This window comes from Hyla sarda, chromosome 1 (genome assembly GCF_029499605.1).
Source record: "Hyla sarda isolate aHylSar1 chromosome 1, aHylSar1.hap1, whole genome shotgun sequence".
NCBI classification, from domain to species: domain Eukaryota; kingdom Metazoa; phylum Chordata; class Amphibia; order Anura; family Hylidae; genus Hyla; species Hyla sarda.
This window is the reverse complement of record NC_079189.1, coordinates 43,354,898-43,499,076: the sequence shown is the minus strand read 5'-3', so window position 1 is coordinate 43,499,076 and position 144,179 is coordinate 43,354,898. Positions and strand designations below refer to the sequence as shown.

At 43.8% G+C, this 144,179-nt stretch overlaps 1 protein-coding gene across 1 annotated transcript; it reads right to left on the bottom strand.

The window, feature by feature from the left end:
* Positions 1-53,467: 53,467 nt before the first annotated feature.
* Positions 53,468-143,718, bottom strand: UVSSA (UV stimulated scaffold protein A). Its single transcript, XM_056554822.1, has 14 exons — positions 143,575-143,718; positions 138,956-139,063; positions 136,081-136,411; positions 135,368-135,488; positions 132,475-132,843; positions 127,429-127,538; positions 126,240-126,368; positions 100,877-100,973; positions 88,353-88,518; positions 86,289-86,414; positions 76,246-76,429; positions 74,326-74,437; positions 68,783-68,966; positions 53,468-54,843 (listed from the first exon to the last, which is right to left on the bottom strand). Exons 2-14 carry the CDS (start codon positions 139,054-139,056, stop codon positions 54,750-54,752), a joined length of 2,124 nt encoding a protein of 707 aa, XP_056410797.1. The 5' UTR covers positions 139,057-139,063; positions 143,575-143,718; the 3' UTR covers positions 53,468-54,749.
* Between the last annotated feature and the right edge of the window lie 461 nt (positions 143,719-144,179).

Genomic DNA, 144,179 nt, shown 5'->3' with positions numbered 1-144,179 from the left:
AGTATCACTAGTCTACAGGAGCAGTGTTCACACCAGCAATATTGTTACTTCTAGTATTACTAGTCTAAAGGAGCAGTGTTCTCACCAGCAATATTGTTACTTCTAGTATCACTAGTCTACATGAGCAGTGTTCACACCAGCAATATTGTTAATTCTAGTATTACTAGTCTACAGGAGCAGTGATCTCACCAGCAATATTGTTACTTCTAGTATAACTAGTCTACAGGAGCAGTGTTCACACCAGCAATATTGTTACTTCTAGTATCACTAGTCTACATGATCAGTGTTCACACCAGCAATATTGTTACTTCAAGTATTATTAGTTTACATGATCAGTGTTCTCACCAGCAATATTGTTACTTCTAGTATCACTAGTCTACATGATCAGTGTTCACACCAGCAATATTGTTACTTCTAGTATTACTAGTCTATATGATCAGTGTTCTCACCAGCAATATTGTTACTTCTAGTATTACTAGTCTACATGATCAGTGTTCTCACCAGCAATATTGTTACTTCTAGTATCACTAGTCTACATGAACAGTGTTCACACCAGCAATATTGTTACTTCTAGTATCACTAGTCTACATGAGCAGTGTTCACACCAGCAATATTGTTACTTCTAGTATCACTAGTCTACATGATCAGTGTTCTCACCAGCAATATTGTTACTTCTAGTATTATTAGTCTACATGATCAGTGTTCTCACCAGCAATATTGTTACTTCTAGTATTACTAGTCTACAGGAGCAGTGTTCTCACCAGCAATATTGTTACTTCTAGTATCACTAGTCTACATGATCAGTGTTCTCACCAGCAATATTGTTACTTCTAGTATTACTAGTCTACATGAGCAGTGTTCACACCAGCAATATTGTTACTTCTAGTATTACTAGTCTACATGAGCAGTGTTCACACCAGCAATATTGTTACTTCTAGTATCACTAGTCTACATGAGCAGTGTTCTCATCAGCAATATTGTTACTTCTAGTATTATTAGTCTACAGGAGCAGTGTTCTCACCAGCAATATTGTTACTTCTAGTATCACTAGTCTACAGGAGCAGTGTTCTCACCAGCAATATTGATACTTCTAGTATCACTAGTCTACATGATCAGTGTTCACACCAGCAATATTGTTACTTCTAGTATCACTAGTCTACATGATCAGTGTTCACACCAGCAATATTGTTACTTCTAGTATTACTAGTCTACATGATCAGTGTTCTCACCAGCAATATTGTTACTTCTAGTATCACTAGTCTACATGAGCAGTGTTCTCACCAGCAATATTGTTACTTCTAGTATCATTAGTCTACATGATCAGTGTTCACACCAGCAATATTGTTACTTCTAGTATCATTAGTCTACATGATCAGTGTTCACACCAGCAATATTGTTACTTCTAGTATTACTAGTCTACAGGAGCAGTGTTCTCACCAGCAATATTGTTACTTCTAGTATCACTAGTCTACATGATCAGTGTTCACACCAGCAATATTGTTACTTCTAGTATTATTAGTCTACATGATCAGTGTTCACACCAGCAATATTGTTACTTCTAGTATCACTAGTCTACATGAGCAGTGTTCACACCAGCAATATTGTTACTTCTAGTATCACTAGTCTATATGATCAGTGTTCTCACCAGCAATATTGTTACTTCTAGTATTATTAGTCTACATGATCAGTGTTCTCACCAGCAATATTGTTACTTCTAGTATTACTAGTCTACAGGAGCAGTGTTCTCACCAGCAATATTGTTACTTCTAGTATCACTAGTCTACATGATCAGTGTTCTCACCAGCAATATTGTTACTTCTAGTATTACTAGTCTACATGAGCAGTGTTCACACCAGCAATATTGTTACTTCTAGTATTACTAGTCTACATGAGCAGTGTTCACACCAGCAATATTGTTACTTCTAGTATCACTAGTCTACATGAGCAGTGTTCTCATCAGCAATATTGTTACTTCTAGTATTATTAGTCTACAGGAGCAGTGTTCTCACCAGCAATATTGTTACTTCTAGTATCACTAGTCTACAGGAGCAGTGTTCTCACCAGCAATATTGATACTTCTAGTATCACTAGTCTACATGATCAGTGTTCACACCAGCAATATTGTTACTTCTAGTATTACTAGTCTAAATGATCAGTGTTCTCACCAGCAATATTGTTACTTCTAGTATCACTAGTCTACATGAGCAGTGTTCTCACCAGCAATATTGTTACTTCTAGTATCATTAGTCTACATGATCAGTGTTCACACCAGCAATATTGTTACTTCTAGTATCACTAGTCTACAGGAGCAGTGTTCTCACCAGCAATATTGTTACTTCTAGTATCACTAGTCTACATGATCAGTGTTCACACCAGCAATATTGTTACTTCTAGTATCACTAGTCTACATAAGAGTGTTCTCACCAGCAATATTGTTACTTCTAGTATTATTAGTCTACATGATCAGTGTTCACACCAGCAATATTGTTACTTCTAGTATCACTAGTCTACATGATCAGTGTTCACACCAGCAATATTGTTACTTCTAGTATTACTAGTCTACATGATCAGTGTTCTCACCAGCAATATTGCTACTTCTAGTATTACTAGTCTACATGATCAGTGTTCTCACCAGCAATATTGTTACTTCTAGTATCACTAGTCTACATGAGCAGTGTTCACACCAGCAATATTGTTACTTCTAGTATCACTAGTCTACATGATCAGTGTTCTCACCAGCAATATTGTTACTTCTAGTATTATTAGTCTACATGATCAGTGTTCTCACCAGCAATATTGTTACTTCTAGTATTACTAGTCTACAGGAGCAGTGTTCTCACCAGCAATATTGTTACTTCTAGTATCACTAGTCTACATGATCAGTGTTCTCACCAGCAATATTGTTACTTCTAGTATTACTAGTCTACATGAGCAGTGTTCACACCAGCAATATTGTTACTTCTAGTATTACTAGTCTACATGAGCAGTGTTCACACCAGCAATATTGTTACTTCTAGTATCACTAGTCTACATGAGCAGTGTTCTCATCAGCAATATTGTTACTTCTAGTATTATTAGTCTACAGGAGCAGTGTTCTCACCAGCAATATTGTTACTTCTAGTATCACTAGTCTACAGGAGCAGTGTTCTCACCAGCAATATTGATACTTCTAGTATCACTAGTCTACATGATCAGTGTTCACACCAGCAATATTGTTACTTCTAGTATCATTAGTCTACATGATCAGTGTTCACACCAGCAATATTGTTACTTCTAGTATTACTAGTCTACAGGAGCAGTGTTCTCACCAGCAATATTGTTACTTCTAGTATCACTAGTCTACATGATCAGTGTTCACACCAGCAATATTGTTACTTCTAGTATTATTAGTCTACATGATCAGTGTTCACACCAGCAATATTGTTACTTCTAGTATTATTAGTCTACATGATCAGTGTTCTCACCAGCAATATTGTTACTTCTAGTATCACTAGTCTACATGAGCAGTGTTCACACCAGCAATATTGTTACTTCTAGTATTATTAGTCTACATGATCAGTGTTCTCACCAGCAATATTGTTACTTCTAGTATTATTAGTCTACATGATCAGTGTTCTCACCAGCAATATTGTTACTTCTAGTATTACTAGTCTACAGGAGCAGTGTTCTCACCAGCAATATTGTTACTTCTAGTATCACTAGTCTACATGATCAGTGTTCTCACCAGCAATATTGTTACTTCTAGTATTACTAGTCTACATGAGCAGTGTTCACACCAGCAATATTGTTACTTCTAGTATTACTAGTCTACATGAGCAGTGTTCACACCAGCAATATTCTTACTTCTAGTATCACTAGTCTACATGATCAGTGTTCACACCAGCAATATTCTTACTTCTAGTATCACTAGTCTACATGATCAGTGTTCACACCAGCAATATTGTTACTTCTAGTATCACTAGTCTACATGATCAGTGTTCTCATCAGCAATATTGTTACTTCTAGTATTATTAGTCTACAGGAGCAGTGTTCTCACCAGCAATATTGTTACTTCTAGTATCACTAGTCTACATGATCAGTGTTCACACCAGCAATATTGTTACTTCTAGTATCACTAGTCTACATGAGCAGTGTTCACACCAGCAATATTGTTACTTCTACTATCATTAGTCTACATGATTAGTGTTCACACCAGCAATATTGTTAATTCTAGTATTACTAGTCTACAGGAGCAGTGATCTCACCAGCAATATTGTTACTTCTAGTATAACTAGTCTACAGGAGCAGTGTTCACACCAGCAATATTGTTACTTCTAGTATCACTAGTCTACATGATCAGTGTTCACACCAGCAATATTGTTACTTCAAGTATTATTAGTTTACATGATCAGTGTTCTCACCAGCAATATTGTTACTTCTAGTATCACTAGTCTACATGATCAGTGTTCACACCAGCAATATTGTTACTTCTAGTATTACTAGTCTATATGATCAGTGTTCTCACCAGCAATATTGTTACTTCTAGTATTACTAGTCTACATGATCAGTGTTCTCACCAGCAATATTGTTACTTCTAGTATCACTAGTCTACATGATCAGTGTTCACACCAGCAATATTGTTACTTCTAGTATTACTAGTCTACAGGAGCAGTGTTCACACCAGCAATATTGTTACTTCTAGTATCACTAGTCTACATGAGCAGTGTTCACACCAGCAATATTGTTACTTCTAGTATCACTAGTCTACATGATCAGTGTTCTCACCAGCAATATTGTTACTTCTAGTATTATTAGTCTACATGATCAGTGTTCTCACCAGCAATATTGTTACTTCTAGTATTACTAGTCTACAGGAGCAGTGTTCTCACCAGCAATATTGTTACTTCTAGTATCACTAGTCTACATGATCAGTGTTCTCACCAGCAATATTGTTACTTCTAGTATTACTAGTCTACATGAGCAGTGTTCACACCAGCAATATTGTTACTTCTAGTATTACTAGTCTACATGAGCAGTGTTCACACCAGCAATATTGTTACTTCTAGTATCACTAGTCTACATGAGCAGTGTTCTCATCAGCAATATTGTTACTTCTAGTATTATTAGTCTACAGGAGCAGTGTTCTCACCAGCAATATTGTTACTTCTAGTATCACTAGTCTACAGGAGCAGTGTTCTCACCAGCAATATTGATACTTCTAGTATCACTAGTCTACATGATCAGTGTTCACACCAGCAATATTGTTACTTCTAGTATCACTAGTCTACATGATCAGTGTTCACACCAGCAATATTGTTACTTCTAGTATTACTAGTCTACATGATCAGTGTTCTCACCAGCAATATTGTTACTTCTAGTATCACTAGTCTACATGAGCAGTGTTCTCACCAGCAATATTGTTACTTCTAGTATCATTAGTCTACATGATCAGTGTTCACACCAGCAATATTGTTACTTCTAGTATCATTAGTCTACATGATCAGTGTTCACACCAGCAATATTGTTACTTCTAGTATTACTAGTCTACAGGAGCAGAGTTCTCACCAGCAATATTGTTACTTCTAGTATCACTAGTCTACATGATCAGTGTTCACACCAGCAATATTGTTACTTCTAGTATTATTAGTCTACATGATCAGTGTTCACACCAGCAATATTGTTACTTCTAGTATCACTAGTCTACATGAGCAGTGTTCACACCAGCAATATTGTTACTTCTAGTATCACTAGTCTACATGATCAGTGTTCTCACCAGCAATATTGTTACTTCTAGTATTATTAGTCTACATGATCAGTGTTCTCACCAGCAATATTGTTACTTCTAGTATTACTAGTCTACAGGAGCAGTGTTCTCACCAGCAATATTGTTACTTCTAGTATCACTAGTCTACATGATCAGTGTTCTCACCAGCAATATTGTTACTTCTAGTATTACTAGTCTACATGAGCAGTGTTCACACCAGCAATATTGTTACTTCTAGTATTACTAGTCTACATGAGCAGTGTTCACACCAGCAATATTGTTACTTCTAGTATCACTAGTCTACATGAGCAGTGTTCTCATCAGCAATATTGTTACTTCTAGTATTATTAGTCTACAGGAGCAGTGTTCTCACCAGCAATATTGTTACTTCTAGTATCACTAGTCTACAGGAGCAGTGTTCTCACCAGCAATATTGATACTTCTAGTATCACTAGTCTACATGATCAGTGTTCACACCAGCAATATTGTTACTTCTAGTATTACTAGTCTACATGATCAGTGTTCTCACCAGCAATATTGTTACTTCTAGTATCACTAGTCTACATGAGCAGTGTTCTCACCAGCAATATTGTTACTTCTAGTATCATTAGTCTACATGATCAGTGTTCACACCAGCAATATTGTTACTTCTAGTATCACTAGTCTACAGGAGCAGTGTTCTCACCAGCAATATTGTTACTTCTAGTATCACTAGTCTACATGATCAGTGTTCACACCAGCAATATTGTTACTTCTAGTATCACTAGTCTACATAAGAGTGTTCTCACCAGCAATATTGTTACTTCTAGTATTATTAGTCTACATGATCAGTGTTCACACCAGCAATATTGTTACTTCTAGTATCACTAGTCTACATGATCAGTGTTCACACCAGCAATATTGTTACTTCTAGTATTACTAGTCTACATGATCAGTGTTCTCACCAGCAATATTGCTACTTCTAGTATTACTAGTCTACATGATCAGTGTTCTCACCAGCAATATTGTTACTTCTAGTATCACTAGTCTACATGAGCAGTGTTCACACCAGCAATATTGTTACTTCTAGTATCACTAGTCTACATGATCAGTGTTCTCACCAGCAATATTGTTACTTCTAGTATTATTAGTCTACATGATCAGTGTTCTCACCAGCAATATTGTTACTTCTAGTATTACTAGTCTACAGGAGCAGTGTTCTCACCAGCAATATTGTTACTTCTAGTATCACTAGTCTACATGATCAGTGTTCTCACCAGCAATATTGTTACTTCTAGTATTACTAGTCTACATGAGCAGTGTTCACACCAGCAATATTGTTACTTCTAGTATTACTAGTCTACATGAGCAGTGTTCACACCAGCAATATTGTTACTTCTAGTATCACTAGTCTACATGAGCAGTGTTCTCATCAGCAATATTGTTACTTCTAGTATTATTAGTCTACAGGAGCAGTGTTCTCACCAGCAATATTGTTACTTCTAGTATCACTAGTCTACAGGAGCAGTGTTCTCACCAGCAATATTGATACTTCTAGTATCACTAGTCTACATGATCAGTGTTCACACCAGCAATATTGTTACTTCTAGTATCATTAGTCTACATGATCAGTGTTCACACCAGCAATATTGTTACTTCTAGTATTACTAGTCTACAGGAGCAGTGTTCTCACCAGCAATATTGTTACTTCTAGTATCACTAGTCTACATGATCAGTGTTCACACCAGCAATATTGTTACTTCTAGTATTATTAGTCTACATGATCAGTGTTCACACCAGCAATATTGTTACTTCTAGTATTATTAGTCTACATGATCAGTGTTCTCACCAGCAATATTGTTACTTCTAGTATCACTAGTCTACATGAGCAGTGTTCACACCAGCAATATTGTTACTTCTAGTATTATTAGTCTACATGATCAGTGTTCTCACCAGCAATATTGTTACTTCTAGTATTATTAGTCTACATGATCAGTGTTCTCACCAGCAATATTGTTACTTCTAGTATTACTAGTCTACAGGAGCAGTGTTCTCACCAGCAATATTGTTACTTCTAGTATCACTAGTCTACATGATCAGTGTTCTCACCAGCAATATTGTTACTTCTAGTATTACTAGTCTACATGAGCAGTGTTCACACCAGCAATATTGTTACTTCTAGTATTACTAGTCTACATGAGCAGTGTTCACACCAGCAATATTCTTACTTCTAGTATCACTAGTCTACATGATCAGTGTTCACACCAGCAATATTCTTACTTCTAGTATCACTAGTCTACATGATCAGTGTTCACACCAGCAATATTGTTACTTCTAGTATCACTAGTCTACATGATCAGTGTTCTCATCAGCAATATTGTTACTTCTAGTATTATTAGTCTACAGGAGCAGTGTTCTCACCAGCAATATTGTTACTTCTAGTATCACTAGTCTACATGATCAGTGTTCACACCAGCAATATTGTTACTTCTAGTATCACTAGTCTACATGAGCAGTGTTCACACCAGCAATATTGTTACTTCTACTATCATTAGTCTACATGATTAGTGTTCACACCAGCAATATTGTTAATTCTAGTATTACTAGTCTACAGGAGCAGTGATCTCACCAGCAATATTGTTACTTCTAGTATAACTAGTCTACAGGAGCAGTGTTCACACCAGCAATATTGTTACTTCTAGTATCACTAGTCTACATGATCAGTGTTCACACCAGCAATATTGTTACTTCAAGTATTATTAGTTTACATGATCAGTGTTCTCACCAGCAATATTGTTACTTCTAGTATCACTAGTCTACATGATCAGTGTTCACACCAGCAATATTGTTACTTCTAGTATTACTAGTCTATATGATCAGTGTTCTCACCAGCAATATTGTTACTTCTAGTATTACTAGTCTACATGATCAGTGTTCTCACCAGCAATATTGTTACTTCTAGTATCACTAGTCTACATTATCAGTGTTCACACCAGCAATATTGTTACTTCTAGTATTACTAGTCTACAGGAGCAGTGTTCACACCAGCAATATTGTTACTTCTAGTATCACTAGTCTACATGAGCAGTGTTCACACCAGCAATATTGTTACTTCTAGTATCACTAGTCTACATGATCAGTGTTCTCACCAGCAATATTGTTACTTCTAGTATTATTAGTCTACATGATCAGTGTTCTCACCAGCAATATTGTTACTTCTAGTATTACTAGTCTACAGGAGCAGTGTTCTCACCAGCAATATTGTTACTTCTAGTATCACTAGTCTACATGATCAGTGTTCTCACCAGCAATATTGTTACTTCTAGTATTACTAGTCTACATGAGCAGTGTTCACACCAGCAATATTGTTACTTCTAGTATTACTAGTCTACATGAGCAGTGTTCACACCAGCAATATTGTTACTTCTAGTATCACTAGTCTACATGAGCAGTGTTCTCATCAGCAATATTGTTACTTCTAGTATTATTAGTCTACAGGAGCAGTGTTCTCACCAGCAATATTGTTACTTCTAGTATCACTAGTCTACAGGAGCAGTGTTCTCACCAGCAATATTGATACTTCTAGTATCACTAGTCTACATGATCAGTGTTCACACCAGCAATATTGTTACTTCTAGTATCACTAGTCTACATGATCAGTGTTCACACCAGCAATATTGTTACTTCTAGTATTACTAGTCTACATGATCAGTGTTCTCACCAGCAATATTGTTACTTCTAGTATCACTAGTCTACATGAGCAGTGTTCTCACCAGCAATATTGTTACTTCTAGTATCATTAGTCTACATGATCAGTGTTCACACCAGCAATATTGTTACTTCTAGTATCATTAGTCTACATGATCAGTGTTCACACCAGCAATATTGTTACTTCTAGTATTACTAGTCTACAGGAGCAGAGTTCTCACCAGCAATATTGTTACTTCTAGTATCACTAGTCTACATGATCAGTGTTCACACCAGCAATATTGTTACTTCTAGTATTATTAGTCTACATGATCAGTGTTCACACCAGCAATATTGTTACTTCTAGTATCACTAGTCTACATGAGCAGTGTTCACACCAGCAATATTGTTACTTCTAGTATCACTAGTCTACATGATCAGTGTTCTCACCAGCAATATTGTTACTTCTAGTATTATTAGTCTACATGATCAGTGTTCTCACCAGCAATATTGTTACTTCTAGTATTACTAGTCTACAGGAGCAGTGTTCTCACCAGCAATATTGTTACTTCTAGTATCACTAGTCTACATGATCAGTGTTCTCACCAGCAATATTGTTACTTCTAGTATTACTAGTCTACATGAGCAGTGTTCACACCAGCAATATTGTTACTTCTAGTATTACTAGTCTACATGAGCAGTGTTCACACCAGCAATATTGTTACTTCTAGTATCACTAGTCTACATGAGCAGTGTTCTCATCAGCAATATTGTTACTTCTAGTATTATTAGTCTACAGGAGCAGTGTTCTCACCAGCAATATTGTTACTTCTAGTATCACTAGTCTACAGGAGCAGTGTTCTCACCAGCAATATTGATACTTCTAGTATCACTAGTCTACATGATCAGTGTTCACACCAGCAATATTGTTACTTCTAGTATTACTAGTCTACATGATCAGTGTTCTCACCAGCAATATTGTTACTTCTAGTATCACTAGTCTACATGAGCAGTGTTCTCATCAGCAATATTGTTACTTCTAGTATCACTAGTCTACAGGAGCAGTGTTCTCACCAGCAATATTGTTACTTCTAGTATCACTAGTCTACATGATCAGTGTTCACACCAGCAATATTGTTACTTCTAGTATCACTAGTCTACATAAGAGTGTTCTCACCAGCAATATTGTTACTTCTAGTATTATTAGTCTACATGATCAGTGTTCACACCAGCAATATTGTTACTTCTAGTATCACTAGTCTACATGATCAGTGTTCACACCAGCAATATTGTTACTTCTAGTATTACTAGTCTACATGATCAGTGTTCTCACCAGCAATATTGCTACTTCTAGTATTACTAGTCTACATGATCAGTGTTCTCACCAGCAATATTGTTACTTCTAGTATCACTAGTCTACATGAGCAGTGTTTACACCAGCAATATTGTTACTTCTAGTATCACTAGTCTACATGATCAGTGTTCTCACCAGCAATATTGTTACTTCTAGTATTATTAGTCTACATGATCAGTGTTCTCACCAGCAATATTGTTACTTCTAGTATTACTAGTCTACAGGAGCAGTGTTCTCACCAGCAATATTGTTACTTCTAGTATCACTAGTCTACATGACCAGTGTTCTCACCAGCAATATTGTTACTTCTAGTATTACTAGTCTACATGGGCAGTGTTCACACCAGCAATATTGTTACTTCTAGTATTACTAGTCTACATGAGCAGTGTTCACACCAGCAATATTGTTACTTCTAGTATCACTAGTCTACATGAGCAGTGTTCTCATCAGCAATATTGTTACTTCTAGTATTATTAGTCTACAGGAGCAGTGTTCTCACCAGCAATATTGTTACTTCTAGTATCACTAGTCTACAGGAGCAGTGTTCTCACCAGCAATATTGATACTTCTAGTATCACTAGTCTACATGATCAGTGTTCACACCAGCAATATTGTTACTTCTAGTATCATTAGTCTACATGATCAGTGTTCACACCAGCAATATTGTTACTTCTAGTATTACTAGTCTACAGGAGCAGTGTTCTCACCAGCAATATTGTTACTTCTAGTATCACTAGTCTACATGATCAGTGTTCACACCAGCAATATTGTTACTTCTAGTATTATTAGTCTACATGATCAGTGTTCACACCAGCAATATTGTTACTTCTAGTATTATTAGTCTACATGATCAGTGTTCTCACCAGCAATATTGTTACTTCTAGTATCACTAGTCTACATGAGCAGTGTTCACACCAGCAATATTGTTACTTCTAGTATTATTAGTCTACATGATCAGTGTTCTCACCAGCAATATTGTTACTTCTAGTATTATTAGTCTACATGATCAGTGTTCTCACCAGCAATATTGTTACTTCTAGTATTACTAGTCTACAGGAGCAGTGTTCTCACCAGCAATATTGTTACTTCTAGTATCACTAGTCTACATGATCAGTGTTCTCACCAGCAATATTGTTACTTCTAGTATTACTAGTCTACATGAGCAGTGTTCACACCAGCAATATTGTTACTTCTAGTATTACTAGTCTACATGAGCAGTGTTCACACCAGCAATATTCTTACTTCTAGTATCACTAGTCTACATGATCAGTGTTCACACCAGCAATATTGTTACTTCTAGTATCACTAGTCTACATGATCAGTGTTCACACCAGCAATATTGTTACTTCTAGTATCACTAGTCTACATGATCAGTGTTCTCATCAGCAATATTGTTACTTCTAGTATTATTAGTCTACAGGAGCAGTGTTCTCACCAGCAATATTGTTACTTCTAGTATCACTAGTCTACATGATCAGTGTTCACACCAGCAATATTGTTACTTCTAGTATAACTAGTCTACATGATCAGTGTTCTCACCAGCAATATTGTTACTTCTAGTATCACTAGTCTACATGAGCAGTGTTCACACCAGCAATATTGTTACTTCTAGTATCATTAGTCTACATGATCAGTGTTCACACCAGCAATATTGTTACTTCTAGTATTACTAGTCTACAGGAGCAGTGTTCTCACCAGCAATATTGTTACTTCTAGTATCACTAGTCTACATGATCAGTGTTCTCACCAGCAATATTGTTACTTCTAGTATTCTTAGTCTACATGATCAGTGTTCACACCAGCAATATTGTTACTTCTAGTATTATTAGTCTACATGATCAGTGTTCTCACCAGCAATATTGTTACTTCTAGTATCACTAGTCTACATGAGCAGTGTTCACACCAGCAATATTGTTACTTCTAGTATTATTAGTCTACATGATCAGTGTTCTCACCAGCAATATTGTTACTTCTAGTATTACTAGTCTACATGAGCAGTGTTCACACCAGCAATATTGTTACCTCTAGTATCACTAGTCTACATGATCAGTGTACACACCAGCAATATTGTTACTTCTAGTATCACTAGTCTACATGATCAGTGTTCTCACCAGCAATATTGTTACTTCTAGTATTACTAGTCTACAGGAGCAGTGTTCTCACCAGCAGTATTATTACTTCTAGTATCACTAGTCTACATGATCAGTGTTCTCACCAGCAATATTGTTACTTCTAGTATTACTAGTCTACATGAGCAGTGTTCACACCAGCAATATTGTTACTTCTAGTATTACTAGTCTACATGAGCAGTGTTCACACCAGCAAAATTGTTACTTCTAGTATCACTAGTCTACATGAGCAGTGTTCTCATCAGCAATATTGTTACTTCTAGTATTATTAGTCTACAGGAGCAGTGTTCTCACCAGCAATATTGTTACTTCTAGTATCACTAGTCTACAGGAGCAGTGTTCTCACCAGCAATATTGTTACTTACTTCTAGTATCACTAGTCTACATGATCAGTGTTCACACCAGCAATATTGTTACTTCTAGTATTACTAGTCTACATGATCAGTGTTCTCACCAGCAATATTGTTACTTCTAGTATCACTAGTATACATGATCAGTGTTCACACCAGCAATATTGTTACTTCTAGTATTACTAGTCTACATGAGCAGTGTTCACACCAGCAATATTGTTACTTCTAGTATCATTAGTCTACATGATCAGTGTTCACACCAGCAATATTGTTACTTCTAGTATTACTAGTCTACAGGAGCAGTGTTCTCACCAGCAATATTGTTACTTCTAGTATCACTAGTCTACATGATCAGTGTTCTCACCAGCAATATTGTTACTTCTAGTATTATTAGTCTACATGATCAGTGTTCACACCAGCAATATTGTTACTTCTAGTATTATTAGTCTACATGATCAGTGTTCTCACCAGCAATATTGTTACTTCTAGTATTACTAGTCTACAGGAGCAGTGTTCTCACCAGCAATATTGTTACTTCTAGTATTATTAGTCTACATGATCAGTGTTCTCACCAGCAATATTGTTACTTCTAGTATTATTAGTCTACATGATCAGTGTTCTCACCAGCAATATTGCTACTTCTAGTATTATTAGTCTACATGATCAGTGTTCACACCAGCAATATTGTTACTTCTAGTATCACTAGTCTACATGATCAGTGTTCACACCAGCAATATTGTTACTTCTAGTATCATTAGTCTACATGATCAGTGTTCTCACCAGCAATATTGTTACTTCTAGTATTATTAGTCTACATGAGCAGTGTTAACACCAGCAATATTGTTACTTCTAGTATCAGTAGTCTACATGATCAGTGTTCTCACCAGCAATATTGTTACTTCTAGTATTATTAGTCTACATGATCAGTGTTCACACCAGCAATATTGTTACTTCTAGTATCACTAGTCTACAGGAGCAGTGTTCACACCATAACTATTGTTACTTCTAGTATCACTAGTCTACAGGAGCAGTGTTCACACCAGCAATATTGTTACTTCTAGTATCACTAGTCTACATGATCAGTGTTCTCACCAGCAATATTGTTACTTCTAGTATTATTAGTCTACATGATCAGTGTTCACACCGGCAATATTGTTACTTCTAGTATTACTAGTCTACATGATCAGTGTTCTCACCAGCAATATTGTTACTTCTAGTATCACTAGTCTACATGAGCAGTGTTCACACCAGCAATATTGTTACTTCTAGTATTATTAGTCTACATGATCATTGTTCTCACAGCAATATTGTTACTTCTAGTATTATTAGTCTACATGATCAGTGTTCTTACCAGCAATATTGTTACTTCTAGTATCACTAGTCTACATGATCAGTGTTCACACCAGCAATAGTGTTACTTCTAGTATTACTAGTCTACATGAGCAGTGTTCACACCAGCAATATTGTTACCTCTAGTATCACTAGTCTACATGATCAGTGTTCACACCAGCAATATTGTTACTTCTAGTATCACTAGTCTACATGATCAGTGTTCTCACCAGCAATATTGTTACTTCTAGTATTATTAGTCTACATGAGCAGTGTTCACACCAGCAATATTGTTACTTCTAGTATCACTAGTCTACATGATCAGTGTTCTCACCAGCAATATTGTTACTTCTAGTATTATTAGTCTACATGATCAGTGTTCACACCAGCAATATTGTTACTTCTAGTATTATTAGTCTACATGATCAGTGTTCTCACCAGCAATATTGTTACTTCTAGTATCACTAGTCTACATGATCAGTGTTCACACCAGCAATATTGTTACTTCTAGTATTACTAGTCTACATGAGCAGTGTTCACGCCAGCAATATTGTTACTTCTAGTATTACTAGTCTACATGAGCAGTGTTCACACCAGCAATATTGTTACTTCTAGTATTATTAGTCTACATGAGTAGTGTTCACACCAGCAATATTGTTACTTCTAGTATTATTAGTCTACATGATCAGTGTTCTCACCAGCAATATTGTTACTTCTAGTATTATTAGTCTACATGATCAGTGTTCTCACCAGCAATATTGTTACTTCTAGTATTATTAGTCTACATGATCAGTGTTCTCACCAGCAATATTGCTACTTCTAGTATTATTAGTCTACATGATCAGTGTTCACACCAGCAATATTGTTACTTCTAGTATCACTAGTCTACATGATCAGTGTTCACACCAGCAATATTGTTACTTCTAGTATCATTAGTCTACATGATCAGTGTTCTCACCAGCAATATTGTTACTTCTAGTATTATTAGTCTACATGAGCAGTATTAACACCAGCAATATTGTTACTTCTAGTATCAGTAGTCTACATGATCAGTGTTCTCACCAGCAATATTGTTACTTCTAGTATTATTAGTCTACATGATCAGTGTTCACACCAGCAATATTGTTACTTCTAGTATCACTAGTCTACAGGAGCAGTGTTCACACCATAACTATTGTTACTTCTAGTATCACTAGTCTACAGGAGCAGTGTTCACACCAGCAATATTGTTACTTCTAGTATCACTAGTCTACATGAGCAGTGTTCACACCAGCAATATTGTTACTTCTAGTATCATTAGTCTACAGGAGCAGTGTTCACACCAGCAATATTGTTACTTCTAGTATTACTAGTCTACATGAGCAGTGTTCACACCAGCAATATTGTTACTTCTAGTATAACTAGTCTACAGGAGCAGTATTCACACCAGCAATATTGTTACTTCTAGTATTACTAGTCTACAGGAGCAGTGTTAACACCAGCAATATTGTTACTTCTAGTATTACTAGTCTACAGGAGCAGTATTCTCACCAGCAATATTGTTACTTCTATTATCACTAGTCTACATGAGCAGTGCTCTCACCAGCAATATTGTTACTTCTAGTATTATTAGTCTACATGAGCAGTGTTCTCACCAGCAATATTGTTACTTCTAGTATCACTAGTCTACATGATCAGTGTTCTCACCAGCAATATTGTTACTTCTAGTATCACTAGTCTACATGATCAGTGCTCTCACCAGCAATATTGTTACTTCTAGTATTACTAGTCTACATGATCAGTGTTCTCACCAGCAATATTGTTACTTCTAGTATCACTAGTCTACAGGAGCAGTGTTCTCACCAGCAATATTGTTACTTCTAGTATCACTAGTCTACATGATCAGTGTTCTCACCAGCAATATTGTTACTTCTAGTATCACTAGTCTACATGATCAGTGTTCTCACCAGCAATATTGTTACTTCTAGTATTATTAGTCTACATGATCAGTGTTCTCACCAGCAATATTGTTACTTCTAGTATCACTAGTCTACATGATCAGTGTTCACACCAGCAATATTGTTACTTCTAGTATTACTAGTCTACATGAGCAGTGTTCACACCAGCAATATTGTTACTTCTAGTATTACTAGTCTACATGATCAGTGTTCCCACCAGCAATATTGTTACTTCTAGTATTATTAGTCTACATGATCAGTGTTCTCACCAGCAATATTGTTACTTCTAGTATCACTAGTCTACATGATCAGTGTTCTCACCAGCAATATTGTTACTTCTAGTATCACTAGTCTACATGAGCAGTGTTCACACCAGCAATATTGTTACTTCTAGTATTACTAGTCTACATGAGCAGTGTTCACACCAGCAATATTGTTACTTCTAGTATAACAAGTTTACAGGAGCAGTGTTCACACCATCAATATTGTTACTTCTAGTATTACTAGTCTACAGGAGCAGTGTTCACACCAACAATATTGTTACTTCTAGTATTACTAGTCTACAGGAGCAGTGTTCTCACCAGCAATATTGTTACTTCTAGTATCACTAGTCTACATGAGCAGTGTTCACACCAGCAATATTGTTACTTCTAGTATAACTAGTCTACAGGAGCAGTGTTCACACCAGCAATATTGTTACTTCTAGTATTACTAGTCTACAGGAGCAGTGTTCTCACCAGCAATATTGTTACTTCTAGTATTACTAGTCTACAGGAGCAGTGTTCACACCAGCAATATTGTTACTTCTAGTGTCATTAATCTACAGGATCAGTGCTCTCACCAGCAATATTGTTACTTCTAGTATTACTAGTCTACATGATCAGTGTTCACACCAGCAATATTGTTACTGTCATGATTCGGCTTGCTGGAGGTGGATCCTCTGTGCCAGAGAGGGATTGGCGTGGACCGTGTCGGTGGACCGGTTCTAAGTTGCTACTGGTATTCACCAGAGCCCGCCGCAAAGCGGGATGGTCTTGCAGCGGCGGTAGCAACCAGGTTGTATCCACCGGCAACGGCTCAACCTCTCTGACTGCTGAGATAAGCGCGGTACAAGGGAGTAGACAAGAGCAAGGTCGGACGTAGCAGAAGGTCAGGGCAGGCAGCAAGGATTGTAGTCAGGGGCAATGGCAGGAGGTCTGGAACAGAAGCTAGGAACACACAAGGAAACGCTTTCACTGGCACAATGGCAACAAGATCTGGCAAGGGAGTGCAGGGGAAGTGAGGTATAAGTAGGGAAGTGCACAGGTGAAGGTACTGATTAAAACCTCATGCGCCAATCAGTGGCGCACCGGCCCTTTAAATCGCAAAGACCCGGCGCGCGCGCGCCCTAAGGAGCGGGGCCGCGTGCGCCGGGACAGCACAGACGGGGAACGGGTCTGGTAAGCGAGTCGGGATGCGCATCGCGAGCGGGGACGTCCCGCATCGCGAATCGCATCCCGGCTGGGAACATTATCGCAGCGCACCCGGTCGGCAGGTCTGACCGGGGTGCTGCGAATAGGATAACGCTGTGAGCACTCCGGGGAGGAGCGGGGACCCGGAGTGCTCGGCGTAACAGTCCCCCCCCCACCTTGGGTCTCCCCCTCTTTTTGGAATCTGAGAATTTGAGGATAAGATTCTTGTCCAGGATGTTGTCCTCAGGTTCCCATGACCTCTCCTCTGGGCTGCAATTCTCCCAATCAACCCAAAAAATTTTTTTTACCTCTGACCGTCTTGGATGCCAGAATTTCTTTCACCGAAAAAACGTCAGAGGACCCGGAAACTGGAGTGGGAGAAACAACTTTGGGAGAGAAGCGGTTAAGGATGAGTGGTTTAAGGAGAGAGACATGGAAAGCATTGGGAATACGGAGAGAAGGAGGAAGAAGGAGTTTGTAAGAGACAGGGTTGATTTGGCACTTGATTTTGAAAGGACCAAGATAACGTGGTCCCAGTTTATAACTGGGGACACAAAAGCGGACATACTTGGCGGAGAGCCATACTTTGTCTCCGGGAGAAAAAATGGGGGGGGAATTCTTCTTTTCCTATCGGCATGTTTTTTCATCCGGGATGAGGCCTGTAAGAGAGAATTTTGAGTCTCTTTCCATATGGTGGAGAAGTCCCGAGTCACCTCATCAACAGCGGGCAAACCAGAGGGCATGGGAGTGGGAAGGGGGGGAAGAGGGTGACGGCTGTACACCACGAAGAATGGGGATTTAGCGGAAGATTCAGAGACTCTGAAATTGTACGAGAATTCGGCCCATGGTAGAAGATCTGCCCAGTCATCCTGGCGGGAGGAAACAAAATGTCGCAAATAGTCACCCAGGACCTGATTAATTCTTTCTACTTGCCCATTGGATTGGGCATGATAAGAAGATGAGAAGTTTAATTTGATTTTGAGTTGATTACAGAGGGCCCTCCAGAATTTAGACACAAATTGAACGCCTCTATCCGAGACGATATGCGTAGGCAGCCCGTGAAGGCGAAAAATGTGTATAAAAAATTGTTTTGCCAACTGAGGCGCAGAAGGAAGACCTGGAAGAGGGATAAAATGTGCCATCTTGGAGAATCGATCAACGACCACCCAAATAACTGCTTTGCCATGGGATAAAGGTAAGTCAGTAATAAAGTCCATACCAATCTGAGACCATGGTCGCTCAGGAACAGGCAGAGGATGGAGGAGACCAGCAGGCTTCTGGCGAGGGGTCTTGTCCCGGGTACAGACTGTACAAGCCCGCACAAAATCAACAACATCTGTTTCCAGGGTAGGCCACCAATAAAATCGAGAGATGAGCTGGATGGATTTTTTGATGCCAGCATGGCCTGCGAGGTGTGAGGAGTGTCCCCACTTGAGAATCCTGAGGCGCTGGCGTGGAGAGACGAAGGTCTTCCCTGGAGGAGTTTGTCTGATGGAAGCTGGAGAAGTGGAGATCAGACAGTCCGGAGGAATAATGTGTTGCGGGGAAGCTTCCACTTCAGAGGCATCCGATGAACGAGAGAGGGCATCAGCCCTAATGTTCTTGTTAGCAGGGCGAAAATGAATTTCAAAGTTAAAACGGGCAAAGAACAACGACCACCTAGCCTGGCGAGGATTCAGCCGCTGGGCAGACTGAAGATAAGAGAGATTCTTGTGATCAGTGTATATAATAACTGGATATTTGGATCCCTCCAGCAGGTGCCTCCATTCCTCAAGCGACAATTTTATGGCCAGTAGTTCTCGATCACCAATGGAGTAGTTTTTCTCCGCCGGAGAGAAGGTCCTAGAAAAGAAACCACAAGTAACAGCATGTCCGGAAGAATTTTTTTGTAGGAGTACTGCTCCAGCTCCCACCGAGGAGGCGTCTACCTCCAGCAAGAAGGGCTTAGATGGATCAGGTCTGGAGAGTACGGGAGCAGAAGAAAAGGCAGTCTTGAGATGATTGAATGCGTCTTCCGCTTGAGGAGGCCAGGACTTAGGGTTGGCGTTTTTCTTGGTTAGGGCCACGATAGAAGCCACAATAGTGGAAAAGTGCGGAATAAATTGTCTGTAATAATTGGCAAACCCCAAAAAACGTTGGATAGCACGGAGTCCGGAGGGGCGTGGCCAATCCAATACGGCTGATAGTTTATCTGGGTCCATTTGTAGTCCCTGGCCAGAGACTAAGTATCCTAGGAAGGGAAGAGATTGACATTCAAAGAGACATTTTTCCATTTTGGCATATAATTGATTGTCCCGAAGTCTCTGAAGAACCATGCGGACATGCTGGCGGTGTTCTTCTAGGTTAGCAGAAAAAATCAAAATATCATCTAGGTAAACCACAACACAGGTATATAGAAGATCACGAAAAATTTCATTTACAAAGTCTTGGAAGACAGCAGGGGCGTTGCAAAGCCCAAAGGGCATAACCAGATATTCAAAGTGTCCATCTCTGGTGTTAAATGCGGTCTTCCACTGGTCCCCCTCCCTGATGCGGATGAGAGTATATGCACCTCTTAAGTCCAGCTTGGTAAAGATGTGGGCGCCTCGTAGGCGATCAAAGAGTTCCGAGATAAGAGGTAGGGGATAGCGTTTTTTTACAGTGATTTTATTAAGTCCGCGGTAATCAATGCAAGGGCGTAAGGAGCCGTCTTTTTTGGAAACGAAAAAAAATCCAGCTCCGGCAGGGGAGGAAGACTTGCGGATGAACCCCTTTTTTAAATTTTCTTGGATGTACTCCGACATGGCTTGTGTTTCCGGAGCAGACAGAGGATAGATTCTGCCCCGGGGTGGAGTAGTACCAGGGAGGAGGTCAATAGGACAGTCATAAGGCCTGTGAGGAGGCAAAGTCTCTGCTTGTTTTTGGCAAAAAACATCAGCATAATCCAGATAGGCCTTGGGGAGACCAGATATCGGAGGAACCACAGGGTCTTGACTGACAGTACAGGGAGCAGGCTTAAGACAGTCCTTGTGGCAAGAAGTACCCCAGTTCTTGATTTCCCCGGTGGTCCAATCGAGGGTTGGGGAATGGCGTTGAAGCCACGGTAGTCCAAGAAGAATTTCCGAAGTGCAGTTAGAGAGGACCAGAAATTCTATTTTTTCGTGATGGGGTCCGATGCACATTAAGAGGGGTTCCGTGCGGTAATGCACAGTACAGTCCAATCTTTCATTATTAACAGAGGCGATGTAGAGGGGTCTGGCGAGACTGGTCACCAGGATGTTGAACCTGTTGATGAAAGAGGCCAAAATAAAATTTCCTGCAGATCCGGAATCCAAGAAGGCCATAGCTTAGAAGGAGAAGGTAGAAGAAGAAATCTGCACAGGCACAGTAAGACGTGGAGAAGCAGAGTTCACATCAAGAACTGTCTCACCTTTGTGCGTCTTTCCTGACGTGGAGGTCGGATAGGACAATCCTTCAAGAAATGTTCGGTACTGGCACAGTACAGGCAAAGGTTCTTCATGCGGCGCCGTGTCCTCTCTTGAGATGTCAAGCGAGACCGGTCAACTTGCATAGCCTCCAAGGCAGAAGGCACAGGAACGGATTGCAGTGGACCAGAGGAGAGAGGAGCCGGGGAGAGAAACCGCCTTGTGCGAACAAAGTCCATATCCTGGCGGAGCTCCTGACGCCTTTCGGAAAAACGCATATCAATGCGGGTGGCAAGATGAATAAGTTCATGCAGGTTAGCAGGGATTTCTCGTGCGGCCAGCACATCTTTGATGTTACTGGATAGGCCTTTTTTAAAGGTCACGCAGAGGGCCTCGTTAATCCAGGACAATTCGGAGGCGAGAGTACGGAATTGGATGGCGTACTCGCCAACAGAAGAATTACCCTGGACCAGGTTCAGCAGGGCAGTCTCGGCAGAAGAGGCTCAGGCAGGTTCCTCGAAGACACTTCGAATCTCCGTGAAGAAAGAGTGTACAGAGGCAGTGACAGTATCATTGCGGTCCCAGAGCAGTGTGGCCCATGACAGGGCTTTCCCAGACAGAAGGCTGACTACGAAAGCCACCTTTGACCTTTCAGTTGGAAACTGGTCCGACATCATCTCCAAATGCAGGGAACATTGTGAAAGAAAACCACGGCAAAATTTAGAGTCCCCATCAAATTTGTCCGGCAAAGATAAACGGAGGCTGGATGCGGCCACTCGCTGCGGAGGAGGTGCAGGAGCTGGCGGAGGAGATGATTGTTGGAGCTGTGGTAGTAGCTGCTGTAGCATCACGGTCAGTTGAGAAAGCTGGTGGCCTTGTTGCGCTATCTGTTGCGACTGCTGGGCGACCACCGTGGTGAGGTCGGCGACAACTGGCAGCGGGACCTCAGCGGGATCCATGGCCGGATCTACTGTCACGATTCGGCTGGCTGGAGGTGGATCCTCTGTGCCAGAGAGGGATTGGCATGGACCGTGTCGGTGGACCGGTTCTAAGTTGCTACTGGTATTCACCAATGTAATTAATCTAGTGTAATTAATCTACAGGAGCAGTGTTCTCACCAACAATATTGTTACTTCTAGTATCACTAGTCTACATGAGCAGTGTTCTCACCAGCAATATTGTTACTTCTAGTATCACTAGTCTACAGGAGCAGTGTTCTCACCAGCAATATTGTTACTTCTAGTATCACTAGTCTACATGAGCAGTGTTCTCACCAGCAATATTGTTACTGTCACGATTCGGCTGGCTGGAGGTGGATCCTCTGTGCCAGAGAGGGATTGGCGTGGACCGTGTCGGTGGACCGGTTCTAAGTTGCTACTGGTAAACACCAGAGCCCGCCGCAAAGCGGGATGGTCTTGCAGCGGCGGTAGCAACCAGGTCGTATCCACCGGCAACAGCTCAACCTCTCTGACTGCTGAGATAAGCGCGGTACAAGGTAATAGACAAGAGCAAGGTCGGACGTAGCAGAAGGTCAGGGCAGGCAGCAAGGATCTTAGTCAGGGGCAACGGCAGGAGGTCTGGAACACAAGCTAGGAACACACAGGAAAACGCTTTCACTGGCACAATGGCAACAAGATCCGGCAAGGGAGTGCAGGGGAAGTGAGGTATAAGTAGGGAAGTGCACAGGTGAAGGTACTGATTAAAACCTCATGCGCCAATCAGTGGCGCACCGGCCCTTTAAATCGCAAAGACCCGGCGCGCGCGCCCTAAGGAGCGGGGCCGCGTGCGCCGGGACAGCACAGACGGGGGACGGGTCTGGCAAGCGAGTCGGGATGCGCATCGCGAGCGGGCGCGTCCCGCATCGCGAATCGCATCCCGGCTGGGAACATTATCACAGCGCACCCGGTCGGCAGGTCTGACCGGGGCGCTGCGAATAGGAGAACGCTGTGAGCGCTCCGGGGAGGAGCGGGGACCCGGAGCGCTCGGCGTAACAGTTACTTCTAGTATCACTAGTCTACATGAGCAGTGTTCACACCAGCAATATTGTTACTTCTAGTATCATTAGTCTACAGGAGCAGTGTTCTCACCAGCAATATTGTTCCAGTATGACACGAGTATTGTTCTCACCAGAAGAAATATCGTTGCTAGACGTCTAGATTTTCAGACCAGGAGAGAAATGAATACTACTAGTACTAATAGTCTATTAGAGCAATGATATTACTAGTCTATAAGGGGTTCACACCACAGTATTAATAGTCTGGCTGAGCACTAAACATACCAGCAGAGATTTGGTTCCTACAAGTATTTCTATTTGAGTAATGTTCTCACCAGTAGAGATTGGGTTATTTCTAGTATTAATAATCTACATAACAAATGTTCTCACCAGCAGAAATATAGTTCCTATTAATCTGGATGAGCAAAGTTTACACGAGTAGAGATATTGTTACTGCTAGTATTAATACTCTGCACCAGCATAAATATTGTAACCACTAGACTGTCTTCATGAGCAATGTTCACACCAGTAGAAATATTATTACCACTAGACTTACTGGTCAGTGTTTACACCAGTAGAAAAATTATTACCACTAGACTTAGTGGTCAGTGTTTACACCAGTAGAAATATTATTACCACTAGACTTACTGGTCAGTGTTTACACCAGTAGAAATATTATTACCACTAGACTTACTGGTCAGTGTTTACACCAGTAGAAATATTACTACTAGACTTACTGGTCAGTGTTTACACCAGTAGAAATATTATTACCACTAGACTTACTGGTCAGTGTTTACACCAGTAGAAATATTATTACCACTAGACTTACTGGTCAATGTTCACACCAGTAGAAATATTATTACCACTAGACTTACTGGTCAATGTTCACACCAGTAGAAATATTATTACCACTAGACTTACTGGTCAGTGTTCACACCAGTAGAAATATTATTACCACTAGACTTACTGGTCAGTGTTTACACCAGTAGAAATATTACTACTAGACTTACTGGTCAGTGTTTACACCAGTAGAAATATTATTACCACTAGACTTACTGGTCAGTGTTTACACCAGTAGAAATATTACTACTAGACTTACTGGTCAATGTTTACACAAGCAGAAATATTATTACCACTAAATTTACTGGTCAGTGTTCACACCAGTAGAAATATTATTACCACTAGACTTACTGGTCAGTGTTCACACCAGCAGAGAGAGATTTGGTGACTACTTTACAAGTTGAGCAAAGTTGTTCTCGTAAAAGAATCCATACTCCCTATTATTACCAGAGGTGTTGTGGATATTTGGATGAAAGTTAACCTAAAGTCTTCTTGCCATGGGCACCACACAATCATTTTTCAGAACTTGTAGGCCCTTAAGGGATCACACATAAAGTGCTATCTCTCTGGATGGTGTATGCCAGTAATGACATGGGCATCTCACACCAGCTGTGGAAGAAGGCACCAGGGTGCAAAACTAATTGTCGGGGGGATTACTCCATTGCAGTGCGATAATTGTTAGCTCAGTATTTACACCAGCATTTCTGGGGTTAACTGTGGCATGCTGCCCACTTAGCTGCTTTTTGCACAGGAGAGTGGCACTGCGCCCCCCGCCTGCAGCAGTTTACCCGGCGCTCCAGCATCTGGCTGACAGTATTAAATGATATCTCTCTAATCCCATTAGCTCCTTCCTCTTGTTGGCTTCCTTGAGTGAGCATTTTTGACAACCTTTACGGCGGCTGCTGACACTTGAAGCGTGATCAAGTTATAATTTCTGACAGGGAAATTACATCTTTCCACAGACATTGATGTCTTGTAATGTAAATGGCAGCCAGAGATCTGGGGAGGATAGAGCAGAAGATGCTGCAAGAGTGTTATAGCTGACAGTGGCCACCAGGTGTCGCTATAGAGAGGCCAGAATGCCTGTGAGTACAACCACTGGCTAGAGGAGTGCAAAGCTTTTAATATATATATATATATATATATATATATATATATATATATATATATATATTATTTATTTATTTTTGTTGTTAACAATCTAAATGTTTGTAGAATTATTTAGATTTCAATAAATAAGATCGCAGAGCTCCCAAAAGGTTTTCGTGTTTAGATCAGAGGTCTCAAAACTGTGGTCCTCCAGCTATTGCAAAACTACAACTCCCAGCATGTCCGGACAGCCAACAGACTAGAAGTTCAATAGAAAAGAAGTGTGGACAGTGCAGACGCAAACTGGAATTTTTTTTACTATATCGCCACATTTTATGCTTTGTGGACATACCCTAGACCAGTGGTCTTCAACCTGTGGACCTCCACATGCTGCAAAACTACAACTCCCAGCATGTCCGGACAGCCAACAGACTAGAAGTTCAATAGAAAAGAAGTGTGGACAGTGCAGACGCAAACTGTAAATTTTTTTAATATATCGGCACACTTTTTGCTTTGTGGACATACCCTAGACCAGTGGTCTTCAACCTGTGGACCTCCAGATGTTGCAAAACTACAACTCCCAGCATGCCCGGACAGCCAACAGACTAGAAGTTCAATAAACTGGAAAAAATTTTAATATAGCGGCACATTTTATGCTTTGTGGACATACCCTAGACCAGTGGTCTTCAACCTGTGGACCTCCAGATGTTGCAAAACTAAAACTCCCAGCATGCCCGGACAGCCAACGGCTGTCCGGGCATGCTGGGAGTTTTAGTTTTGCAACATCTGGAGGTCCGCAGGTTGGAGACCACTGATTTAGGGAATGGGATTGGACTCTATATGCAGAGCTGTTGGCTATCATGATGTGAACATAGTCTTGCATAGTGGGCATGCTGGGAATTGTAGTTTTGCGACATCTGGAGGTCCACAGGTTGAAGACCACTGCCCTAGACCTTTGCGGTATATTTTATTTTACGCGCACATTTTCGGTCACAATCAGTTTTTTTTTTAGTTTTTTTATTAGCGATTATGGGCAAAAATGCATGTGTAAAATAAAATATGTGTGAAATTGCACAAAGTGGGAACCTGGCCTAAGGGTTCACGCTTCATAAAAACTTGTCCGTGTATTTTATTTGGCATATTTTATTTTACACGTTTATACGTTTTCAGTCATTATGATTTAAAAATTTTTTTTTTTTTTTAAATAAGCGATTATGGCCGAAAATGTGTGCGTAAAATAAAATACACTGTGAAATTGTAGAAAGTGGGAACCTGGCCTAAGGGAACTATTTGCTTTGTCCCTTTTTCCCTCTACTTTGCATTTTTTTCCCCTTTTTCCCTTTTCAGTTGCAACACATTTATGGTATTTCGTGCAATGTATGATGAATTTGTTGCACTTTTTTGAATTGCAGACTTCTATGCCATCCAATGAAAGGGGGGGGGGGGGGGGGGTAAAGTTTTAGCAAATAATACATGCATTTAAAAGCAGATGACTTTACGACGTTGACCGTGCGGGATCAGGAATGTGATCATTTTATAGTTTCGACAATAGCAAGTGATACAAAATATGTTAATTTTATAAATTTTTTTTACTTTTTATTTAAAAAATGGGAAAAGGCGGTTATTTTAATTTTTATTAGGGGGGATATTTTTAAGGCTAAGTTTCCACTTGTTTTTTTTTTCTGGCAGTTTTTGAGTCAAAGTCAGAAATGTATTCAAAAGGAATAGGACATATAAAGGAAGGGCTTACACTTCTCCTCCCTTATGGATCCACTTCTGACTTTGGCTCAAAAACTGCAGTGGCAGATATCCAAAAACTGCCAGAAAAAAAACCAAGTGGAAACTTAGCCTTTAATAAAGTAAACTTTATTAAAGTTTCAGTCAAACATTTTTTTTTTTACTCTTTTTTTTAAATTGTTTCCCTAAGGACCAATTATAAGCAATATTTGATTGCTTATATAGATCAGTGTAATGCCTAGGCATTACACTGCCTGAAGCCTTGGGCTGGCCTAAGAACTAATCAGCTTCCTGCAATTACATCAGCCCAGTGGACCACCAGGTATGTGGATCATAACTGTTTAAATGCTGCAATCGTGGTATTTAGGTTACGGGCACATGTAGGGGTGTATTTTGCTACAAATTGTCTGGTGCTGATTTTCCTACCAATTGACTTCAATGGGTAGGAAAATAAGCAGTAGAATATACGCAGCAAAATATACACGTGTGAATGTATCCTAAGGGTATGTTCACACGGGCAGATATTTTTGCGGGTTTCCCGCTGCGTATTTGAAAGGGGGCGGGCTCTTCTCGGCTGTCTGCAGCAGATTTTCCGCTGAGAAATTTAGGCTGCGGAAAATCCGCTGCAAGCCCCATTGAAGTCAGTAGGGACTGGGGCGGATTTTCCGCAGCATAAATTCTGCTGCGGGAAATCTGCTGTGGAAAGCCGAGAAGAGCCCACCCCCTTTCAAATACGCAGCGGAAAACCCGCAAATAAAATCTGCCTGTGTGAACGTACCCTTAAACAGTTAAATGACATGGATGGAGTGACTGAGTGCATGTCATATGCCTTCACCTGTAAATTAATGTCATGGGTGGGGAAGGGGTTGTTGAAAAGGACTGATAAAAGAAACCTAGGCGCCAGGACAAAATTCTCAGTCACAATGGTGACCTGACGCCTGGGATTTGTACAGCCCTGGATTTGAGAAGCCCCTGTGTTACATTAGCCTTAGAAACCTGCTGGGAGTTGTAATTTTAGATGCAGCCGACCTCCTATCCTGACCTCCTATCCCGTCCTCATATCCTGTCCTCCTATCTCGACCTCCTATCTTGACCTCCTATCATTACCTCCTATCCCGACCTCCTATCCCGTCCTCCTATCCTGTCCTCCTATCATTACCTCCTATCCCGACCTCCTATCCCGTCCTCCTATCCTGACCTCCTATCTCGACCTCCTATCCCGACCTCCTATCCCGACCTCCTATCCCGACCTCCTATCTCATCCTCCAATCCCGGCCTCCTATCTCTTCCTCCTATCCCGTCCTCATATCCCGTCCTCATATCCCGACCTCATATCCCGTCCTCATATCCCGACCTACTATCCCAACCTCCTATCCCGACCCGTAATATGTGTACCAGGTATTGAAATATCTCCAGCCGTACGGAAGTTATCCTGTCCTCATATCCCGACCTCCTATCCCATCATCATATCTCAACCTCATATCCCATCCTCATATCCCGTCCTCATATCCCGACCTCCTATCCTGACCTCCTATCCCGTCCTTATATCCTGACCTCCTATCCTGACCTCCTATCCCGTCCTCATATCCCTTCCTCCTATCTCGACCTCCTATCTCGACCTCCTATCCTGACCTCCTATCCCGACCTTCTATCCTGTCCTCCTATCTCGACCTCCTATCGTGACCTCCTATCCCGACCTCCTATCCCGACCTCCTATCCTGTCCTCATATCTCGTCCTCCTTTCTCGACCTCCTATCATGACCTCCTATCACGACCTCCAATCCTGACCTCCTATCCCATCCTCCTATCTTGACCTCCTATCCTGTCCTCCTATCCCGTCCTCCTATCCCGACCTCCTATCTCGACCTCCTATCCTGACCTCCTATCCCGACCTCCTATCCCGTCCTCATATCCCGTCCTCATATCCCGACCTCTTATCCCGTCCTCCTATCCCGACCTCTTATCCCAACCTCCTATCCCGACCAATAATATGTGTACCAGGTATTGAAATATCTCCAGCCGTATGGAAGTTATCCCGTCCTCATATCCCGACCTCATATCCCATCCTCATATCCCGTCCTCATATCCCGACCTCCTATCCCGACCTCCTATCCCGTCCTCCTATCCCGATCTCCCATCCCGTCCTCCTATCCCGTCCTCATATCCCGTCCTACTATCTCGACCTCCTATCTCGACATCCTATCCCGACCTCCTAGCCCGACCTCCTATCCCGTCCTCCTATCTCGACCTCCTATCGTGACCTCCTATCCCGACCTCCTATCCCGACCTTCTATCCTGTACTCATATCTCGTCCTCCTATCTCGACCTCCTATCATGACCTCCTATCACGACCTCCAATCCTGACCTCCTTTCCCATCCTCCTATCCCGACCTCCTATCTCGACCTCCTATCCTGACCTCCTATCCCGACCTCCTATCCCGACTTCCTATCTCGTCCTCCGATCCCGACCTCCTATCCCGTCCTCACATCCCGACCTCCTATCCCAACCTCCTATCCCGACCCATAATATGTGTACCAGGTATTGAAATATCTCCAGCCGTACGGAAGTTATCCCGTCCTCATATCCCGACCTCATATCCCATCCTCATATCCCGTCCTCATATCCCGACCTCCTATTCCGACCTCCTATCCCGTCCTCCTATCCCAACCTCCTATCCCGACCTCCTATCCCGTCCTCATATCCCGTCCTCCTATCTCGACCTCCTATCTCGACCTCTTATCCCGACCTCTTATCTCAACCTCCTATCCCGTCCTTCTATCTCGACCTCCTATCGTGACCTCCTATCCCGACCTCCTATCCTGTCCTCATATCTCATCCTCCTCTCTTGACCTCCTATCTTGACCTCCTATCCTGACCTCCTATCCCGTCCTCCTATCTTGACCTCCTATCTCGACCTCCTATCCCGTCCTCCTATCTGGACCTCCTATCCTGACCTCCTATCCCATCCTCATATGCCGTCCTCCTATCTCGATCTCCATTCTTGACCTCCTATCCTGACCTCCTATACCGTCCTCCTATCCTGACCTCCAATCCCGACCTCCTATCCCGACCTCCTATCTCATCCCCCAATCCCGGCCTCCTATCTCTTCCTCCTATCCCGTCCTCATATCCCGTCCTTATATCCCGACCTCATATACCGTCCTCATATCTCGACCTACTATCCCAACCACCTATCCCGACCCGTAATATAGGTACCAGGTATTGAAATATCTACAGCCGTACGGAAGTTATCCTGTCCTCATATCCCAACCTCCTATCCCATCATCATATCTCGACCTCATATCCCATCCTCATATCCCGACCTCCTATCCTGACCTCCTATCTCGACCTCCTATCCTGACCTCCTATCCTGACCTCCTATCCCGTCCTCATTCCTCATATCCCTTCCTCCTATCTCGACCTCCTATCTCGACCTCCTATCCTGACCTCCTATCCCGTCCTCCTATCTCGACCTCCTATCGTGACCTCCTATCCCGACCTCCTATCCCGACCTCCTATCCTGTCCTCATATCTCGTCCTCCTATCTCAACCTCCTATCACGACTTCTTATCACGACCTCCAATCCTGACCTCCTATCCCATCCTCCTATCTTGACCTCCTATCTCGAACTCCTATCCCATCCTCCTATCTCGACCTCCTATCCCGACCTCCTATCCTGTCCTCATATCTCGTCCTCCTATCTCGACCTCCTATCACGACCTCCAATCCTGACCTCCTATCCCATCCTCCTATCTTGACCTCCTATCTCGAACTCCTATCCCGTCCTCATATCCCGACCTCATATCCCGTCCTCCTATCCCGACCTCTTATCCCAACCTCCTATCCCGACCAATAATATGTGTACAGGGTATTGAAATATCTCCAGCCGTACGGAAGTTATCCCGTCCTCATATCCCGACCTCATATCCCATCCTCATATCCCGTCCTCCTATCCCGACCTCCTATCCCGACCTCCTATCCCAACCTCCTATCCCTACCTCCTATCCCGACCTCCTATCCCGTCCTCCTATCTCGACCTCCTATCTCGACGTCCTATCCCGACCTCCTAGCCCGACCTCCTATCCCGTCCTCCTATCTCGACCTCCTATCCCGACCTCCTATCCCGACCTCCTATCCTGTCCTCATATCTCGTCCTCCTATCTCGACCTCCTATCATGACCTCCTATCACGACCTCCAATCCTGACCTCCTATCCCATCCTCCTATCTTGACCTCCTATCTCGATCTCCTATCCCGTCCTCCTATCCCGACCTCCTATCTCGACCTCCTATCCTGACCTTCTATCTCGACCTCCTATCCCGACTTCCTATCTCGTCCTCCGATCCTGACCTCCTATCCCGTCCTCATATCCCGTCCTCATATCCCGACCTCATATCCCGTCCTCATATCCCGACCTCCTATCCCAACCTCCTATCCCGACCCATAATATGTATACCAGGTATTGAAATATCTCCAGCCGTACGGAAGTTATCACGTCCTCATATCCCGACCTCATATCCCATCCTCATATCCCGTCCTCATATCCCGACCTCCTATTCCGACCTCCTATCCCATCCTCCTATCCCAACCTCCTATCCCGACCTCCTATCCTGTCCTCATATCCCGTCCTCCTATCTCGACCTCCTATCCCGACCTCTTATCTCAACCTCCTATCCCGTCCTTCTATCTCGACCTCCTATCGTGACCTCCTATCCCGACCTCCTCTCCCGACCTCCTATCCTGTCCTCATATCTCGTCCTCCTCTCTTGACCTCCTATCTTGACCTCCTATCCTGACCTCCTATCTCGTCCTCCTATCTTGACCTCCTATCTCGACCTCCTATCCCGTCCTCCTATCTGGACCTCCTATCCTGACCTCCTATCCCATCCTCATATGCCGTCCTCCTATCTCGATCTCCTTTCTTGACCTCCTATCCTGACCTCCTATACCGTCCTCCTATCCTGACCTCCTATCCTGACCTCCTATCCCGACCTCCTATCCCGACCTCCTATCCCGACCTCCTATCCCAACCTCCTATCCCAACCTCCTATCCCATTGTCCTATCCAGTCCATCTATCCCAACCTCCTATCTTGACCTCCTATCCCGACCTCCTATCCCGTCCTCCTATCCCGTCCTCATATATTTCCCATTGACTTGTATGGGACTTTAAAGTCCCATACAAGTCAAAGGGAAATATATGAGGAGATATGAGGACGGGATAGGAGGACGGGATAGGAGGTCGGGATAGGAGGTCAAGATAGGAGGTTGGGATAGATGGACTGGATAGGACAATGGGATAGGAGGTTGGGATAGGAGGTTGGGATAGGAGGTCGAGATAGGAGGTCGGGATAGGAGGTCGGGATAGGAGGTCAGGATAGGAGGTCAGGATAGGAGGACGGTATAGGAGGTCAGGATAGGAGGTCAAGAAAGGAGATCGAGATAAACCCCGCCCTTGGCAAATGGGGGTGAGTAAGGGTTAAATCACCTATCCTATGTTTGTTGTTGACATATAAGTAACATGTGGCCAAGTTTCATGTTAATATCTTTAGCCGTTTGGACATGATGCTGGAACATACATAGATACATACACACACACACACACACACACATACACACACATACACATACACACACACGTTGAGTTTTATATATATATAGATAGTGCAGGTGCTGGTTTCTACCGCTGCTCACCATGTGTATATCGGTCTCACTGCCAATGCAAATTCCCTGTTCTGCCCAATGCAGAAGAGAGGATTCTTGGCTCATTTTACATCAGCCGCCTCCATTGTACACAACAAGGACCCACATATCAGCACGGTAAGCAGCGCCAGTAACTGGGTCCCCTGGTGTCAGATTTCCTTTAAAATATAAGTACTCATACTTGGTATCGGCAAGTACTAGAAAGTATCGGTACTCGTACTCGGTCTTAAAAAATATGGTATTGGGACATCCCTAATGAGTGGTGTTGCATGTCTTCCATTTTCTAATAATTGTTCCCACAGTTGATTTCTTCACACCAAGCTGCTTGCCTATTACAGATTCAGTCTTCCTGGTGCAGGTCTACAATTTTGTTTCTGGTGTCCCTCAACAGCTCTTTGGTCTTGATCATAGTGGAGTTTGGAATGTGACTGAGGTTGTGGACAGGTGTCTTTTATACTAATAACAAGTTCAAATAGGTGCCATTAATACAGGTAATGAGTGGAGGACAGAGGAGACTCTTAACCCCTTAAGGACTAAGCCCATTTTGGCCTTAAGGACTCATTATATCATAAAATGTATGGCGCAACCAAAAAACACAATTTTTGTGGGGAAATTAAAAAGAAAAACGCAATTTTGCTAATTTTGGAAGGTTTCGTTTTCACGCCGTACAATTTACGGTAAAAATGATGTGTGTTCTTTATTCTGAGGGTCAATACGATTAAAATGATACCCATTATTACATACTTTTATATTATTGTTGTGCTTAAAAAAAATCACAAACTTTTTAACCAAATTAGTACGTTTATAATCCCTTTATTTTGATGACCTATAACTTTTTTATTTTTCCGTATAAGCGGCGGTATGAGGGCTCATTTTGATGATCTGTACTTTTTTTTGATACCACATTTGCATATAAAAAACTTTTAATACATTTTTTATAATTTTTTTAATAAAATGTATTAAAAAAGTAGCAATTTTGAACTATTTTTTTTTTTTTTTACGTTCACGCCGTTCACCGTACAGGATCATTAACATTTAATTTTAATAGTTCGGACATTTACGCACGCGGCGATACCAAATATGTCTATTAAATTTATTTTTACGCTTTTTGGGGGTAAAATAGGAAAAAACGGACGTTTTACTTTTTTATTGGGGGAGGGCATTTTTCACTTTTTTTTTACTTTTACTTTTACATTTTTTTACATTTTTTTTTACACTTGGATAGTCCCCATAGGGGACTATTCATGGCAATACCATGATTGCTAATACTGATCTGTTCTATGTATAGGACATAGAACAGATCAGTGTTATCGGTCATCTTCTGCTCTGGTCTGCTCGAAGGAGGAAGGTGAGGGGACCTCCGCGCGGCGTTCTGAATGATCGGATCCCCACAGCAGCGCTGCGGGCGATCCGATCATTCATTGAAATCGCGTACTGCCGCAGATGCTGGGATCTGTATTGATCCCGGCACCTGAGGGGTTAATGGCGGACGCATGCGATCAGCAGCCGGGATCAGCCGCGCATGACACGGGCATCGCTCCGATGCCCGCGGTTATGCACAGGACGTAAATGTACGTCCTGGTGCGTTAAGTACCACCGCACCAGGACGTACATTTACGTCCTGCGTCCTTAAGGGGTTAAAGAAGAAGTTACAGGTCTGTGAGAGCCAGAAATCTTGCTCGTGTGTAGGTGACCACATACTTATTTTCCACCATGATTTGCAAATAAATTCTGAAAAAAATCAGACAATGGGATTTTATAGATTTTTTTTCTCATTATGTCACTCATAGTAAGGTATACCTATGATGATTGCAGCCTCTCTCATCTTTTTAAGTGGAAGAACCTGCACAATTGGTGGCTGACTAAATACTTTTTTGCCCCACTGTACATGTATATACTGTGTAGAGTATACTAGGCTCATACCGTTATGGAAATAACATCAGCCATATTTCAGCACTACGGACAGTGCCAGGTTAGTCATATACATGTCATCAGGTGGTGAGCACACTACCCCCATCATATATTTTGCACATTCAATTTAGCATTGATTGTTATATAGAAATGCAGAACGCCTGTAATTCAACAGTTGGAGATCACTGCATTACATTGGTATAAAATTAAAGGGGTACTCCGGTGGAAAACTTTTTTTTGTTTTTTAAATCAACTGGTGCAAGAAAGTTAAACAGATTTGTAAATGACTTCTATAAAAAAATCTTAATCCTTCCAGTACTTATAAGCTGCTGAATACTACAAAGGAAATTCTTTTCTTTTTGGAACACAGAGCTCTCTGCTGACATCACGAGCACAGTGCTCTCTGCTGACATCTCGGTCCATTTTAAGAATTGTCCAGAGTAGGAGAAAATCACCATAGAAAACATATGCTGCTCTGGACAGTTCCTAAAATGGACAGAGATGTCAGCAGAGAGCTCTGTGTTCCAAAAAGAAAATAATTTCCTCTGTAGTATTCAGCAGCTAAGAAGTACTGGAAGGATTAAGATTTTTTAATAGAAGTCATTTACTAATCTATTTAACTTTCGGGCACCAGTTGATTTAAAAAAAAAAAAAAAAAGTTTTCCACTGGAGTACCCCTTTAAGTGGAACCCCTCTCTTTCTGGTTCTATTGCTGGCAGGTGCATATAGTCATACAAGCAGCCTTTCCATCTGTATAGGTAAACATAAGTGGGTCACAATAAAGAGCTCAGCGCCTCTAGCTGTTGCAAAACTACAGCTCCCAGCATGCCCGGACAGCCTTTTGCTGTCCGGGCATGCTGGGAATTGTAGTTTTGCAACAGCTGGAAGCACCTTGGTTAGGAAACACTGCAGTAAGGGTCTGTTCACACAGGCCTGATTTCTGAAGTGTTAACGGGGGTGTGTGGAACCCCATAGAAGTGTATTGGGATTTTGTTTCAGGCATAATTCCGACAGTGTGAATAGACCCGATTCAATTAAATTGCCTGTCCCGAATTTGGGTTTTCTCTTTTAAGCCATGTTTACACACAGCAGTGCTTTATCATTTTTTCATTAAAAAAGAATTAAAAAAAAAAAACCCAAAAAAACAAAAAAAAAACCTATAAGGCTAGAATTAGGCTAGAATAAGGCCTCGCTATATACAGCTTCGTCATTACCTGTCCTCGACCCGGAGCTCTCTGAGTGTCTCCTTACCTACCGGTTTTGAGTGGCTGTGCAGGATCGGGCCCCAGACGAGGGGACTCCTTTCTGGCATCTACTCCCTCCTGATTTCTCCTCCAGATGGCACTAACCCCTTTCATAGATACATGACTCAGTGGGAGACAGCCCTTCAGACTACTATTACCATTCCGCAGTGGCGGGTTATTTGGGATCGGGCCGCGAGGTCTTAGATTTGTACAACATACAATGAGACACAATATAAAATGCTCATGGTGTGGTATCATACTCCTGCCTTGCTGAATAGATTGAATCCTGAAATCCCCCCCCCCCCCCCCCAGTGCTGGAGATGTGGGGTTGGTCTCGGGGACACCTTTCATATATTCTGGTCCTGTCCACAAATAACACCATACTGGGTTAGAGTTCAACGTCTGGTTAGGGAGGTGTTGGGGGTCTCGGTCCCCTTGGATCCCCTGATCTTTCTCCTACAATTATCTGTCAAAACTTTGGCTAAAAACCCGTTTAAGCTGTTCCTGCACATTGCTTTAGCTGCCAAGACTCTCATAGCTAAGTTATGGAAAAAAACTCTTCCTCTGTCTGAGGACGATTTGGTGGCTAGGATACGGGAGATTCGATCCCTGGAATCTGTCCCGGCCTTTCTCTTGGTGTGGGGCCCCTGGAATAGGTGCACCGACAGACAACCCCCTTAGTCCCTGTCCCTCCATTGGGACTCCGGCGGTGCTTCCTTCTCTTTTCCTTCTCACCCTACTTCTTGTATTGTCCCCCCTTTTCCATGATGTGATCTGTTGGTTCGTTTCTATTTCCTTACGTGCCCCCTCCCCCCCTTTCTTCCTTATCCTTGTGAATTGTGATCATTGCATGAATTGGGTAGGACTTTTCCTACCTCCTGTGTGCTGTTTAATTGCTCTGCTTTACGAAGTCACATATACTTTGAGCTTTGTTTCTGATGTTGTTCAAGTTGCAAGGATCTGTCTCTCCTGCTCTCGATGTTGTTTGTGTCTTTATTGAAAAACAAACCTCCTAATAAAAATTTACAGTAAAAAAAAAAAAAAAAGAACTATTTTGGCCGGAATGAGCAAAGGTACGTTTGGAGAAGAAGGGGAACATAATTTAATGAAAAGAACCTCTGTCCAACTGTTAAGCATGGGGGGTGGATCAATCATGCTTTGGGGTTGTATTGCAGCCAGTGGCACAGGGAACATCTCACGAGTAGAAGAAAAAATGGATTCAATAAAATTTCAGCAAATTTGCATGCGAACTTGATGCCATCTGTGAAAAAGCTGAAGTTAAAGAGAGGATGGCTTCTACAAATGGATAAGGATCCTAAACAGACCTCGAAATCCACGGGGGATTACATTAGGAGGCGTAAACTGAAGGTTTTGCCATGGCCTTCACAATCTCCTGACCTCAACATAATTGAAAATCTATGGATAGACCTTAAAAGAGCAGTGCGTGACAGACAGCCCAGAAATCTCAAAGAACTGGAAGACTTTTGTAAGGAAGAATGGGCAAAGATACCTCAAACAAGAATTGAAAGACTCTTGGCTGGCTACAAAAAGCGTTTACAAGCTGTGATACTTGCCAAAGGGGGCAGTACAAGATATTAACTCTGCAGGGTGCCCAAACTTTTGCAGATGCCATTTTTTTGTTTTCTGTTATTTTGAAAGTGTAAATGATGGAAATAAAATCTAACTTTTGTTGACGTATTATAAGAATGTCTAATCTGTAATTTGATGCCTTTTGGAGATTTTTCCATCTTTCCTTGGCTTTTTACCTGGAACTTTTCATCCCCACTGTAAATGGTTTCCTTACTTGCAAGAGCAAAAATGCGGTCTATAGTATTAAATGTCCTTGTGGGCTCCTTTATATCGGTGAAACAGCTCAGTGCATCGGTGATCGCATTAAAGGGGTACTCCGGTGCTTAAACATCTTATCCCCTATCCAAAGGACGTCATGCCTCCTCCCCCGTGTGACATCACGCTCCGCCCCTCAATGCAAGCCTACGGGAGGGGGTGTGATAGCTATCACGCCCCCTCCCATAGGCTTGTATTGAGGGGTGGAGCGTGACATCACACGGGGGAGGAGGCGTGATGCCACACGCCGCTGTCCTGGTGGTCGCCTGTAATCAGACCCGGAGCGAACACGCTCCGGGCACTGATTGCAAACGGGGTGCCGCGTGCATGATCCCTGGGGTCCCCAGCGGCGGGACTCCTGCGATCAGGCATCTTATCCCCTATCCTTTGGATAGGGGATAAGATGTTTAAGCACCGGAGTACCCCTTTAACCTCCACAAATCGACCATTCGTTGCGACAATACTATCTTTCCAATCCCATATCATTTAAAAAAATATGGACACAACATCTCACAGTTAAAACTTCAAAAGTCACTCTACCACGCACGGGGGGTGACATCAAAAGACGTTTAAGGCAAAGAGAGGCTTTTTGGATTCACAAACTCTACACTATTGAACCAAAAAGCCTTAATAGGGATTATGAGGGGGGATTTATCAAAACCCGTCCAGAGGAAAAGTTGCCAAGTTGCCCATAGCAACCAATCAGATCGCTTCTTTCATTTTGCAGAGGCCTTGTTAAAAATGAAACAAGAGAGCTGATTGGTTGCTATGGGCAACTAGGCAACTTTTCCTCTGGACAGGTTTTGATAAGTCTCCCCTAATGAGTTGACAAGCTTATTGTTATAACCATATCACTCTGATTTAATGGACGTTACTGTTTACTGCACATTTACCTTCAGTATACCTTCTAATTTATTCTTTCATTCCCTCTAGATAAATGTATGTGACCCTGTTGGAAATATATAACTTAACACGGGAGTCCACGGAATCTAGTTATTCTATTATGTTTTTGCTGCCCTGTCCATTTCCCTTTTCTTCCCCCTTTTTCCACGTGTATTTGTTTTGTTTTCCTGTTCCACGTTGATATGTGACGTGTTCTTGCGGCTCTCTGATCCTCCCATTGCATGATGCATCCACCTGACGCCGGAGAGACTGTCAATCGTCCATCAAACCCAGCTGCAGCCCACAATTACCGGGTGTTATGTATAAAAGCATGCCATTCATTTATGTTTGTATAAGATTGAGAAATGCTGCATTAACCGAAACGCGTCTTGTTACGTGTATAATATATGCTGTATTACAAATGAATCCTTTTATTTGCATCAAAGCCGCTGGTGCCGGGATTCCTTTTCATTCCATTGGATTTATATGATCCACGAGCACGGCGCACTTTACCCTGGTGCCATCCTTTTCTACACATCATCTATATACATATGCCTCTGCAATGCTATGAATGACTGTTAGGATTCGGCTAGCTGGATGTGCATCCTCTGTGTCAGCGAGGGATTGGCGTGGACCGTGTCGGTGGACCGGTTCTAGGGTTGCTACTGGTTTTCACCAGAGCCCGCCGCAAAGCGGGATGGTCTTGCTGCGGCGGTAGCAACCAGGTCGTATCCACCGGCAAAGGCTCAACCTCTCTGACTGCTGAGAAGGCGTGGGACAGAAGGACTAGGCAGAGGCAAGGTCAGACGTAGCAGAAGGTCGGGGCAGGCGGCAAGGTTCGTAGTCAAAGAGGATAGCAGGAGATCTGGAACACAGGCTTTGGACAACACTAAACGCTTTCACTGGCACAAGGCAACAAGATCCGGCAAGGAAGTGCAGGGGAAGTGAGGTGATATACACAGGGAGCAGGTGGAAGCTAATTAGACTGATTGGGCCAGGCACCAATCACTGGTGCACTGGCCCTTTAAATCTTAGAGCGCTGGCGCGTCCTAGAGAGCGGAGCTGCGCGCGCCAGAACATGACAGCCGGGGACCGGGACAGGTAAGGGGCTTGGGATGCGATTCGTGAGCGGGTGCGTCCTGCTATGCGAATCGCATCCCCATCGCGAATGTCAGTGCAGCGCTCCCGGTCAGCGGGTCTGACCGGGGCGCTGCAGAAGGGAGAACGCCGCGAGCGCTCCGGGGAGGAGCAGGGACCCGGAGCGCTCGGCGTAACAATGACAAGTATTCTTTCAGCAGCGCATCACCGGCCATATGCACTACTGTAGAATACTTTTCATTCATAGCGCTGCGGGGGGAACATATATAAATGTGCTGCGGGGGGGAACATATACAAATGCGCTGCGGGGGGAATATTTATAAATGCGCTCCGGGGGGAACATATATAAATGCGCTGCGGTGGGCAAGATATATAGAAGCGCTGTGGGGGTCAGATAAATACTCCCCCCAGTGATTCTATATATCTTTCCCCACCGCAGCGCTTCTATTTGAAAACCCTGTCAGGAGCCCTGAATGGCTCCTCAGTACCGGCCATTCAGGGCTCCCGGCGGGGAATTTAAGAATGAAAGTAAATACATTGTACATCGCAGGGAAACGCAGCATGCCGCCCGCTCCCCTGTTTAATAACTTCCAATCGCATCATGTCTCAAGTGAGACCCAGTTCGATCAATCCCTCAGCCCCGTTACTACAACCCTCATCATAGAACAAAGTCTGTTCCATGATGGGGGTTCTAGTACAAACACTGATGTAGCCTCCCCAGCCACCGGCAGACTCCCGCAGCTGCGCAGCTGGGGAATTACTACTCCCATCATGGAAAAAAGTCTGTTCCCTAATGAGAGTAGTAGTAGTCCCTCAGCACTGCAGGAGTCTGCTGATGTCACCTCTTCTGAGCATGTTCAGAAGTAATAACGGATATTATAAACCAGGTGCAAACGGATGACATAAAGGCTCTTACGTTTGCCATAGACTTCAATGTTAAAAATAACAGCCATTAATTTACACGTTTCTTGTGACAGAAGAAAAATTTGTGCATGTGCCGTTTTAACTTCTGTAACAACAAACGTCCGTTATAACGGGTCATAACCGATAATCAAAAAATCCCATAGACTTGAATGAGATTTTGTAATGTACATTTAACATACGTTTTTAAAGCTTTTCTAATGGACGTTTATAACTGATCTTTTAACGGATGAATTTTATGGTGTGAAAGGGGCCTTCAAGGGCCTTTGTTCCGTAACCTTGCATAGGAGTAATTATTTGCCCCGCGCCTGGCCCAGGAACCGGCAGCCATGCCTCGGGTGGTGTAGAGGATAACCATGCTCTGGCATCACGAACACATAGGGTTAATACCATTTGCCCTTTCCAATACCCAAACCACAACTTTTGGCGTCCTATGAACAGGGTGTGTGCCGTATACCAAAAATACCCCTCCCCCCCAGTCTGAACTGTGTCCAGTATTGTAAAAACCGCACGTACGGGACTATGTCTGTGGAACTCATATGTTGAGAGGCGCTTGGGAAATAGAGGGGGAGGTGAAGAAACGTCTATTATCTGCAATTGTGAACAGTATTGAAGTTGTGCCAGTCATGTGTAAAAGTTGCAGTCTCAAATCCAAAGTGGAATCAGAAAGGTCCGAAGTAAGGGACGCACCGCTGACGTACTTCCTGCTGGCAGCCATCTTGCTGAAGCCCAAGATAAAAGAAGCAGCACCGCTGGACCTCTGCAGCCTGCAGGAAATCAGTGAGCAGAGCAAGATTGCAGAGGCACAGGTGAACATGATGTCTGTGAGTCCCAAGATGGCTCCCAGCGCCCGTAAAGTCACAGCGGCAGCAGCTCAGGTGTTTCGAGAGCTTGCGGACTGGATGCAGAAGCTGTCGCTAGGAAGAGAGGAGGCATGCCTGAAGGTCCAGCTGCCGGAGGCCAGTGACTCCTGAGGGAAGAATGCCCGCATCATCCAGAGGAGCGTTGCCGGTGAGGCTGTCTCCACATCATCGGTCCGTTCGTTCACTTCCAGAGTGGGTAGTCGGCGATGAGCCGCAACTTATCCTGTACATGCACCAGTGCCTCTGCTGGGAAAAGAGCATCCCCCTATTGCAGGAACAGTGTCCGAGAGGGCCAGGCAGGAGGCCCAGATAGCTGCAATTGTGGAAGAGATGACGGCACAGAGGAGATGTGAATATGGCTTGAAAGAATTTCCCTATGAAGTGCGGCAGGCCCAGCAGTCAATTGGAGCGCCTTTATATTTGCATGTTGGACCACCCCAGAGCAGTCTGGGAGTTTGGCACCTTAATGAACTACTACCATGGGGGCACCGTCCTTGTCAACAGGCGGGCAGTCAAGAGAGACTACCTCCCCACACATTTACACTCCTTGGAGAGTGGGGAGATAGTAGAGTATACCCCAGTCAGCAGTGTATGAGGGGAATGGGCGGCAGCTGTGACAAGACCGAAGAACCCCACACAGCTCCCCTTTGTCTGCTTTCCCTAAGAGGATTGGGAGTCGGATTCCTTTGGTCTACTACCTCCACAAGTCAAAGGTCCAGTAATGGAGGAAGAGTTCTTGCCCGAGGTGCCCGCCATGGCACCCAAGTACCATTCGGACACAAGGAAGAAGTCTACAGATGTGCCTAGGCCTACTCCTGGCATTGAGGAGGTTTGGCCTGCTCAACGGGCACCAACCAAAGTGCCTCGGCCTACTCCTGCTGAGGAGGAGGTTTGGCCGGCCCAACAGGCACCAACAATTTGTTCCCCAGTGACGCAAGCTGCTGCGGAACAGAAGGATGGTGGTAACAGTGAGCCCCACCATCACTGATTCCAGGTTATCCCAGGTGTCATTTTCTAATTAAAGCAATTGCAAAACCTATTGGCTTTGCATGCTTTACAACATATCAAAAGTTTTTGTATCTGACAGTGCCCATTTAAGTTGTTGTACATAGCACACATATATAAAAGTCAATAGTCAAAACGTACTATTACGTCAGAATTGTCTAGTCTTCAAAAAAATGTTTATTCACTACATAATTCCATGTACAGATAGAGAGTCAGTACTAATGTATAATAGTGAGTAATGTGTATACCGTCATGGTTGTAAATGTTGGCACCCCTGAAATCTTTCAAGAAAATGAAGTATTTCTCAAAGAAAAGGATTTCAGTAACACATATTTTGCTATACACATGTTTATTCCCTTTGTGTGTATTGGAACTAAACCAAAAAAGGGAGGGGAAAAAAAGCTAATTGGACATAATGTCACACCAAACTCCAAAAATGGTCTGGACAAAATTATTGGCACCCTTAACTTAATATTTGGTTGCACACCCTTTGGAAAAAATAACTGAAATCAGTCACTTCCTATAAGCATCAATAAGCTTCTTACACCTCTCAGCCGGGACTTCTCTTCCTTTGGAAAGTGCTCCAAGTCTCTCTGATTGGAAACTCCTCCAGGTCTCTCTTATTGGAATAAGGAGAGAAAAAGGAGGCCCTTAGGTCCGGCGCTGCTTGGTCCACAAAGGTTCAGTCGAAATAGTGATGGAGGTTAAAAGTGGTTTATTTAAAATTAATAAATAAAACAATTGTCCAAATGCATGCGAGCAATGCATTTGGACAATTGTTTTATTTATTAATTTTAAATAAACCACTTTTAACCTCCATCACTATTTCGACTGAACCTTTGTGGACCAAGCAGCGCCGGACCTAAGGGCCTCCTTTTTCTCTCCATAATCCATTATCCTATGGGTTCCTGCATAGGATACCAGTCAAGGCACCTCGGCTGCAGCACGGACACTTCCAACACCCCTGGAAACGGGGAGATACGCATAACCCTCAAGAGGGTCACCAGGTGAGAGTTTACCCTGCCAGGGTTTCCAACTGGGGTCCGTTGTTTTTACGGTATCACACGAGGCGCTGTCCTCTCTCCATTTTTTTCTCTCTCTCTTCTCTTATTGGAAGGCGCCTTTTCCCAACAGCAACTTTAAGATCTCTCCACAGGTGTTCAATGGGATTTAGATCTGCACTCATTGTTGGCCACTTTAGAACTCTCCAGCACTTTGTTGCCATCCATTTCTGGGTGCTTTTTGACATATGTTTGGGGTGATTGTCCTGCTGGAAGACCCAAGATCTCGGATGTAAACCCAGCTTTCTGATACTGAGCTGTACAGGGCGACCCAAATCCTCAGATTTCATGATGCCTTGAACACATTCAAGGCACCAAGTGCCAGAGGCAGCAAAACAACCCCAAAATATCATTGAAGCTCCACCATATTTCACTGTAGGTACTATGGGGGAGATTTATCAAAACCTGCCCTGAGGAAAAGTTGCTGAGTTGCCCATAGCAACCAATCAGCTAATTTCTTTCATTCTGCAGAGGCCTTGTTAAAAATGAAAGAAGTGATCTGATTGGTTGCTATGGGCAACTCAGCAACTTTTCCTCTGGACAGGTTTTGATAAATCTACCCCTATGTTCTTTTCTTTGTAGGCCTTATTCCGTTTTTGGTAAACAGTAGAAAAGAAAAGCTCTGTCTTGGTCTCATCTGTCCACAAGACATTTTCCCAGAAGGATTTTGTGTTACTCAAGTTCATTTTGGCAAAATGTATGCTTGCTATTTTATTTCTCTGTGTCAGCAGTGGGGTCCTCCTGGGTCTCCTGCCATAGCGTTTCATTTCATTTAAATGTCGACGGATAGTTCGCGCTGACACTGATGCTCACTGAGCCTGCAGAACAGCTTGAATATCTTTGGAACTTGTTTGGGGCTGCTTTTATTAATTAATCAATTTTTCTCTTCCGTCCACGCCCAGGGAGATTAGCTACTATGCCGGTGGACCGGTTCTAAGTTGCTACTGGTATTCACCAGGGCCCGCCGCAAAGCGGGATGGTCTTGCTGCGCGGTAGCAACCAGGTTGTATCCACCGGTAACGGCTCAACCTCTCTGACTGCTGAGACTGGCGTGGTACAGAAGGACAAGGCAAGAGCAAGGTCGGACGTAGCAGAAGGTCAGGGCAGGCAGCAAGAGTCGTAGTCAGGGGCAACAGCAGATGGTCCGGAACACAGGCTTGGGACATACACGAAACGCTTTCACTGGCACAAGGCAACAACATCCGGCAATGCAGGGAAGGGGAAGTGAGGTAAAATAGGCCTGGAGCAGGTGAGCTAATTACACTGATTGGGCCAGGCACCAATTAGCGGTGCACTGGCCCTTTAAATCTTAGAGAGCTGGCGCACGCGCACCCTAGAGAGCGGAGCCGCGCGCGCCAGGATGTGACAGCCGGGGACCGGGACAGGTAATTAGATTGGGATGCCCCAATCTACAGGTAAGTAGATTGGGGCGCGTCCCGCTATGCGAATCGCATCCCCGCCGGCAGTGTCAGTGCAGCGCTCCTGGTCAGCGGGTCTGACCGGGGCGCTGCAGAGAGGAGAACGCCGCGAGCGCTCCGGGGAGGAGCAGGGACCCGGAGTGCTCGGCGTAACATCCCCACACCTGTTACTGGCCCCAGTTGAGTTTAAAGGAGCATCACAGGCTTAAAACAATCTTCTTTTTCCACATTTTTGAAAGGGTGCCAATAATATTGTCCAGATCATTTTTGGAGTTTGGTGTGACATAATGTCCAATTTGCTTTTTTTCCTCCTTTTTATGGTTTAGTTCCAAGACACACAAAGGGAATAAACATGTGTATAGCAAAATGTGTTACTGCAATCCTTTTCTGTGTGAAATACTTCATTTTCTTGAAAAATTTCAGGAGTGTCAACATTTACAGCCATGACTGTATTACATTCAGTGTACAGAATAAGTTAAAGATAGGACTGTTATCTACTAATCAGTATACATAGATATACTCCAGTCCATCTTAGTCCATAAAATGTGTTGCGTCTAACGCGTGTTTTCCTGTCCACTGTGCATAGGGTTCTCTTGTGGCCAGAGAAAGCACCTGGTGAGCGTAAGTAGCACAAAAAGGTGGAAAAGCTATTGTACATACTGTTGTCATGTATTGAAAAATAGATAAGGTCAATATAACTGCTAGTCCAATGTTATGGGGAGAAGTAGCGGACATGCGATGGGCCCCGTTAGCACAGGCATCAGGGTTGAAAGCCTCAGGCAGCCCGATCCACACCAAAGCAGTTAAAAGGGTAACTGACCTGACACAAACTGTTATCATTTTATCTGTTTATCTGTTTACTTGGGGATAACAAAGTTTATACACTCCTCCCAGCCGATCCCGCCAGTAAATATCTAAATCAATTACAGTCCTTGTTAAGGAAATACACAGAAATGGGAATCATCTTCTTAAAAACTGCTGAAAGATTACTACCCCGTTACCCTAAAAAAACGTACTGGTACTACCTCCCCAAGGTCCATAAGTCGCTGACCCGCCCCCCGGGACATCCCATTGTCTTGGGGATTGGGTCAGTGACCAAGGGCCTATCTAAGTACGTGGACTGGCTACTTAGACCCATAGTCACTGAACTTCCAACCTATTTAACGGACACCTGTTCTTTTCTAAGGGCACTTGAAGAAGTCCCATGGCAGGAGGGTTATAGTCTTGCCTCTGTTGACGTGGAGAGCCTCTACACCCGGATCCCGCAACAATTCGGGGTCCGGGTGGTGGGGGAGCTCCTCGTCGACATGGGCAAGGATCCCCTCTTAGTTGAATTCATTTGTGAATCGCTTGATTTTATTTTGTCCCACAATGCATTTAGGTTTGACGATAAGTGGTACAGGCTAGACTCGGAGACTGCTATGGGGACCCCGGTCGCATGTACCTTAACCAATTTGTTTTTGGCTGTTTTCGAAAAATTCTTCATTTTCTCTGCCCGAAATCCATTTACAAAATATATTGGTACTTTCCTCCGGTATATGGACGATAATTTTGTCTCCTGGAAAGGGGACAAATCTGAATTTAAACAATTCATTGAGTATTTGAATAATAACGGTGACTTTGAGATGAGTTTCACGTATGTGTATGGAGGACAAAGTATGGAGTTCCTGGACGTTAAGGTGGGAGTGGATAAAATAGTCACATCCAATTTCGGGAAAGTGACTGCCACAAACTCCCTCCTTCACTACCAGAGCTTCCATCCTCCTCATGTAAAAAAGGCCATCCCTTACGGCCAGTTCATTCGCATCAGAAGAATCAACACTGAAGATGCATCCTTTGAGATGCAGGCGAATTAACTTGCTGGTAGATTAAAAGAACGAGGTTATCCCCCAAAATTGGTTCAAAAGGCATATGAAAAAGCTAAGTCACTAAATAGGAATGATCTGGTAAAAGAAAAGCATAAACAAAAATCAGACAAAAGATTTGTATTCTCACTAAAACATACGAATATGGATACTGTTATACAATATGCCATATATAAACATTGGTGTGTAATCGAATGCGACTCTGTTCTGAAAGAAATTGCCGAACAATGCCCATCATTCAGTTTCCGTAGAAATAAAACCTTAGGAAGCATACTAGGGAGCAATCAATTCAGAAATATATCTAAAACATGGTTGGAAAATACTCCACCCCAAGGCAATCATAAATGTAGGCAATGTATACATTGTAAATACAATTCAGAAGCTAAATTCCTCAGATTAGGAGGCTGCGAATGTAAAATTAGGAACTTCATCACATCCAAAAGTACGTGGTGTATGTAATCCTATGCCCGTGCGGATTATACTATATAGGTAAGACAATTCGGTGTCTGTACGTAAAGTGCGAGAGTAGTGCTGGATGGTATACTGGTTCATACCGAATACCAACATTTTTGTGCTTCACGATATGAATTTTCCCATACAGCAATACATGTTGGGCCCCTCCCCCTTGGGAATGAATGAATTATCAACCCAGCGCTGCGCTGTCCCCAATCACATGTGACCCGCGAGTGCTGTTCTGCCCTCCCCCCAATTAATTATCAGCCCAGCGCTGCGCTGTCCCAATCGGGGAACTACTCATGTCACCCGCATGCGCTGCCCTCCTCGTCCTCCTGTTTGTTGCGGGCCGCCGGTGCTGGAACTCTATATTGTACGCTGTATCCCTATGCCCGGGCTGCAAAAGATAAACAAAATAAACTTTAACTCGCCTTCCTACGTTCCCCCGTTGGTCCGGACCTGCTTCCTCGGGACGGGAATGTCGGAGAGCTGTCAGCCTATCACCGGCTGCAGCGATGTTCCACCTCGGCCAGTGATAGGTTGAGCCCACTGTCATGTAAGAAGCTGGCCGGCTTCTTACATGACAGTGGGCTCAGCCTATCACCGGCAGAGGCGGAACATTGCTGCAGCCGGTGATAGGCTGACGGCTCTCCAATGTTCCTGTCCCCAGGAAGAGCGTGAGGCCGATGTAGAAAGGTGCGTTAAAGTTTATTTTGTTTATCTTTTGCAGTCCGGGCATAGGGATACAGCGTACAGTACAGAGTTCCAGCGCCGGCGGCCCGCAACAAACAGGAGGACGAGGAGGGCAGCACTTGCGGGTGGCGTGAGTAGTTCCCCGATGGGGACAGCGCAGCGCTGGGCTGATAACTAATTTTTTTTTTTGGGGGGGGGGGAGAAGCAGAACAGCGCTCGCGGGTCATATGATTTGGGGGGGGGAGAAATACCGTTATATACTGTGGAACCGCCATAAGTTACAAAAATACCGTGATACACATATTTGGTCATACTGCCCAGCTCTATGCGAGAGCATTTCAAGTCGATCCGCCATGGCATAGGATCCCCGCGTTTAATTGAGCATGTCAGAAAAGAATACGGGGGAAACACTGACGTCCTAGAATTCGCAGGACTGGAAATTGTATATAATCCCCAAAACTGGTTGGCGTCCCAATGGTTGCCTAGTGCCGAACATCACATGTTCAGCACATCCGTGACACCGACATTGCCCTACGGAGGAGAGTTTACCTCAGCCGGGGGGCAGTCTGAGTGATCACGGGAGCCGGATCACGTGACGTGTAGTGCTCGGCGCCAAACATTGACGTCACCGGCTCCTGACAGCGGAGCAGCACAGAGTGGCGGATGGAAGACTGAACCGGAACCGAATCATCGGACAGGTGACTCAATTTGGAGTATTATTTAAGACTGTGATGTTGCAGAGCTCACTATATGAGGCAGATGATGCATGAAACACGTCGCTCTACATCTTGGAAGCACCCGCAATGCGTGTCCCCATGTTGTTCATCAATAAAGCACAGATGAAATGATGTGGTGAGTGCAGCCTCCTTCATTATCTCTCACTTTTTACATTTGCTGGACTGTTAACTGGGGCTTCTTTGCACCTCCACCTAGTGCTTGCTGAAGTGCCAATATCAGTATCGGGAGCAATTGGATGTTATAGACGGTATTATACCAGGAGTGCCAGTTCTATCCTTCTTTGTGATTTTATCTGTTTGGATCCTGGTTAAATACCCCATTTTGCATTCGAGTATGTATGGACGTTTATCAAATGCCACAGGAACTCTTTCCCAGTTACCAGTCATGTGCAGGGGATTTACAAAATGCCCCAGGAACTGTTTATCCTTGTCTTGGGCCAGTGGTCTTGTTCTTTGTCTGCCCTCAAGGACTGTACGCCAGGGACGGCTTTCTTCTAGAGGGGAGAAAGAGACAAAAAAGATTTTCGAGGACAGCACCTCGTGTAATTCTGTGGATTCAAGTGTCTGTCTGTGAGGGTCTATGATACGACTCTAACCTGGATACAACCTTGAGGTTATGCGTATCATCCCTGTAGTTGGGGTACTCTAGGAGACTTGCAACCCGTCTGGGGTCCGACCAGTGCCAACGGCGTGGGACCGGTATAAGAATATGCAGAGAAGAGAGGATAAATAGGACTGTCTCCAATAGGCGCTATCTCCAAACAAGGAATAAAAGATGAGGAAGTTGCTCTTTCTTCAATAAAAACTTGTTTATTGAATAAAACAAAATAAAATAACGGATCACATCAAGGCAAGATGCGTTTCGGGTGTTGTACGACCCTTCCTCAGTTGCAGATGAATGGTGTATGATGGGCATAGGGGCCCTCTTTATAGTCCCAAGCATATGGCACCAAAATTGGTGGGTGTGGTCACTGAACAACAGCTTGTCACGTCCAAATATGAGAAAGAAGGGGAAAAACGATACATACAATATGCTAGAAGTAAACATGTAATGGTAATGACCTAATGGATAAATAAAAACAGTATTAAAATCAATAATGTAGGATTAGGTGTTACAAAACCAGTGATGGGTAAAAGAAAGAACATCCGGGTTATGACTCGGAACATAATTAAGACCACAAATAGATGGGAGACTGGACCTAGATAATCCCATAATAGAGAAACATACAGGATAAACCGCTACATGTATGATATATAAAGTGCAAGATAAACAAAATGTCTGTGCAGGTAAAACAATGCATTGATGATGATGCTCGGGATCACGCTGTGCGATTTTGCTCCCCAGTGCTGTTCACCCAGTGCAGATCGCACAGCGCGATCCCAGGCATCATCAATGCATTGTTTTACCTGCACAGATGTTTTGTTTATATTGTACTTTATATATCATACATGTAGCGGTTTATCCTGTATGTTTCTCTATTATGGGATTATCTAGCTCCAGTCTCCCATCTATTTGTGGTCTTAATTATGTTCCGAGTCATAACCCGGATGTTCTTTCTTTTACCCATCACTGGTTTTGTAACACCTAAACCTTCATTATTGAATTCAATACTGTTTTTATTTATCCATTAGGTCATTACCATTACATGTTTACTTCTAGCATATTGTATGTTTCGTTTTGCCCCTTTTTTCTCATATTAGGATGTGACAAGCTGTTGCTCAGTGACCACAATCACATATTTTGGCGCCCTATGCTTGGGACTATAAAGAGGGCCCCTATGCCCATCATACACCATACATTTGCAACTGAGGAAGGGTGGTACAACACCCAAAACGCATCTTGCCTTCATGTAATCCATTATTTTATTTTATTCAATAAACAAGTTTTCATTGAAGAAAGAGGAACTTCCTCATCTTTTATTCATAGTTTGGAGAGAGCACCTAGTGGAGACAGTCCTTTTTATCCTCTCTTCTTTGCATATTCTTCTAGAGGGGGAGTTTGTGGTTGCCCAGTACAGAAGTGGCTCTTCTGTACCCTGTTGGTTCTATCAGGTGGACTCAGTCCCAGTCCCCTGGCTCCCACACTTCTCATGACTCTCATCACCCATTCAGTTATGCATAGGTTAATGTATTGCATTTATGTGTAAATGTCCCTTTAGTTCAGTAAAAATTGCACTCGTACGACTGGACTTGCATTCAAAGTTTAACACTTTACTTCAACCGTATGTCTTCATAAACAAAACGTTAAATACAGAGACAATGTATAAGAACACAACATAATCACCCAGTGCTCGTTCGCTGATTCTGCCTACAGCATAGGATCAACTTCTTCTGCTCCCATCGGAGCTCCGTGCTGGAGTATCCATGTTTAAGCTGGGTTAACATCACGTTTTTGCCACACTGTTTTCAATCAGTTTTTCTAAAGAAAACCGTATGGCAAAAAAACGGATGGAACAGTATGGGAAAAAGTAAACTGTAAACTTTTTTAAATTGTATACTGTTTTTGAAAGTGCATACAGTTGCGTCCGTTTTTATAAAAAAAACATACGTCTTTGAAAATTTTGTCCATTTTTAATGGGAGGGGTGTTGGGTGGGGACTTTAGAATGAAAATGCGCATGTGCAAAGTAAAAACCGTATATGGTTTCCCGTATGGAACCATATACATGTGCATTTCCCATTGACATCCATGTAAAAAAAAACGTATGCGGTTGCAGTACGGTTTTTAAACCGAAGACAAAAACGCGGTCATCCACGGTTTTAGGTACGGTTGTAAAAGCGCATACGGGGCAAAAATGAGCTGACGGGACCGAACGTTTCAGTGCGGTCGGCTCATTGAAATTAATTACATACGGGAGCACATAGAAAGGCATACGGGAGCGCGAGGTTTTAGCTCTCCCCTGCCGTATGCGCTCCCGTATGGGGGAAAACGTAATGGGAACCTTAGCTGTATACCTTGCTTGACTCTGTAGACAGCGTCTGGAAGCTCACTCAAAGGTGAGCGTAACTGGCGACCTTTCAGGATCTCTCCCTTTCTCAAGCCTTGAGGATAGGGGGATAAGATGTATTAGGGCCAGAGTACCCCTTTAAAAGAAGACAGGAGATCATTGGGGCGGGGGGCCCCAATGATCTCCTGTATGGGGCAAGACAGTATTCAAGACAGTATTCAAGGGGTACTCCGCTGCCCCGGCATTCGGAACATTTTGTTCCAAACACTGGGTGCGGGTGTCGTGACGTCACATCCACGCCCCCTCAATGCAAGTCTAGACTTGCATTGAGGGGTGTGATGTAACGTCATGACCCCTGCACCCAAGCTTCTAAAGGAACGCTGGGTGCTGCACACAGACCATGAGGGTCCCCAGCTGTGGATCAGACATCTTATTCCCTATCCTTTGTATAGGGGATAAGATGTGGGTGGAGTGGAGTACCCCTTTTCAGTCCTTGGAGTGCTCTGGCCCTCAACATCCAAGATGAGGAGTGACAGCTGGCTCAGCCAATCACTGGCTGAGATGGTAACAGGCTGCGCTGGTCGTCACTCCTGCTCATCCCTGAGGGAGGGGGCCGGAGAGCTGTGAGGACAGGTGAGTAGCTGGGCCCAATACAGGAGATCCCAGCGGTGGACCACCCTGCGATCAGACATTTTTCCCCTTTCCTGTGCATAAGTTGAGTTTCCTGGAATATCCCTTTAAAGGACTGAACGAAGAAAAGGACTGAACTCTTATTCAAAGGTTGTTATTGCAGCTCAGCCCCATTCAAGTATATGCTACAGTAACAAACATGGCCTCTAAACAAGAGTGGTGCTGTTCCTGGAAGGAAGTCTCCATGTTTCTCCTAAATTATTCTTGACAGACTTAAAGAAAGTGTGTGTTTCTCATCCACGTTAAAAGTCCTTGTGTGAACTCGGCCTACAGTGTGAACATATCTCCCCACTGCACATTTAGCAAACGGGATGTTTGCAGAGAAGCCGCCTGCTCCGATGACAAATACAAATTGATTTTGTCGTTTACATAAATATTTTACAGTCTACTGATATAAGCAAAATCCTCTAATGGCTGGATGGATAAATGAAAGCAATGGTCTATGGCAGCCAAACATTACCTTGTAATTATGTAAATTAAGGATTTAGGGGAGAAACCAGAATGAAGCAATTGGGAAAATCCTGGTGCTTAATGTCCCTCATCTAATTAGGACATTTTTTAGGACGATCATTTCTAATGAATTTATTTTCATAAATTAAACAGCCGGCAGAATATACATTTATTTTCAGATTTCTTTCGGTTTCTTGCATGTTTGCTTTAAAGTACAGACAGACTGCAGCTAAGATTCATTCTACTTACGTGTGGTGCAGCCTTATCAACGTCTATTGTGCTTCAGAAACTTAATTCCAAAAAGCCACATTTTACATTGTACATCTTGGAAGAACTGTGATAAAAACTAAGGAGTCCCCCTGTGTTATGCTTAGTGCTGCTCTGCAGGGGCGGTACACAATTAAGGGATTCAAGGTATGCAAATAAGGCCCACCTGCAGGAAGAAAACTGTCTCTCTAGTGCCATCTATTGAAGGTAGTATGCAACACATATCCATCTGTAGCAACAAAAGGTAGGAACCCAAAACAGCTGTTTAGAAATAGGCCGCTTACTTTTTGGAGAATATACATGTCTGGTTCAGAGACTGAAGGTCTCTGCGGGGGCATTACAGGTCACATTGGTTATGCAATCCTGTTCTACAGTGCTGGGTTATATTTATGCCCTTACATTATATGAATCAAAATGCCCCCTCAAGGTTTAGGTAAACATGAAGACAAAATTTACTAATGTAGAACGCAGTGTAGATCCTTATTCATTTTTATTTTATTGTTTTTGTAGGCTGATATCCATGGGAAAGGTCCTTGTCTGTTTGTACATACACACAGAACAGATATTTACAAAAAAACACCTGCATGATTAGATATAGATATACATACAAACCTGAGAGTAATTCATAGTGTTCCGGAACCTCCCTGCCTGCACAGGTTTTATGCCCCCCAAGTTTTGGGCAGCATAAAACTGATGACAACTGATGGTTGCAGATCTGAATCATATGGACAGATTTCTTCAAATACATAACATTGCTACTTACCAACTTAGGCTAGACAGTAAGCACCGCTGAACAGGAGCAAGTACAGGTGTTAGGACTCCTATCAAAATAACAAGAGTCCCTGCTCAACTATGTAGTTGCCCTGGCGTCCTATGCTATAACACAATGGAAACGAGATTGGACATACCGCATCACCACTTGTCTCAGGGACGAAAACATTCACTAGGCTGGGTGCTCTGTGCCACAAGGACAATAAATATAAACTGAGCAGTAGGCAGACAATGTAGGCCTGGCTGCTCAGTAAGTGAATGAATCCCTGCTCCTGAAATGGATTTCCCTAAAAAGAATCTCCAAAAATTTGGAGATAGAGCAGTTTTGTTTTGTGGTCGAATTTTTAAGCCAAATAGATTGTCAATAAAATGATTGCCAAATCTCTGGTTAGCATTATTGCCTTGGGGACCTGGGCGCAAAACCAACCACGTTCAATAGTTAACACGGAATGTTTATGCTCTGCCTGTGTTTTCATAGATTTTATGCAGATTCTCTGAATTATGTTGACGCTATTCAGGTACAAAAAAAAAATAAAAGTCACAAAACAAAATATATATTTATAAATAAATTAGAGAATGTCAACTTTTTTTTTCTTCTTTTTTCATTGAGCCTATTAAGATTACTTGGGTTGTCATGACATATTTATCAGCATAAAAATGTTTGTACAGCACATTTATAACATTTTTTTTTATCTTATCTTTTTATGGCATTGCGATTTTCTTTAAAACAACATACAAATCTGTACAGTTAAAAATCCATAAAGTATAGCAAATTATGCAAATAAGTTAAGACATAACCATTAGGGAAAAATATCCGTATATTACAACAATTTTTCTTTAAAGGTCCTTAAAACAAGTCTTCCATGTAGAAGGCGGCTGGATGGTTTATCTCCTTCCTCGGCGGTTTTAATTTAATGCGTAATTAAACTGGTTTGCAAACTTTTCGTGTCGCCTCTTATCCATTTGGTTCATTGCGCTTATCACTCGTTTTACTGATCCCCTGCGAGAGAAAAAAAAAAGAAGTTTTTGAAATTAGGCAAAAATAAGAGATTTCCTACTTCTCTTCTACTTTTCCTGTCAGACTGTTTATAGGTGCGTTAAAAAAAAAAATGGAGGCGGTATCATTAATTCCCGCTCGTCCCTCCTGCGCTGATGAGGCAGAACAAATTAGACATGTTAACTAAATTAAGTACCGCAATACAAATAGTTTTAATTCAACAAGGTTTTAATAACAGGAGTAAACAAATTGAACTCCGGCTTTAATGTGCACACTCCACCTTTGTCATTATTCTTTACCACCGACCTTACAAGATAAATGGCAGCCATCCAAGAAGGACTCTTATTACACAAAGGCAAGGCATCCTTGTTATCCACCTTGTGCCGCTGATCTCTCTAGATGTCCTGTCTCAATTCAATTTAGATGCTTTTTCCTTATACACCGCGGCTATTGATTTTGGGTACATAAATTATTTATATGTATACTGCTTGGGTATGGGGCAAGCTGCCTGTATGGTAGACATGGTTACCTTTATAGGATCCTGCCGCTTCCTACACCATGGTCAGTAGCACAATAACACTCCTGGACTAGAAGACTCTAGTTGCAATGCAAAATATGGAATTTTCCTTAAAAAGTACCTGTCCCCAAATAAACTGTTCTAAACCAACTCAGGCTATGTTCCCTAAGTACTCATAACACCCCTCCTGCCCTTAATTTTTTTTAGAGCTTTAAAAAGCTCTGCATTATACCTTTCTTCTTGCTCACACAGTGCAATCTCCCAGCAAGAGAAAGTGGGCGTTTCCCAACAGGAATGACATCACTGAAGCCTACTGGGGGACCATTTCTGCCCTCACATTGTTGCAGCATTGTGATGAATAGAAGACCTCAGGCTCTGTGCATGTTTCAGTCTGTGTTGCCATCAGTGAGGCCCTTCTTCAGCTGTTAGTCTGTGTGGATTCTGTGAGAATCTGTGGAGCTTTCACTTTCTGTGCAGCTGTCAATCAAGCTCAGTGCAGAGAAACACTTCCTGAGTTTGGTCTACTGCCAATCTGGGAGGAGACCAAACTCACTGTATTAATTGTGACAGGGAACAGAACAGAGCCACCTAGTGGGCATTAAAAGGAAGTGAATGCGAAATGTCTGCTAATTACACAAGGAACACTATATTAAAAGTTTTATTTGGTGACAGGTACTCTTTAAAAGGGTGTTTCTGTGCATTGATTATCCTCATAGCTGATTGTCAAGGTGCAAACACCAGGCACCACTGAGGATCATCTGTTCTCTCTGGCATTTACACAATGGATGGGGCCGGAAGAGGCCAGTGCCGTTCATTGTATAGTAGTAGCGCCGGGTTACTCCAGTGATGTAAATGAGAGCTGAGCAGCAGTAACCTGGCACAGCCACAACATAATGAATGGATCTGCTTTCTAGCCCGTTCACTTTGTATATGCCTCAGCCGATCACGTATTTATAGCCTATCCTGCATGGAAAAAAAAACTAAACCTTAAAGAATTTTTTTTTAAAGAATTTTATCATTACAGACATGAGAGCCATAGCTAGGGGCCCAATATAGATTTCTCTACAGTGCCCACTAAAGGTGAAATGTAGTATTGCATGCAGCAATTCAAATAAATGGTTGTCTATGCAATACCTGACAAAATAGGTTTGCCACAGAAAATTGCTTCTTTTCATTTTCCCTGTTAAATTCTCAAGACAAATTTGCTGCAAAATTGTTGTATAAAAATTCGACCCTTGTGAACTTACTTAAGGGGGTGTTTGAGATTTTTACATTTTTTAAATGAAAAAGGTATTTTTCCATTTAAAAAAGAGTGCCACTCTTATCCATGGGCTGTATCTGGTATTGCAACATTTAAAAGGAATACTCCACTGCCCCAGTGTTCAGAACATTTTGTTCCGAATGCTGGGTGTGGCCTGCGTGTTGTCACCCCACGCCCCCTCAATGCAAGTCTATAGAAGGAGGCGTGGCGGCTGACATGCCCCCTCCCATAGAATTGAATTGAGGGGGCATAGTGTGCCGTCATGAGGGGCGTGGCCTTGATGTCAAAACCCCCGCAGCCGGAACCAAGTGTTCGGAATGCGGGGCAGTGGAGTACCCCTTTAATAGAGTGGGAACACCGGTACATAATTTCCTTAGTTTTGCATAGCTGATATTAATATTGTCAATATACGAGGTGCTATTCCATTGGGATATTCTCAAAGCTTGACCTGTGAATGGTACTTCAGTGCATGAATTGAGGAACGCAGTGTAAGGAGTCTTTCACAAGGTGCAATTTCAGAACGGAATCCAGCGGGAAAATTCAACTTGGAAATTCAGTCCCATTGGAGACGTGTTCTATTGTTTTCGGTAGGATTCTGCTGCACAATACAGATGGCAGAATTTCAAGGGAGGAAAGACTTGCCCTAGAAATTCCAACTTCAGACTCCACAATTATAACTGACATGTCCGCTACGCAATGCATAGCCATCTATGGAGACTGCACATTTCTGAGTGGTCCTAGTGCTGGCTTGTTGTGCCGCCATGTGCTGCCTGCGGAATGTCTGCTCGGAAATTTTTCAGGTGGACATTCCGCCTTATGAACAGAGCCTTAGATTATAGCATCAGTAGAGGTTAAGACCCTTGGACTGTCACCAATGGTAAGAATGAATGGGCCTGTAGCTCTTATCCAAGTGGCACACCCTTTAGATTCATAGCGTTAAGCTTTCAGTAATTCTGAGCTATGTTGTCTAAAGCTCTTGGCTGGGGAAGATAATGGGGAGGGGGGACTGAAAATGCAAATACCCAACCCAGTTTTTTTTGTTTTTTTTACAGTGTGTCTCCAGCAGTATGCACACTGAAACAGTGTGAAACAGTGCCCCCCCCCCCTACATGTTTCACCAGGCTAGGCGGCGTCCTCAGGGGAAATGGGGCATTGTCTGTCAGTGGGTAAAGTGGGTACTTCTGCCCTAAGCGAAGTTTATGTGCAGTTTAAACTCTATGTGCCTGCACAGTAGAACAGTACAGAGAGTCTTTTACAGATGAGGACCACACATGGCGAGTGGGAGCGGTGTGCAAATTGAATGTCCCTGGCTGCATGGTCTTGCCGAAAAATTTAGCTTTTTTAAACAATTTTAATAAATTTGCCAAATATACACTGTCATGCTGTCTGACGTGGTTTCCAGACATTATGCTGCTCAGAAGATGCTATTCAGGGACCTTACCCTATGGCCAGTTTTAGACAAGCATAATAGTGTCCAATTTTTGTGAACACAATACAGCTGCAAGTTTAAAGCATACCTATCATATCACAGAAAAAAAAAAGTTATATGTTACTCAGTACTTCATCCTGATTATATACATATATCTTTTATGTGTCTAGCTTCTCAATTTCTTTTAAAATCAGCTTATATCAGATCACACTGAATCTCCATCTTCTCTCAGGCAGGGGGCGTGTCCCTCTCTTGCCCTCACTGTACATGTCTAAACTTCCCCCCTCACTGTGGGCACTGAGCTGTCAGCTAATCACTGCACTCTGCTCACTAACCCTTTCCTCTCTGGTTTTATGCTGCAGATGTTACACAGAAGAAGGATTACTGGAGTTTGCCTGCTGTTCTCCATACACACTATGTAGTAGAGCCCTGCGGGGGACTGGTTTTTCAATCCTGCTCGAGCCGGCTCCCCATGATTTTTTGTCCAATCTCGTCTGCTAACATAGGAATGTACAGACACTAGGGTGCAATGCTCTGCACATACTCCCCATGTATAACAGTGTGTGTAGTACCCCCATGTATAGCAGTGTGTGTATGTGCAGAGCATTGCACTCTAGTGTATGTACAGATGTGAATAGCAGCGACTGGAGACTCAGGGGCCCTAGGTCACTGACCGAATCAATGCTCTGCACATACCCCCACCTGTACAGTAATGTACACTAAACACACCGCTATACACATGGTGGGTATGTGCAGACTGCAGAGCATTGCACCCTAGGGTCTGTAGAAGACACTAGGGTACAATGATCTGCAGTGCACTTACCCCCATGTGAATAGCAGTGCAGACAGAGGCCCTGGCTGGGATTATCACCGAAGGATCACTTACATACCCATCCAGGGCCGCAGCACAGCGCACTGTGTGTATGTGAATTGTGAGTAACATTGGTGGCAGCTTTGACCTACCAGGCTGGCGGGTGAAGATGGAGTACAGAGTAAACAATCCACCAGGGCCGGCTGAGCGCGTCACAAAATGACGGTGTGGTGGCAGAAGAGGGAGCAGGCAGGACTGGGAGGAGCACTGTGAGATAGTCACCGAGTCAGACTTATATTGAGGCTACCATGGTAATCTCATTACTACTGGGGTGACACACTGTAACAAAACTCCTCATGTAATCTCCTTACTAATGAGGTGACACACTGTAACAAACCTCCTCCACATGTAATCTCTTTATTAATGGGGGGGGGGGGGGGGGCAAACTGTAAATAAAACCTCCTGATGTAATCTCATTACTACTAGGGTGACACACTGTAACAAACCTCCTCCTCATGTAATCTCCTTACTAATGGGGTGACACACTGTAACAAACCTCCTCCTCATGTAATCTCTTTATTAATGGGGGGACACTGTAAAAAAAAAAAAAAAAAAAAAAAAAAAACCTCCTCCTCATGTAATCTCATTACTACTGGGGTAACACACGGTAACAAACCTCCTCCTCATGTAATCTCCTTACTACTGGGGTAACACACGGTAACAAACCTCCTCCTCATGTAATCTCCTTACTACTGGGGTAACACACGGTAACAAACCTCCTCCTCATGTAATCTCCTTACTACTGGGGTAACACACGGTAACAAACCTCCTCCTCATGTAATCTCCTTACTACTGGGGTGACACACTGTAACAAACCTCCTCTTCACTGTAACAAACCTCTTCTTCTCATTACTAATGGGATCACACACTGATAATACACAGTAACACCCCCTTCCTCATGCCATCTCCTTACTACTGGGCTGGCACATTGTAACAAAACCCCTCCCCATCTCATTACTACTGGGGTACATGTTGCTGTATGAGGCTGAAAATGCTGTCACACTTGCTCCCTCTTCTCCTCTATGCTATGGATGGAGCTCTGCACTGAATCATTCTTCTTCTGGATGCTGCAGAGAGCTGGGGAGGTGTGAGGGGGGTGTGGCCTCCTCTCAGCCAATCACAGCAGCTCACTCACTGCCCACCCTCCTCTGCTCTCTGTGTTGGAGATCCTCACACAGGTAGTGCACACAGGCTTGTAAAGCTTCCCCCTCACTTCTTGTATTCCAACTGAGACAGGTGGGGGGACATTTTATGAGGACCTCTAGTGGCCACTTTTATAGGAGCAGTTTTCTAAGGGAAACTGGAAAAAACATTATGAAATAGTATTAGAGATATACTTATTTTCTATGGCTCTATTATTTTTAAAAATATAATTTAGGTGATAGTGGCCATTTAAGGCTAGACCCCAGGGCTGATCATCATAAGGATCTAGGATGTTTTCAGTTCACGTCCTTAGGTCCGGGGTCGGACTGGGACTTGCGGCTGTAATAAAGATACATAAATGAAACTGTTTTATGCTAATCTAAAACTGGCCTAATGCTTCTGTGCTGTGATGCATGTGCTTTAAAGGGGTACTCCGGTGAAAAACTTTTTTTTTTTTTTTTAAATCAACTGGTGCCAGAAAGTTAAACAGATTTGTAAATTACTTCTATTAAAAAAATCTTAATCCTTCCTGTACTTATTAGCTGCTGAATACTACAGTGGAAATTCTTTTCCGTTTGAAACACAGAGCTCTCTACTGACATCTCTGTCCATTTTAGGAACTGTCCAGGGTAAAAGGAAATCCCCATAGCAAACATATGCTGTTCTGGGCAGTTCATAAAATGGACAGAGGTGTCAGCAGAGAGCACTGTGCTCGTGATGTCAGCAGACAGTTCTGTGTTTCAAAAAGAAAAGAATTTCCGCTGTAGTATTCAGCAGCTAATAAGTACGGGAAGGATTAAGATTTTTTAATAGAAGTAATTTACGAATCTGTTTAAGTTTCTGGCACCAGTTGATTTAAAATAAAAAATAAATAAAAAGTTTTTCACCGGAGTACCCCTTTAATGTGGCTAACCATGTAATCATTGCCTTAGCTCCCACAATTCACTGCTCTCTGGTAACGAGAACCCAGAAGAATGCTGAATTTAGCTTTCTGTGTAGACATAGGATAAAACATTAAATACACAAAGATCAGTATAAAAGGGACTAAAAGCAAAGTATATGCCAGATACTCCTCATCGGAGATGTAAGACGTGAAGCCGTATGTGCCAGCTGCTGCGTGAGAGCTGGAGGGGCGCAACCGCACCAGGATGCTGCCATGTCAGCCGCCCACCGCAGGACATCTTCGTTACAACACTTGTGAATTGCTTGTCAGTGTCTCCACAGCTGGACGCATGATTTCCCTCCAATTCCCCAGAGCTAATTAAATCTGGTTTGTTCTCAGGGAAAGGGCGCTGTTAATGGATGTCTGGTGCCTCCTATAGATGTCCGTCCGCGCCGTAATTAAGACCTGTTGGCGTCATATAATTTGTGTTGTGATAGCGGCTGTCAGACGCCATGTTTTATGATGTGTACTGAGGTATGGAGCGGTGCTTGTGTATTGGGGTGGAGGACGGTAAACCTAATACAGTGGTCCCTCAAGTTACAATATTAATTGGTTCCAGGACGACCATTGTATGTTGGAACCATTGTATGTTGAGACCAGAACTCTATGGAAACCTGGTAATTGGTTCTGAAGCCACAAAAATGTCATCCAAAAATAGGAAAAAGGGAGGATTTAAGAAAAATAAGTAGATGACTAATAAAGATAAAACAAGTCCTTACATATAAAAGTAAGTAAGAGCTGCTGGGAGCTGTAAATCACTGTCTATGTCAGTGTTTTCCAACCAGGGTGCCTCCAGCTGTTGCAAAACTACAACTCTCAGATTTTTATTTACTTACCATAAAATCTCTTTCTCGAAGGATCCATTGGGGGACACAGACCATGGGTGTATGCTGCTGTCTCTAGGAGGTGTGACACTATGGTAATAAAAAAAGTCAGCTCCTCCCAGCAGGATATACCCGCCTTCAGGCTCTGAGCTAATCAGTTTAAGCTCCAGAGCAATAGGAGGAGACCAACAGGTCAAAGAAAAACCCAAAACTGTCCGAGAACCAGAAGAAAAAACATAACTGAACACACCCTCGGACAGAGAACCAAAGGAAATCCCAAAATGGATCCTTCGAGAAAGAGATTTTACGGTAAGTAAACAAAAAATCTCCTTTTCTCTATCGGCTCCATTGGGGGACACAGACCATGGGACGTACCAAAGCTGTTCCTTGGGTGGGCAGATAAACAGTCAGACAGACGGCCGACCCACTGCCGCCTGCAACACTTTACGACCCAGGCTAGCATCAGCCGATGCGAAAGTATGAACTCGGTAAAACCTTGAGAAAGTGTGCAAAGACAACCAGGTAGCCGCCTTGCAAATCTGCGAGGCCGAGGCTCTATTCTGGAGAGCCCAGGATGCCCCCAACAGAACGGGTAGAATGAGCAACAACCCTGAAAGGAGGAATCTTCCCCTTGCAGCGATAGGCTTCCGAAATGGCGGACCGAATCCACCGAGAAGTGGTAGCCTTGGAAGCAAGTTGTCCCTTGCGACGACCTTCCGTAAGGACGAAAAAGGAATCACACTGACGAAACGAAGAAGTGATGGAGAGATAAAACCGAACAGCCCGAACTACATCCAGCTTGTGTAGTAAGCGCTCCTTAGGATGAGAAGGAGCAGGACAAAAAGACGGGAGGACAATGTCCTCATTGAGATGAATGGCCGAAACCACCTTAGGCAAAAAGGAAGGATCTGGCCTGAAAACAACCTTGTCCTGGATCACCAGAAACGGAGAACGGCAGGAAAAAGCTGACAATTCAGACACCCTCCGGATGGAGGTGATAGCAACAAGAAACGCCACCTTCCAAGAAAGGAGGCGGAGAGACACCTCTCCAAGGGGCTCAAAGGGAGCACCCTGAAGGGCACTCAGAACCAAATTCAAGTCCCAAGGGGGAGAGGGTGACCGATAAGGAGGAACAACGTGCGCCACTCCTTGAAGGAATGTCCGGACATGAGAATTAGAAGCCAGGGGCCGCTGGAAAAGAACAGCAAGGGCCGAAACCTGACCTTTAAGTGAACTGAGAGACATCCCCAGTTCCAAGCCTGACTGCAAAAAGGAGAGAAGACGGGGAACCGAGAAGGTTACCGGGAGAAGTCCTGAGCTTCACACCAACGAAAATAAGACCGCCATGTGCGGTGATAAATTCTTGAGGAGGAGGGCTTACGAGCCCTGAGCATGGTGTGAATGACTTGGGAAGAGAACCTGCGGGCCTTCAAAACCGCGGTCTCAACCGCCACACAGTCAAATGCAGCGACTGTAAATTGGGGTGGCAAAAAGGACCCTGAGAGAGCAGGTCCAGACGGAGCGGAAGGCGCAGTGGAGTGTCATCCAGGAGCCTGACTACGTCGGCGTACCATGACCTTCGGGGCCAATCTGGAGCTACCAGAATGGCGGGGATGTCCTCTGCTTTGAGCTTCCTCAGCACCCTGGGAAGGAGCGGAAGGGGAGGGAACAGATAGGGTAGGGCAAACCCCGCCCAAGGAATCACTAGGGCGTACACAGCCAGAGCCTGAGGGTCCCGGGACTTGGACACAAAAGGAAGGATCTTCCGATTGTGCCGGGACGCAAAGAGGTCCACGTCCGGAATGCCCCAGAGGTCGCAGAGTTGCGCGAAGACCTCTGGATGTAGGGACCACTCACCGGGGTCGGGTGAGGACCGACTGAGGAAGTCCGCATTCCAGTTGAGCACTCCCGGAATGTGAATTGCCGAAATGGCCGGAACCATGCTTTCCGCCCAGGTGAGAATCTTGGTCACCTCGGCCATGGCTGCCGAGCTGCAAGTGCCGCCCTGTCGATTTATGTACGCCACGACCGTGGCGTTGTCCGACTGGACATGTACAGGATGGGACTGAAGACGGGACTCCCAATGAAGAAGACAAAGAAGAATCGCCCGTAATTCCAATATATTTATCGGAAGAAGGGTCTCTCGGGGAGACCAGAGTCCCTGAACTGTCCAATCCCTGAACACGCCGCCCCAGCCTGACAGGCTGGCATCCGTTGTAACTACCTGCCAGTGAAGGGAAAGAAATGACCGCCCCGAAACGAAGGGGGGAGCAGAGCCACCAGAGTAGAGACTGACTGACACTGCGAGGGAGAACAATCTGACGATCGAGGGACAGAGGAGACCTGTTCCATTGAGAGAGAATCGCCAGTTGAAGGGGGTGGTAATGAAACAGGGAAAGGGTACGGCCTCCATAGTTGCCACCATCCGACCCAGGACTTCCATACAAGTGCAGATGGGGACTGAGACCTGGGTCCGAAGGGAGCGGACCCCCCGACAGAAGTGCCAGACGTTTGTCCAGCGGGAGAAAAATTCGGGCAGAGGCCGTGTCGAATCGAAGTCCCAGAAAGGTTAGAGACTGGGCAGGACGGAGGACTGACTTGTTCCGGTTGACCATCTACCCGAGGCGATCCAGAGTGTGGAGAGTGACGTCCAGACTCTCCAGAGTCTGGCCTGTGGTTGGAGCTTTGATGAGAAAGTCGTCCAGATAGGGTATCACCGAGACTCCCCTTGACCGTAACAGGCCCATCACTGGCGCAAGGATCTTTGTAAAGACCCGAGGAGCCGTGGCTAGACCATAGGGGAGGGCTACGGATTGAAAATGCCCCTCCGGAACCGCAAAGCTGAGGTACCGATGTTGGCCTGGAAATATTGGCACATGGAGGTAGGCATCCTTGATGTACACCAAGGAAAGGAACTCCCCTTGTTCCAGGGACGCCACCACCGAACGGAGAGATTCCATTCGGAAGTGGCGGATAAGAAGATGACAGTTGAGAGGCTTGAGGTCTAGGATTGGTCGCACCGAACCGTCCTTCTTGGGAACCACAAAAAGATTGGAATAGAAACCCCAAAACCGTTCCCCTGGCGGAACGGGAACGATAACCCCGAGACTGGATAAAGATAAAGATAAGCAGAGACTGGAGAGGCGCTCGAAAGTGCTTCGCCAGAGAAGGAGACCGGGGGGCCCGGGATCGAAAAAAGCGATCCCTGGGAAGGGAGGCGAATTCAATTCGGTAACTGTTGGACACCATGTCCTTGACCATAGAGTCATGAATGTGTGAGGTCCAGATGTCTCGAAAAAGTAAGAGATGACCTCCCACCCGAGAAGAAACCGCGGGTGGGGGCCTCACTTCATGCAGAAGTGGGTTTGCGGCTGCCTGATTTGGGCGCAAAACGGCCGGACCGGTTGGAGTCCGGCTTCCAAGACGGTCGTGCCCGGAATGAGGAAGCCTTCTTGTCCCGTGAGGGCGCCTGCTCGGACCCTTTGCTGGAGCCAGAGGTCCGAAAGGAAAAGGACTTCCTTTGGGAAGTAGGGCGAGCCTTATTTTGAGGTAACGAGGAACTCTTACCTCCCGTTGCCTCAGAGATAATCTCATCAAGGCGTTTGCCAAAAAGACAGCCACCCGTAAAAGGAAGCTCAGTGAGAGACCTTTTGGAAGCGGCATCCGCATTCCAAGCCTTAAGCCACATAGAGCGGCGGAGAGCCGCTAGGTGACTCACAGCAAAGGCAGAACAACGAGCTGACTGCATGGAAGCTGCGCACAGTAAGTCCCCAGCTTTAGAGCATTGGAGAGCCAGAGTAGATAGATCCTCTGGGGGGGATCCCGCTAAAATATCCTGATGGAGCTTTTGGCACCACTCTGACAGAGGCTTGGACACCCATGTCGAGGCGAAGATGAGAAGAAGAGAAAAGCCAGCTGCTTCAGAGGCAAACTTCGCTTAGGATTCCACCTTCTTGTCCGTGGGATCCTTGAAGGCAGCGGCATCTGCCAGAGGCAGTGTAGTCGCCTTAGAGATCCGGGAGATTGGTGGATCCACTGAGGGAGGGGAAACCACCTTAGTGACAAAGTTCTTGTCAAATGGATAACGTTCTTGAATCGTCTTGATTCCCGGAAACCTCTTGTCTGGATGTTTCCATGCAGATTCCAGAATGTCGTCAAAGTCAGCGTGAGAGCTAAACCTTTGAGGTGCTGGCTTAGAACGATGAAAGGATACTCCTGGAGTGACATCCGAAGATCCTGGGTCCTCTAAGTGGAAGGTGTCTCTTATGGCAGTCACCAATGAGTTCAACGTTTCAATTGAGTCCGAGCGGTCCTCTGAGTCCGATGCCGGCTCGGAAGCCTCATCCACCAGTTCACCAGGAGAATATGAACGAGTAGAGGCAGTCCTGGAAGGAGGGCGACCCTGACCGGGTACGCGGCTCTGGCGTGGCAGAGAACGTCCTCTGGAGGAGCAATGTTTGTGCCCAGATGACAGGGGGGGGGGGGGGCGTGCGGCTAGTGTGAGAAAAAAGGCCAGCCAATAGCAGAGGGGGGCGTGCCTGAAGCAGAGGCACTAACTAATTGTCCCCCTTCTGACTGAAAATCGCGCCCACGGCGCTGGTGGGAGGCTATTTGGCGCCTCAGAAGAGCTCCGACAGCCCTGTGGGCGGAGCTAAGGAAGGCCGAGAAGAAGCAGTAATGGCGCCCGCTCCTTGTCCAGAGCGCACATGTCAGCCGCATATGCGCTCGGGGGAACAGAGTGGGCGGCCGATACAGTCTCTGCCGGCGAAAGCGAAAGTAAGCCAGCGCAGAGAGCGCCCGTCCCGAACCAGCGCCGTGGCTGTCAGCCGCATATAAGGCGCTGGCGGAGAAAACGAAAGTAAACCGGCGCGGAGAGCGCCCAGCACGTACCAGCGCCTCGGCTTTCAGCCGCATATAAGGCGCTGCAGTCTAAACACCGTAACCACACAAACACACACTAGTGAAAAACATATGCCCCCTCAGATGCCACTGCTCCCCCAGAATAAAGGACCAGAATAAAAGCCCATCCCCAGTAAGCCAGCCTCATAACCTTAAAAGGTGGGCCAAAACTGGGGGTCTCCAGAAGTTGCAAGTGCGCACCTGAGGAGAAAAAGGGGGGGGGGGGGGGGAAAGTACTTACCTCAGTCAGAAGAACTTACCTAATGGAGTCTTCAGTGAAGTCTTCAGTCAGCTTAGTTACCTGCATCACGCCTGGCTGCTATGCGCGAGCGAGGCGAGCAGGGAAATAGGGCGACCCGGACCCATGAGGTACCAGACCAGGCGCTGACCGTTGGCGAGGGGGGGTGAACAGCGCATATACGCAATGTCTGTGCCCCCTTACTCGCAATGGGGAAACAGGGAACCGGGGTCCCTGAGTCCCCACCTGAAAAAAGAAAAAAAAAAGGAATTTAAAAAAAAACTAACACGTCCTTAAACTAGAAAAATAAAAAATCAGAAGACCTGGTCTGGAGAATTCCAGACCATGTCCACCTCCTTCAGACACTAAGCTTAAACTGATTAGCTCAGGGCCTGAAGGCGGGTATATCCTGCTGGGAGGAGCTGACTTTTTTTATTACCATAGTGTCACACCTCCAAGAGACAGCAGCATACACCCACGGCCTGTGTCCCCCAATGGAGCCAATAGAGAAACAATGGTTTATGTAGAGGACAGGAGCTTCTTCAGGGTCCTATACAGTACACACAGTGTCCCATATGGAGCCACCCTTACTTGGAGTCCAAAGGAGCAGCTAACCCTGGCACAGGTAAGGAGTAGTACAGAACATGTAGTTCCTCCCTGTACTGTAGGGGGCGCTACCAGACATCCAGTTAGTGCATGCACTTCAGTAATACAGGTGATTTACCAGTAAAATGTCCATTCTGATTGGTCAGTTCCTCCAGTTGTGACACATTTCACAGATCTGGACTGTCTGTAGCATTGTATGTTGAGTCTGGTTTCAAGTTACAATGGTAGAGAAAAAAACATTGTATGTTGAATATTCTGTGCAGATTTTCCATAGTTTGAACGTACTCTTAAAGGGTATTCCAGCCCCAATAAACGTATCCTTTATCCACAAGATAGAGGATAAGTGTTTGATCGTGGAGTTCCGTCCTATGGGACCCCACGTGATCTAAGGAATGAGACCCTGACACTCCCTGCTGCACGGAGTGATGTACTTGGGTATCTCTGGTGCTCCCATAGACAATGCATGGAGCGTGTGCCGACACACTGCTCAATGCTGCATGGAAAGCCTTGGCCTCGTTCTGAAGATGGCAGGGGGTCACAAAGGTTTTAGGGGCTGGAATATAATGAGGTGACCATATAATACACTAACATGATGAGTTCTCTAGAGCAGTGGTCTTTCGAGATGAGCGAACTTACAGTAAATTCGATTCGTCACAAACTTCTCGTCTCGACAGTTGATGACTTATCCTGCATAAATTAGTTCAGCTTTCAGGTGCTCCCGTGGGCTGAAAAAGGTGGATACAGTCCTAGGAGACTCTTTCCTAGGACTGTATCCATCTTTTCCAGCCCACCGGAGCACCTGAAAGCTGAACTAATTTATGCAGGATAAGTCATCAACTGCCGAGACGAGAAGTTCGTGACGAATCGAATTTACTGTAAGTTCGCTCATCTCTAGTGGTCTTCAACCTGCGGACCTCCAGATGTTGCAAAACTACAATTCCCAGCATGCCCGGACAGCCGATGGCTGTCCGGGCATGCTGGGAGTTGTAGTTTTGCAACATCCGGAGGTGCGAAGGTTGAAGACCAGTGCTCTAGAGGAAGAAACCCTCTTAGTAACTGCTCTGACTTAAAGGTTCTAAATGGAGAATCCTTTAGTTGTGTAATTCATAAGACAGACGCCCCCTTTAAATAATAGGAATCTGCAGGGGACGCAGACGCTGGAACGGCAGTGTATTTGGTGGCTTGTATGAGAACTATGGAAGTATTCTTACGTGTTAAACACTTTCTTCTCCAGACGAGAGCGGGTCGTATTGGCTTTCTGCTTCAGGTCCGTCAGGTTTGGATACTTTTTCTTCTTTCCTTTCTTTTTCTGGCCTTTCTTGAAACACTTGGATGATCCAAGATCTTCCCCGGTAGCTTCCTCAATCGCTCGCATCAGTTCAGGATCTCTCCAATCTTAAAATAAACATAATAAAGTTAAAAAAAATATCTATTTATCTATATAGCACAAGAAAAAAGCAGCAGCACTTTTCTTTAAAATGTCCATAAAGTGCACAGAGTTAGAGGCCTAGTTCCGAGAGATTCAATGCAGTACTCCAGACAAGGTAAACGTGAAAAAGATTTATTCCATCAAAATGAGTAGCAGCGACATTTCTACTCACTCCGGAGCTTGAGAAAAACTCAGGAGTGAGTCCAAACGTTGCTGCTACATTTTGATGGAATACATTTTTTTCACGTTTACTAGAGATGAGCGAACTTACAGTAAATTAGATTCGTCACGAACTTCTCGGCTCGGCAGTTGATGACTTATCCTGCGTAAATTAGTTCAGCTTTCAGGTGCTCCGGTGGGCTGGAAAAGGTGGATACATTCCTAGGAAAGAGTCTCCTAGGACTGTATCCACCTTTTCCAGCCCACGGGAGCACCTGAAAGCTGAACTACTTTATGCAGGTTAAGTCATCAACTGCCGAGCCGAGAAGTTCCTGACGAATCGAATTTACTGTAAGTTCGCTCATCTCTAATTTTTACCTTATCTGCAGTACTGCATTGAATCTCTATTTTTTTTGTATATATGTATACACACACACACACACATACACACAAACATATATATATATATATATATATATATATATATATATTCATGCAGGGAATGTTTTTGTTATTTGTAAATACATGTTTTGTGTGTATGTATGTACAGACAGACGAGGACCTTTCCCTTGGATAACAGCATATATATATATATATATATATAAACACACACAGTACAGACCAAAAGTTTGGAAACACCTTCTCATTCAGAGTTTTCTTTATTTTCATGACTATGAAAATTGTAGATTCACGCTGAAGGCATCAAAACTATGAATTAACACATGTGGAATTATATACATAACAAAAAAGTGTGAAACAACTGAAAATATGTCATATTCTAGGTTCTTCAAATTAGCCACCTTTTGCTTTAATGCTTTCATTTGCACACTCTTGGCATTCTCTTGTTGAGCTTCAAGAGGTAGTCACCTGAAATGGTTTTCACTTCACAGGTGTGCTGGTGTGGAGGAGGAGGTGTGATGGTGGGGGGGTGCTTTGCTGGGGACACTGTTGGGGATTCATTCAAAATTGAAGGCATACTGAACCAGCATGGCTACCACAGCATCTTGCAGCGGCATGCTATTCCATCCGGTTTGCGTTTAGTTGGACCATCATTTCTTTTTCAACAGGACAATGACCCAAACACACACCTCCAGGCTGTGTAAGGGCTATTTGACCAAGAAGGAGAGTGATAGGGTGCTGCGCCAGATGACCTGGCCTCCACAGTCACCGGACCTGAACCCAATCGAGATGGTTTGGGGTGAGCTGGACCGCAGAGTGAAGGCAAAAAGGGCCAACAAGTGCTAAGCATCTCTGGGAACTCCTTCAAGACTGTTGGAAGACCATTTCAGGTGACTACCTCTTGAAGCTCATGAAGAGAATGCCAAGAGTGTGCAAAGCAGTAATCAAAGCAAAAGGTGGCTAGAACCTAGAATATGACATATTTTCAGTTATTTCACACTTTTTTGTTATGTATATAATTCCACATGTGTTAATTCATAGTTTTGATGCCTTCAGTGCGAATCTACAATTTTCATAGTCATGAAAATAAAGAAAACTCTGAATGAGAAGGTGCGTCCAAACTTTTGGTCTGTACTGTATGTATATATATATCTATATATATACATACACACACATACATATACACACATACATACACACCTATCATAATATTAAAATAAAACGGAAATAATGTTTCAACAGACTAATAATATTTTAATATTTGCACAAATTACACTAGAGTAGGTGAGGCGGTCTTGTTCTGCCGACAATCTTTTAGGTTTCCAATTACCATAAAGTGTCTTACCAGAATTTGGAGGGTTATCCCAGCCCCTAAAAGAGTATCCCCTATCCACAGGACAAGGATCGTATCGCTGGGGTCCCAGAGGTCGGATCTCTAGTATGGGTTCCCCGCTGAACAGAGCTGTAGGTTAGCACATGCCGCATTTATTATCTATGAGAACTGGACATACCCAAGAAAACTCCCGGGTGACTCCGGTGCCTCCACAGACAATGCATTCAGCATGTGCCAACTCACATTGAGCAGAGAAAGTAAGGTCCCCATTAAGTAGATACTGTTTTAGGGGCCTGAGTACCTCTTTAATACCAAGAGGCACCTGCTATATTATAATTTATGAACTGGTAAGTAGTTAGAAATTCTATCTGACTTTACTGTATATGCATCTAGGAAAGCTGGTGACAACTACTATGGCTGCCATTACCAGAGGCACCACTTAGCTACCCTAAAATGAATGGTAAATCTAGCTAATATAAAAATGTCTATGGAGTGGGAGGAGGGAGCTCCATCCACCAGCTCTAGGAGAACTGCAAATTAGAGATGAAGCCTGTAGAACAGAAATCTGCTAAAAATACCATATAAAAGTTATAAAATGGCCAGAAATAATGCTGCTCCTCATGTATACACACAGGGCAGCTGATCCTGAAAAGTCACGCTTTAAAGGGAACCTGTTACGCGTTTCATGCTGCCCAAACAGCGGGCAGCATAAATCAGGTGCAGCGAACGCAATCCCGGGACACTATGAATCACTCTTCAGATATACCATAGTTTAAAAAAAACATCTGGGACACAGGTAGGTAGTCATTGGGATTAGTAATTGCGGCTGCTCCCTCACTTCATAAACCTAATACTATCAATATGTCTGTGATAGTCCCAACCAGTGTGCTCCCAGCTGTTGCAAAACTCCCAACACTGGTCTATACATAAGGGTATCCCATATCTTGTAACCTCATCAGTCGGGATAATAGCGCATCTGCAAATAGGGGTCAGGGGACCCCCATTTTCCTTACATGTGTTGTTACTGTACAGTTTTCAGAGCACCTGTGTGATATCTTAAAAATGGCAAGGACTGAATACACAAGGTATATTGTACAATTGTATAATTTTTCATGGCCTTGACAATGACGGGAGTGTAAAATCCACTCATATAACTACACATCTTCTTGAGTTGAATCCTCATCACTGCTTCCAGGACTAGTGCAAGACCAAATCAGAGCCGGCAATGAGATATGGGGGATTAAGGGGCCTCGTGTAAAGCAGTTTACCTCGCAGAAATAATAAGGCGTCACAGTTTAGTAAGCGAGCGGACAAAGCGATTGTTTAAACACAAGGAAGGAATACCGCCATTCAGGGCTGATAAAATGACCGCTTGAGTCAAATGAAGGAGCAATTTAAAAGCTTTTCAGAAAAAAAAAAAAATCAATAAAGTGCCAGCTTTTTTTTTAAGCTCTGATGGGGTCCAAAACCTCTTTTGTGTATTGTTACTGAAATTTAGTGGCTGGGGAAAGAAAATGACACAGTTTGCGGGTAGCCGTGGGGAATCGATACTGTAGTTAGTGAAAAGATGCTATTTCACAAGTGACTGGCTCAGGTACGGCCTCCGCTGGATTGTCCTCATACCTGGCCGGTTAACAAGCGGTCCTCCTCGCCGGCGACACGAGAAATAGCCACTTAATTTGCTTTAGTATTTGAAGCCGCTGGAAATGATGAACACTGCAGATTAACAGGTCAGAGCAATCAGTTCTAAACCACAGGGGTCAGCTGGAGGGGGGCCGGGAGAATGTGGTCAGGGCCCAAGCATCTAATACCTTCCTGGACACACAGAATGAAACTTTGTAATGAACTAGAGAAAAAGGACTCGGTGGTAAAAAGAAAACAAAAAACAAAACAAAAAACAAAACCAACAATACACAATATACACTACTCAGATAAAACATTAAAACTATCTGCTGCCCCTGTCCCAGATATCTAATGTCCTCACCTTAGTACATAAGGCCTTTAACCTTTCTATTAATACTTTATAAAAAATGTTTAGCTCCTTTTTTATAGAAATAATGGCTTATAAAGAAGACCACTAGGAGTCCCCATACTATTCAGAACATGACCGTGTCAGCCTGTAGCATCATCTTTGTCCCATCTGAGGACAGGACTTGCACTCCTCTGTGCTCACTTCTGTCCTGTCAATCAGACAGCAGGCATGAAAACAGAGAGGGGACCGGGCAACAGAGCAGCCTGCAGTAATTGGATGAAGAGGCCCAGCACAGCAGACTCAGGAAGGAAGTGAATGCATGGTGAGTGAGGGCGGGCTCAGTGCTTGCCTCGGACATGTCCCTTCCTAAGCAGTGGAAGTTGGAATAAGTGAGCAGCAGATCAGAGGGATTTCTGAGCCAAATACAGAAGCTAGACATAAAAGACATGTAGATAATCTGCATGACCTAGTGAGTAACACACACACATATATATATATATATATATATATAGATGAGAAATTTGTGGAGCAGCACACCCAGGTAAAAGTAGAAAATGGTGGTGTGAGGCCACAGAAACGTTGCCTGTATTTTCTGGAATAAATCACTTCCTTGCACTTTAAGTTGGTGTGCTGCAGTTGCCTTCTATTATACCTATATATATATATATATATATATATATATATGCATTATGTTTTTCTGTGATATGACTGATATACTTTAATGATATTATGCACATGGAGAATTTGTTTTCTACACTCCATGACTCTTATGACTGCTTTTCTTTCATTCCTCTTTCTCTACATGTTGTGGGCTTGTTGTGGGCTTAGACTCCATAGCTCTTCACCTGTGGTCTTCAAACTGTGGACCTCCAGCTAATGCAAAACTACAGTTGTAGTTGTAGTTTTGTAACAGCTGAAGGACCATAGTTTAGAGACCACTACTCTATACAAAGGGATCAGACACCCACGAGTTCCCTTCCTACCTCATCCACACTCCTATTCCTCTTCACCACTTTTTCCCCCTTTTCTCTATCACCTCCCTTTACCTTCTCTCATCTTCTACCTGTTGCCCTCTCTCTTTCTTTAGTGCTCAACAGAGGCCCGCACTTAGTATAAATCCCAGATGGGCCTCCGGCATGATATTTTGCTGGAAGTTGTAGTTTTGCAACAGCTGGAGGTCCAGAGTTTGGAGATCATGACCATGGCCGCACGAACCCAGCGTTCAGAACGCCAGGGTGCCCACACGGATATCGAGGGGGGTCCCAGCAGCCGAACCTCTGCCATCAGACATTGTATCCCCTATCCTTTGTATTGGGGATAAGATGTTTATGGTAGGAGTACCCCTTTAAGGTGCTATCCTAGAGGAGTAATGTAGTTCTGGAGGAGTTGGAAGAACAGCTACAAATACTGTAACATGCCATAAAGAGGTTCGAAAAAACACCTGCAAAAAAAAGGTACAAACCTTGTTCCTTGGCCTCTTTATCAAGTTTCTCCTTTACTTCTCTCTCCCGATCCTCGGGATTTACTGGCACTCCAAGCTCATCTCGTGGGATTATCTTCCCATGGAAAGGACACTTGAACAGCAAAAACAATGTGAAAGGAGAAGGTAATAGTAAGGCTCTGTTATTCAACATACAATATTACTAGAGATGAGCGAACTTACAGTAAATTCGATTCGTCACGAACGTCTCGGCTCGGCAGTTGATGACTTATCCTGTATAAATTAGTTCAGCTTTCAGGTGCTCCCTGGAAAAGGTGGATACATTCCTAAGAGACTCTTTCCTAGGACTGTATCCACCTTTTCCAGCCCACCGGAGCAACTGAAGGCTGAACTAATTTACGCAGGATAAGTCATCAACTGCCGAGCCGAGAAGTTTGTGACGAATCGAATTTACTGTAAGTTCGCTCATCTCTAAATATTACTACTAATTCAATGAGCTAATAAAATGCTTGCCAGACCCTTGTCCCAGTACGTTCACACAGGCCCTAAACAGCTTAGTGTCACTACCCAAAAACCCATTCCCATGTCACTTGTTTTTAATCAGGGTTCCATGTGTTTTGGCCTGTGCAAACCACCCTGAGCCTTGTTCGAAGCTAAGCTTGACTGCTATAATTGTCAATATGTCAACATGAAGAAGATTACACATAAAAAAAAAACTTAAGAGTTCAAAAAAAAAAATACAAAAAATAAAATGACTACAACACTGAAAAAAATTAGATACAAAAAAAAATGATATGCAAAAAAAATAAAATAAAACTTGTCTCTTCTTTTCATTAGGGTTCAGCGTGTTTTGTGCCTGTGTGAAGAAGTCTTAGTTGCTTTTTCTGAGCTACGCTTTACCGCTATGAATGTCAACATACAAACAAAATGAGATCACATGAAAAAGGACTAAAAGAATACAAAAAATGTTTTTTTTATACAAATATAAAATAAAAACAGAAGATTATAAAATAAGAATAAAAATATATACAGTGGTCCCTCAACATACGATGGTAATCCGTTCCAAATGAACCATCGTTTGTTGAAACCATCTTATGTTGAGGGATCTGTGTAATGTAAAGTATAGGACAGTGGTCTACAACCTGCGGACCTCCAGATGTTGCAAAACTACAACACCCAGCATGCCCGGACAGCCGTTGGCTGTCCGGGCATGCTGGGAGTTGTAGTGTTGCAACATCTGGAGGTCCGCAGGTTGAAGACCACTGGTATTGGAGGTTGTACTCACCTGTCCCCGCCGCTCCGGACCGTCACTGCTCGTCACCGCTGCCCGGGATGTCGCCTTCCATCGCTGTCGCCGCGTCCCCGAGGTGTCCCCACCGCTCCGGCAAGGCCTCTGCTTCCCCGGCATCCTCGCTCACCGGCGACGCCATCACGTCGCTACACACGCCGCTCCTATTGGATGACGGGACGGTGTGCGTGGCGACGTGATGACGACGATGGAGAGAGCCGACGATGCAGGGGATCCCGAAGAGGACGTGCCGGAGCCCCGAGGACAGGTAAGTGATCGTCAGCGGACCACACGGGGCACCGTAAATGGCTATCCGGTGTCAGCTGAAGCAGTCTGCGCTGCAGGATAGCCGTTTATGCGATGGCCCCGACATACAAAAGCATCATATGTTGATGCTGCCTTCAACATGCGATGGTCTCTGAGAGACCATCGTATGTTGAAATTATCGTATGTCGGGGCCATCGTAGGTCGGGGGTCACTGAATATACATGACATATGAAAATGAATAAACTACCTAAAAATTATGTACAATAAAATCAGAATATAAAAAAAATAAAATAAAATGTAAAACCCTAAACTGAACATAGACAATTAGGGTAATACCAGGTGACTCCAGTACAATGTTTTGCCCACCATCGGGCATGCATACCCACCTTTATCCTGTCTTGCCTCTCACACAGAGACCCATTGGACAGTGGTGCCCGGCACTTGTGTTTCACTGGCTCAAACTTGCCCGAGAATGTGATGTATCTGGTTTTTAACATGGCCTCCACTTCTTTATTCTCCACTTCCTCTTCAAACTCACTGGAAGCCCAGAATCGATGCTGGGAACTGACTCTGTGTTAAGGAAACAAAAAAGCCTAAGCCTCGCACTCACAAACCCTCACAGTACGTATACACAACATGAAGGTGTTTTAGCTCTATGTCTGCACTGTGAATCAAGGAGAGTAGGTTAAACACCTATAGTCTATACATTATAACAGTAGCAACATCTTTAAAAGGTGCTGGGGTCCATTATCAGTCATCACATGCAGCAGCGGGCCGACACTGGAGCAATGTAGCCATGGGGAGAATCCCTTATAGAGAGCTCATAGTCTGAACTACAACTCCCAGCACGCTAGGACAGTCATTGGCTGTCCGGGCATGCAGGGAGTTGTAGTTTTGCCACAGTTGGAGGCACCTTGGTTGGGAAACACTGATCTACCAGATTATTACATCTATTCCACTACATCTGTAAGATAACAACTCTGCTCAGCTACATCTATAAGAGGACAACTCTGCTCCGCTACATCACTAAGAGGACAACTCTGCTCCGCTACATCTATAAGAGGACAACTCTGCTCCATAACATCACTAAGAGGACAACTCTGCTCAGCTACATCACTAAGAGGACAACTCTGCTCAGCTACATCACTAAGAGGACAACTCTGCTCCGCTACATCTATAAGAGGACAACTCTGCTCCATAACATCACTAAGAGGACAACTCTGCTCAGCTACATCACTAAGAGGACAACTCTGCTCAGCTACATCACTAAGAGGACAACTCTGCTCAGCTACATCTGTAACATGACAACTCTGCTCAGCTAGATCTGTAAGATAACAACTCTGCTCTGCTAAATCACTAAAAGGACAACTCTGCTCAGCTACATCATGAAGAGGACAACTCTGCTCCGTAACATCCCTAAGAGGACAACTCTGCTCCGCTACATCACTAAGAGGACAACTCTGCTCAGCTAAATCACTAAAAGGACAACTCTGCTCCGCTACATCACTAAGAGGACAAGTCTGCTCAGCTACATCTGTAAGAGGACAACTCTGCTCCGCTATATCTGTAACATGACTCTGTGACATAACTCTGCTCAGCTACATCTATAAGAGGACAACTCTGCTCCGCTACATCACTAAAAGGACAACTCTGCTCTGCTACATCATGAAGAGGAAAACTCTGCTTCGTAAAAACATCACTAAGAGGACAACTCTGCTCCGCTACATCTGTAACATGACTGTGACATAACTCTGCTCAGCTACATCACTAAGAGGACAACTCTGCTCCGCTACATCACTAAGAGGACAACTCTGCTCCGCTACATCTGTAACATGACAACTCTGCTCAGCTACATCTATAAGAGGACAACTCTGCTCAGCTACATCTAAAAGAGGACAACTCTCCTCCACTACATCTAAAAGAGGACAACTCTGCTCAGCTACATCTGTAAGAGGACAACTCTGCTCCGCTACATCTGTAAGAGGACAACTCTGCTCCGCTACATCACTAAGAGGACAACTCTGCACCGCTACATCTATAAGAGGACAACTCTGCTCCGCTACATCTATAAGAGGACAACTCTGCTCCGCTACATCTATAAGAGGACAACTCTGCTCCGCTACATCTATAAGAGGACAACTCTGCTCCGCTACATCTATAAGAAGACAACTCTGCTCCGCTAAATCACTAAGAGGACAACTCTGCTCCGCTAAATCACGAAGAGGACAACTCTGCTCCGCTACATTACTAAGAGGACAACTCTGCTCCGCTACATCACTAAGAGGACAACTCTGTTCTGCTACATCACTAAGATGACAACTCTGCTTCAATACATCACTAAGGAGGACAACTATGCTCCGCTACATCTATAAGAGGACAACTCTGCTCCGCTAGACCTGTAAGAGGACAACTCTGCTCCGATACATCACTAAGAGGACAACTCTGCTCCGCTACATCTGTAACATGACAACTCTGCTCAGCTACATCTATAAGAGGACAACTCTGCTCAGCTACATCTATAAGAGGACAACTCTGCTCCACTAAATCACTAAGAGGACAACTCTGCTCCGCTAAATCACTAAGAGGACAACTCTGCTCCGCTAAATCACTAAGAGGACAACTCTGCTCCGCTAAATCACTAAGAGGACAACTCTGCTCCACTAAATCACTAAGAGGACAACTCTGCTCCGCTAAATCACTAAGAGGACAACTCTGCTCCGCTACATCACTAAGAGGACAACTCTGCTTCAATACATCACTAAGGAGGACAACTCTGCTCCGCTACATCTATAAGAGGACAACTCTGCTGCGCTACATCACTAAGGAGGAAAACTCTGCTGCGCTACATCACTAAGAGGACATCTCTGCTGCGCTACATCTGTAAGAGGACAACTCTGCTGCGCTACATCTGTAAGAGGACAACTCTGCTGCGCTACATCTGTAAGAGGACAACTCTGCTGCGCTACATCTGTAAGAGGACAACTCTGCTGCGCTACATCTGTAAGAGGACAACTCTGCTGCGCTACATCTGTAAGAGGACAACTCTGCTGCGCTACATCTGTAAGAGGACAACTCTGCTGCGCTACATCTGTAAGAGGACAACTCTGCTGGCTACATCTGTAAGAGGACAACTCTGCTGCCCTACATCACTAAGAGGACAACTCTGCTGCACTACATCACTAAGAGGACAACTCTGCTGCACTACATCACTAAGAGGACAACTCTGCTACGCTACATCACTAAGAGGACAACTCTGCTACGCTACATCACTAAGAGGACAACTCTGCTGCGCTATATCACTAAGAGGACAACTCTGCTGCGCTACATCTGTAAGAGGACAACTCTGCTCCGCAACATCACTAAGAGGAGAACTCTGCTCTGCTACATCACTAAGGAGGACAACTCTGCTGCTCTACATCTGTAAGAGAACAACTCTGCTGCGCTACATCTGTAAGAGGACAACTCTGCTGCGCTACATCTGTAAGAGGACAACTCTGCTGCGCTACATCTGTAAGAGGACAACTCTGCTGCGCTACATCTGTAAGAGGACAACTCTGCTGCGCTACATCTGTAAGAGGACAACTCTGCTGCGCTACATCTGTAAGAGGACAACTCTGCTGGCTACATCTGTAAGAGGACAACTCTGCTGCCCTACATCACTAAGAGGACAACTCTGCTGCACTACATCACTAAGAGGACAACTCTGCTGCACTACATCACTAAGAGGACAACTCTGCTACGCTACATCACTAAGAGGACAACTCTGCTACGCTACATCACTAAGAGGACAACTCTGCTGCGCTATATCACTAAGAGGACAACTCTGCTGCGCTACATCTGTAAGAGGACAACTCTGCTCCGCAACATCACTAAGAGGAGAACTCTGCTCTGCTACATCACTAAGGAGGACAACTCTGCTGCTCTACATCTGTAAGAGAACAACTCTGCTGCGCTACATCTGTAAGAGGACAACTCTGCTGCGCTACATCTGTAAAATGACAACTCTGCTGCGCTACATCTGTAAGAGGACAACTCTGCTGCGCTACATCTGTAAGAGGACAACTCTGCTCTATCACTAAGATGACAACTCTGCTCTGCTACATCACTAAGAGGACAACTCTGCTCCGCTACATTACTAAGGAGGACAACTCTGCTCCGCTACATTACTAAGGAGGACAACTCTGCTCCGCTACATTTGTAAGATGACAACTCTGCTCCGCTACATCTGTAAGAAGACAACTCTGCTCTGCTACGTCACTAAGATGACAACTCTGCTCCGCTACATCACTAAGATGACAACTCTGCTCCACTACATCACTAAGAGGACAACTCTGCTCCACTACAACTGTTAGAGATGTAGTTGAGCAGAGTTGTCATCTTAACAGATGTAGCGGAGCAGAGTTGTCATCTTAGTGACGTAGCGGAGCAGAGTTGTCATCTTAGTAATGTAGCGGAGCAGAGTTGTCATCTTACAGATCTAGCTGAGCAGAGTTTTCATCTTAGAGATGTAGCTGAGCAGAGTTGTCATCTTAAGATGAAAACTCTGCTCAGCTAGATCTGTAAGATGACAACTCTGCTCCGCTACATTACTAAGATGACAACTCTGCTCCGCTACGTCACTAAGAGGACAACTCTGCTCCGCTACATCTGTAACATGACAACTCAGCCATGAAACTGCAGATTAAATACATATCTGTTACATCTAGAACAGGGTTTCCAACCAGTGTGCCTCCTGCTGTCGCAAAACTACAACTCCCAGCGCGCACGAACAGCCGAAGGCTGTCCGGGCACGCTGGGAGTTGTAGTTTTGCATTTCATTGTCGGCCTCAAACAAATTTTCTGCACCAACAAAATGTGGCAATGACTAACAAGCGTGAGGTGTGTGGATGCCGGCCATAGATGTATGTATTATGCCGTCACTGCCCCAGCCTGACATAAGTTTAGCTACAAATTCATCTCGTCCAGAAAGCAATTAAACAACACAAGGATGTGGTAAATTGCGCTCCGGCTGAGATAACCTCACCGTGCCGGAGATGTGAACACAAAACGGCTAAGCCACCGCTCAATGTATGTTCTTACAGCTGTCAGCGGCCAGGAAGGCTGATATGTGACATGAATGAAACGTGCACATGAATATGTGTCAGTGTGAGGCCATCTAGTGGTGACCTTTCATGTACTGCACGGTAAAACAATACCAGACACATCCTCTGGACAAGAAAGGCGCCGTATCCTTGGCAGATACAATAAACACTCAGAGGTCTTGTGGAGTCCAGCCCTTAAAGCAGTACTCGAGCGGAAAATAACTCATCCCCTATCCAGAGGGGGGGTCCGATCACTGGGACCCCCTGCTATCTCCGGGACCCCGGCGCTTTCAGTAAGGAGCACGTGCTCCCCTCATTTGTATGGGAGCACGGAAAAGACCCGGGAGCTGAGAAACACGTGCTCCTCACTGAGTGCCGGGTTCCGTCCCTGTGATCGCGGGGGGGGGGGGGGGGGGGGGGGCCCAAGTGCTCAGACCTCCCAGGATCAGCTACTAAAGTTATTTTTTGCCAGAGATCTCCTTTAAAGGGGTCAGAGCTGTTTCGGTGGCACAACGGGGACACAACATTAGGCAGGTGGTTTTAACGTTATGGTTGTTCATTGTAACCTTCATGGCTAGCACTGTTATGGGGCACAGAGTGGTTGGCACTGTGGCTGGCACTGTTATGGGGGAAGGGGGGATGGCACTTTATGGCTGGTACCATTATGGGGGGGGGGGCACTTTGTGGCTGGCACCGATACGGCGTGGGGGGGCAACTTTGTGGCTGGCACCTTGTTGGGGGGGGTTGGCGGATTTGTGGCTGGCTCCGTTATGGGGGGGCACTAAGTGGGGGACACTGGTATGGGGGCATTAGGTGGTTGCCATGGCAGGCACCGGTATGGGGGCGCCGTGGCAGGCAACGATATGGGAGCACCGTGGCAGGCAACGATATGGGGGCACCGTGGCAGGCAACCCTATGGGGGCATCGTGGCAGGCAACCCTATGGCGGCATCGTGGCAGGCAACCCTATGGGGGCACCGTGGCAGGCAACCCTATGGGGGCACCGTGGCAGGCAACCCTATGGGGGCACCGTGGCAGGCAACCCTATGGGGGCACCGTGGCAGGCAACCCTATGGGGGCACCGTGGCAGGCAACCATATGGGGGCACCCGTAGTGTAGTTGGCACTTTAATAAGGGGGGGGGGGGCACTGTGTGGCTCGTACTCTTTTGAAAGGCCTTGTGTTGCTGGCACTGGTATGGGGGAAATCATTGTACGAGTTTAACCCCTTTAGGACTCAGCCCATTTGGGCCTTAAGGACTCACAGACTAGTATGAAAGCTTGTTTTTTGCGCGACCAGTTGTCCTTTGTAATGCCATCACTCACTTTACCATAAAATGTATGGCGCAACCAAAAAAATACTATTTGTGTGGGGAAATTAAAAAGAAAACCGCAATTTGGCCAATTTTGGAAGGTTTAGTTTTCACGCCGTACAATTTACGGTAAAACTGACATGTGTTCTTTATTCTTTGGGTCAATATGAGTAAAATGATACCCATGATTATATACTTTTCTATTACTGTTTCGCTTAAAAAAAATCAAACTGTTTAACCAAATTAGTACGTTTAAAATCCCCCTATTTTGAAGACCTATAACTTTTTCATTTTTCCGTATAAGCGGCGGTATGAGGGCTCATTTTTTGTGCCGTGATCTGTACTTTTTATTGATACCATATTTGCTCATATAAAACTTTTTATACTATTTTTTATAAAAAAAAATTCGGAATAAAATGTTATAAAAAAAGAAGCTATTTTGGACTTTTTTCTTTTTTTACGTTCACGCCGTTCACCGTACGGTATCATTAATTATACTTTTTATTTTTTACACTTTTTGGGGGTGAAATATGGAAAATGGGACAATTTACATTTTTATTGGGGGAGGGGGGTTTTCACATTTTTTTAAACTTTATTTTTTAACTTTTATTACTTTAATTTTTACACTTTAATAGTCCCCATAGGGAACTATTTATAGCAATCATTCGATTGCCAATACTGTTCAGTGATATGTATAGGACACAGCACTGATCAGTATTATCGGTCATCTTCTGCTCTGGTCTGCTCGATTGCAGACCAGAGCAGAAGACCCGTGGAATGCAGCGGAGGCAGGTGAGGGGAGCTCCGTCTGCCATGCTGGATGATCAGATCGCCGCGACAGCGCTGTGGGTGATCCGATCATCCATTTTAGTGTCCGCGATGCTGCAGAAGCCGTGATCTGTATTGATCACGGCATCTGAGGGGTTAATGGCAGACATCCGCGCGATCGCGGATGTCCGCCATTACGGGCGGGTCCCTGGCTGCTATGAACAGCCGGGACCTGCAGCACATGACGCGAGCATCGCTCTGATGCTCGCGCTTATGCATAGGACGTAAATGTACGTCCTGGTGCGTTAAGTACCAGCTCAACAGGACGTACATTTATGTCCTGTGTCGTTAGGGGGTTAAGCAACTCAAAAGGAGAAAAACAGACATAACTCAAAAATAGTTCCCGACCCCTATAAATATGTTTTATAAAATTAATCTGCACAGAATTTTGAAACTTGTTTACATTAAATATATTGCAACCATGCAGAAAATAATATTTTTTGGCTTTCTTCTCTGGAAAATCTCCCCATCTATCGCTGCATCTTTCGGGGCAGTAAACTGGTGGCTGGAAGTAAATTATGTTTTGTTAGTTTGGCAGATGTGTAGTAATAAGCTGCGCGGTTCAGAGGTGTGCCCTCTATTTTATGGCGAGGCATAAAAGTGAAGGCGTACAGCACGCACACGACAGCCGCTGAAATATGCTTTTGATTTCACCTGTGACTTGAATAAGTCAGCTGTAAAATAAAAAGCGGTGAGCCTCAGACAAGTGCCAGCCAAGGGGGGGAACAAACGCTATGCCCCTTCTACAACTGAAGTGTACCATGGGCATGAGCAAACACTACCGTTTCCAAAAGAGAAAGATGTATATATATGACTTTATGTATATATAGGAGCTCCTCTCCTATAGGTATCGGTCAACCCTTAAAATATAACTAAAGATATCAGCCAAACCAGAGTCACAGCCCTGGAGGAAGTTGTGTAGTTCTTTCCAGTTAGACACAGTGCACTCTGCTGCCACCTCTGACTGTGTCAGGAACTGTCCAGAGTCTCTTGTGCCTGAAGTGAATGGAGCAGCAGAGCGCATGTTCGCCCACCACTCCATTCATCACCTATAAGACTGAAGATAGCCGAGTACAGAGCTTTGCTACCTTTAGAAGTCCCACAGATAAAAAGTGAATAAAGTAGCAACTGAGCATTCACTCCGGGAACAAGGGAACCCCATTCTTGTAACCAGTGAGGTTCTTAGTGGCTATACCCCCCACCAATCACATACTTATTACCTATACTTTGAATTGGTAATGACATTCAATCCAATGATAACCCCTTTACGCTCTACAAATCATCTCTCCCTAAGGCAGAGCTTTCCTAACTATGTGCTTCAACACATTATTGTGTCGACGGCAGTCTCCAGGGGTGACATGGGATCATTCCATTTACACCCAACGTCTGCCTGGTACCACCTGTTAGTTGGCGGTGTGGAAGACCACAAAGGCAAGGTAAGGGAGCCACACAGAAGGGTGCAGGTGTAGCAGGGCCGGCTGTATGGCCAGGCAGCAGGCCCTGAAGTGACCTGTATCTTCTGGATCTCGCCCTAAGGTTCGTGTAAAGTGAAGGCCGAGGTGCAAAAGTGCCCTGAGAGTGGTGACCTCAGGGTGCCAGAACTCACTTGGGAGTGACATGACTGATGACATGCAGCACACACTTTATCTCTCACTCTTCTGAGAACTCCCCTCGTGTTCCGGCCTTCTGGCTGTTGATCTGTAGAGGAATTTATCTAGATCCGGCCGGATGTCCGGGCAGTATCCACTTATTTATTTTATATGTTTTTTTTTGTCACTGTGCTCACGTTTGTGTTCTTTTTATGTACAATAATATTTGGTCAGGGTGCGGTAGAGCTTCTGGGTATCCCTCCCCCTAGACCGGCAGAGGTGTGTGTGTGGCCATCAGGTCCCTCACCTTCCTGCCACGCCCCGTGGCATTCCTGCTTCGGCAGGAATGCCGAACCAGTTTTACTGGTTCCTCTGTGGCAACTTGGTTAACGCCTAGTTGTTCGCCAGGAACACTTTTCGGTCCCTGAGTAGCTTCGGTAAAAGTGGACATCGTACCTGGGACCTTGCAGGTGCCTTTTGGCCCGCACCTCGGCTCTTCAATAAAAATGAATAAATCTGCCGCTGGTTACAGTTCTTAAGGTGCCACGGCCCATGCTGCCTGATCTTAAACTGGCAGCCGGCACTGCGGTCACTTTAAATCAGTAAGCAGGGTTGCCTGCTGAACCTTCTCACGAGCGGCATCCCTGACGTAGTGCCCGAGGAGCCACAGGCCAGGTGTGTGACGAAGTGGCACAAAGGGGTGATGAAGGCAGGTGATGAAGTGGCACAGGGAGTGATGAAGAGACATAAAGAAAAAGCACAGGGGGGTGATGAAGGGGAGGGATGAAGTGGCATGGAGGGTGATGAAGAGGGGTAAAGAAAAAGCACTGAGGGTGATGAAGGGCAGAGATGAAATGGCACAGGCGATGATAAGGTGGGGGATGACACGGCACAGGGGGCAAATGACACGACACAGGGGGCCGATGACACGACACAGGGGGTAGCAGTCACATTTATAATGCTGATATTGATACATAAGATAATATATATGTAGTCTACTATTATGGCACTATGGAGCTCCCTTATTATTTGTCCCTCTCCCAGGACCACATATATGTGATATGTGCAATTGAGGGTACGGTGAGGAGTGCATCACAAAATAGTGTCTACAAAGTGTATCACCAACATGAAAAGTTTGGAAAACTCTCCCCTAAGGTGCTCACATACATTCAAAAGATGTCGGTGGCTAAACGTTCTTCTTCCTCGACATGATGTGTTGGGGGAGAATCGGCACGTCCCCGTACACATAAGATAGTCAGCCAGTGTCCCAGGAATTAGCAAGTTTGGCTGACTTTGTGCTGACATGTGTGGTCACCTTATGCCACCAGCTTGAGTATCTCCACACTGTCAGCTTCCTGGTCATTGGTGAGAAGCTAAAGCCATCATAGTTCTATGACCGTAGACTTCCAGATGGTTCCTGGCCTGACATTCCCCTCTCTGTAAACCAGACCATCCTTTTGTTCCCTTAATCTCAACTCTGTGGCCGGACCATGACCTCTACTTAAACAAGCTAACAAGTAAGAAAAACAGCCCCCAGAAATTAATACTAATAGGACTGGGATAGCCGACGTCCTCCGCCCCGCAAATCCCCACTTGTAAGAAAGACAAACAGTTTACGGACTTGAGTATTTTGCCAGCTGTGGGCTGATCCTCCCCCCAGTAGTGCAGATCTAGTCCGAACGGGATGACAGGTGCTCTCGATAGCTCTTCCTCCCGCTTTACGCTTTTACTGCTGGGTTCGCCTGAGCTGAGATGGGAAAGAGAAGACAAAAAAATAAACAAAAACAAAAAACAACATTACATTTACAAGCTTGAATTAAATTATTGTGTTTAATGGTGGTCGCAGACATGGGCACCATCAGGACACTACAGGTAGCACTGCTGTAAATCTCCGCTGTGGGCTGCCACCCACCCAAATTCCACCAATGGGAGCTATGATCTAGTATCTAAGGTTAACATGACCAAGCCAAACACGCATGTAAGGAAACCCTACAATAGATTTATATAATAAGGTACAAGACTAATGTTGACTGACATAACCCCTTGACTTATGGAGCCCAAGTGTTTTTAATGGTAGCCTAACAAAAGTCTAAAAGGTAGGAAATCCCGGCACTCACGTAATGCTTCAATCACCTTAGTGTTTATTCATAAGGCATCTATACAGGTAATATTGCGACACGCACGCGTGTCGCAATATTACCTGTAAAGATGCCTTATGAATAAACACTAAGGTGATTGAAGCATTAAGTGAGTGCCGGGATTTCCTACCTTGTGATTTGTCCGCGAGCACCACTAAGGGACAAGTGCCGGCTTTTACTATTTTCCTGCCTAACAAAAGTCTGACCATACGTTTGCACAGAGATTCATAAATCTGGACATGTGACTTAACAATGTAAGGCTGCATTTAAATCTCAACTGTATGGAATCTAGATATACCTGTATATTTTGACTTCTATTGGCAAATCAAATGCAACACATGAACCCGTTTTGGGGCAATTTTCTAACAGGTGGAAAATAGTGGCTGACCATAATTTTTTGTCTCGATTCAACAAGAGATTTAAATTGTGTCTAATTATTATTATTTTTTTTTTTACACCTCTGTCTATGAGAAGTGATTCAGTCACTTTATTCTTTCATCTGTTTACCTGTACACAATTAAATAAACACACACACATATATATATATATATATATATATATACACACACACACAGTGAACCCCCTACCTACGATGGCCCGACATGTAATTTCAACATACGATGGCCTCTCAGAGGCCATCGAATGTTGAAGGCAGCATCAACATACGGTGCTTTTGTATGTCGGGGGGTCATCGCATAAACGGCTATCCGGCAGCGCAGACTACTTCAGCTCCTGCCGAATAGCCGTTTAATGTGCCCTGTGTGGTCCGGTGAGTGTTACTCACCTGTCCCAACGTTCCGGACAGTCCTCTTCGGGCTCCGCTGCATGGTTGTCGCTCTCCTTCGTTGTCATCAGGTCGCCGTGCACGCCATCCCGTCATCCAATTGGAGCGGCGTGCGTAGTGACGTGATGACGGCAATGGAGAGCGACGATCCAGGGCAGCAGTGACGGTCCGGAGCGGCGAGGACAAGCGAGTATAACTTTCAATATTATGATTGCATGGATACCTCAACATACAATGGATTCAAGTAACGATGGTTCATTTGGAACGAATTACCATCGTATGTTGAGGGACCACTATGGATATAAATATATATTTTTTTTTACATATGTGCAGTAGCTTCAGAATTGTCAAGAGAGACTGAGAAACATAAAAATGCATTCTAAGTAAAAAAAAAAACATAAACACACAAGATAATACTACCAATACTACCACATTGACACATTCCATTAGATTTTTTTAGCATACGATATTGGGCCATCCTTTTCAGTGATTTCAGGAGGGGTGTTAGGAGTAGTAAGTAAATATAATCTGAGTTAGTTTAGAATATATGGTTTGATGACAGGTACTCTTTAAGCCTTATACAGTTCCCTTTGAAATCAAAGGAGAATCAGTTGAGGAATAGGAAGATGGAAGTCTATGAAGATATGTTCTGTCTTATTGGTTTATTTTTATATTCTGGTGTTCGGCCCCCAACAGTTGGCATTGTGGTGTTCCCATCAGATGGAGTAGGTACTAGGTCCTACAACTGGTAGTGACTAAATACCTGGAGGCTGAGGAGGTACAGGCCGACATCTTGTCCTTCATGGCCTTTAGTGTGGCAGCAGCACAGGTTGGATCAGATTCTTCATCGTTCCTCCTTTGTTTGCGGGGTTGGATATCCGTCCTTTTCTTGTTTGATGGAGGTGTTGATTTCGGGGCAGTATCCAAACCTGCAACAATAAGAGTGGTCAGTGCTCCACTAACATTGCAATGAACAATCCAAGCTACGCCAACCAGGGGATCGGAGCACAACAAAGCTCATAGGCCAGCAAGGGAAGTAGTAGTAGGGGGTGTCAGGGTAAAGTAACCAGTGTCCGTCAGGTGTTTATGAATTTAATATATGCGGTAGTCAAGTATTAATCTGTCATAAACAGACATAGATCACATATCATAATCGGAAAACAGCGTCGGGAAAAAAGCAGGCAATGCCCCCACCCAAAAAAAAAAAAAAAATTAGCAAGTTTCACTGACTTCTGTGGAGACTTAACACTAAGAAAAAGCTGACATCAGAGTGTAGATGAATGGGAAAACACTGCTGCTTTTCTCCCCATAACACTGCCATACCAGTTCATGCCATTGCTGCTCAGCTCCACTGAAGTGAATGGAACCATGATGCAATACCATGCACAACCTTTGTACAGATGTGGCACTGTTTTAGGAAGAAAGTTGTCACTTTTTTTTTTAGTAGCTTGGGCCACCCATTTTGTAATTTCCCAATAAAGGGAGGAGAGGTATCCCAGCTTGAAAAAAAATAAAATAAAATAAATAAAACACCCAACAAAAACAAAAACACCTTTGCTCTTTTAGCTAAAAAGCATTATGGTACCAAATGTGGAAATAAAGGTAGTTGTGCCCTTTGGACAATCCCTTTCTGTTAGAAGATTTTTCTAACCAGAATTCTTTGCAGATCAGCTGTGATTGTTGGTGGAACCCGATGATAAGAGCTCAATTCCTCAACAGCACCCCCACAGGACAAATAAAGCATTGCACTCTGTTAGTTAATATCAATAGGCTGTACATATATAACAAACAAACAAAGTGCCATGTCCTCCAGAAGAGGAGAGGTGCTTTGGAGCCGCCATCTGTTCTTGGTAGCAGAGGAGTGCGCTGAATAATAGGGAACCCCCTCTATCAAATCAATATTCTCTAATAGAGTATATGAAAAGGTGTATTCTGACCCTAAATTCTAAGGAACACTTTATGCAAAATGAGTATATGGGGTTATACCCAGTGCAAAACACAAAAAGGACTCCTATGCCATGCACTGCCTTTTTATGCCAAGTTGTCCATAACACGATGCATCAAATTTTTGTGTTTTTTATCAGTCCCCATAGAAAATAATGGAAATCTACTATTGTCATGCACCAGTGGCAGTTTCTATGGGACTGTAATTGTCCTTAGTTCAGTATTTACACAAAAATGTTGGGTGCATCAGTCCATAGACACCCCCGTGTGGTAGCAAACCCATTTGGTGTGCGAAGGCACAATAATACTATTACTGTAAGGGGAGGAAGGTAATTTGCAGTGTAAAAGGGAATAAACTCCTTTTTTTTTTAGTTCATTTTAAATATAATCCAACATCCTAACAAGAGTCCAGGCGCCAAATCTGCAGCAATCTCTAATGAACAAATCTCTGGTACGATCCCATAAAGAAGCGCATTAATATGTTTGAGTGTAATCGTAACACGGTAAGAGAATATTTTGTTTCCCCCCTTCTCTTAATGCCTTAAATGACCAAATGGCACCTATTTGCTGGGAGGAATAAAGAGTACTGTGTTCAGGAAAATCAATCGATAGTGGGAAATAGAGAGGCAGGGCTCCCGGCTCGGAGATAGGCCTCGGAATGCTGACATTATTGATTTTCGCCAGTTCAGCTGGTCTGGTAATTAAAATGTAAATTTGAGAAAGAGATTATGTCCTGACAGAAATGGTGGGATTAGAGGGGGTGATAAAAGCCCCTGCGTGAAAATTCACTTGCCGGAGATAAAAGCAGAGTCTATGTACCGGGCTTAACAGCTGTGTGGGCTTACTAAGGAAAACCAAAATAGGACTGCGCTGAGCTGCCCTGCCTTTATACGGAGAGTCCGGGAGATGTACGACACGTGAACCTGTCCTACAAATGTATGAAAAAGACTTTTCTGCATTCAGGTTTTCCTAAATCCAGAAGGGTTGTGATCACACATGAATTCAAAATAGATTGCGCATATATATATATATATATATATATATATATATATATACACACACACACATATATATACATTGATCCCTCAACTTACAATGGCCTCAACATACAATGGTCTTTTCTGGACCATTGTAACTTGAAACCAGACTCAACATACAATGTACAGACAGTCCAGATCTGTGAAACGTGTCAATGGCTGGAAGAACCGACCAATCAGAATGGGCATTTACTGGTAAAACCCCTGTATTACTGAAGCGTATGCACTGACTGATGTCTGGTAGCGCCCCCTACAGTACAGGGAGGTATTACATGTTCTGTGCACTTTACCTGTACCAGGGTTATCTGCTCCTTTGGACATCAGGTAAGGGTGGCTCCATGTAACTTTTTTAGGACATTGTATGTACTGTACAGGATCCCGAAGAAGATCCTGTCCTCTACATAGACCAGTGTTTCCCAAGCCGGGTGCCCCCAGCTGTTGCAAAACTACAACTCCCAGCATGCCCGGACAGCCTTTGGCTGTCCGGGCATGCTGGGAGTTGTAGTTTTGCAACAGCTGGAGGCACCCTGGTTGGGAAACACTGAAATAGACAGTGATTTACAGCTCCCAGCAGATCTTTCTTACTTTTATATATAAGAAATTGCTTTATCTGTATTAGTTATCTACTTATTTTTCTTTAATTCTCACTTTTTTCCTATTTTTGGATGATATTTTGGTGCCTTCAGAACCAATTACCAGGTTTCCATAGAGTTCTGGTCTCAACATACAATGGTTTCAACATACAATGGTCGTCCCAGAACCAATTAATATTGTAACTTGAGGGACCACTGTATTGCATTGAATTTTCCTTGATCACACTTGATTTCAATAGACTGCATACATAATAAATTCAGAATTTCTTTGATTGTAATCAAATCTCATTCAATAGATCATACATATTGCATCCAGATTTTCCTTGATTCAGATGGGTTGGGATTGATCGCACATGATTTTCATAAATTGCATGCATATTACCTTAAGATTTTCCCTGATTCAGAAGGTTTGCGATCGCAAGTGATTTCAATAGATTGCATACATATTGCATCCAGATATTTTCCTAATTTAAAAGGGCAGCAATTGCACACTATTAGATTGCATACATATTGCATTCACATTTTTCTGATTCAGAAGGGTTTGCCATCGCAAGTGATTTCAATAGATTGCATACATACTGCATTTAGAAGAGTTGCGATCGCACATGATTTTTATTAGATTGCATACATATTGCATTTAGAAGAGTTGCAATCGCACATGATTTTATTAGATTGCGTATATTGCATTTAGAAGAGTTGCGATCGCACATGATTTTATTAGATTGCATACATATTACATTTAGAAGAGTTGCGATCGCACATGATTTTATTAGATTGCGTACATATTGCATTTAGAAGAGTTGCGATCGCACATGATTTTATTAGATTGCATACATATTGCATTTAGAAGAGTTGCGATCGCACGTGATTTTATTAGATTGCATACATATTGCATTTAGAAGAGTTGCGATCTCACACGATTTTATTAGATTGCATACATACTGCATTTAGAAGAGTTGCGATCGCACATGATTTTATTAGATTGCGTATATACTGCATTTAGAAGAGTTGCGATCGCACATGATTTTATTAGATTGCGTACATATTGCATTTAGAAGAGTTGCAATCGCACATGATTTTATTACATTGTTTAGCGCCGGAGTACCCCTATAAGTTTTTTCTTGATTTTAATAGATTGCAAAAATATTGCATGCAGATTTTACCTGATTCAGAAGGGTTGCGATCGCAAGTGATTTCAACAGATTGAATACAAATTGCACCCGGATTTTGATAGATTGCATATATATATATATTGCATTCTTACCACACAGATTTTCCTTGACTAAAAAGGGTTGCAATCACAAGATTTTATTAGATTGCCTATTTATTGCATTCAGATTTGAATAGATTGCATTCAAGGTGTAACCAGATTTTCCTTGAATGCAATCTATTCAAATCTGGTATTGCAAATTATTTCACTAGATTGCATACATATTGTATCCAGACTTTAATAGATTGCATATATTTTATCTCGATTTTCCTTAATTCAGAAGGGTTGCGATCACGTGTGATTTCTATAGATTGATATTCGATAGATTTTATTAGATAATATATATATTAAATCCAGATATTAATAAATTGCATAGACATTGGCCTGATCTACTATGAGTGTTGGGTTTGTATTAGTGAGGAATGTTTCAGACTTGCATGATTAGATTCTATTTACTATGGGGATTTACAGCTTTTTCTTGGTAGGAATTTTCAGCTAATTTTTCCAAAGGATTTTCTCTTGATTTATTTTGGTGCATTGCGCCACAAAATGTGGTGCAATGTGCCAAACTGTGGCACACAACCAAAAAAAAACTCATGGCCATTGTATTTAAATTTTTCCTTGATTCATATGGGTTGCGATCACACGTGATTTCAATAGACTGTATAGACTTTGTGATAGCCAGGGGGGAAAAAATCCAACTTTGTTAAATTTTTACTTTGGGGTCACATGTGAAGCAATCCTATAAAGGAAAGGTCAACTTCTGTAATCGCTTATTTTTACAATGCCTTTAAAATAATAAAGTCACTTTGCAAATGGTCTCAACTAAATCTAGTTTTTGTCTATACAGATCTGTTTATCACTACAGTAACAATGCTGTGCAGCATGATGCAGCATCCATACTGCTTTACATTTGCCCTCAATTCTTTCGACATCAATTTGGTTAAGAGGCAAAAATAAGGTGACAGACGAAAGAGAATAAAGGCAGGATCAGACTACACAAGGCTTGTTTGTAGTCTGTTACCATGGAGACATGTAAATCTATATAGCAGATGCAGTAGCTGGGCATTTGCTTGAGACAACAGCAATCTAGTTATAAGGAACCACTTATGACTTTTAGGACTCATGGGATTATAGTCGTGCTTGGACTGGAAGGAACCTTTAAGTGAACATTTTTCACTTCATGTTTCCACGCTGCAAAGTCAAGTAAATTACAAGTGCACTTGGCTTCCGAGTTAAGCCCCCTACCGGGACCCCGATAAGGTAGTGGTGTAAGGCAGGCATACTGTTATTCACACCAGGGCAGCGATAAGGCAAGGACAGGTAAAGCACGTTGCAGTTGCGATGCTTCTTCATGTAGTGCACAGATAAAGAAACATACAATGTGCTCTTTGCGTCCCCCTCTATGTCACTCCCTGGTTATCAGGCCTGCTGGCAGACAGATTGAAGCGAGCAAAGCGCTGTTGATGCTATCACATCATTGTCAAACATAGTCCATACATTCAGCCTGTACTGCCGACAGCATCAACTGTGCTCAGTGTAGACCTGAGGCATTTACCCTCCGCAATACGAAAACAGAAAGGTCGATACGTAGTCCAGACTGGAGAGTAAATATTAGGGCCCAAATACCAACAATAAAATATAATCCTAAAGACAATTTATCACTTCTTAAAGGGTGTGCCCTCTTCTTATAGACACACGTTATTTGGGAAAAAATATTTTTTACATATAATAGCTGTTGCCTTGCTGCCATTTTAGAAGTTCAGTTTCCTCTGTTTGTGGTCACCAAAGGTGGTAAGGAAACCGAAAGCAGCCAGAGTGGGGGAGTTACGCAATGGAAGTTGCCCAAACAGTGTAGCCCCGCAAGCTACATAGTGTAACTCCAGGAGTATTAAAGTCAATGGGAGTTATGGAAACTGTTGCTTCTGGCTTCCTGACCACCTCCAGTGGCTGCAAATAGGCCCTAGGGGACAGGAAACAAATTAAAAGATGGGAATACCTATAAAACTTTAAAGGTGGATTGCTCTTCTACCCACTCTGTGCCTATGAAAACTGGATGGCTCCATATACTTACTTTGTAAGTCCAGGTCTCTTGTTACTGATCTTTTAAATGACTGGCACCATTTAAATGGTCACTGTCAGATCCAAAACTTGTGATATGTTGTAAAGAATGTATAACCAATAGGTTTTGCAATTGCTTTCATTATAAAATTTTCAGTATTTCATACTAAAAAATCCAGTCAAACAACTACCCCCCCCCTTGCCTGCTTTGACACATACTAGTCCTGCCGTGTCCATGCGTCATCAGCTATGTCATGGACACACTTCCTTGATTGACAGCTGTGAGTGCAGCTTGTGTCCCGCTACTGTCAGTGAGGACAAGCTGGGAGTTGTAGTTTTGCTAATGCTAGGGGAAATGTGAGCAGAGAGCATAGTGAGGGAGGGGGCGGAGACCTGCACAGTGAGGCCACGCCCCCTCCCTTTGAGAGGAATTCAGACTAGTGAGCAAAATTAAAAGTGTAATAAAAAATAAAGGTGCTAGACACAAAAATTAGATGTACACGGTCAGGATTAGGTACTGAGTGATAAATAAATAAATAAAAAATTGTTGGATCCGACAGGTACACTTTAAGTAAGCAATGTAGCAAACAACTTTGTTAGAAGAGAATATTCTGTCCCTACACTATGCTATTAAATTCCCATTTACAGTAATATTTTCCAGCACAAATAAAATTACAGTCACTAGCTGCCACTTGGAATCCTTGACCACTGTACTGAAACACCATCTTCCATGCCGAGTCTAAACACTTCTCCCACAGTTCACTACAGAAGAGTATCAATTGTACAAATAATGAACTGAAAGGGAGGTCCAGAGAGACATGAGGTTATACTGACCCAACCAATACAGGGCTGAATATGACAAACCATTTCCAAAATAATGAAATATAGTCTTAAATGGTCTCACCTATCTCCAGAAGGTCCCAACTATGACTAACAGAGAAAACAACCCTGCATAAACTGTAAAATTCACTTAAAGGGGTACTCTGCTGCTCAGCATTTGGAACAAACTGTTCCGAACGCTGGAGCCGGCAGCTTGTGACGTCACGCCCCCTCAATGCAAGTCTATGGGAAGGGGCGTGACGGCTGTCACGCCCCTTCCCATAGACTTGCATTGAGGGGGGGTGACGTCACGAGCTCCCGGCGTCGATCCGGTGTTCGGAACAGTTTGTTCCAAACGCTGAGCAGCAGAGTACCCCTTTAACACTAAAGTACTGCTCTGAAGTTCCTAGTGCTAAAGTGGATCAGGCAACCATTATCTATACTATATGGATGTAACTACAGGTAAAAGTCTTGAGGTCAGAGTTTCTACATCTTGAGACTGACCCACAAAAGCCTTAGGACCCTACTACAGATTATTGATCATTGAACTGATCCCATTTATTTGAATGCGACAGTTCATATTTATTCAGCGCCTTTTTGGATGCCCCCACAAGGGAAGGATATGGAAACGCGTCTTGCAGCCTATACCTGATCACCAGATTTAGGTTAACCCAGCCTTCTGCTCCATAACTTAGATGCTGCCAGGCCCATTATGGGTTGTCATCTTTGGACATTACGGTTATGATGTCTTTTTCATGACCAATATTATCTTCTCCACCTCCCCCTATTGCAATAGGCGGAGGAGGATGAGAGGCCACCGGCCAACAATTTGCACCACTTATTTCTGGTGGAAACAAAATGCCAATTGTTTGATCCTTGACAGACAATGAGGAACATCTGATTGTCATTGGATCCCATTGAAACCAGCCAGACTATATATATCTGAATACTGATTGAGTGCTTACCTCGAAAGAGGAGCTATCATGGTTGGCTTCTGCGAAGTCCATTCCTAGTGATGAATTTATGAGTCTATTAGGTCCCAGACTGTGTAAACAACATTTTTAATCAGTGCCCGGGAAAACTAGTGTCTACAAAATGCAATTACTTGTTTGTTTTAATCATGTTTTATTCCCCTTTAATTACATAGAGGAAATAATCACTTCCCCGGTCCCTCATTGTATCTAAAGGCATAAAGGCGGCTCGTGAAAAGAGACAGCCTGATGGATGGGACGTTTCACTCTACTCCCACAGCCATCTGTATTCTACCTCCTCTTTGCATTTGTCCTATAAGTTTTTATTAGCTTTTTATTCATTTATTTATTTATCTTGTACAGATTACCCAGAAGCCTTAGCGAGGTCATGTGATTCAACAATAAATCCCGGAAAAGCTTGAACGTCAAGAAAACCTTAATTTGTTCTTTCAATGGTTCCACAATGCTAATGGAAAAACTGAGTATGGGCGCTATTACACAGCCCAAAATTGCCCCGGTGTAATTGGCCCAGTGATGAGTGGACAAATGAGCAAACACTTGTTTTTCGGCCACACATTGTCCTATGTAACGAGGGATGTGCGGCCGACAATGATGGAAGTAAAAGGCCACATGGGCTCGAATGATGGTCCTAAAACAAGCACCAATCTACTAGACATATCTACCAGACCAGTGGTCTCCAAACTGTAGACCATTGGCAGTTGCAACACTACAACTCCCAGTATGCCCGAACAGCCAACGGCTGTCATGACATGCTGGGAGTCGTAGTTTTGCAACTGCCGGAGGTCCACACTTTGAAGAACTAGAAACTAGATAGAGAAAGCATAGACAACCTTCGGCACTGCAGATGTTTTGGACTACATCTCACATGATGCTCTTATAGCCAAAATGCTGCCAAAGCATCATAGGAGATGTGGCCCAAAATATCTACAGTGCCAAAGGTTGCCTGTACTAGACCATACTTCCCTTAAACTGTTACAGTCATAAATGTTGTCCAGACATATCAAAAGTTTACATTGCAACGGACCTCATTCCGGACACTAGCTTCCATCGAGAGTTATAACCCGGTGAAGTGTGTGGCAGAATGCTCCGCTCCTTTGCTGTCAATCAAACCTGACCTGAGTCGGACAGGCCGACACCAGTCAAGACTGACACCCGGTGGGATCTAAACTTTTTGACATGTCAAAAGTTTTTACAAATGACAGTCAAGCTGTGACAAGAAGATATCTCTCCCGATCCGCCAAACACACATGTACTATGGGCTTGGCTGTGTGCGTCTGTGTTTTCAATGGGAGAGAAGAGAAAGACACTGCCAGAAAGTTATAGCAGCGTCTGCTTATCTCCTAGAGATGAAATCTTACGGTGACCACAGTTTTTTTTTTAATAACGGTCGGCAGACAGTTTTCTCTGCTGGATTATCGCTTTAAGAATATAAGGGATGGGTGGCGAAAATCAAACATGCCCATTACTTCTTTCCACTGACATCCTATGGTGGTGGAATCAGGAGGTCACCCCACACCCTAGAAAATTGTCCGGCTGACCATAGTATAAGGGTATGTTCACATTGAGGAATTCCACACAGTGACCATTAGCATCAGTGTGAATGGGTCTTCCGCGGTCCCGTTCACACGGAGAATGTTCAGCGGCGGACAATTCCGCCACTGAAATTGTTCCGCTCAAAGAAGGATCATGTTCATTCTTTGCGCGGAAATCCGCAAGCACTGCATAGTCGTCAATGGTGAGGGCGCAGTGCAGTGCGGTCCTACTACTGAAGTATTTTCGGCGGCGTCTGCCAGACGGAATCTCCGCTCGCAGAATTCTGCGAGTGGAGATTACGCAGTGGGAACATACGCTAAGGTGTTATGGGCACTTTAACCTTCACTTCTCTGACATCTGCACACAGGTGTAGCCACTAAAGGAAATCCTGTAAAAAAGTTTACAAATTTTGCAACTAAATGCAAAACATGTGGTGGTAGTACTCTATTGGGTGACAGAACTCATCCATTAGTGCCTTGTATTGTACTATACTGTTTTTAGCTGCGACAGTAGACTTAAAAGGGGTACTCCGGTGCTCAGCGTTTGGAACATTCTGAACTATTCTGAACACTGGAGCAGGGAGCCAGTGACGTCATAGCCCAGCCCCCTCATTACATCACGCCCCACCTCCTCAATGCAAATCTATGGGAGGGGGTGTCACACCCCCTCTCACAGACTTGCATTGAGGGGGTAGGCGTGACGTCATGAGGGGGCGGGGCTATGACGTCACAAGCTCCCGGCGCCGGCTCCAGCATTCGGAACAGTTTGTTCCAAACGCTGAGCAGCGGACTACCCCTTTAAATTTATTTTAACTCAATTACAACAACTAAATTATTCAGAAGTCAATATGACTGCAAAACCTTTATGTGAAAAATACCGGCATAATTATAAGCTTAAAAAAAAATTGTTTGGGAAGAGGACCGACAATATTGTCCACGGCTGTTTGTTTTCGACATTTCCTAATATGAAGCATCTCCAAAGCTAGACCTCTACCTAGATAAAATGGACACATTGATCTGGATGTCCCAGCAGTGATTCTTTACATCCAGCATGTTTCCTCTATGATACAGTAACATTTGCACCTACAGCTCAGTACATGAGAAAATGGCTAAATATATTGTCACACTCTAATATTGTGGCGCACAAAGATCACAACCTTCTCTGACTGTCCGTTATCTCGGGATCAAGTTAATCCACTCCTGCGATGTAATCTCTGGGCCGCAGGTAAAAGGTCAGCGATGTCAAATACTGGGAGAGGCTTATGACCTTGTAAAAAACCAGAAGGTGAACATGTGAAATCAATTTATTTTCGTGGCCGCACTGGAGTTACTTTTAGATCAGACCGCAGCAATAGAATAAGCAGGACGTGCAACATTAGGTTTTGTTTTTTATTGAAAAAGGCTACTTCATGACACCCACTACCTTGAGGAGAAAAAAAAAACGCACACAAGATGAGGCCAATGACAAGTATTATGATGTAAGAAGAAAGGAACCCCTAACCGGCTAGAAGGCTTTTAAAGGGCATAAGTTGCTGATCACGGAGGTCTGACCACTGCCCCCCGATTACCGGAGTGGGATCTGGTGCTCAGTGAGGAGGGCCTGCTGCAGTCGGCACATGCTCCATTCATTCCTATGGGAGCGCCGAAAAGACCCGAGTACAGCTCTCGGGAATCATCAATGATCCCATAGAAATGAATGGAGCGTGTGCCGTCTACCGGTAGACGACATGCACTCCTTACTGAGAGCGCCGGGGTCCCATCCCAGTGATCGCGTGGGGCCCCAGCAGTCGGACCCCTCCGTAATCAGCTACTTATCTAATATGTAAATATTTGCCGGAGTACTTCTTTAATATTACAGGATAGAATGTATTTAGTGTCAGAGAATGGTGAGGCCTCCATTACAAGGCACATTTTCTATCTATATTATCATGGGCTTTAAGGTTAGGTTATTTGTTCCCTACATCAGCAGTAAAGGTAATATGAAGCTTTTCAATATACCGTATGTTAGTATTATGGGCCTAGGGTTTCCCTAAAATGTTCAGAAACTCCTTATTGAGCAAAAATCAAATACTGGACCTGCAGGTGTGAGAGGGGGCAGCGGGGGGGGGGGGGGGGGGGGAGGTTGGGGGTCCTGACCGCTGGAACTCTCTGCGAGAAGAAGTCCAGATCTCTCTGTGGTTAATGTGCACTACTCCCAGCTATATCCACGATCTGTGGAGGGCACAGCACTGAGACCCCAACCAATCAAAACTGTCAAACATGTAAAACATTCTCGATCAGTACGATCCCATAAGGATGTGCCATACACACAATGTATGAGATATGTAATTACATAGGACATAGCTGCTGGCTATGCTCCCCTACCATTGATAACTGCAGCCTTTATCATCACAAACAGGACATACGTCCGTCCAGTTCAGCTTATACATAGCCTGCTAACTAACGTCTTGCGCCTTTTCAGCTTCCATTTTCCTACGCAAAGCATTAACATACCAGGACAGCCTCTATTTACTCTGGAGTTTAACATATTCTTAAAGCTTGAGATATTTTAAATATCTCATTACAGGTATGCCGGGGGTCCTCGCAAAATATGGCTAATGTGCATGTCTTTATACAGGCGAGATCTGCAGCGGAGGCTCGGTTATAGAGGCCCTCTACAGAGTGTAATTGTATAGCGCGAGGAGGTGTCAGATGGCTCTGTGTAATGGGATTTAATTAAACAGATTTACTGTAATTCGAGAGCTCCCGGGAAGCCGCTTACAGGAGCGGCGTGTGAAGCTGTATATTTTTCTTCCGCGCCAAATAAATATCCTTTTATAAATATTCCTTTGTAGTCCACATAACAGCGGCAGGCTTTAAACTACAAGGCTACATGACGGAATGAAATAAACCCCGCAGTCTCCGAGGCTACTTCCCCTACAAAGTATTTGTTTGTCTGCAGCCAATCGCCGCTTCCCTATCTCTGTAATGACTTCCTCGCGGCAGTCGGAGAGATTACCCACAACAATGATCTCTTTATTACTTCATAATGGCTGTTTATTTGCTTTACTGCTGCAGTAACATGCCGGGATGGAGCTGTTCACAGCTGGCCAAACTCACCGTACTCCGAGCGAAGGTGGTCCGGAATGCGAGGCTCGTAACCTTCTTTCTCTGGGACCTCTTCGAAATCGTCATCCTCTTCATCACTGTCTGCCGCCTGAGGAAATAATTAAAGGCCTATTAGGATAATTTGGCCTATATTTTTTCTTTTATTTGTCCAGTCACTCCCCCCCCCCCAATGATACTGCAGTGACGTACTCAGAGGCAATGGGCACAATGTATGAACTGGTTCCTGTTGTATGAATTTTAGGAATAGTGGGCAGGTAGTAAGTAACCATGGGGCACCCTATCTAAATAAAAGATTGGGCCTCACCCCACCATGACCACCATCAGCAGCAGGCAACATAGCTAATCGGAAAAGAATATGAGAATTACGGTCTTCACCATAGCGACCTTAGACAGATTTGTTTTTGAGCTCAATAGGTGTGTGAACATTAGATTGTAGTGATCTACCCCTTGTGGACCCTGTGAGCAGTGACCTACTACTTGATGTACCTATAGTACAGCCTCTGGCCACCTTGAGCTTACATAATATTATGGAGAGTACCCACTCTGGGCAAGAACGTATTACCACATTTACGTATAGTAAAATCAAGCATTCATATGCCTATAACTGTGGCCTGTGTGGAAGGATCTATCTATAATTGCTGTATATAGTGTTTCCTTTATTGTTTATTATTTGTAGTGGTATGTTGACTGCTCGTCCGAGCCCTGATGAACCCTAAACTATATGTTGGGGTGAAACGCGTAGGTTATTAGTAGTAAGAGTATATACATATTATGTTATTCTACTGTATATTTCTTATGTATGTTTAACTTTTTATATGTATATCGCTTGTAACCCTATTCCCTGTCCACGCGTATTGTAGTGAGGGCAAGTGGCTAAACCAGGTAGGGTTGGTCAGGTCAGGTTACTCACCTATATCCCACACCTCTCCCCTGGATTTGTGTTCATTATTTAGTGTTATTTATGATTTGACACTTTTTGAGCACTTTTTTGTGAGGCATTGTCTTCCTTTTATTGTAATCTTTAATAAAAGTAAACATTTTAGCCTAGTGTGTATATATTTGTGGACTCATTGGTAGATTCCAGTTGATTTACTACTTTGCTAATTATCTCCAAGGGCGTGTATATTATTGGTTGAAGGACCATATATTTTCTCTTCCTGACTTTTTGTTGTCAGTCTTTATTGTAGTGTCGATCAGCCAGGCAGGTAGACGCCTGAACAAGCGGGGAGCAAGAGACAGAGCTCTCAGGTGCGAGGGGCGTACCACCGGATGACGATTAGTTTCCCGTCATTACAGACGCTTCTTCCGGTCAGCAGTACTGCTGACCGGAAGAAGTGTCTGTAATGACGCTAAACTAGTCATCCTCCAGCGTACCGCTCTCCGCACCTGAGAGCGCTGTCTCTTGCTCCCCGCTTGTTCAGGCGTCTACCTGCCTGGCTGATCGACACTACAATAAAGACCGTTTTTTGGCAACCAAGTATTCATTAGTATGTTTAAAATTGTCATCTTCTGACCCCTATAACTTTACTTTTCCACATACGGGGCTGTATGAGGGCTCATTTTCTGTGCTGTGGTCTGTAGTTTTTATCGGAACCATTTTTGTTTTGTTGGGACTTTTTGATCGCTTTTAATACATTTTTTAGGGTATACAAAATGACCAAAAATACGCAATTTTTGGACTTTGGTATTTTTTTTTTTCTTCACATATACGCCATTGACCGTGCAGTTTAATTCACTTTTTTTTTTTTTTTTTTAACTTTTTTTTAGTAAAGAATTTTTCTTTAAAGGGGTACTACCGTGCTGACAACTTATCCCCGAGATCGCAGGGGTCCCCAGCGCGATCAGGCAACTTATCCCCTATCCTTTAGATAGGGGCTAAGTTGTCAGCACGGTAGTACCCCTTTAAAACAGATATTTGACAATAAAGAAAATATAAGTACATAAGTTTAATTAACTTTATATTTTTGTAGTTTGGACATTTACCACACATTGATTTCTGTTTACTTTTTTTATTTTATTTTTTTAAATAAACTTTTATTAGGGAAGGGGTTAATTCACATTTAACTTTTTCTTTTTACACCATCTTATAGTCCCCATAATGGACTACCGTATATCATGCAATCCTTGGATTGCATACACTGTTCAATGCTATGCTATAGCATATCATTGATCAGTGTTATCTGTGCTCAATTGCTTCAGGCTGTTGAGGCTGCCTGGAGCATTAAGGAAGAGATTGGGCAGCGAGGAGCCATGTAAGGACCCTCCCGCCGCCCTCTCAGCTGATTAGGATACCGCGGTTTCGTCACAGCGGTCCTGATCAGCTTCGGGAATACATATTTTTTATTTGAGACGCCGCAATCAACTTTGATTGCGGTATTTAATGGGTTAATACCGGGTATCACCGTGATTGGTGATTTCCGGCATTAGACAGAATCCCGGCAGTTGATAGCCGCCAGAACCACCCCGCTATGACGCAGGGTGAGCTCAACAGCCCGCTTCATAGCGCACATGTATGCCCTGCATCCTTAAGGTGTTTAAGGGGTACTACAGTGAAAACTATTTTTTCATATCAACTGGCTCCCAAAAGTTAAACAGATTTGTAAATTACTTCTATTAAAAAATCTTAATCCTTCCAGTACTCATCAGCTGCTGTATGCTATAGAGAAAATAGTGTTGTTCTTTTCTGTCTGACCACAGTGCTCTCTGCTGACACCTCTGTCTATGTCAGGAACTGTCCAGAGTAGGAGTAAATCCCCATAGCAAACCTATCCTGCTCTGGTCAGTTCCTGATATGGACAGAGGTGTCAGCAGAGAGCAGTGTGGTCAGACAGAAAAGAACAACTCAACTTCCTGATAAGTACTGGAAGGATTAAGATTTTTATATAGAAGTAATTTACAAATCTGTTTAACTTTCTGGCACCAGTTGATTTGAAAAAAGTTTTTTTTTCACCAGAGTACCCCTTTAAATGTGTTAGGCACCGGATGTATCATGCCACACCAGTGTTATTTCCATACAAAATCTATTGCCAAATGTTTGCAATAAACCATTGTTTTACAATAAATGGAGGATCATTTGTCCACTAAATCCTGTAATAGTATCCCAGTGGCCTATCTCACAGACTTCTAAGACTTTTCTGTCATGGTTGTCTCATTTTCATAATATTTAACTAAAGTTTGAACAGTTTCTCTCCTTTTTTTCCCTTCTAGTAATAGACCTTTTAACCCATTCGATTAAAGATAACCATAAACCTTTAATAGCTGTCAGAAATCAGAATACACATGCACAACTGGCTAGACATTTTTCAATGGGGAGAAAGGAATAGGCCACTGCCAGACATCTTTGGCAGCGTCTTATCTCTAGGAATAACAAAAGGATTGGGTGTGGATGGTTTAAGAAGATGTTGGGGGACAATTGGAGCCTCCATCACATAAGATAGTTGGCTTGTACCAAAGTCAGTAGTTTTAGCCAACTTTTCTCTAATGTGTATGGTGAACTTTAAACCTTGTGTCAGCCTGTGCACTGGCCGCTTAGCCAATCAGCAGCCTTAGTGGTGTCCCGCCTTTGCCACTGATTGGCCGGGTGGACAGTGCACATGCCTACCCACTACACAGCAAGCAATGTGCAATGAGACTGAACTCAAAAGAATGATTGTAGGAGCGGGAAAGATAAGGTGTACCGTAAGTTATTTCCATCTCGGCGGAGCACATCACATAAGTAAAACACAACTCAGAATGCACCTTTAAGCACATAAACCTTCTTTATTCTAAGACACACTTTATCACACTTTATGAAGGTGAAGAAACATAGTGGGGAAGAAAACTGGACAAAGCATAAAACATTCCTACGTCTGGATGTTTGATCCATATAATCCATGTATTAAATCGGCAAGTACTTTTTAGGTTCTGTACACATTTGATCCTCCTGTTTGAGGCATAGAGGACTTCTTGATGTATAACCCCCGATAGAAGCCTCTGATGTACGCCATCGTATATACATTAGTCATACAATGGAATACCTGTTTTTTGTGAGATTGAAAGACATGGGGGAGGAATTAAGAGAGACAGAGGAAAAACTAGAGAGGAAGGGAGGACATGCAGGAATCTGGAGAGGTGAGGAGAGAATTGGAAGAGATCAGGTTGATATCCCAAGAAGACAGGTGGAAATTGGAAGAGGTGAAGTGGAATTCAGGAAAGGTGAGGTGGAAATCGGGAGAGGTAAGATGGGGAGAGGTGAGGTAGAAATGGAAGAAGAGAGGTGGCATTCAGGAAAGGTGAGGTGGAAATCGGGAGAGGTAACGAAAAAAAATCGGGAGAATCGAGGTAGAAATGAGAGAAGTGAGGTGGACATTGGGAGAGGTAAGGGTACAATTGGGAGAGGTGAGGAAGAAATGGGAGACGTGAGGTGGAAATCAGGAAAGATGAGGGTAAAATTGGGACTGGTAAGATCGGAAGAGGTGAGGTAGAAAGGGAAGAGGTGAGCTGGAAATCAGGAGAGGAGGAAACTGGGAGAGATGAGGTAGAAATGGCAATCGGGAGAGGTAAGGGTAAAATCGGGAGAGGAAAGGGTAAAATCAGGAAAGGTAAGGGTAAAATCGGGAGGGGAAAGGGTAAAATCGGGAAAGGTAAGGGTAAAATCGGGAAAGGTAAGGGTAAAATCGGGAGAGGTAAGGGTAAAATCGGGAGAGGTAAGGGTAAAATCGGGAAAGGTAAGGGTAAAATCGGGAGAGGTAAGGGTAAAATCGGGAGAGGTAAGGGTAAAATCGGGAGAGGTAAGGGTAAAATCGGGAGGGGAAAGGGTAAAATCGGGAGAGGTAAGGGTAAAATTGGGAGAGGTAAGGTAGAAATGGAAGAGGCGAGTTGGAACTGGGAAGATGTGAGGAGGAACTCGGGAGAGGTAAGAGAAATGTAGACAAATTGGAAGATAGTTGTCAGCTGAACAAGCATTTGGCTGATATCTAATATGTATGGCCATCTTTTATCCTAAAAACATGGTACACTTCTGTTGATACATGTCTGTTGATAAAATACCCTTCTTTTAACCATGATTGTGATATGGAGAAAAGGGCCTGTCAAGTGGGGCAAATCTGTGTACTCATAACAAGAACATACTTTCCCCTTAGTCCTCTATCCTCCCATTATAATACCCGTGGTCTCCAATAACCCCGTACTCTGGAAAGACATAATCAGATGCAAATTAATTTTGTTTAGGTACAATGCATGAGCGCTGCATTTAGACACTATGGGTCCCATCCATCACAGGAAACTGTAATTTTTGTTATCAGTCTAACACTAATCAAAAGGGAAACCCTGCCACTATCGCTGACCTGTGAAACGTCCCAATTATACTCCTGGAAATGACAGGAGCACTTAACTTCCTCACTGAGTAAATGACGACCATCCATCAACTCCGAATAACAATGAGCTGCGGAGCTGAAAATTATTTTTTGTATAGAATCTCCCCGGGAATTTATGAAAGGTGAAAAGCAACCCAAGGTTTTAGGGGGCATTACAGCTTTCACTGACAGCGGCGCATATCAAACACTAAACACAATTTATGGCTTTTAATTTCCAAAAAAGGTAGATGTGAGTTTGCCTCTACAATGCATAACGTATAGTGCCAGGCTTTTAAATATGGGGGTCATTATTATGCTTATTGTATGCACTTTTGTATTTCATGCAGGGTTTCTAATATACATAAGTAGCTCCTTGGCGCTGACCTCTGCTAAACAGATACATCTGTGGCTGCTGCGCACCTTACTACCGTATAGGGGGAAACTCATTCTTTACAGGTACAGGCCAAGCATGAAAAGGAACCATAACAATCACATTGCTTGTTTCCCCCCTTTGAACAGTTTTTATTAAAGGGTCTTCTGGGTTACATGGAGCCGCAGAGATCAGCTGCAATCTATGACAAAACCTAGCAACTAGAGATGAGCGAACTTACAGTAAATTCGATTCGTCACGAACTTCTCGGCTCGGCGGTTGCTGACTTTTCCTGCATAAATTAGTTCAGCTTTCCGGTGCTCCGGTGGGCTGGAAAAGGTGGATACAGTCCTAGGAAAGAGTCTCCTAGGACTGTATCCAACTTTTCCAGCCCACGGGAGCACCTGAAAGCTGAACTAATTTATGCAGGAAAATTCATCAACTGCCGAGCCGAGAAGTTTGTGACGAATCGAATTTACTGTAAGTTCGCTCATCTCTACCAGCAACAGGTGTTAAAGGGGTTATCCAGGAAAAAAACTTTTTTTTATATATCAACTGGCTCCAGAAAGTTAAACAGATTTGTAAATTACTTTGATTAAAAAATCTAATCCTTTCAGTACTTATGAGCTTCTGAAGTGAAGGTTGTTCTTTTCTGTCTAAGTGCTCTCTGATGACACGTGTCTCGGGAAACGCCCCGTTTAGAAGCAAATCCCCATAGCAAACCTCTTCTAAACGGGGCGGTTCCCGAGACACGTGTCATCAGAGAGCACTTAGACAGAAAAGAACAACCTTAACTTCAGAAGCTCATAATTACTGAAAGGATGAAGATGGTTTAATAGAAGTATTTTACAAATCTGTTTAACTTTCTGGAGCCAGTTGATTATTATTATGAGTTTTTATCTTGTCCTGTGGATAGGGGATAAGATGTCTAGTATCGGAGTACCCCTTTAAAGGGATTTTTTGGGACTCACTGATGGCCTAGCCTCACTATAGGCCATCAATATCTAGATCAGTGGGCATCTGACACCAAGTACCCCCCAAAGATCAGCTGTGTGTGCAGTATCTAAACAGTTTTTCGTAAAATTTAGATACTGCAGCCCTGGCAAAACAGCTGACGGCAGGGTATCAGTGCCCTACAGAGCAGATATTGATGACCTATTCTATGCCTGGGCCATCAAAAAAAAAAAAAAAAAAAAAAAAACTTTCAAGTGAAAGCAGCTGACCAGCAATATCATTCACAGCCTGAGAACAGGTTTTCTACAGTTTTTGGTAAAATAAACCACGTTCTTTTAACTGTGGACAACCCCTGGCACAACATTAGGACATATTATTGGTGTCCTGGACCCACAGTTGCATGACGAAGCTCTTGGTGGAGCTCTATTGCCCCTTTCCTGCAGTATAAGGCTACACAAAAATTGCTGGGCCTGATACTATCACACTCCTATGGAAGCTGCTGAGTTGGACATTGCTATGAAGGGGCCACAGGGTTCCGCATTTGCCAATTACTCCTTTCAATCCTGGGGGTCAGACTCTCACATCCATGGCCCATTCCAAAGATAGACCATGAATGTAAAATCCCTGAAAATCGCTTAAAGGGGTACTCCGCTGTTCCGAACGCTAGAGCCGGCACCGGGTACTCGTGGCGTCATAGCCCCGCCCCCTTGTGTCAATCCCCGCCCCCTGGCGTGATAGCCATCACGGCCCCTCCCATTGACTTGCATTGAGGGGCCGGGTGTGACATCATGAGGGGGCGGGGCTATGACGTCACGAGCTCCTGGCATCGGCTCGAGCGTTCGGAACAGTTTGTTCCAAGCGCTGAGCAGCGGAGTACCCCTTTAAAGTGGTACACTGCCCCTAGACATCTTATCCCCTATCCAAAGGATTGGGGATAAGATGTCTGATCGCGGGGCTACTGCCACTGGGGACCCCCGCGATCTCCCTGCTGCACCCGGCTTTCGTTTAGAGCATTGGGTGCAGCACTGGAGGCTCGTGATGTCATGGCCGTGCCCCGCTCATGACGTCACGGCCACGCCCCCTCAATGCAAGTCTATGGGAGGGGGCGTGACGGCCGCCACGCCCCCTCCCGTAGACTTGCATTGAGGGGGCATGGCTGTGACGTCACAAGCCTCCATCCCGCATCGCCAGTCATCCGGCACGGAGCAAAGTTTGCTGCGTGCATCGCATGTCCAGGGTGCAGCAGCTAAGATCGTGGGGGTCCCCAGCGGCACGACCCCCGCGATCAGACATCTAATCCCCTATCCTTTGGATAGGGGATAAGATGTCTAGGGGCACAATTTAACATAATACACATTTTAGACCAAGGCATCGATTTTGTCTTCATATTAAAAACGTTGGTCCAACCAATTAAACAAGCAAAAAACACGATACAACTCCGGGCCGACATCCCATCTAATCTGCCCTAATAGAGCTAACTAAAAGGGATGTAAAGTACTTATGCGGGTGGGGGATGTGGCCAGAAGCCAGTCGGTGGACGTAGCCGCGGTCTCAGCCCCGAGTTGCGACCATTAAATAAATTTGGCAATTAATTTGTTTTGTGACCTCAATTATTTCCCCGCCGGGTTTTATGCCCGTCCTGATGGCGCCTTTTGCCTGAAATAAATAAGTGAAAGAAGCGGAAGACGTCCTCAGACACGTGAACTCTAAACTTCATTTGTCTTCCAGCAAGCTTGATGGCTGTGCATTTAAAAACCCATTCTGTCTTATAAACTAAAAATTAAATGTACTCAGCTGTGATGGTGACCATCGCATCTGCTATTTATATGCTAATCCTCTGCCGTGGAAGGCCCTGCAAATTATTCTGCCATGCCAATATCTCATGTGCATCTACTCAGCCAAAGCTCCCTTCATCCTTCCCATCCACGAGATGGGAGGTCTCTACCAGAGCATTAAAAAATAAAAATTCATGGACACAAGCTCCTCATCTCTTCTTAACCATTTCACCTCCGATTAATATAATCCTAAACCTATAAATGCCACAAATATCCCATAATGATCAGTTGCAATACGCAGGAGTACACAAATATAGGTAACTTCATCCTTTACTTGTAATGATCCACCAACCACAAAAAATCCCGCCCCCCCCAAAAAAAAAAAATACTGAAAAAAATTATCTGTCATTCACATATCCTAACATCCTGATAGAGCACTCACATGGGTGGGACACACTACAGTATCCGCAGCACATTTCGTTGGCCTCAATTGTGAGTTTTATTAAACACGTGGAATTAATGCGGAAACCGACCTGCGTTGCAGCTTTTATTGTGGTTTTTCCACATTGATTTGAATGGGGGAAGTCAAAATCTGCAACAGTACAGTATGGTTGTAGATCATGTTGAGCAAAAGCACTTTTATTGTTATATTCCTTTACGTTTTCTGCAGCGGAAAATCTGCACCAAATCCAACGCGATTCTATCTTGTGTGAAAGTACCCTACCAGAATTGTTCGCAGCACAGGGGGAATATGCTGCAGGTTTCCTGCAGGGGATTCTCATCTGGAAAATAATCCACATGTTACATTAGCAGCAAAGGATTTGTTGAATTCCCATCCACATGCTATGTAAAAAAATAAATAATAATAATAATAAAAATCAGTGCTACATTTGCATATAAAGTGACTTACTGAACGGATGTCAAATTCGCAGCCTGTCAATTTATGCCACAGATTTAGTGAAAATTTTTCCCATCGACTTTAATGGGCAAACCAAAATCTGCAATATTTGTTGCAGAAACAAAGTCTGCAACTTTAGATTTTTAGCATGTCCTTCCCCCCCCCCCCACCCCCACCACCACCCCCCACCTCTACAAAAGTAACATAATACACAGCGGCAAAAAAAGAAGAGTTTGGTGCTAATTCTCTGCTGCAGAAAAGATTATCTGTCCTGTGTGAAAATGTACCCTAAAAGGTGATAGATTACGTTTCATAAAAACATTTTGATTTAACCCCTTCCCATGACATACATGTACGTCATGACTGGGAAGGTTTTCCCAACTTATGACGTACATGTACGTCAAGCAGATACTGGCCGCTACTCACGGCATCCCACCGTGCCCGGTAAGATGGTGGCTATCACTAATAGCCAGCCATCTTGCCTCGGGACCTAAGGGGGTTTCGTCCGCCCATCCCCCATCACTACTATCAGCTAGTCAAATCTGACTAGCTGATGGCAGCGTTTCGCAATGACAATCCTGAGCAGAGCAGTGTGTGTGTCCCAATCATGGGCATCAGGACACACACACTGCTCTGCTAAGTGTCCTGTCCCCCTTCCCCAATGGCCCTTACTGGTCCCGAGCTCCTGCAGCTGTGCCCTCCTGCATACTTCACTTCCGGGTGAAGCGAGTGCAGCAATTTATTATTATTATTTTTTTTTTGTAAATTAGCTATTTAGTTGTACAACAGCTCCCCCTAGTGTCCTAAACATGCTACTGCATCTTGTGCTTGGCAGGGCAGACACTAGGAGGAGCTGTTGTACAGAAGTAAAAAAAAAGAAAAAAAATTAAAAAATAAACAATATATATCAGGGATGTGGAAATCCTATCGCCCGATGCCCGGGACAAGTAGTTTTGGGTGCCGGGCATGTGAATTTTTCATAGATTTAGCCCTGTATCGGGCTAGCAGGGACAGACAGACTTCTCCCTTATTTTTCTTTAATGCCGGTATGAGGTGCAGGAGCCGATGCTAGTCTGCACCTCACACCAGCGCTCAGAGTGTATGGACGGGGCAGTAGCGGCCCCCAGCTAATTTCAGTAGCCAGGGGCCGCTGCTCAGAGCCCCCCAGCCAGTGTGAGGGGATCTCAGGAGCGAAGCCAGAACCTGAGGTCACACGTCTGCAGGAGATGATTAAGCCACGCCCCCTCACCCCCCCCTCCCGGAGAATGGAGAGCGCAGCTCTGCATAATACAAGAAGACAGGGGGAGAATGAGGACGTCCACAGCTCCTCCCTCCCCCACACAGCCGCTCCCTTCCCCCCTGCTCTGTCAACACAGGACCTATTTTATCACGGGGAGGTTTCAAGTATTCACAGGGAAAATACAGAGCGGGGAGAAGACGTGTGTGAGGAGACTGCACGGGCTGGGGATTTCACCTCACACCGGCTCAGGTGAGGAAGCCGAGCATGCAGGCGCGGGAAGGGTGGTTGTATATGTATGTAATGTATGATTGGGGGGGGGAATCAGCAGCGGGTGTATGTATGATGTGTGCATGTATGTTGTGTGCATATTTATGGTGTATGTGTCATGTGTATATATGAAGTGTATATGTGTATGATGTCCCTGTATGTGTGATGTGTGTATGATGTGGGGTGGGCAGTGGCAGGTGTATGTATAATGTGTGCATATGTATGGTGTATGTGTCATGTGTATATATGATGTGTGTATGGTGTCTGTGTGATGTGTGTATGTAATGTATGATATAGGGGGCAGCGGCAGGTGTATGTATGATGTGTGCATATGTATGGTGTGAGTGTATGTGTATATATGATGTGTGTATGGTATATGTGTGATGTGTGTATGTAATGTATGATGTGGGTGGGTGTATGTATAATGTGTCTATGTATGTAATGTATGATATAGGGGGCAGCGGCAGGTGTATGTATGTATATACTGTATAATATAGGGGGCAGTGACCCGGTGTATGTATATGTGTATGTATGATATGTGTATGCATGTATGTTTTGTTCAGGGGCGGACTGACAAGTGCTGCCGCCAGTTGTGCTATCTAATATTATTTATTTTTAGTGGTTTCTGGTCACCCGCACTAAATTGCACCCCCAGAATCCTGTCCCCTTCATACTCACCCACCAACCAAGAGCCCCACGGATGCACGCAAACCCGCCCCAACCAAAACTAAAACTCCCAGCATGTTGCACTGTAACCTAAACTGTAGAACTATAAAGTGTAACATGCTGGGAGTTGTAGTTTTGGTTTGGGTCAGCTGCAGAGCCATAGGCTGTATCAGGGCATGCTGGGTGTTGTAGTTACTAACTGTAATTCCCAGTATTCCTTGACACAGACTATGGCTCTACAGCTGACACAAACCAAAACTACAACTCCCAGCATGTTGCACAATAACCATAACTGTACTACTATACAGTGCAACATGCTGCAACACCCACACAACCATAGGCTGCATCAGGGCATGCTGGGAGTTGTAGTTAGTTATCTAGAAACTAAATGCAACTTCCAGCATTTTCTGACACATAATTAGAGTAAATAAAATGCAGCACATAAACTGGAGAAGCAGAACACCCCCCCCCCCCCAGTAACACAGCGCTGTTCACTGTTACAAAATCAAAAGACTCCATATATAAGTCCCTATGAAGACTGAAAAATAGTGATTAAAATATTTTAAGAAGTGCGTATATATGGGAATAAGCCCCTTTCCTAATAAAAGTTCCGATAAAAACTACAGATCATGTCACACAAGATTACCCTCATCCCTGTATATGGAAAAATTGGAGTTATGGGGGTCAGATATGGGGGGGGGGGCTAGCTACAGCTCTTCCGCCATAATAGCCAGGCATGCTGCGATCACCGTGGCCGCTATTAAACCATTAGATCACCGCTGTCTAAGTTGACAGCAGTGTCTAAAGGGATCTTATATCCATCCCTGGTGGTCTAGTGGGGGGGGATCATACTATTTTAGTTGAAATTATTTCATCTACCAGGACAAGTGGATCTTCTTGAGGGACAAGTAGATTGTGTTCCGCTTTAGTCCCTTGGACAAGTAGTTTTTTTTTTTTTTTATTTCCACACCCCTGATATATATATCTATTGCACACACACACACACACACACACACCAAGTGGTCCCTGAAAAAAAAAAAATTTGATTTTGAACTTTTGTAGAAAATTTGATAAAAAGCTCATATTATGATAAGCTTTCTAATGTCGTAAAAAAGTATAAGAATGTTTAACAAATGATGCCAGCATAAAGTATGTTGTGGATGTGAATTAATAACTATTTCTCTTACAAGTAGAGAGTTTAAAACAGAGAAATGAAATTTTTTCCAATTTTTCACAATATTTTTGAGTTTTTCACAAAAATCACTTCATGTATCAACAAAAATGTACCACTAATATAAAGTACAATATGTCTCAAAAAACAAACTTTGAATCACTTTGCCACGTAAAAAAAAGCAGTTCAAAGTTATTTCCACTTAAAGAGACACTTGTCAGATTTGAAGAAACGGAATGGGTCATAAAGGCCAAAACTAGCTGGGTCAATGAAGGGGTTAAAATCTGCAGCTAAATAATAAAATTTAATAAGAATATTATTCCTGACAGTATAAATAAGATTGATATATATATATATATATATATATATATATATATATATATCTATATATATATCTATCTCAAACAGAGGAAATGAGCCAGGCACAGTGTGTCTTCAGAAGCTACCTATGGGTCAGGTGCGCTCACAGTCCCGTGGCTTGGTGGGGTGCAATGCATAATGCAACAGATAACTTGTGTATGGCATCAAGACAAGAAGAAAAAACGCTGCGACTCACCACGTTCAAGCTTTTCTTTATAGCTGTCACAGCTTCAGTGCAAGTACTGCTTTCGGTGAACCAACATCGGGGCTGGGAATGGGGAAAGAGGACGATGTGGACGCTGCGGGGAGGGCCCTAGACGACCAGCTAGTTTCGCATCAAATGATGCTTCTTCCGGTCCGGAGTCGCAGCGTTTTTTCTTCTTGTCTTGATGCCATATATATATATATATATATATATATATATATATATAAAACATACATAAATATATACATGTATTCACATATACACACACAAATATATATGTGTTTATATGTAAACACATGTATATTTATACTTACACACACAATATATATGAACTATCGATTCCAAACTATTGTATGGAGATATATATATATATATATATATATATATATACACACACACACACACACACAGGAGAATACAGCAGCACACTGCTAGCACAAAGATACAGATAAAACATGAAATGCTATATTGCTACAATGCAAAAAATGAAAAACTGAGGTGCAAACTATTTGGCCAAATGGTGAGCAAAGCACCTCAATTTTTTCATTTTTTGCATTGTAGCAATATAGCATTTCAAGTTTTATCTGTATCTTAGTGCTAGCAGTGTGCTGCTGTATTCTCCTGTTTATGTATATTCAGCCTAGCAGCGTGCACCTGTATGCCGGGTCCATACAGTAGTTTGGTATCAGTATGTGCTGGCCAACATATCTTTTTTTGTGTTTGTATATATATATATATATAATGTTTATATCCAAGAAACAAGATGGGAGACACTTATACTAGTATAAAATATATCTAATTTTATTGGTATACATTAAAAACCAATAGTATTGGTATTGGGGGAACACAAAAATTTCACTAAATGGAGAATACATAGACGTCGCTCCAGAACAGACCCACATACATATGAAGTCAACATATAATAATAGGTGAGTATCCGTATGTGTATATGCTATATAAAACATAGGGACCATGGATTCCTCCCATAAATATTGAAGACAAGCTCACATGAAAGCTACATACATACCAAAATTGTAATGGCAATAACCATAGAGGTCCGCTGGAGCGACGCCACCCTAACGCACGTTTCGGGATGTCCTTCGCCCCAATACCAATACTGTGGTGGTGTTCCCCCAATACCAATACGATTTTTATAAGATTTTTAATGTATACCAATAAAATTATATATTTTATACTAGTATAAGTGTCTCCCTTCTCGTTTCTCGGATATCATTTTGTACACAATAGGCCTTAGGCTATTATGCACATGCTGTTACAAATATCTTATATTTAGCTATTTTTTTTGCTGTTGTGTTAATATATATATATATATATAAATATAATGTTTGTATATGCAGTCACACACACACACACACAAATTATATTTTAAATTAAATATTTTATTTTTGTATTTGAAAAAAAAAACTGTGGCAGAAAATCACTTTTTATTTCAACTTTTTTTTTTTTTTTTTATAAAAATGTATTATTGCAGATAAAGAATCAAACATATACTCCTTACGGTAAAGAAAAATGTTTAATAAAAGAAAAAGTAAAAATAGTTTTGTGATGGGAGGGGACAGGTTGGAACCAAATTTACCCCCATGATTCATATTTCTATGTGACTTACAAATAAAAAAATTAAATGAAAAAGGGGGAAAACCCTTTACTAGTTGACAGAATGAAGTATTTAAATGGCAAGAAAAGAAGAAGTGTTTATCTGGGCCTTTAAGTGCGACCATTCATTTTCATTACGCCCTGTATATTGTAGAGCGCAGCGGCGCACAGTTTTGTTTTCATTTGAATTATCTTTATTTACAGGGCAATGAATTTCATGGCCAATTTCACTGAATTTGATATGGCGCCCGACTGCATTAGCACTACACGGAGGGGGGAAAAAAACAAAAAAAAAAATCTATCAGACATAGAGATGCTAATTTCTCCCTGGGGAATAAAGAAAAAACCTTTGTTTTCACTCTTTAAGAGGCTTTCTGATTGCTTCATAGCACATTGCATGAGATGCTATAATCACATAGAAAACAGCAATCTAAAGGTGTCAAACCAGTCAGAAATTAGTTTTATTTTAAATTATAACTTTTTATATTAAATTATGACTTTTAATTTTAATAAAAATATTCTGAAAAAATAAAAAATAAACTATGGGGGGAAATCTACGAATCTGTCTAAACCAATCACAGCCCAGCTCATAGCTCAGATTTTGCTTTCGAAGAATTAAAGGGGTATTCCGGGCAAAAACATCTTAGCCCCTATCGAAAGGATAGGGGATAAGATGTCTGATTGCGGGGGGCCCGCCCCTGGGAGCCTCCACGATCTCCCTGCAGCAGCTATGCATAGCTGCGTCTGCAGTTTTGGAAACAGCCGGGCTTCCGAGACGTGGACGTGACATCACGCCACAGCCCCTCCACTCATGTCTATGGGAGGGGGCGTTGCGGCTGTTATGCCCCCTCCCATAGAAATGAATGGAGGGGGCGTGGTGTGACATCACGCCCCAGTCTCGGAACCCCGCGGTTTCCAAAACTGCAGACGCAGCTACGCATAGAATGCGGGCTGCTGCAGGGAGTCCCAGTGGCGGGCCCCCTGTGGTCAGAGATCTTATCCCCTATGCTTTGGATAGGGGATAAGATATTTTTGCCCAGAATACCCCTTTAAAGAGTACCTGTCACCAAACTAAACTTTTAATTTATTGTTCCTTGTGTGATTATAAGACACTTTGCTATTTACTTGCTGTTAAAATTCTCATTCTTTATATATTTTTAATGTGATTTAAAAAACGGCCACTAGGTGGCTCTGTTCTGTTCCCTGCGCAAGTCAATCAGTTGGTTTGGTCTCCTCCCAGCATGGCAGGAGACCAAACTCAGGAAGTGTCGAGGAACAGCTCTCGCAGGCTTCAGTGACATCACGCCTGCTGGGGAACGCCCACTTTCTCCTGCCGGGAGCTCACACAATGTAAGCAAGGGGAAAGGTATAATACAGAGCTATTTTAAGGACAGGAGGGTGTAAGTAGTGGTTAGGGAACATAATCTGAGTTAGTTTAAAAAATATGGTTTGAAGACAGGTACTCAGCCGTCCAGTGATTGGTTGAAATGGATCCGCCCCTTTGGTTCCTCACTCATGAAGGAATTTGACATAACTGTAAAAATTATAACTAGACCATGTGAAGTGGACAAGATTTTTGTTGACATTATACAAAACATAAAGTAAAATAAAAAAAACTTTTATTTTTTAAAAACACATTTTCCAGTCTCATGGAAAGGAGAATTTGATATGAGAAAAGATTAATTAAATAGGTTTTAGTTTATTACGTCCCCATGGTAATACTTCCTGCCCCACATCAACATCCACATTCCCATCCTTGTACATCCCAGCCGGACCCGCATCTCATTTGAATGATCTGACCAGATTCAGATAGTGACTGTTTGGCTCATTTTGCCCCGTTTCTAGTTTTGTGACCGGACTGAAAACCGTGGCTTTTCTGGCCATCAGCAATTCAGAGGCTTGGGAACACCTCTTTGCACCAGAAAATAAAAGCATTTATCTATGTAATGGAAACACAGAAAGATATATACAGTGATCCCTCAACTTACAATGGCCTAAACATACAATAGTTTCAACATATAATTGTCTTTTCTGGACCATTGTAAGTTGAAACCAGACTCAACATACAATGTACAGACAGACCAGATCTGTGAAACTTGTCAATGGCCAAGAGAAATGACCAATCAGAATGGGCAATTTACAGGTAAAAACACCTGTATTACTGAAGCGTATGCACTGACTGATGTCTGGTAGCGCCCCCTACAGTACAGAGAGGTATTACATGTTCTGTACACTTTACCTGTACCAGGGTTAGCTGCTCCTTTGGACACTAGGTGAGGGCGACTCCATGTTACTTTTTTTTTTTTTTTTTTAGGACATTGCATGTACTGTACAGGACCCCAAAGAAGCTCTTGACCTCTACATAGACCAGTGTTTCCCATGCAGAGTGCCCCCAGCTGTTGCAAAACTACAACTCCCAACATGCCCGGACAGCCTTTGGACAGCCTATCTCGTCCTCCTATCCCAACCCGTAATATGTGTACCAGGTATTGAAATATCTCCAGCCGTACGGATATTATGTGAGAACATACATTTCCCATTGATTTGCATGGGACGTTAAACAAAAATCCCAACCCTCACAAATGGGGGTAGTTAAGGGTTAATTTAACTATCCTATATTTTAAGTGGACATATAAGTTACATCCCGTCCTCCCATCCCGTCCTCATATCCTGACCCGTAATTTGTGTACCAGGTAATGAAATAGCTCCAGCCTAATGGAAATTAGATGGGAACATACATTTCCCATTGATTTGCATGGGACTTTAAAAAAAAAACCCCGACCCTCACAAATGGGGGTAGTTAAGGGTTAAATTAACTATCCTATATTTTAAGTGGACATATAAGTAACATGTGACCAAGTATTATGGAAATATCTCCAGCCGTTTGGAAGTTATGCAGTAACATATATTTCCCATAGACTTGTATGGGACTTTAAACATAAACCCCGCCCCTGGCAAATGGGGGCTAGTAAGGGTTAAATTACCTATCCTATGTTTGTTGCTGACATATAAGTAACACGTGCGCCAAGTTTCATGTTAATATCTTTAGCCGTTTGAAAGTTTTTGTGGAACATACACACATACACACACACATTGAGTATATATATATATATATATATATATATATATATATATATATATGTATATGTATATATATCTCACCCACATGTAAAAAAGACAGAACAGTGACTACTAGACTACATTTGATATCTTAAAGCAGTGTTTTCCAAACGGTGTGCGGTTGCAAAACTACAACTCCCAGCATGCAGGGAGTTGTAGTTTTGTAACAGCTGAAGATGCACTATTTGGATAACACTGTCTTAAAGGGGTTAAGTGGCCAAAAAAAAAAAAAATAAACGCATCCCCTATCCACAGAATAAGTACATCACTCTAACATCTCCCAAAGACAATGTATGGTGCGCATGCAGTCTACCACTCCATGCAGCGCAATGGACCAGAGCCCATTCTGGAGATCACAGGGGGTCCCAGCGGTCGGATAACTATTAATCTTGGGATAATCCCTTTATGGGGGTTATCAGACTTCATAACATTCCAAAATAAAGTAAAAAACACAAAGCCATGACACCTACTTGATTTTTATTCTTAATTTTACTTTATTTTATTGTCTTTAGATCAAAGAAGACATGCATGTTGTGTTCCTATAAAACTAATAACTATATTTCCCATGATTCTGCACTTCTCGTCTATATCAGTGTAGACACCCTCGGTGGAATTTTTATTTTTAACATCAACTGGTTTTGTAAATTACTTCTATTAAAAAATCTTAATCCTTCCAGTACTTATTAGCTGCTGAATACTACAGAGGAAATTCTTTTCTTTTTGGCACACAGTGCTCTCTGCTGACATCTCTGTCCATTTTAGGAACTGTCCAGAGCAGCATATGTTTGCTTTGGGGATTTTCTCCTACTCTGGACAGTTCTTAAAGTAGACAGCGGTGTCAGCAGAGAGCACTGTGGTCATGATGTCAGCAGAGAGCTCTGTGTGCCAAAAAGAAAATAATTTCCTCTGTAGTATTCAGCAGCTAATAAGTACTGGAAGGATTAATATTTTTTAATAGAAGTAATTTACAAATCTGTTTAACTTTCTGGCACCAATTGATGTAAAAAAAAAAAAAAAAAAAACATTTTTAAATTAAAGTTTTCTACTGGAGTACCCCTTTAACTTCACCCACAGTCTCTTCTCTTAACAGGTGACAGAAAAACCTCATGAATCCACCGGCTGCAGAATGGAAACCGCCCGCTGAAAAGAACGTGCACCAAGAAGCAAATGTCATGTGATCAACGTTTTGTATTCTCAACAATGGGAAATACGGCACATGACCAGAACATGAACCGTCACCGTTTAGGAGGGTCTGGTCACACGAACGCATTACACGTGGCACGTCTTGGGGACAACAAACATGTCAGCAAGTGCTAAAAATGAAGGCAGTGTTTCCCAACCAGAGTGCCTCCAGCTGTTGCAAAACTACAGCTCCCAGCATGCCCGGACAGCCTTTGGCTGTCCGGGCATGCTGGGAGCTGTAGTTTTGCAACAGCTGGAGGCACTCTGGTTGGGAAACACTGATTAAAAGTGACTGACTGAAATGAATATACACTTTTTAAAAATTAGACAAGTATCCGGAGCTGTAGAAGTCGTTGTCTTCATCAATGAGCCATCACTGAAAGGGTTAAGCTAACGAGATAATGACATGTTATAAAGGAGCTGACGAACACATCTACCTATGCCAGTGTATTTTACTACCTGTGCCATTTATCAGGCTGGAGAGGAATTGTGTGTGCGAGGTGCTCACTCTAGTGGTCAGAAGGTAAACTGCACCCAGCACAAATATTCAAGGACAGCATAGCTTTCTAGTCAACAGTGGACGGTCAGAGAGGGTGGAGGGCACTTTTTATTTTTTTTTTTACCTCCAATTTACATGAATTGTTACAAAAGAATTAAAGGGGTATTCCAGGATTTTTTTTTATTTGACTATGCTACAGGGGCTGTAAAGTTAGAGTAGATCATAATATAGTGTCTGTACCTGTGTCGGATGGTTTTCTCACAATTTTTCTGTGATTTTCACCCCAATATTTATTTTTAACAGCATACAAAATGACTGTTGTCTCGGATTTTCCCCAGGTTGCAATGCGGCCGAGTCCTGACTCACTAGTCATCTGATGACAGGGAGCCTGTCTGCTTCAATGGGTGGAGGGATCGCTTGGTGGCAGAGAGATCAATCTGCAACTAATGCAACAGCTGTAGGCACCCTGATTGAAAACCACAGGTCTTTTGAATGGATGTAGCTCATTTATGTTTCAATGGGTGGAGGGATCGCTTGGTGGGAGAGAGATCAATCTGCAACTAATGCAACAGCTGTAGGCACCCTGATTGAAAACCACAGGTCTTTTGAATGGATGCAGCTCATTCATGTTTCAATGGGTGGGGTGGCTGATGTGTGGGAGGGAGGACAATGGAATTATGGGATTTGTAGGCAAAAAGAAAATTCAAAAAAGAAATACCAGTTCACAAAAAGCTATCCACAGTGTTATGGTAATCTCACAACATAGCCATTTAGCCCCAAGACAAGCGCAGATCCTTCCTAAGCATGTCCATTACTGCCTGCCAGGTACGTACTAAAATCACCTTATGGTGGAGAACCCCTTTAATGCTCCCATGGTGGAATACAATGGCCACTATTTTGTATGCAAGTAAAGGAATATAAAAAAACAGTGTGCGCCTATACACTTTTACAGGTGCCAAATAATGCCGCAAAAAGAAGTAATACAAATGACATTCAAGAAAGTCGCTTTATTTTTGCAGGTCAAGGCAGGTGTTTTTTTTCCCTCTGAAATTTACATGCTAAAAAGGACAAGTATCATGAACAAAAAACGTATCCCCTATCCGAAAAATAGGGGATAAGTTTTAAATCACGGGGGGGGGGTCTGAGTGCTGGGGCCCACTGCGATCTCCTGTTTGGAGCCCCAGTTCTCTAGCACAGGAGCGCATCACGACCCGCGCCATGCCCTTCCATATAGCTCTATGGGAGAGCCATTTGACAATCTTTGGCTCTTCCATAGAGATTTATGGAGGGGGCGTGGCGGCCTCTGCTTTGGGCAAGGGTCGTGACGTGCTCCTGTGCTAGAGAACCGGAGCTACAAACAGGAGATCGCGGGAGGCCCTAGAGCTCGGACCATCCCTCCCCCACGACCTAAAACTTATCCCCCATAGCATTGTGCTAGCTTCCTGGTCATTAATGGTAAAATGAGGAGGTACCTGCAACCCATTTAGGTTGCACAAGTAGTCCCAGCTCCTACAGGATGGCACAGCCACATGTGGTGTTACAAGGTTAGCTATGTTTCCTAGCTCAGCCTAAAAAAAAAAAAAAGCATGGAACACCCAGACACAGGCTGCTACACGGCTACATGAGGAGCTGGACAAGGACGTGGAAGGGCATCAACCCAGTAGCAGAACCGACATCTTTTCCTTTGTGTTAGGAGAAACCCCAGCCAGAACCCTACAAAAAAGACCTCCAGTGGGCTACTGTGTGCACATTTATGACCAAACAAAGGTGGCATGAGGGCACGACATCTAGAGAGACCCCTGCTCACAGCCTAGCACTGAGCAGCACAACTGACTGGAACGCCATTAGTGTCCCATACTATTTCCGTCACACAGAGCAAATGTAACAGACCTGAAAAAGTCTGCATGTGTCATGGTGTACGGTTGCTGTCTGCAACATCATTTAGCATGACTAGTTTAGAGGTGCGTTAGTGATTGTCTGGGGAGGCAAATCTTTGAAAGACAACAAAGAAAAAAAACCAACCTGTTGTGATAGCCAAATATAGACGGACTATTGTTAGGTACAAGGATGAAATCTTCCTGGCCACTGTCAGAACATATACTGGTACCATGGGCTCTGGATTCCTCCTGGTGCAGGACATTGCTCAGTCTCATGGGCAGGGTGTGTAGGCAGTTCGTGGATGAGGAAGGTATTGATTACACTGCCTGACCTGAATGTGAATCAGAACCTCTGGGACATTGACCCTCATTTACTAATGCAAACCCGACATGTTTTGTCAGGTTGTGCGTCAGATTCTGTCGCATTGCACCAGAAATTCTGTCTGCGCCAGAATTTGCACCAGAATTGGAAAAACCATAACTAACTCTCCATTTTGCCAGGAAAACCCGGAAAAGGTGCGTGGCTGCCGGGAAGTGGGCGTGGTCTCCAAAAAGGGGCGTGTTCCCAACATTTTCACAAAAACCCAACATATTTACTAAGGTTTCCACATAAAATGTGGTGGATTTGATCTGAGGAAAACCTGACAGGTCAGAACATGTGTAAAAAAAAGCAAAATGTAGGGAAACCTTAGTAAATACCGTGGAAAATAAATTGTAGGGAATGAAAACCCACAAAGAAACCTACACAACACTCTTAGTAAATAAGGGCCATCAGTGCACCTGACACCACCAAGTAGCCCCAGGGATTGTCCAGGAGCTCAATGATGCCCTGATTTAGGATTGAAAGGAGATCTTCCAGGACACCAATGGCCATCTCATAAGAAGCACGCGCAGATGTTGGCTGGTGCGCACATGATGAAATTAACACAGATTGGATACATCGGTGATTTAAATTGTTTACTATTATTTACTATGTGATTCAATTTGAAACAGATTTTTTTTAAATTCCTTTTAAAATAAATGTAATGCTTTATATGCATTTCTTAGAAAAAAAAAATGTTTTTTGTTAGTAACTTTTTTTGAGGCAAAAATAAGCTAAATTATTAAAAAGGGGTTTTCCCGGTGATGTGGTAAAATCGCGAACCTTGGTAAAACAGAGAACCCACGTCACTTCCAGTGACATTGGATCAGCTGTTCATGCAAGCTTGAAGGGGTACTCTGCTGCTCAGCGTGTGTAACAAACTGTTCCGAACGCTGGAGTCAGAGCCGGGAGCTCGTGACGTCATGCCCCGCCCCCTCAATTCAAGTCTATGGGTCTATGATGTCACGCCCCACCCCGTCCCAAAGACTTGCATTGAGGGGGTGGGGCGTGACGTCATGAGGGGGCAGGGCTTTTCACAAGCTCCCGGCGCTGGCTCCAGAGTTCAGAACAGTGTGTTCCAAACGCTGAGCAGTGGAGTACCGCTTTAAGCTACAAATAGCAGTGCAGAAAGTATGGAGTTGGCAGTACTTCAATATGCATACGTGTTGAACTCATGAGGAAAACACCACGAACCTCTGGAGTTGCTGTCCAAACTTATAGGTGCCCTGCCACTAAGTGGATTAAAGGGGTTATCCACAATAAGGTGATTTTAGAACGTACCTGGCAGACAGTAATGGACATGCTTAGGAATGATTTTTGCTTGTCTTAGGGCTAAATAGCGATGTTGTGAGTTTACCATAACACTGTGGCTAGCTGTTTGTGAACTAGTATTTCCTGTTTACTTTTCTTTTTTTAACTACAAATCCCACAATTCCATCTTCCTCCCTCCCACACATCAGCCACCCCACCCATTAAAACATAAATGAGCTACATCCATTCAAAAGACCTGTGGTTTTCAATCAGGGTGCCTCCAGCTGTTGCATTAGTTGCAGATTGATCTCTCTCCCACCAAGCGATCGCTCCACCCATTGAAGCAGACAGGCTCGCTGTCATCAGCTGACTAGTGAGTCAGGTCTTGGCCGCATTGAAACCTGGGAAAAATCTGAGACAACAGTCATTTTGTATGCTGGTAAAAATAAATATTGGAGTGAAAATCACAGAAGAATTGTGAGAAAACCGTCACACACAGGTACAGACACTATATTATGAACTACACTAACTTTACAGCCCCTGTAGCATAGTAGAGTTGGGCGGTATGAGCAAAAACGTTTATCATGGTATTTTTGTGATGGCGGTTCCACGGTATTTAACAGTATTTCCCCCCCCCCCCCCTCCCCATGTGTCCTGGGCGCCGCTTCTCTTCCAACACCCCCCCAATGAATTATCAGCTGCGCTGTCCCCACATCTGTCCCCAGATCATGTCACCGCAATCGCTCCTCTGTTCATCCTCTTATGAGTTGCGGGCCGCCAGCACTCGAAATCTGTACTGTACTACAAATAACGTTGCCCGGGCTCTGGTACCATCTTCATTGTCCTGCGCTGCGGTACTCTTGCTGTTTCCTTGGGACGGGAAAGTCACAGAGCCGCCAGCCTATTTCTGCGGCCGGTGATCGGCTTAGCACACTGTCATGTATGAAGCCAACCTGCTCCTTACAGTGGGCTCAGCCTATCAGCAGCCGAGGCGGGACATCGCTGCAGCCGGTGATAGGCTGACGGCTCTGTGAAAGGTTAGTTAAAGTTAATTTTGTTTATTTTTGCAGCCCGGGCAACGTTATTTGTAGTACAGTAAAGATTTCTAGCGCTGGCGGCCCGCAACTCATAGGAGGATGAGCAGAGGAGCGCTTGCGGGTGACATGATGTGGGGACAGATGTGGGGACAGCGCAGATGCTAATTCATTGGGGGGGGCTGAAGAAAGGCAGAGCAGCAATCGCGGGTCACATATGATTAGTTACCCGAAGTGGGGAAAGCGCACTACGGCGGATAATTCACTCACTCATTCGAGTGGGGGAGGGGCCCAACCGGTATTGCGGTATGGGCAAAATTCATATTGTGCAGGAAAAAAAAAGTCGACTCGAAGTAGAGAGAGTAACATAGCAGGGGCACTCACGTCTTGTGCAAAAATGGCCATTATTCTTTACTAGAAAATCATCAGGTTATAGGTAATACATGAGAGGGAGAGGACAGAAACAGGACAACAACCGTTTTGCAGCTCTCTGCTGCTTCGACTGGTCCCGGACCAGTCGAAGCAGTAGAGAGCTGTAAAAAGGACGCTGGCCGATTCCGGCGTTTGTAGAAAGAATAGAAATATCTCTTCTTTCTGTGGATACTGCTGGGAAATGCATTGCTGTCTATGAGACTGCGCATTTCTGTACGGTCCTAGCACCCGCCGGAACTTTCAAATGTGCCCGTATTTTCCTAGCAGACATTCTGCACGGAGTCAGCAGTGTGGACATGGCCTTAAGGGGAATGACATGAACTACGGGGACTAGAATTATATGCACATTATCAACTATTATAAACCCACCAATTATATGTTTTTGAGATAACTAAATATGTAAAATAAAATTAAAACTTTTGAGAGTGTTTTTCCAGTTTTATCTATGTATTAGGGATCGACCGATTATCAGTATGGCCAATATTATCGGCCGATAATCACGATTTTGGGCATTATCGGTATCAGCAATTACCTTGCCGATAAGCCGATAATGCAATGCAATCAAGCATCTGATGCAGAAATTCCAATTTCAGCCTCCACAAAAAGAATTGACATGTCAATTCTTTCTGCTGAAACCCCTCAAAAATGTATTACTGTCTATGGAGATGGCACATTTCAGTGCGGTCCTAATGTCATCTCGAGTCGATGCCTTCAGTGGAAGGAGCGTCAACCGGAAATTACTCACCGCTCCTTTTTCCCGAGTTTTGCACTCGATATTCATCTCCTTGTGTTTCTTCATCACACTTTCTAATTTCTTCTTCAGGTCAATCGCACATCTCAGGCTGTCGTCGTGTATTCCAGCCTTTGTGAAAACCTTCAAGATAAACATAGAAAGTTAGAGTAGAACATCAGCCCTTTAAATCCCTACAAAGAACGCCAGTTTAAAGGAGATATCCAGTGCTGAAAAACTTATCCCCTATCCTAAGGATAGGGGATAAGTTTCAGCTCGTGGGGGGTCCAACCGCTGGCCCCTCCCCCCCCCGTATGGGGCCCCGTCTCACTGGCCAGATAGAGGGTGTCTACCACCGCACAAGGCGGCGGTCGACACCCCTCTCAATACATCGCTATGGCAGATCCGGAGATTGCCAAAGGCAGTTCTCCGGCTCTGCCATAGAGTTGCATTAAGGGGGCGTGTCAGCCGCCGATTCGTGCGGTGGTCAACACGCCCCCTTCCTGCGGGCTGTCTGGGCCCCGTACAGGAAATCGTGGGGGGCCCCAGCGGTCGAACCCCCCCGGTCGAAACTTATCCCCTATCCTTTGGAGGGGGCGTGATGCCCCCTTCCATAGACTTGCATTGAGGGGGCGTGGCTGTGATGGCATGAGGAGGCATGGCAGTAATGCCACAAGCCTCCTCCCTGCATCACCAGTCATCCAGCACATGCATCAGCGGCAGGACCTACGTGATCAGACATCTTATCCCTAATCCAATGATGTCTAGGGGCAGAGTACCCTTTAAAGGGGTACTCCGGCGCTAAGACATCTTATCCCCTATCCAAAGGATCTTCCAACCCCGTTAGAATCAGCCCCCGGAGCGTGCTCGCTCCGCGTCTGATTACTAGCGATTACAGGGACGGAGCATAGTGACGTCACGGCTCCACCTATGCAAGCCTATGGAGGGGGCGTGACATCGGCGGGACCCCCGCGATCAGGCATCTTATCCCCTATCCTTTGGAAAGGGGATAAGATGTCTTAGCGCCGGAGTACCCCTTTAAACTTTGCACTAACTTTGCATTACGTCTTTTGTTAAATGTATTTTGCTATGAAATTTCTAATTAAAACTGATTAAACATAAACCTGGTGTCATTAGAGGTGACAGATCCTTTATAGAGACAGAACACTCAAAGTGGAGAATAGAAGGAAACTTCTGAGGGTACCTGTATCCAGGACTGCACCGCGGGCCAGTACTTGTTCTTTGCCATCTTATAGGCATCTGTTAAATTGTTTAGAACGTCGGTATTATCCTCATTCTCCTTCACCTTCATATCTATAAGAAACAGAGAAATAAAACGGTGACCTTCAGTCCATCACAATCACCATACAGGGTGCAGATCTGATCATTTGGGCAGAAATAAGACATGAATTCCGAAAAGTTTTGGAACCTTCAGTTAATTTCTATGGAAGATAAATGTCAAGTATGGCACCTTCTTATCCCCCAATGTTTATTTATGACCCGTAAAACTAGGGATCTCATCGAATTGTCCACGTTCTTCAAAATTTGCCAATACCCTTAGGCTATGTTCACATGGTGGAATTTCTGTGCAGAAATCCATCGTAATTTACTGCCTACTGATTTCAAAGCAATTCCGCAGTCCCATTCAGACAGCAAAAATAAAAGACCAGTCCTTTGTCCTATTGCAGAATTACGTGGCAGAATCCCATTGAAGTCAATGGGACTCGAATTTCGGCAGAATTCTGTGTTCTGAGAACACAGAAATTACACCACAAATTGCTGAAGAATTCCGCAATTCAAAGCTTGCTGAATGGAATTTCTGCAGAATTGGAATTCCACTGTGTGAACATAGCCTTATAAAGGGAAAGGAAAAAAATACAATGGTCGGGGAAGAATAGACAACTGTGGTGCATGGGAGTTTTTTTTGCTCAACACCTTTCAAATTCTTTTGGTATGAGGGCCCGACGTCCACAGGTGGGGGTTGTGCTTACAGCCCAACACCATGTAGGACGTTTGGCATTTGCCAGAGAACACCAAGATTGGCAAATTCCCCACTGGCGCCCTGTGCTCTTCATAGATGAAAGCAGGTTCACACTGAGCAAATGCAACAGATGTGACAGAGTCTGGAAACGCCGTGGAGAACGTTCTGATGCCTGCAACATCCTCCAGCATGACCGGTTTGGCGGTGGGTCATGAGGTAGCCTGACTGCCATTAGGGAGATGAGATCCTCAGACCCCTTGTGAGACCATATGCTGGTGCGGTTGGCCCTGGGTTCCTCCTAATGCAAGACAATGCTAGACCTCATGTGGCTGCAGTGTGTCAGCAGTTCCTCCAAGAGAAAGGCATGGATGCTATGGACTGGCCCACCTGTTCCCAAGACCTGAATCCGATTGAGCACATCTGGGACATCATGTCTCGCTTCATCCACCAACGCCACGTTGCACCACAGACTATCCGCCAACTCATCAGGAGCATGCCCAGGCGTAAAGACGAAAGTATTTCATACGATTAGTTCATTCATTCAGATCCAGGATGTGTTATCTTAGTGTTCCCTTTATTTTTTTGAGCAGTGTATAGTATATAGCATACACACTAGCACATCCCCATTGTTTTATCCAATAGAAAGGTGTCGCCTCCATATTCTATATGACGTATACAAGTAACATTACACAAAGGACATTTAGACTAGGGATCGACCGATATCGGGTTTTTAGGGCCGACACCGATAATCGGTGCAGGTTAGGGCCGATAGCCGATAACTTATACCGATATTCCGGTATAAGTTATCGGCTATTTAACCCCCTGCGACACCGCTGCAGATCATTGATTTAAAGCGGGCGCTTTAAATCAATGATCTGCAGTGGCTTTTGCGGGGCCATAGCCCGCCGCCGCCACCACCCGCTTCTCTCCCCTACCTGCCAGGGTGCTCCAGGCCATCCATCCATCCATCGTTCATGTAGTGTCCGGGGGCGTTCCGGGTGGAGGGTGGTCCGGTACGGGCTGTCCTTCTCCGGTGGTCATCTTCTCCACTCCGGGCAGGCTCTGGCCTAGTACGCTGCATAGACATCGCTGCGCAGTGACGCCCGTGCGCAGCGGCGCACCTGACGTCACGGCGTAGCGGCGTCTATGCAGCGTACTAGGCCGGAGCCTGCCCGGAGTGGAGAAGAAGACCGTGGGAGAAGAAGGACAGCTCGGACCGGACCACCCTCCACCCGGAACGCCCCCGGACACTACATGAAGGAAGGATGGCCTGGACCACCCCCATTACGGGTAAGTTTAATTTTTTTATTGACTCGGAGGGTCGGGGAGGGGCCCGACCGGTATAGCGGTATGGGAAAAAATCCATACCAGTATACCGCCTAGCATCACGGTGGGGGGTGTGATGCGGTGCGGTGGGTCGGGGGTGCGGCGGGTCGAGGGGGGTGGCGGTCGCGGTGCGGGGGGCGTGGCATTATCTGTTTATCGGCAATATAATTGCCGATACCGATAATGCCCAAAATCGTGATTATCGGCCGATAATATCGGCCATACCGATAATCGGTCGATCCCTAATTTAGACCCAATGAGTAGTCAGGTAAGAAACTGACAAAATAACTTTCTGGAGGGAACACAAGGGGCAAAGAGACTAAGGGCTGTTCAGACAGTGGAATTTCCCCAATTCTGCACAATTTGCCTTTCTGCAAAGGTTGCTGAACTGAACTGCAGAATTCCGCCAAAATTCTGCTTTCTCAAAACAGAGAATTTAGCAGAGATTCAAAGACCCATTGACTTCAATGGGATTCCGCCGTGAATTTCCGCAAAATTAAAGACTGAATGGGACAGCGGAATCCTATTAAAGTCTATGAGCTGTAAATTTTGGAGGAATTCTTCAACGGAATTTTGCACAGAAATGCCGCCGTCTGAACATGGCCTAAGTGAAAGTATGATTTAACCATACATGCACTAATACACATAAAATTACCATATCACCAATTTAAAGGGGTACTCCGCACCTAGACATCTTATCCCCTATCCAAAGGATAGGGGATAAGATGTCAGATCGCCGGGGTCCCGCTGCTGGGGACCCCCGGGATGGCGGCTGCGGCAGTTCGCTCTGTGCGTAATGACGGGCAATACAGGGGCTGGAGCATCGTTAAGTCATGGCTCCTCCCCTCGTGATGTCACGGCCAGCCCCCTCAATACAAGCCTATGGGAGGGGGCGTGGCGGTCGTCACACCCCCTGCCATAGACTTGCATTAAGGGGGCGGACTGTGATGTTACGAGGGGCGGAGCCATGACGTCACGCTGCTCCATCACCTGTATCGCTCTGTATCCGTCCCCCGAACTCGCTCTGTGTAGTAATGAAAGCACGGTGCGGCAGCAGCGATCCCGGGGGTCCCCAGCAACGGGCCCCCTGGCGATCTGACATCTTATCCCCTATCCTTTGGATAGGGGATAAGATGTCTATGGGCGGAGTACCACTTTAAACATGACTATGGGATTCTACTAGGGAAATCATGTTTTATAATAAATGCCCCTTCCTTGATCCTCCCACTGCCCTATCTTCAGCAGCAGATCAGCACACAAACTGTTCAATACAGTAGACTGTTGGCTTCCCAGCCAGTAGTCCTGTGGTAATGACATGCATGTTACCTTTCTTTCCTTCAAGGAATGTATAAAATACATTCGCATATTAATACAGAGGAGTCGGAGAGTCGGAGTTGGAAGTACAGAAAACTCCGGAGTCGGAACATTTATCTACCGACTCCACAGCCCTGATCTCACAGCCGGCGACGCTGCGTTCTGAACATGGAAGCTTGGAGCTCCTGTGTTCCTGACGTAACGCCACGTCCACTCCATTCAGATCCATGGGAGAGGGGGTGACGCCTCCTCCCGTAGACATGAATGGAGGGGGTATGACGGCTATGGTCGCCCATCATCCGGCACGAAGTGGAGTCCGCTCCATGCATTGGATGACAGGGGTGCCATGCTGGAGATCGCAGGGGGTCCCAGCGGCGACCCCACGCCATCAGACATCTTATCCTTTGGATAGGGGATCAGATGTCTAGGGGCAGAGTACCCCTTTAAGCTCGGTATTAGTCAAAGCTGATTGTCTATGTCCACCTAGGAGATTGTTACAGTACAATGGGATAAGAACAAATGCCAAATGTACATCTCATATATCACTTACCAAAAACAAGATAATCAAACAAAACATGGGTAATAGTAAGACACAGAACATAGAACCAATAAAAAATGAAAAAACACACAAAATGCAACTGACAGAGTCATATGAGGACTATAGCACAGAGTCTAACAGTGTTTCCCAACCAGTGTGCCTCCAGCTGTTTCAAAACGACAAGTCCCAGCATGCCTGGACAGCTAAAGGCAGTCCAGGCATGCTGAGAGTTGTAGTGTTGTAATAGCTGGAGGCACCCGGTTGGGAAACACTGGGTTAGACTCTGACTGTGCTATAGTATCTGAATGTATAGCTGCTAATGGCATTAACTTTAGTAATGACTTCAGCAACATGGAGATCGGATTTCTTCCATTGGGTCTATGACCACCTTTAGGCTGTGTTCACACATTCAGTTTTTTTTTTTACTGCAATTGAATTCAAAACCAGGAATCGATTATAAATTGAGGACACATCAGAAAAAAAAACACTGAGACTTGATCTTTTTTTTTTCAAGTCCAATCCAGGCTTTGTATTCAGTAATTGCAATTAAAAACCTGACTGTGTAAACACGCCCTTAAAAGGGGTACTCCTGTGGAAAACAATTTTTTTTAAATAAACCAGTGCCAGAATGTTAAACAGATTTGTAAATTACTTCTATTTAAGAATCTTAATCCTTCCAGTACTTATCAGCTGCTGTATACTCCACAGGAAGTACTTTTCTGTTTAAATTTCCTTTCTGTTTGACCACAATGCTCTCTGCTGGCACCTCTGTCCATTTTAGCAACTGTCCAGAGTAGGAGCAAATCCCCAAAGGAAACCTATTCTGCTCTTGACAGTTCCTAAAATGGACAGAGGTGTCAGCAGAGAGCACTGTGGTCAGGAAGAAAGGAAATTCAAAAATAAAATAAATTCCTCTGGAACATACAGCAGCTAATAAGTACTGGAAGGGTTAAGATTTTTAAATAGAAGTCATTTACAAATCTGTTTAACTTTCTGGAACCAGTTAATCAAAAAAATGTTTTTTCCACCAGAGTACCCCTTTAAAAAGAGTTACTACTAAGGGTTACTACAGAGGTAAAGAGAACAGGCACCTGTTGATATGTCAATGTCGAGTGTATAATTGTAAGATCCCAGCCCGTGGTCTCTGATGAAAGATGCTTCTACAGGCTCAAAGTCGTTGTCAGACTCATCTGATGTGGATTCCTTTGAAGAACGCTTCACCTTTTCCCTTCCTCTGGTGCTGGAGGCCGTAAGGTCGGGCAAGTCCTTGCTGCAGCAGGGTTGTTCGTCGTCAGCGTCACGTAACTGGGGGTTGGGCTTAGGAGAGTTGTTTTTCAGTGATACGCCTTCTTTCTCATCACTCTCATCATTGACTAGACTGAATTCTATAGGGTTGGGCAGCAATAGGCTGAAGCAGTTCTCCATCTCCGTGAGGCAGGACTGGATGTCCTCTAGCGCTTCTAAAGGAGAGACAACGTGTGACACATGAGGACAAATATTATTGTACATTATCAAGGGTTACAGAGAATATGAAGCTTCCATGTTCATGACATCACGCCACTCACCCTCCATTTATGTCTATGGGAGGGGGCAAGACGTAGCATTCCCGCCGCCTCCCATAAATAGCACGTAGCATTCCCGCCACCTCCCATAAATAGCACATAGCATTCCCGCCACCTCCCATAAAACGCACGTAGCATTCCCGCCTCCTCCCATAAAACGCACGTAGCATTCCCGCCTCCTCCCATAAAACGCACGTAGCATTCCCGCCTCCTCCCATAAAACGCACGTAGCATTCCCGCCTCCTCCCATAAAACGCACGTAGCATTCCCGCCACCTCCCATAAAACGCACGTAGCATTCCCGCCTCCTCCCATAAAACGCACGTAGCATTCCCGCCACCTCCCATAAAACGCACGTAGCATTCCCGCCTCCTCCCATAAATAGCACGTAGCATTCCCGCCACCTCCCATAAAACGCACGTAGCATTCCCGCCTCCTCCCATAAAACGCACGTAGCATTCCCGCCACCTCCCATAAAACGCACGTAGCATTCCCGCCTCCTCCCATAAAACGCACGTAGCATTCCCGCCTCCTCCCATAAAACGCACGTAGCATTCCCGCCTCCTCCCATAAAACGCACGTAGCATTCCCGCCACCTCCCATAAAACGCACGTAGCATTCCCGCCTCCTCCCATAAAACGCACGTAGCATTCCCACTAAATCCCATAAATAGCACGTAGCATTCCCACCTCCTCCCTCAATGCAAGTCTATGGGAGAGGGCGTGACAGCAGTCACGCCACCTTCCATAGACTTGCATTGAGGGGGCGGGGCTATGAAGTCACGAGCTCCCGGCGCCGGCACCAGCGTTCGGAACAGTTTGTACCAAACGCTGAGCAGCGGAGTACCCCTTTAAGGGCCTGATCGCCCTGTGGAGTGTTAGTTTATATTCAAACAGCCTAAATTTCTGGGTGGATACTCCACAGACAGCGGACACGGCATGACATGCCGGCACCAGGACCGCTCAGAAATGTGCCACCTCCATAGACAGCAATACATTTCCGAGAGGTTCAAATCGGGATTTCCATGGCAGATGTTTCCTTCACGGAAATTCTGCTGTCTGCATGGTGCAGAGGATTGCCTTACTGTGCCCGGGCGAGGTACCATAGCATTCCGTGTAACAAGAGCTATTACCTAATACCAACAGGTTAGTATGGGCAAACCTGATTCCATTAAAAGTGGGTGTTTACTGTAAAGGCACATAAACTCTAAAACTTTGCTTGCAGCAGCCCCCTATTGTTTCTGTGCACACTTCAGAAGTCCCATTGCAGTCTTCAGAAGCAGATTCTACCAAAAAATAAATATGTTCATTATTGTGCCAGAATCCACCCAGAATTGTATTATAGTTATTTGAAGGGCACTTAAAGGAGTTTTGTAGTGAAAGATAACTTCCCCTATCCAAAAGAGACTTAAAGGGGTACTCCGGTGCTTAGACACCTTAAAGGGGAAGAGACTTCAAGGGGTACTCCGGTGCTTAGACATCTTAAAAGGGTACTCCGGTGCTTAGACATTACTGTCGACCGCAGGGCTGGCGGCGTGTGACGTCACGCCTCCGCCCCCGTGTGACATCACACTCCACCCCTCAATGCAAGCCTACGGGTGGGGGCGTGATAGCTATCACGCTCCCTCCCGTCGGCTTGCATTGAGGGGCGGAGCGTGACGACACACAGGGGCGGAGGCGTGACGTCACACACCGCCGGCCCTGCGGTCGACCGTAATCAGACCCGGAGCGAACACGCTCCGGGGACTGATTACAAACGGGGTGCCGCGTGCATGATCACGGGCGTCCCCAGCTGCAAGACTCCCGCGATCAGGCATCTTATCCCCTATCCTTTGGATAGGGGATAAGATGTCTAAGCACCGGAGTACCCCCTTAAGCAGTTACTCATTAAGACGCCAATGACCGTGCCGAAAAACAGAGGGTGTAGGAGAAAAGGAAAGAAGAACAGGAAAGTGGTCAGACCAGGAAATGGGCTCCAAGGAGGCAGTCAAAAGCAAGCGGACTAACGGGAGATTACCGAAAAACTAGTCGATACGTGTGTGCAATCTATGAGGGTGGGAGAAAAAACTAAAATAACGGTCCGTCGGGTATTGATCCTCCAGAGATCATACAATGACGACGCTCAGATAAGGCACTGGAAAAGAGAGGCTAAACGCAATTGGGAAGGAGGGGCATCAGTAAGGGAAGGAGAAAATACAAGATTAAAGTTCCCCCCCCCCCCCAATAAGCCATGCTGAAGGCGGATATTTATGGAGTTTAGCCAGAACCCTACATAAAAACACAAGACCTGGAGATGAGGACAGCAAATCCCTCTGTATTTAGCATTTTTTTTTCTTTGCACCAATAACCGTCACCACCAGTTTTTAAAATGGTCAAGAAAGAATTGAAAACACAGTATGGAGGGGTCTTCCAATATAAGCTCACCTTCCATTTCACTCTTTGCGTTTTTAGCTTTCTCCTTATAAATATTTTCCAAACGTTTCTGCTTCTCTTCTTCCCTTTTTCTCTCTGCTACCGTCCTTGACCTCACATCCTGGAAGTCCACCTGAGAACACAATTTAATACAACGTCAATATCAGGTGCCCTAACGTACATTGTAGCTCGTCCCTTTTATGTAGGTCCCCTTAAATTTAGTTTGGCCCCCCACAGTTACGACATCCCCCCCACCCCCAACGATATGATTTCATAAAGGGAGATTGTTCTGTAGATAAAAACACCCTTATGGTAGCAATTTTTTTCCCACTAGGTAGGACCACCCAATCGAAGGTAGCTTGGTGGATTGCCTCCCCCGTAAGTAACATCTCCTGGAAATAAAAATAAAAAAATAAATAAAACATTCCTTCTTGGATCCTCAGCAATCACTGCCATCTTCTCCTGCTTATAGGCTGCAGGCAGCTTCTTACTTTGTCCTTTAGAGGCCTGAAGCATCTCTACCTTTAGGATGCGCACAATGACATCACTCAAGCTTAGGACGCACTAAGTCACCTGTGGCGGAGCTAAGCCTCAGGCATCCTAGCGCATCCAGATGTCATCTTGCCCACCGGACTGCATCCTATTTGGGGACCCCCTCTCTAATGCACAGAAACAAAAGTGAAGCAATAAACAGCACTGGTTAAAAAGCTACCTAGAAGAGTTACCTTTTTGTTTTGCTTCAGAAAGTGATATCCCAAGGACAATGTCTTATAAGCTTCCCCAAATTTCTCATGCCATTCTTGTACAGTCTTAATGGCTAAAATTTTTAGCTTCTGTGCCACTTCCTTGGGAGGTGGAAGCGGCTGGTCATAGTCCGTCTCCACAGTGAGCTCCAAAAATTCCTGAAAGTTGGAGATGAGCAGCGTCCTGAACAGGTGCGATCGACTGAACAGCTCGCTGACTATCTGGAAGGCGGGAAGCCGGATCTCGGCATGGTCCTGGGTCAGCTGGGTCATCAGCAGGTGGTAGACATGCCTTATGTGCTCATCTGAAGACCTGAAAAATGAATGGAAAAGTGAGATGTGGCCCTTACACCACAGATAATGGTAAAATGTTCACAGCTTATACAGAGCCTTCCTAAATATAATTTTGAGTCACATTGAAAATATGTTGCTTTCTTTATCTTGTTTTGATTCTTAGGCTGCTTTCACACTATATCATTTCTCCATTTTAAAGACCTGTTATAATGTTCCATTAAAGAAACCCTTAAAACCGGCCATTAAATGGCCGTTACAAAATCCCAGTCAAGTCTATGGGATTCTGTGATTAGCCGTTATCTCCCGTCACAAAATAACGTCCGTTATTCATAATGGGCATTAACGGGTCATAACGGCTAATCACAGAATCCCATAGACTTGACTGGGATTTTGTAACGGCCATATGGGATTTTGTAAACGGCCGTTTTTAAGGGTTGCCTTAACGGAACATTATAACAGGTCTTATATAGTGTGAAAGCCGCCTTACTTACACTCTAGTATGCTGCAGAGGCGCATTTACAAGTCTGACGATTAGTACTGAAAACTATAACTGTAGGTGAAACCCCTTTAAAGGGGTATTCTAGTGCTCCAGCGTTCTAAACATTTTGTTCAGAGCGCTTAGAGCCGAAGGTCGTGATTGTGACATCACGGCCACGCCCCCTCCATTCTTGTCTATGGGAGGGAGTGTATCAGCCTATACGCCCCCTCCCATAGACATGAACGGAGGGGGCGTGGCTGTGACATCACAACCACTGCTGCAGGAACCCGGCATTTGTTTAGAACGCCCGGTGCTGCGGGCCCCAACAGCAGGGCCCCCACAATCAGACATCTTATGATGTCTAGCAGGGGAGTAACCCTTTAACCTCTTAAGGATGCAGGGCGTACCTGTACGCCCTGCACCCAGTCCCGGTGTTTAAAACAGGGTCACGCTGTGACCTCGCATCACACCGGGTCGGTCCCGGCTGCTATTCATAGCCGGGACACTGGGCTAATAGTGCGCGGCACAGATAGTTGTGCCACGCGCTATTAAACCTTCAGACGCGACGATCAAAGTTGATTGCCGCGTCGAAAATGAAAGTAAAAGCTTCCCGGCAGCTCAGTTGGGCTGATCGGAACTATCGCGATAAAATCGCGATGTGCCGATCAGTTAGGACGCGAGCGGAGGCCCTCTTACCTTGCTCCGTCAAGTCCGATTGGCGTTTGATTGCTCCAAGCCTGAGCTACAGGCTTGAGCACTCAAGCCCCTATTACGCTGATCCATGCAAAGCTATGGCTTTGCAGGGATCAGGGTAAAAGATCAGTGTGTACAGTGCTATAGGTCCCTATGGGAGCTATAACACTGCAAAAAAAAGTGAAAAAAAAAAAAAAGGTAATAAAAGTCATCTAACCCCCCTTCCCTAATAAAAGTTTGAATCACCCCCCCCTTTTCCCATAAAAAAAAAAAAAAAAATGCGTAAATAAAAACAAACAAATGTGGTATCGCCACGTGCGTAAATGTCCGAACTATAAAAATATATTGTTAATTAAACCACACGGTCAATGGCGTAGTGCAAAAAAATTCCAAAATAACGTCTTTTTGGTCACTTAATATCATAAAAAAAATGAATAAAAAGCGAACAAAAAGTCCGATCAATGCAAAAATGGTAAGGATAAAAACTTCAGAACACGGCGCAAAAAAAGTTATAGGGGGTCAGAAGATGACAATTTTAAACGTATAAATTTTCCTGCATGTGGTTTTGATATTTTTCAGAAGTACGACAAAATACAACCTATATAAGTAGGGTATCATTTTAACCGTATGGACCTACAGAATAAAGATAAGGTGTAATTTTTACCAAAAAATGTACTACGTAGAACCGGAAGCCCCCAAAAGTTACAAAATGAAATGTTTTCTTCAATTTTGTCGCACAATTAATTTTTTTTCCCATTTCGCCGTGGATTTTTTGGGAAAAGGACTAAAGTCACTGCAAAGTAGAATTGGTGGCGCAAAAAAAATTAAGCCATCATATGGAATTTTATGTGCAAAATTTAAAGAGTTATGATTTTTAGAAGGTGATGAGGAAAAAATAAAAATGTAAAAACGGAAAAACGCCGAGTCCTTAAGGGGTTAAAGGGGTACTCCGCTGGTTAGCGTTTTGAACAAACTGTTCCAAACGCTGGTGCCGGGAGCTTGTGACGTCACTCCCACCCCCCTCAATACAAGTCTATGGGAGGGGGCGTGACATCCGTCACGCCCCCTCCCATAGACTTGCATTGAGGGGGCGGGGTGTGACATCACGAGCTCCCGGCGCCGGCTCCAGCATTCGGAACATATATAGTTACATAGTTAGTACGGTCGAAAAAAAGACATACGTCCATCAAGTTCAACCAGGGAATTAACAATCGAGTTCATTCCAGGGGAGTAACCCTTTAACCTCTTAAGGATGTCCATTGGAATATTGTTCCAAACGCTGAGTAGCGGAGTACCCCTTTAATGGTCACTGTCAGATTCAAAATGTCAAAATTGCGTATGCAAAAACACATCCGTACTGCACTTGCAAGAAAGTGGCAGCAGAACACATACTTGCAGATCTTCTTCAACTGTTTGAGTTTTTCAGGGTTGAGCTGCGGCTCCCCAGATGTCGTCAATGTCTCCACCAGCTTCTCCAATGTCGGCTCCATCATCACAAGTCTGGGGGTAGAAGCAGAAGACATATCTCAGTTATGTGTTTCATACATTTATGTCTCTACAAACCAAAAATAAAGCTTGTGCATCAGCGGTAGAGATGAGCGAATTTACAGTAAATTCGATTCGTCACGAACTTCTCGGCTCGGCAGTTGATGACTTATCCTGCATAAATTAGTTCAGCTTTCAGGTGCTCCCGTGGGCTGGAAAAGGTGGATACAGTCCTAGGAAAGAGTCTCCTAGGACTGTATCCACCTTTTTCAGCCCACCGGAGCACCTGAAAGCTGAACTAATTTATGCAGGAAAAGCCATCAACTGCCGAGCCAAGAAGTTCATGACGAATTGAATTTACTGTAAATTCGCTCATCTCCAATCAGCGGCATTGGTGAATTGGGAAATGTCTGGCATTCAAATACACTAAGCCCCCTAAATTCAGCCTTATATGCCATATCGTCCCGCTTCTTTTACAATGACTTTTATAATAAAACAAAGGTCGGCTTGTGCCTGAATAAGACTATAGGAGTAAAAATTTGCGCAATATTTCTTTTCATTTGTGCAATTTTTCTGGCAGGGCATGAGCGACTATTTTAAAGTCACCCCCAGCTTTGTGTCAGATGACCTGGAAGGACTTTCAATGTAAGTCTATGGGGGCCACCCAAGTGTCATAGACACATAGCTTGGGGTCTGAACACTCATAACAGGACAGATAAAACCCTTTGACATGTCCCCATAGGAAAGATACACAGATTTGTAAATTACTTCTATTAAAAAAAAATCTTAATCCTTCCAGTACTTATCAGCTGCTGTATACTACAAAGGGAAATTCTTTTCTTTTTGGATTTCTTTTCCGTCACGACCACAGTGCTCTCTGCTGACACCACTGTCCATGTCAGGAACTGTCCAGAGAAGGAGAAAATCTCCATAGCAAACATAGGCTGCTCTGGACAGTTCCTAAAATGGACAGAGGTGTCAGCAGAGAGCACTGTGCTCGTGACAGAAAAGAAATCCGAAAAGAAAAGAATTTCCTCTGTAGTATACAGCCGCTAATAAGTACTGGAAGGATTTCGAATATTTAATAGAAGTAATTTACAAATCTGTTTAACTTTCTGGCACCAGTTAATTTAAAGGGTACCTCTCATCAAAAAAACTTTTGATATATTATAGATTAATGTATGCAGAATAACTTTACAATTGCATGTTATTAAAAAATATGCTTCTTTCTATTTAATTTTCCACTTTGAAGAAATGACCACTAGGGGTCTCCCTACCAGTCCTGGCAGCAAGCATTTCAGACTCATGCTGGAGTCCTAAACACTACGAGCTGCCAGTCTGCTTTGTTCACAAAGGAGAACACTCAGAGCTGCCAGCCTGCTTTGTTCACAGCCTGTTTGGCTGTGAACAAAGCAGGCTGGCAGCTCTGAGTGTTTAGGACTCCAGCATGAGTCAGAAATGCTTGCTGACAGGACTGATCGGGAAAAATTCAATAGAAAGAAGCATATTTTTCATTAACATGCTATTGGAAAGTTATTCAACATTCATTAATCTAAAATATATCAAAAGTTTATTTGATGAGAGGTTCCCTTTAAGTTGATTTGAGTACCCCTTTAACACATTCCCACTATAGGATGTATGGGTACATCCTGTCAGCCGGTGCATTACCGCTACAGGACGTTCTTACACTTCCTGCATATTCTGGCGGTGGAAGCGGAGGTGAACCCACTGCAGCTGCAGAGACCGAGAATGCATCAGTCTTGACAGTATTAATCTTAAATGGTCACTCTCATTAAAGCTAATTTTTGCTATTGCGCTCCTTATGGTAAATAAAAAATATTTCTAATATACTTTGTTTAAAAAAAATGAAGTTTTCTATGTTTTATTTGTGCTTAAAAAAGCTCAAGAGCATATTTCCCCCCATCTTATACATGGACTTTTGACCGAAGTTTAAACACAGAAAGTGCTGAGAGGGGGGGGGGGGGGGGGTGTCCAGCCTCATCCAATCATAGCTCCTCTCACACTTTACTGCCATATGCTGTTGGTTGGACACACCCCTCTCAGCACTCCAGGCTGCACTTCCTGTGTTTGGGCTTCGGTCCTAAGTCTGTGTATAAGAGGGGGGGGGGGGGGGGGGGGATGTGCTCTTGAGCTTTTTTAAGCACAAATAGAACATTAAATTATTTTTTTTTTTTTAACAAAGTATATTAGAAATATTTTTTATTTACCATGAGTGCAATAGCAAAAAAATTTTTAATGGGAGTGACCATTAAAACAATTAAGGACCAAGCGTTAAGGACCCTTAAGGACCAAGCGTTTTTCTGTTTTTGCACTTTCGTTTTTTTCCTCCTTACCTTTTAAAAATCATAACCCTTTCAATTTTGCACCTAAATAAACATGAGGCCTTTTTTTTTTTTTTTTTGCGCCACCAATTCTACTTTGTAATGACATCAATCATTTTACCCAAAAATCTACGGCGAAACGAAAAAAAAAAATCATTGTACGCCAAAATTGAAGAAAAACACCATTTTGTAAATTTTGGAGGCTTCTCTTTCTATGCAGTGCATTTTTCGGTAAAAATGACACCTTATCTTTATTCTGTAGGTCCATACGATTAAAATGATACCCTACTTATATAGGTTTGATTTTGTCGTAATTCTGGAAAAAAATCATAACTACATGCAGGAACATAATACGTATAAAAATGTCATCTTCTGACACCTATAACGTTTTTATTTTATCACGTACCGGGCGGTATGAGGGCTCGTTTTTTGTGCTGTAATCTGAAGTTGTATTGATCGGACTTTTTGATCACATTTTATAAATTTTGTTATGGTATAAAAAGTGACCAAAAATACACTATTTTGGACTCTGGAATTGTTTTTGCGTGTACGCCATTGACCGTGCGGTTTAATGAACAATATATTTTTATAGTTCGGACATTTACGGATACTACAAATGTTTATATATTGTTATATGGAATTTGGGAAAAGTGAGGTGATTTAAACTTTTAATAATTAAGGTATGTTTTTTTTTTTTTTTTTGTTACACTTTTAGGAGGAATCATTTGATTCCTCATACAGATCAATTAGGTTCCATAAAACCACATTGATCTGTGTGCTCTGCGCTCGATTGATAAAGCCTGGTCCTGCCAAGCTTTATCATTCTCAGCGCAGGAGCCGGCATAGAAGGAGAGATAAGCCCTCAGGCTACCTCAGCAGTGGATCACCGCAATTGCGCTGTGGGGGGGGGGGGGGCAATCCACCCCACTGGACCACCAGGGACGGGATAAAGGCACCTTTAGACGCCGCTGTCCGCTTTGATGGTGGCGATCTAAAGGGTTAATAGCCGGTTGCGGCGATCGCTGCATGTCAGCTATTAACGCTGGCCCCCAGCTACAGGAATCAGCTGGGGGCCGGTCGGTATGACGCAGGCTCGAGTCGGGGGGTCCACGGTCGTTAACCGGTTAAAGATGCCATGGTCAGTACTGACCAAGCCATCCACAGGATTGACAGGGGGAGAAGACAGGGGGAGAAAGCTCCCCATTGGTGACTCCACAATCCGATTGTGGGGTCCCGATGGTGGCCATGGCAACAGGAAGCCAGCTGATGGGCCTCCTGTCTGCTGAGTACGGAAGCCTGTGAGGTCCACACAGTGTGTACAGACAGTTATACTATGTTGCAGTACAGATGTACAGTATATCAGGTAAAAAAAAAAAAAAAAGAGTACAAAAAAAAAAAGTATATATATATATATATAAAAAAAAAAGCATAAAAAAATATATAAAAATAAAATGTTTTTCAATGAATTAAGTGTAAAAAAAAATTAAGTAAGTGCCTCAATCCCAATAAAGACTTTTATCAACACAACACCCTTTAAATATATATATATATATATATATATATATATATTATTATTATAATAATAATGATAATAAATAATAAAAAAAATGAATAATAATAATTAAAAATTTTTATATATATATATATATATATATATATATATATATATAGTAGGTATTGTCATATTAGTAATGACATGTACTATAAAGCGGCAATAGGTCAGAAGACTTGACACCCCAATTGTGATTACAGGTGTATAGAAAGACGGTATGGCCTCTTCGATGACATCATCCCGGTGACATCACATTGCATAGTCACGCCCTAAATGACTGGCTGTCACAGTCATGTGACCACCATAACCAATGGCATTCGGGATGTAAATATCACAGAGACAACAACGACATGTTAGTTGGAGAACCTTATATTTTTTAACCCTATACGACATAGCCTTATACACAGTAGGCTATAGCAGTGTTACCAAACCAGGGTGCCCCCAGCTGTTGCAAAACTACAACTCCCAGCATGCCCGGACAGCCTTCGGCTGTCCGGGCATGCTGGGAGTTGTAGTTTTGCCACAGCTGGAGGCACCCTGGTTAGGTAACACTGCCTATAGTAATGTACGTGCCGCACGTCCGACCATATTTCTGCCCCCTATAGAAACAATGGTCGCTTATAGCCACATACCTGCCCGCAGCTCAGAGTACGGAAGCCCGCACGGACCCTGCATGCCCGGACATAACACACTAACACAGAGCGTACTCTCCGGCCACGCCCACTGGGCGGTAAACACTGACGTCATCACGCTGAGATCGTAGTAGCGACGCTTCAGGTGGGTGTGGTTACGTGTCGTCATGGTAATACGTACAGCATGATGCTAAGATGGGCTAAACTCATGAATGGAAGTCAGTCAAGCACAACTTTATTTATAAAAATAAAAAAAAAACATAACTAGAAAGGTTATCAAAAGCAGCCTGTCATTCTGTACATTCAGCTAGATCAGTATTTTCCAACCAGGGTGCCTCCACCTGTTACAAAACTACAACTCCCAGCATGCCCGAACAAAATTCTGGTTGCCATGAGTAACACTGTCACATTTTTAATCGTGATAAATAAACCTATTGGAGGGGGGTTGTATAGAGGTAAAGTTGTTGATTTGCGCATAGCAACCAATCAGAGCACTTCTTTTGTTTTTGAAAGGCTTCGGGGAAAAAAGAAAGAAGCGATGTGATTGGTTGCTGTGCGTTTTAATTTAAATCCATGAAGCCATTCGACTTTTTTTTTTTTTTTGC

Excerpts from the sequence above, each read along its gene's own strand:
- UVSSA (XM_056554822.1), bottom strand. The coding sequence starts at position 139,056 with ATGATGGAGCCGACATTGGAGAAGCTGGTGGAGACATTGACGACATCT. Across the intron at positions 100,974-126,239 it reads AAACTCGGGAAAAAGGAGCG|GCGGCAGACAGTGATGAAGA; the intron begins GTGAGTAATTTC and ends TTATTTCCTCAG. Across the intron at positions 54,844-68,782 it reads GAGAAGAAAGTGTTTAACAC|GGGATCAGTAAAACGAGTGA; the intron begins GTAAGAATACTT and ends TTTCTCTCGCAG.